The sequence below is a fragment of the Homo sapiens genome, chromosome 14 (genome assembly GCF_000001405.40).
Source record: "Homo sapiens chromosome 14, GRCh38.p14 Primary Assembly".
In the NCBI taxonomy this organism is placed as follows: Eukaryota; Metazoa; Chordata; class Mammalia; order Primates; family Hominidae; genus Homo; species Homo sapiens.
Genome location: NC_000014.9, coordinates 74,637,575 through 74,741,210, shown reverse-complemented (window position 1 = coordinate 74,741,210; position 103,636 = coordinate 74,637,575). Strand labels below are relative to the sequence as shown.

Sequence of the window (103,636 nt, the reverse complement as noted above, 5' to 3'; positions counted from 1 at the left end):
AACAGTTCTCCCATAGAAAAAGAGCGTAACTCTCCAGTGAAAGCTCTGGTTACAACTAATTGGCTTGTCTTTGATATCCAGGTTTGAAATAATCACAATGGCAATGGAATAAGGATATTATAATTGGCCTATCCAGGATGATTCCACTCATATTATGGCAGCAAGAGGAGTGAGCCACAATCCAGTCCTATAACTTTTTTTTTTCTTTTGAGACAGAGTCTCACTCTGTAGCCCAAGCTGGAGTGCAGTGGCGTGATCTCAGCTCATTGCAACCTCTTCCTCCTGGGCTCAAGCGACTCTCATGCCTCAGCCTCCTGAGTAGCTGGGACTACAGGTGAGTGCTACCACACCTGGCTACTTTATTGTATTTTAGTAGAGATGGGGTTTCACCATGTTGCCCAGGGTGGTCTCGAACTCTTGAGCTGAGGCGATTCACCTGCCTCGGCCTCCCAAAGTGCTGGGATTACAGGCATGAGCCACTGCGTCCAGCCTGACATTAATTTATTTAAGGAATTCTGTACCAGTGAAGAGACGGAAGAGAAAGCTTTATCTTCAGAACTTTTTCTATCCATTTATATATATACTGTATATTTCTAAATAAACAATTAAATATTTGTGATATTAAAACTTAAAACCAATATCACACTGTACCTGTTCTATAATTTAGTTTCTCTTAATAATAGGTCATAGTTATTTCCATTTAAGTGATATAGCTCAATCTCATTTATATTAATTACGGTAAAAGACACATAACAGAAAATTTACCATCTTAACCATTTTATTTTATTTTATTTATTTTGAGACAGAGTTCTTCTCTGTCACCCAGGCTGGAGCACAGTCTCGGCTCACTGCAACCTCCGCCTCCCAAGTTCAAGTGATTCTCCTGCCTCAGCCTCCTGAGTAGCTGGGATTATAGGTGCGTGCTGCCACACCCAGCTATTTTTTTTGTATTTTTAGTAGATACCGGGTTTTGCCATGTTGACCAGGCTGGTCTTGAACTCCTGACCTCAGGTGATCCACCTGCCCCGGCCTCCCAAAGTGCTGGGATTGCAGGCATGAGCCACCCTGCCCGGCCATCTTAACCATTTTAAAGCATACAGTTCAGTGGCTTTAGTACATTCATACTGTCGTACAACCAATCTCCAGAACTCTTCATCTTGCAAAACTGAAACTCCATACCCATTAAACTGTCTATTCCCCAATCCCCACAGCCACTGGCAACCACTACACTACTTTCCATCTCTGTGAATTTGACTACTCTAGATACCTCATATAAGCGGAATCACACAGTATTTGTCTTTTTGTGACTGGCTTATTTCACTTAGCACAATGGCTTCAAGGTTCATCGATGTTACAGCATGTGTCAGAATTTCTTTCCTTTGTAAGGGTGACTCATATTCTGTTGTATGTAGAGAGCACATTTTGTTGATCTATTCGTCTGCTGATGGACACTTGGGTTGCTTCCACCTCTTGGCTATTGTAAATAATGCCGTGATGAATATGGGTGGGCAAATACTCTAAGATCTTTGATTCTTTTGAATACATGTCAAGAAGTGGAATTGCTGGAATCATGTGATAATTTCATTTTTAACTTTTTGAGGAACTGCCATATTCTTTGTGGCTATACCATTTTACATTTCCAGGAACAGCGCACAAGGGTTCTGATTTGCTTCTTTTAGAGACGGTGTCTTGCTCTGTTGCCCAGGCTGGAGTCCAATGGCGCAATCATAGCTCACTGCAGCCTCGAATTCCTGGGCTCAGGCCTCTCACCTCAGCCTTCAGAGTAGCTGGAACTATGGGCATGTGCAGTGCACAGCTAAGGGTTACAATTTCTACATATCCTCACAAATACTTTTTAATAACTATTGCTTCTTTCTTTTAATAGTGGCTAAGGGGTGTGAGGTAGTATATCATTGTGGTTTTAATTTGCATTTCCCTAATGATTAGTGATATTGACCATCTTTTTGCATGTTTCTTGGCCACGTGTATATCTTCTTTGGAGAAATGTTTAAGTCCTTTGCCCATTTTAAACCTACCTCATTTTTTGTAGATAGATGTTCATGACATTCCATAGTTAAGACCCCCCACCGCTTTTTTTTTTTTTTTTTTTTTGAGACGGAGTCGCGCTCTGTCGCCAGGCTGGAGTGCAGTGGCGTGATCTCAGCTCACCGCAACCTCTGTCTCCTGGGTTCAAGCAATTCTTGTGCCTCAGCCTCCTGAGTAGCTGGGACTACAGGTGCGCACCACCACACTCAGCTAATTTTTTTATTTTAGTAGAGACAGGTTTTCGCCATGTTGCCCAGGGTGGTCTTGAACTCCTGAGGTCAGGCAATCCACCCACCTCAGCCTTCCAAAGTGCTAGGATTACAGGTGTGAGTCACCATGCCCGGCCACAGTTAAGATCCTTTTGATGGACATTTAGTTTGTTTTTTCTCTTTTATAAGCAGCAGTGCAGTAAACATCCTTCTACCTGCTTCCTTGTACACATGTGAATGTTTCTTCGCATACATATCACGTTGTCCATGCAGAGGTATTTTAAAGTGAATCACCTGTATGATACTATAAAGTTACCAAAAAAATAGAATTGGGCTCACAGGATATCTGCAATTTTTATTTTAGTGGATCTTGTCAACAGCTGTAAAAAATGGCCATAAATATTTGCACTTCTGTCAGCATGACATCAGTACTCATTTCTCTAAACCCTTGTTACATGTATTGGAAAATCTCATCAGTCACTTGTTTTTTAGGGGAGGGGAGTGTCTTGCACAGAAATCTATAATTTTAATATATTCAAACTCTTCAATCTTTTTAGATTCTGCTTAAGAATTCTATCCAAAGGTGATAAACACGTTTTTCTTTACATTTATTTTCCTAATGCTTCCATAGCTTAGAAATAAGTTTAGGGTGGGTGCAGTGGCTCATGCCCATAATCCCAATACTTTAGAAGGCCAAGGTGGGCAATAAGGCAAAATCCCATCTCTGTAAGAAATACAAAAATCCCAGCTACTTGAGAGGCTGGGGTGGATCATCAGGGCCTGGGAAGGTCAAGGCTGCAGTGAGTCATGATTGTGCCAACGCACTGCAGCCTGGGTGACAGAGTGAGAAACTGTCTCAAAAAAAAAAAAAATTTAGGTCTTTGATCCACTTGAAATATTTTTATGAATCATGTGAAGTAGGAAACTAATTTTTTTCTCTCTCTCTTTTTTTTTTTTTTTTTTTGAGACAGAGTTTCACTCTTGTTGCCCAGGCTGGAATGAGTGCAATGGCATGATCTCGGCTCATCACAACCTCCATCTCCCAGGTTCAAGCGTTCTCCTGCCTCAGCCTCCAGAGTAGCTGGGAATACAGGCATTTGCCACCATGCCTGCCTAATTGTTTTTTTGTATTTTTAGTAGAGATGGGGTTTCTCCATGTTGGTCAGGCTGGTCTTGGGCTCCTGACCTCAGGTGATCCGCCCACCTTGGCCTCCCAAAGTGTTGGGATTACAGGTGTGAGCCACCACGCCCGGCCTAATTTTTTTTCAAATGGATAGCCACCTTGCCATTGTGTAATAATCACTAACATTTACTGAAGAACACTTACTTGGGCCAGGTACTATTCAATTTAATCTCACTTTATCAGGTTTGTTTTGCGGATTAAACACTTTAAAGAGGAAACAAGGAAGGCAACAGATGGTTATATGGTTTGTCCAACTCATACAGATATTAACTGGTGGAATTAGTATTCTAACACTAACAGAATGACTCCAGACTATTTGGCCTGTTAATGAAATTTCCTTTTCCCACAGAAACGAAATACCACCTTAATAATATACCAAATCCCCACAAATACATAGGTTTTTTGTTTGTTTGTTTTTGAGACAGAGTTTCACTCTGTCGCCCAGGCTGGAGTGCAGTGGCGTGATCTCGGCTCGTTGCAACCTCTGCCTCCCGGGTTCAAGCGATTCTCCTGCCTCAGCCTCCCAAGTAGCTGGGACTACAGGCTTGCACCACCACGCCCAGTTAATTTTGGAATTTTTAGTAGAGGTGGGGTTTCACCATGTTGGCCAGGCTGGTTTCAAACTCCTGACCTCAAGTGATCTGCCCACCTCAGTCTCCCAAAGTGCTGGGATTATACATAGGTTAATGGATTTTCTATGGTGTACTGTTTCCTATGCTTCATCTTCCATTCCTAATTTACTGGGGAGGCACCTATTCATTTTTAAGATTAGCTCAAACCACATGACCACTGGCCTTTCCTCCCTCTCCATCCCAACCAGTAGAAAAAAATCATTCCACCTTTATGTGCCCATGACATGCCTCTGAAACTTTTACCCTAGCACTGCTATTTTACGGCATTTATTCATTTACATGTTTTTCTTTCCCACCATAATGAGTGTCTTGAGGGCAGGACCATCTCTTATTAAGCACCTAGTATACATTTAATAAATGTTTATTGAGTAAGTCAGTATAAAACAATGACCGCCAAATTATGTGAGCAATCATCAGAATATCTGATTTCTAAAAAGACGCAACAAAAATTTTTTATTGTAAATTGACAATTTATAATTGTATAAATGTATGGGTTACAAAGTGATATCATAAATTGTGGATACAATATGGAATAGTTAAATCAAGCTAGTTAACATATGCAATACTTCAAATACATTTCTGTGATGAGAACATCAATTTTGAAATGTATAATACCCCATTATTAAGTATAGGCACCACACTGTACAACAGAACTCAAAAAAAGCATAAAACATATTCTTCCTGTCTGAGATTTTATACCCTTTGACCATCATTAATTTTTTTTTTTTTTTGAGACAGTCTCACTCTGTCACCCAGGCTGGAATGCAGTGGCGCAATCTCAGCTCACTGCAACCTCCACCTCCTGGGTTCAAGAGGTTCTCCTGCCTCAGCCTCCCCAGTGGCTGGGATTACAGGCACGTGACACCATACCCAGCTAATTTTTTTTGTATTTTTAGTAGAGGTGGGGTTTTGCCATGTTGTCCAGGCTCATCTCCAACTCCTGACCTCAGGTGATCCACCCACCTTGGCCTCCCAAAGTGCTGGGATTACAGGAATGAGCCACCATGCCTGGCCTAGTTTTTATGAGACAAAATATCAATTTCAAAACAGCATCAGTGGCAAAACAGCATCAGTGGCTGGACGTGGTGGCACGCACCTATAGTCCCAGCTACTCCGCAGGCTGAGGCAGGAGAATCGCTTGAACCTGGGAGGCGGAGGTTGCAATGAGCCGAGATTGCGCCACTGCACTCCAGCCTGGTGACAGAGCGAGACTCCGTCTCAAAACAAACAAATAAACAAACAAACAACAAAAAAGCAGCATCAGAAAGTGAGCAGGCCAGGCACAGTGGCTCATGTCTGTAATTCCAGCACTTTGGGAGGCCGAGGCATACTTTTCTGTATTAAAAATACAAAAGTATTTGTCTCTACTAAAAATATCCACCCCCCCCGCCCAAAAAAGAAAAATTAGTTGAGCATGGTGGTGTGTACCTGTAATCCCAGCTACTCGGGAGGCTGAGGCAGGAGAATCACTTGAAGGATGGGAGGCAGGGGTTGCAGTGAGCCCAGATCACGCCACTGCACTCCAGCCTGGTGACAGAGCAAAACTTCATCTCAAGAAAAAAAAAAAAAAGAGTGAGCATATTGAACTACCCTCAGCTCATAGTAAGGCAAATAGGTCAACAGAATAATAATTCATGCTATTGCATTGGAAAAGCAATTAAAAGAAATTTAAAAATGTGTAAGCAGAAATTCAGTTGCATGTAAGAAAATCCAATTCCCCGTGAGAAAGAGAAAGAGCTGGAGTCCTTTAAAAATTAACTGCCTGTTTTTCTGTGGCTAGTGAGCCTTATCTCTCCTCCTTTCCCAGGCATTGTAAATACCCTGTTTCTCTAGCTGTGCAGCTGCAAGGTAACTAGACAGATAAACTCAAGTCGTAAAACATGATTTTCCTTGAAAAGTAAGAAATGATGTAATGCATGTCTCAGTTAATTGAATAACTGTCTTTCTTGCTTCTGTAATATGCTTCCCCCTGCACAGATTCCCCCCAACCCCCGCGGCCCCACAAAATGCTTAAAAGGTAACTTAACTCTGTTCAGGGTTCAGTCCTTTGGATGTTAATCTGACTGGGCTGGTGCACCTAAATAATAAATATCTCCCTGAACTCCATCAGTCTCTCTGATTCCTTAAAAATCCCGCTACATTTTGTGTAATGAACTGGCAACAAGAGAAAGTTGGTCGAAGAAAGGCAGAGGAACTGTGTCTTGTAAGAATTAGAATCGAGGGGCTCCATAATCATCTGGCATCCGTTCAATGTTGTATCTGATCAGGACAAAAAATCAACACCGGTAAGAAAGATGGGAAGAGAACCCATCTAAAAACCCATCCTTTATAGACTGCAATACTCTCACCCCCACTGTGAATCCTTTTTGTCAGTGGAAACAATTTAGGGGAACATCATAATGAATGATTTACAGCAAAATGCTGACTATAATACAATATGATTGTTTTTTCAAAGTCACAAAGTCAGCAAGAGGGGAACTGAGGAGCTGAGATCAGTAAGTCCAACTTCTTAGTCCACAGACTTCCCACCACATTGTGCTCTCCTCAAGCTGAAAAGCTGGAAAATAAGTCTGAGTACTGACAAAAAATAGCCAAGAAGGATAACAGCTTTTTTTTTTTTTAAATAAGCTTTCCATTTCTCAGATGAAGTGTTAATAAAAAAAAATCTTTCAAAACAGGTATTTCTGGCCAAAAAGATTAGCTTGATTTAAATTACTGCTTTTATTTAAAACAATACGTCTATTTCTTCCAGTAATCTTACTCTAACAATTTAAATGTTTGCCTCATTCCTTAAATCCTATCTCTCTCTTTTGCTCTTGCTCTTGCTTTGTCTCATTTCTTCAAATATAACTATGTAAACATTTGATACAATAATTTCTTTCAAATCCTTTATAACCTTATCACTTATCCTCATTTTCAATTGATATCAATTATATATTTCTATTCCCTTCTCCAAGGGAAATTTCTCACCTATGGTTAGAAATGTACATGATAGGAACTCCAGGAATCTTACGGATTCTTCTTTTCAGGTCCCGGTCAACTGTGGCCACAATGTAACACTTATGCTGTAAGAGACATGGAGTGATGTTCACACTGAGGTCACTGAGCACGCTTAGTGAATACTGGATAATGGCACAACGACTGACCAGTCTGAGAATCGTTCATTTTCACAGTAAGTAGCGAAGGGCAGGCTATAACAATTTGTTGAGTACCTACTATGATCTAGGAGCTCCTAATCTTGTTATATAAAATAAACAAGTTGCCTGGGCTGAATGCAGCATTTAGAATCTTGAGGAGGAGAAGGTAGAAAACTTTTCACAAGCTGCAAACTGTTTTCTGCTCATAAATGAAAGGGACTTTCACACTTGGGGCAGACAATTCTTTAGTTTTGGGAAAATGCTCCGAGGAACTCCATGGAGATAAAAAGTGCCTTAATTTGGAGGCCATAGCTCCCTCCTTTCCCTAGATCTTGGGGCTTGGGTGTGCTCTGGGCCTACTGATGTTAGAGGTAAGCTATCCCCGAAACAGGAAGCCTAAGTAGGATATTCAGGGCCTGAAACTAGAGCCTAGCAGTTATAAAAGCAGTAATATTTAGCTGTCAGGTGAAAGCTATTTTATAGGAAGCTTCACATCTGTCACGTCTGACTCTCCTACTGAGTTTTATAAAAAGTGGCAGAGTGGTGTCAGCTGTGCTGTGGGAAATACTGGCCCCACCCACCCGCCCCATGGGGTGAAGTGGCTAAAAGGATGGCTCTGTGGTCAGCAGAGCAGATGAAGATTATCATCAGCAGAGAGGCCCTTATAAAAGCACTCAGTAGCAGAAGTCCTTGTGGTGCTTAATGAAGGAATTAAAAACCTACTTATTCTAGGGTATGTGTGAAACAGCATCTTGGGAGACTCTCAGATTTAACTAAGAAGCACTTTTGGATTAGGCATCGTGAAGAGGAACAAAATTCCTACATCAAAAATAAATGGGTTCTACATTAACTCACTTAAAATCATTTTACAGAGATTTGTGAGATAAAGAATCAGTTAAATGTCCCAAATCACACAGCCAGTAAATGCAGGTGCTGAGACGTGAAACCCATGTCTCCTCCCCAAGCCTGTGCTCTTTCCATTATGGTTAGAGTGTACATTTTCAATCCACTTTCTCAAGTAAATGAAGACACCTATGCTTCTTATGAAGGAATGCTATGCAATTTTTTTTTAATTTAACCATAATGTATATTCCTAGATGTTTTACTGACCATGAACATTCAGGAGATAATAGTTTACATTTTTTTTTTTTAAGCACAAAGTAAACAGTTATGAACTGATAATACCTGAGTTACTCTCTGTACTAAGCAGTCATCTGCATAGGTTCCTTTGTGTGTACATGGTAATCGTTCAAATCTTGGATCCTTGGCAATCCTGTAGGTGGATTAAAGAAAACATTCAATCAGCTGGATAACTTTCTGAGTCTTAATTAATGCAATAAAAGTAACATGATCTATGCAGAGATTTTAAGGCACTGTTCTCCTCCTGAACTTTATCCTCTAACTGGAAAGACAATTCACGGGGCAGGGAATGAAGGCTGACAGCTAGTGTGCTTTGGGTCATTTAATCATTACAAAACTTTGAGTTATTATATATCTATTCTACAGATGAGGAAGTAGGCTTAGAGAGATTAAATTACTTCATTCAAAGCTATACAGCTGGGAAAAGCCAGGATTCAAAAACAAAACCCATTTTAACCTAACCATTTCACTTTTAAGAAGTTGTCTTAAACACAATGAACAAGAATATAGGCAGAAGGATGATCACTCAACACAGTTTATAGTAAGTGAAGAAAATAAAAATATCCTTTAGAAAGGTAAAAGTTAAACCCATTTTGGTGCCCTTATCCTATTAATAAAAAGTGAGGTAGAGCTGTACGTACCAATGTGGAAGGACCTACACTAAACTGTTGAATAAACAAAGCAGGGCATATGCATATATATATATATAATATGATTTAATTAATAAAATACAAATCCTTCTTTCCAATACTCTTTATTTAGATTTGCATTTGCACAGAAAAAGGTCTGAAAAAATATATTAACCTTTGTCAGTTGTCACTCTTGGGGTATGAGAATGGACAAAGTATGAATGTAGAGGCAGACTTTTACCTTTTACTATATGTATATGCTTGTATTGTTTGCCATAAAACACTCAAACATGTATTATTTTCATACATATTTGAAAAAGAAAAACCCCAACTCTGTGTGATTCTGAGAGCCATGCTCTTTCTATTAACAGTGATGATGAGTCACTGAAATGAAGAAAAATACAAGACAGCACATATGTACCAAGTGCAACACAAATACTCCTCCATATTGCAGTAGTTCAGCGCTAGGTCAATGTGGGTTGGGAATATTTAGAAAAAAATGACATGGGGTGAAATAAGATTAAAGAATGTGCCAAGCAATGTGAGGGTACCAAATAGGACACCAGCCAACTGTAAAATGGTTTCTTGGTATTTGGGGAAGAGTAAACACATCTTTCTGGCTGGGGGCAGAGTGTTTGTGGAGAGAAGAATGAAATGGGGCTAGAAAGAGTCTCCAATGCCAGGCTGACGAGTGTGATGACACAGGTAATGAGGAGTCATTAAAGATTTCTGGGGGACAAAGTGATAAGAACAAAGCTCTGTCTTGGAAAAACTAAGCAGGCTGTGCTGGGGAGGATACACTAGAGGGAGGATGGACTGGTTGCTGACAAACTAGGTGGGCAACAGTCTAGGACTATGCTCTTTCAGTTATCTCTTTACTCCTGAAATCACTTGTCTCCTCTCTACTAGCTCTTTCCTAGAAACATACTAACATGCTGTCATATATTCTCTGCCTTAAGACAAAAAAATCTTTTTACCTATACCCCCCTCCAGCTAACACCCCATTTCTGCATCTCTTGACAGCCAAACTTAGTGTTTCCACTTGGTGCCTCTATTTTTTCCCCTCTCATTCTTTATTTTTATTGTTTTAAAAATTACCAGGCTGGGTGTGGAGGATCATGACTACAATCCCAGCACTTTAGGAGGCCAAAGCAGGAAGATCACTTGAGGCCAGGAGTTTGAGACCAGCTGGGCAACATAGTGAGACCCTATCTCTACTAAATTTTTTTTTTTTTTGGAGATGGGGTCTCATTCTGTCACCCAGACTGGAGTGCATTGGCACAATCCCAGCTCACTGCAACCTCTGCTCCCGGGTTCAAGCGATTCTCCTGCTTCAGCCTCCTGAGTAGCTGGGATTACAGGCATGCGCCACCATGCCCAGCTAATTTTGTATTTTTAGGAGAGACGGGGTTTCACCATGTTAGCCAGGCTGGTCTAGAACTCCCGACCTCAGATGATCTGCCTACCTCAGCCTCCCAAAGTGCTAGGATTACAGGCGTTAGCCACTGCACCCAGCCTTTTTGAGATGGAGTCTTGCTCTGTTGCCTAGGCTGGATGCAGTGGCATGATCTTGGCTCATTGCAGCCTCTGCCTCCCAGCCTCAAGCAATTCTCCTGCCTCAGCATCCCTAGTAGCTGGGATTATAGGTGCCTGCCACCACCCCCAGCTAATTTTTGTATTTTTAGCAGAGATGAGGTTTCACCACATTGGTCAGACTGGTCTTGAACTCCTAGCCTCAGGTGATCTGCCCGCCACAGCCTTCCTAAGTGCCAGGATTACAGACGTGAACCACCATGCCCAGTCTCTACCAAAAAAATTTTTTTTTAAAATTAGCCATGCAAAAGAAAAAAAATAATCAGACATGCATAGTGGTATGCACCTGTAGTCCCAGCTACTTGGGAGGCCAAAGCAGGAGGATCACTTGAGCCGGAGAGGTCAAGGCTGCAGTGAGCTGTGATAGCATCACTGCACTCCAGCCTGGGCGACAGAGTGAGAATCTGTCTTTAAAAAAAAAAAAAAAAAAAAAAAGCATATACACATATCTATAAACAATGCAGTATTGGTTTGCATGTTTTTAGACTTTAGATAAATGGTATACTCCACATATGTTCTTGCTTTTTCATAGACATCTACAGAACTCTCCACCCCAAATCAACAGAATATACATTTTTTTCAGCACCACACCACACCTATTCCAAAATTGACCACATACTTGGAAGTAAAGCTCTCCTCAGCAAATATAAAAGAACAGAAATTATAACAAACTGTCTCTCAGACCACAGTGCAATCAAACTAGAACTCAGGATTAAGAATCTCACTCAAAACCGCACAACTACATGGAAACTGAACAACCTGCTCCTGAATGACTACTGGGTACATAACGAAATGAAGGCAGAAATAAATATGTTCTTTGAAACCAACGAGAACAAAGACACAACATACCAGAATCTCTGGGACGCATTCAAAGCAGTGTGTAGAGGGAAATTTATAGCACTAAATGCCCACAAGAGAAAGCAGGAAAGATCGAAAATTGACACCCTAACATCACAATTAAAAGAACTAGAAAAACAAGAGCAAACGCATTCAAAAGCTAGCAGAAGTCAAGAAATAACTAAAATCAGAGCAGGACTGAAGGAAATAGAGACACAAAAAACCCTTCAAAAAATTAATGAATCCAGGAGCTGGTTTTTTGAAACGATCAACAAAACTGATAAACCGCTACCAAGACTAATAAAGAAAAAAAGACAGAAGAATCAAATAGACGCAATAAAAAATGATAAAGGGGATATCATCACCGATCCCACAGAAATACAAACTACCATCAGAGAATACTACAAACACCTCTACGCAAATAAACTAGAAAATCTAGAAGAAATGGATAAATTCCTCGACACATACACTCTCCCAAGACTAAACCAGGAAGAAGTTGAATCTCTGAATAGACCAATAACAGGAGCTGAAATTGTGGCAATAATCAATAGCTTACCAACCAAAAAGAGTCCAGGACCAGATGGATTCACAGCCGAATTCTACCACAGGTACAAGGAGGAACTGGTACCATTCCTTCTGAAACTATTCCAATCAACAGAAAAAGAGGGAATACTCCCTAACTCATTTTATGAGGCCAGCATCATCCTGATACCAAAGCCGGGCAGAGACACAACCAAAAAAGAGAATTTTAGACCAATATCCTTGATGAACACTGATGCAAAAATCCTCAATAAAATACGGGAAAATCAAATCCAGCAGCACATCAAAAAGCTTATCCACCATGATCAAGTGGGCTTCATCCCTGGGATGCAAGGCTGGTTCAATATATGCAAATCAATAAATGTAATCCAGCATATAAACAGAACCAAAGACAAAAACCACATGATTATCTCAATAGATGCAGAAAAGGCCTTTGGCAAAAGTCAACATCGCTTCATGCTAAAAACTCTCAATAAATTAGGTATTGATGGGACGTATTTCAAAATAATAAGAGCTATCTATGACAAACCCATAGCCAATATCATACTGAATGGGCAAAAACTGGCAGCATTCCCTTTGAAAACTGGCACAAGACAGGGATGCCCTCTCTCACCACTCCTATTCAACATAGTGTTGGAAGTTCTGGCCAGGGCAATTAGGCAGGAGAAGGAAATAAAGGGTATTCAATTAGGAAAAGAGGAAGTCAAATTGTCCGTTTGCAGACGACATGATTGTATATCTAGAAAACCCCATTGTCTCAGCCCAAAATCTCCTTAAGCTGATAAGCAACTTCAGCAAAGTCTCAGGATACAAAATCAATGTAAAAAATCACAAGCATTCTTATACACCAACAACAGACAAACAGAGAGCCAAATCATGAGTGAACTCCCATTCACAATTGCTTCAAAGAGAATAAAATACCTAGGAATCCAACTTACAAGGGATGTGAAGGACCTCTTCAAGGAGAATTACAAACCACTGCTCAATGAAATAAAAGAGGACACAAACAAATGGAAGAACATTCCATGCTCATGGATAGGAAGAATCAATATCGTGAAAATGGCCATACTGCCCAAGGTAATTTATAGATTCAATACCATCCCCATCAAGCTACCAATGACTTTCTTCACATAATTGGAAAAAACTACTTTAAAGTTCATATGGAGCCAAAAAAGAGCCCACATCGCCAAGTCAATCCTAAGCCAAAAGAACAAAGCTGGAGGCATCACACTACCTGACTTCAAACTATACTACAAGGCTACAGTAACCAAAACAGCATGGTACTGGTACCAAAACAGAAATATAGATCAATGAAACGGAACAGAGCCCTCAGAAATAACGCCGCATATCTACAACTATCTGATCTTTGACAAACCTGAGAAAAGCAATGGGGAAAGGATTCCCTATTTAATAAATGGTGCTGGGAAAACTGGCTAGCCATATGTAGAAAGCTGAAACTGGATCCCTTTCTTACACTTTATACAAAAATCAATTCAAGATGGATTAAAGACTTAAACGTTAGACCTAAAACCATAAAAACCCTAAAAGAAAACCTAGGCTTTACCATTCAGGACATAGGCATGGGCAAGGACTTCATGTCTAAAACACCAAAAGCAATGGCAACAAAAGCCAAAATTGACAAATGGGATCTAATTAAACTCAAGAGCTTCTGCACAGCAAAAGAAACTACCATCAGAGTGAACAGGCAACCTACAAAATGGGAGAAAATTTTCGCAACCTACTCATCTGACAAAGGGCTAATATTCAGAATCTACAATGAACTCAAACAAATTTACAAGAAAAAAACAAACAACCCCATCAAAAAGTGGGCGAAGGACATGAACAGACACTACTCAAAAGAAGACATTTATGCAGCCAAAAAACACATGAAAAAATGCTCACCATCACTGGCCATCAGAGAAATGCAAATCAAAACCACAATGAGATACCATCTCACACCAGTTAGAATGGCAATCATTAAAAAGTCAGGAAACAACAGGTGCTGGAGAGGATGTGGAGAAATAGGAACACTTTTACACTGTTGGCAGGACTGTAAACTAGTTCAACCATTGTGGAAGTCAGTGTGGTGATTCCTCAGGGATCTAGAACTAGAAATACCATTTGACCCAGCCATCCCATTACTGGATATATACCCAAAGGACTATAAATCATGCTGCTATAAAGGCACATGCACATGTATGTTTATTGTGGCATTATTCACAATAGTAAAGACTTGGAACCAACCCAAATGTCCAACAATGATAGACTGGATTAAGAAAATGTGGCACATATACACCATGGAATACTATGCAGCCATAAAAAATGATGAGTTCACGTCCTTTGTAGGGACATGGATGAAATTGGAAATCATCATTCTCAGTAAACTATCACAAGAACAAAAAACCAAACACCGCATATTCTCACTCATAGGTGGGAACTGAACAATGAGAACACATGGACACAGGAAGGGGAACATCACACTCTGGGGCCTGTTGTGGGGTGGGGGGAGGAGGGAGGGATAGCATTGCGAGATATACCTAATGCTAGATGACGAGTTAGTGGGTGCAGCGCACCAGCATGGCACATGTATACATATGTAACTAACCTGCACATTGTGCACATGTACCCTAAAACTTAAAGTATAATAAAAAAAAAAAAAAAGAGATGGGGGTCTTGTTGTCCAGGCTGGCTTGAAACTCCTAGGCTCAGGTGATCCTTCTGCCTCAGCCTCCCAAGTAACTGGAACTACAGATGTGCGTTAACAGTGCTCAGCATTGTTCTTTTTCTTTTTTTTTGAGACAGGGTCTCGCTGTCTCCCAGGCTAGAATGCAGTGGTATGATCTCGAACCTCCCTGGCTCAAGCAATCCTCCTACCTCAGCCTCCCAAGTAGCTGGGAATACAAGTACATGCCACCATGCCTGGCTAATTTTAAAATGTTTCATAGACATTGGGTCTCACTATGTTGCCCAGGCTGGTCTCAAACTCCTGGGCTCAAGGAATCCTCCTGCTTCGGGCTCCCAATACTGCTGGGATTACAGGAGTGAGCCACAGTGCCTGACTGCTGTTGTTTTTTTTTTATAGTTTATATTGTTTTTGAGATTTATCCACATTGGCGCATAACTCTAGTTCACTCATCTTCACTCTTGTATAGTATTTTATTCATGAGCATTCCACAGCTTATCTATTCTTTTCTTTCTTTTTTAAAGAGACAAGGTCTCACTTTGTTTTTGGGGCTGGAGTGGAGTGGTGTGATCATAGCTCACTGCAACCTTGAACTCCGTAGAGGCACAAGCCACCATGCCTGGCTAATTTTCTTTTTTTTTTTTTTGAGATGGAGTCTCGCTCTGTCACCCAGGCTGGAGTGCAGTGGCGCGATCTCGGCTCACTGCAAGCTCCGCCTCCCGGGTTCATGCTATTCTCCTGCCTCAGCCTCCCCAGCAGCTGGGACTACCAGGCGCCCACTACCACGCTTGGCTAATTTTTTTGTATTTTTAGTAGAGACAGGGTTTCACCGTGTTAGCCAGGATGGTCTCGATCTCCTGACCTCGTGATCCACCCGCCTCGGCCTCCCAAAGTGCTGGGATTACAGGCGTGAGCCACTGCGCCTGGCTGGCCGCCCGGCAAATTTTTAAAGTTTTGTAGAGCCAGGGTCTCATTATGTTGGCCAGGCTGGTCTCAAACTCCTGGGCTCCAGCGATCCTCCCCACTTGGCCTCACGAAGTGTTGGGAATTATACGTGAGCTTCTGTACCCAGTTTTTTTTTTTTTTTTTTTTTTTTTTTTTGGAGACAGGGTCTTGCTTTGTAGCCCAGGCTGGAGTACAGTGGCATGACCTCAGCTCACTGAAACCTCCGCCTCCTGGGCTCAAATGATTCTCCTGCCTCAGCCTCCAGAGTAGCTGGGAATATGGGCACCCGCCACCATGCCTGGCTAATTTTCATATTTTAGTAGAGACAGGGTTTCACCATGTTGAGGATCACTCCTGACCTCAAATGATCTGCCTGCCTCGGCCTCCCAAAGTTCTGGGATTACAGGCATGAGCCACCATGCCTGGCCATCCTTTATGGCTTAAGAAAAGCCATTTCTTCTGGCTGTCTGCAATTTTTTGCTATTACGTACATAAGAAGATGCCAATACTTGACTCCAATAGTAGCTGAACTTCTCTATAGCAATCTTTTTCTTTCTTTTTTTTTTTACCAGAACCCATAGCACGAGATAGATTTTATCTAGCGTACAGTATGCACACATATACCACATATACATATACACACATATAACAGCGAAAAAAGTTTTGTGAAGCAGTACCCAATTTTTTCTACATATTCATGCTAATATTTTATAATTTCTTTCTTTTTTTTTTGAGACAGAGTCTCACTCTATCACCCAGGCTAAAGTGCAGTGGCACCATCTCAGCTCACTGCTACCTCTGCCTCCTGGGCTCAAGCAATCTTCCCACCTCAGCCTCCCGAATAGCTGAGACTACAGGTGTATGCCACCACACCTGGTTAATTTTTTTACTTTTTGTGGAGACAGGGTTTCACCATGATGCCCAGGCTGGACTGGAAATCCTAGGCTGAAACAATCCACTTGCCTCAGCCTCCCAAGGTGTTGGGATTACAGGCATGAGCCACCGTGCCCAGCCTATAGTTTCTTCTGTTACACTAAAAAATATACTCGGGGGTTGGGTGTGGTGGCTCATGCCTATAATCCCAGCACTTTGAGAGGCCAAGGTGGGAGGATCACTTGAGCCCAGGAGTTCAAGACTAGCCTGGGCAACATGGTGAGACCTCATCTCTACTGAAATTTTAAAAAACTGGCCATGTGAGGTGTTGCATGCCTGTAGTCCCAGCTACTTGAGGGTGCTGAGGCAGGAGGACTGCTTAAGCCCAGGAGGTCGAGGCTGCAGTGAGCCCTGATTGTGCCACTGCACTCCAGCCTGGGTGACAGAGCAACACCTTGCTTCAAAAACAGAACAAAACAAAACACAAAAAACCCCCCAAACCCACCAGGCATTGTGATCCTTTAAACCAATTTAATTACCTGTAGAATGTGATCTCCAGGTTAAAAGACTGTGTTGTAAGAGTATGAACAACCTGGATTTTACCAGATATTGTCAAGTTGCCCTCCAAAGTGATGACCAATTTATACCCTTAGTAGTTCAGTATGAGAATTCCCATTGCTTCATGGTCTTAACTATTCTTGGCATTGTCAAGCTCATTAAAAAATTTTTGCCAATCTAATGGGCACTAAATGACAACTCACTGTGAATTTAAGAATTATGTTTTTCTTACAGATGTGAAGTTCTTTATGCATTTTGAAAATAAGCCCTTTGTTGATTATGTATGTCTGTTTACTTTGTTAATGATATCTTTTGCTATACACAAATATTCAATTTCATTAAGATATTCTCTGTATTTTCTCTTTTTTTTTTTTTTTGAGACAGAGTTTTGCTCTTGTTGCCCAGGCTGGAGTGCAATGGCGTGATGTAGGCTCACTGCAACCTCCGCCTCCTAGGTTCAAGCGATTCTCCTGCTTAAGCCTCCCAAGTAGCTGGGATTACAGGCACCTGCCACCACAGCCGGCTAATTTTGTATTTTTAGAAGAGATAGGGTTTCTCCATGTTGGTCAGGCTGGTCTCGGACTCCTGACCTCAGGTGATCTGCCTGCCTCGGCCTCCCAAAGTGCTGGGATTACAGGCCACCGAGCCCGGACAAGATATTCTCTGTATTTTCTATTAAAAGTTTAGACACTCTAACTGGAACTGATTTTTGTGTGAGAGAAAGACCAAAACAACCCCCCCAAAAATGATAAATAGTTTTGTATGATTTTCACAACTAACTGGCCAAGAAATCTTTAAACAACAAACAGATGAATCTTCAGTATACCAATCTAGAACAGATCTAGTTTACCTCCTTCCTACCTTAGAGCCACTCGATACTTCTGCCCCAATTTCTCAATTTCAGCCATTACACAATCGGTTATACATGGGATACCTGCCAGGGAAAAAAATTCACATTAAGAACAGAACTTGTAACGAAATTATCTCTGAATTATATCCCTGCTCAGAGTTTTAAAAAGACCCAGGACACTTTTGCAATGACAGCAGAATTAGCACACTGAAATATACAAGAAGAACTAGAGTAGAAGAAAACCCTAAGAAACTAAGATTGTCCCAACCCCAAACTGCAGATTCCCTGTTATAAACATATCTGGGGAAAAAAAACTAAGCTGAACTCTGTCATTATTTTTATATTAATGTAAGTTCCTGATGGGAAAAAAATTATTTATTTTTATTATTTTTTTGAGACAGAGTCTTGCTCTGTTGCCCAGGCTGGAGCGCAGTGGCACGATCTCAACTCACTGCAGCCTCAAACTCCTGGGTTCTAGTTATCCTCCTGGGTTCTAATGATTCTCCCACCTCAGCCTCCCGAGTAGCGAGGACCACAGGTACGCACCACTATGCCCAGCTAATTAAAAAAAAACATTTTTTTTTTGTAGAGATGGGGCTTTGCCATGTTGCCCAGGCTGTCTTGAACTCCTGGGATCAATCATTCCTCCTGTCTTGGGCTCCCAAAGTGCTGGGATTACAGGTGTGAGCCACTGTGCCTGGCTCAGATGAAATAAAATTTAAATGTGAACCACAAGAAACCATGAAATTAGCCAGATAATGTAAATCTGATCACATAAAAATTTTAAAAACTTCTGTTTGACAACTATCAAACAGAAAGCCATATAATAGTTTAAAAAAAAATCATCATCCCTATTTTATAGGTGAGGAACCTGAGACACAAAGAAGTTAACTAAATAGATAGCAAATGGTAAAGCCAACATTTGAACGGAGTCTATTGGGCCAAAGACTGGGAAGAGTGGCACCTAGAAGAGTGGCAAAGATTAAACAGATGAAAATATCCAATATTGGCCGGGCGTAGTGGCTCACGCCTATAATCCCAGCACTTTGGGAGGCTGAGGCAGGCGGATCACCTGAGGTCAGGAGTTCGAGACCAGCCTGGCCAACATGGTGAAACCCGTCTCTACTAAAAATAAAAAAAATAGCTGGGCATGGTGTTGGGCACCTGTAATCCCAGTTACTTGGGAGGCTGAGGCAGGAGGATCAGTTCAACCCAGCAGATGGAGGTTGCAATGAGCCAAGATCGTGCCATTGCACTCTAGCCTGAGTGACAAGAGTGAAACTCCATCTCAAAAAAAAAAAAAAAAAAGAAAATACCCAATATTGAGGAAACAAGTATTCTCATACTAAGTTTGTAGGTATATACATTGGTACAACTATTTGAGGGCAAATTTGCAATACCTATTAAAAATACACAAATCCCTTGATACATAATACAGCTTCCAGACAATGTATCCTAAAGAAATACACTCTTAGGGAGACATATTCATAAGGATATTTACTACAGACTTGTTAATTGGGTAGAACCTGGAAATAACCAAAATACCTAATAAGATACTGGGTTTAAAAAATTATGTATTTAAACAATAGAATAGTATGTAACTTTACACCTGATCTTAGCCAAAAGGCTGAGAAGCAATTATAGTATGTAACTTTATTCATTCTTTATTTTTTTTTGAAGTCTCACTTTGTTGCCCAGGCTGGAGTGCAGTGGCGTAATCTCTGCCTCCCAGGTTCAAGCGATTCTCCTGCCTCAGCCTCCCAAGTAGCTGGGATTACAGGCGCCCTCCACCACGCCCAGCTAATTTTTGTAGTTTTAGTAAAGACAAGGTTTCACCATGTTGGTCAGGCTGGTTTCGAACTCCTGACCTGAAGCAATCCACCTGCCTCGAACTCCCAAAATGATGGGATTATAGGCGTGAGCCACCGTGCCCGGCCATACATAACTTTAAAAAAGAATTCCTGGCCAACATGGCAAAACCCCATCTCTACTAAAAATATAAAAATTAGGGCTGGGTGTGGTGGCTCATGCCCGTAATCTCAGCACTTTGGGAGGCCAAGGCAGGCAGGTCACCTGAGGTCAGGAGTTCAAGACCAGTCTGGTCAACATGGTGAAACCTCATCTCTACTAAAAATACAAAAAAATTAGCTGGGCGTGGTGGCACATGCCTGTAGTCCCAGATACTCAGGAGGCTGAGGCAGGAGAATCACTTGAAGCCTGGAGGCAGAGGTTGCAGTGAGCCGATATTGCACCACTGCACTCCAACCCGGGTAACAGAGTGAGGCTCTGTCTCAAAAAAAAAAAAAAAAAATTAGGTGGGTGTGGTGGAACACACCTGCAATCCCGGCTACTGGGAGGCTGAGGCATGAGAATTGCTTGAACCCGGGAGGCAGAGGCTGTAGTGAGCTGAGATTACACCACTGCACTCCAGCCTGGGTGACAGAGTGACAGCCTGTCTCAAAAAAAAAAAAAAAAACAAACCCCAAAAACTTGGGCAACATGATTGATACCTTGTTTCTACAAAACATAAATAAATAAAATAGCCAGGCATGGTGGCTCTTTCCAGTAGTCTCAGCTACTTGGGAGGCTGTGGCTGCAGGATCACTTGAGACCTGGAGGTTGAGGCTGCTGTAAGCTATTGGCTCAGACCACTGCATTCCAGCTTGGATGACATAGCAAGACCTTGACTCAAAATAAAAGAATGAGGCCCATTTATATATACATGCCATGGAAAAATGTTCAAAATATATAGTTCAATGTAAAAAGCAAGTAGAAATGATTAAAATGTGATCTATCCATACAGTGGAATATTATTTAGTAATAAAAAGAAATGAAGTACTGATACAAACTGTAATATAAATGATCCTTGAAAACAGTACGTTAAATGAAAAAGGACCAAATATTATAAGATTCTATTTTTATGAAATGTCCAGAATAGGGAAATTTATAGAAACAGAAAGTAGATTAGTGGTTGCCTAGAAATAGAGAGAATGGTGAGGGTTGCAGGGTGATGGCTAAGGGTCTCCAGGTTTCTTCCTGGGATAATGGAAGTTCTAAAATTGACTATGGTGATGGATGATGCACAACTCTGTGAATCCACTAGAAGTCACTGAACTGTACACTTTAAAGGGATGAATTGTATAGTTGTAAAGGGAGTCAATTATATTTCAGTAAATCTGTTTTATAAAGCAAAAAATAATACAGGATCCATTTTCTTTTTTTATTTTTTTGAGACGGAGTTTCGCTCTTGCAATGGCACGATCTTGGCTCACTGCAATTTCTGCCTCTGGGGTTCAAGCGATTTTCCTGCATCAGCCTCCCGAGTAGCTGGAATTATAGGGACCTGCCACCACGCCCGGCTAATTTTTTTTGGATTTTTAGTAGAGACAGAGTTTTGCCATGTTGGCCATGCTGGTCTTGAACTCCAGACCTCAGGTAGTCCGCGTGCTTCGGCCTCCCAAAGTGCTGGGATTACAGGCCATTTTCATTAATAAATAAAAGTAACCCTCCATCTCACACAGATTTATGAATTTTTATAATTGCTCCTTTGAGGAAATGCATTATAAGCAACTTCCTTTTTTTCCCCCTTTTGAGACAGGTTCTTGTTCCGTCACCCAGGCTGGAGGGCAGTGACATGGACATAGCTCAGTGCAGCCTCGACCTCCCAGGCTTAAGTGATCCTCCCACCTCAGCCTCCCAAGCAGCTGGGACCATAGACATGCTCCACCATGCTCAGCTAATTTTTGTGGTTTCTTTTGGTAGAGATAGGGTTTTGCCATGTTGGCCAGGCTGGTCTCAAACTCCTGGGCTCAAGCAATCCACCCACCTTGGCCTCCCAAAGCGTTGGGATTACAGGCATGAGCCACCATGCCCAGCTTGATTTAAAAAAAATTTTTTTTGTAGAGATGCGGTCACACCATGTTGCCCAGGCTGGTCTTGAACTCCTGAGCTCAAGCCCAGAACTCCTCCCACCTCGGCCTCCCAAACTGCTGGGACTACGGGGTGAAGATCTCGCCCAGCCCAACTTTCTTTTCTTCTTCTTCTTCTTTTTTTTTTTTTTAAAGACAGGGTCTTGCTCTGTTGCCTGGGCTGGAGTGTAGTGGCATAATCACAATTCACTGTAGCCTCAGCCTCCCAGGCTCAAGTGATCCTCCCACCTGAGCATCTGTAGCTAGGACCACAGGTGCATGCCACGATGCATGCTTTTTTTTTTTTTTTTTTTTTTTGAGACAGAGTCTCGCTCTCTCACCCAGGCTGGAGTGCAGTGGCACGATCTCGGCTCACTGTAGCCTCTGCCTCCCAGGTTCCAGAGATTCTCTTCCCTCAGCCTCACAGGTAACTGGGATTACAGGCACATGGTGCTGCGCCTGGCTAATTTTTGTATTTTTAGTAGAGATGGGGTTTCACCATGTTGGCCGGGCTGATCTCGAACTCCTGAAAAGCACTAGGATTACAGGTGTGAACCACCGCACCTGGCCCCCTGGCTAATTTTTAAATTATGTGTAGACATGGGGTCTCGTTATGTTGCCCAGGCTTCAACTTCCATTTTTTTATGCTAGAATTTTTTAGAAGTATATTAATACTGGCCAGGCGTGGTGGCTCATGCCTATAATCCCAGCACTTTGGGAGGCCAAAGTGGGCGGAATGCTTGAGGTCAGGAGTTCGATACCAACCTGGCCAACATAGAGAAACCCCGTCTCTACTTTACACAAAAATTAGCTGGGAGTGGCAGCATGCACCTATAATCCCAGCTACTCGGGAGGCTGAGGCAGGAGAATCACTTGAACCTGGGAGGCAGAGGTTGCAGTGAGCAGAGATCACCCCACTGTACTCCAGCCCGGGCCACAGAGTGAAACTTTGTCTCAATATATATATATATTTTAATACTGAGATCATGAAACAAGGCAATGTGTTCTTTAAGAGGACCAATTTCAGAGCCATGTAGCAGTGAAGTGAGCAAAGGCTTGCAACTGAAGTAGGGAAGCAGGCTCAGGAAAACCACTACAAGGAAAGGGAAAGTAACAGCCTCAGGATTCATAGGCAGAAGAGAAAGCCAATGGGAAGCAAACTATCCTTCCTTGTTGGACTATAAAGTGGAAATAGAAGAGACCAGGAACCATGTAAAGATCAAACAGGCCTTTTCAAGGTAAGAGGAAGAGAAAGGCCTTCCTTTAAGTATAAAGGCAAGCAAGGCCAGGCACGGTGGCTCACGCCTGCAATCCCAGCACTTCGGGAGGCCGAGGTGGGTGGATCACCTGAGGTCAGGAGTTTGAGACCAGCCTGACCAATATGGTGAAACCCGCCTCTACGAAAAATACAAAAATTAGATAGGCGTGGTGGCATGTCCTAGCTACTGGGGTGGCTGAGGCAGAAGAACTGCTTGAACCTGGGAGGCGGAGGTCGCAGTGAGCTGAGATCACGCCAACGCACTCCAGCCTGGGTGACAAAGCAAGACCCTGTCTCAAAAAAAAAAGTATACATATTTAAAGAAAGCCATAAGACTAAAGCTATCCTGCCTAAAGCTCTAACAGTCACTATCTAGATATTACTGGTGGAGGTATAGAGTCAAGGAAGCAATTCATCAAGGAAGCAAAGGGCCATGCTTTGACCCTCTATCCGTTTCATTGATAAGTAGGTCACAGCATTCCTGGAGAAGCAGCTCAATTAGAAATACCATGGGAAATACAAAGAGACTACCAAGTTTAGTGTCTTCCCCCATATGGGGTCACCCAAGCCTCATTCTTAGAGGCCTGGTAGCACCTCAACTTTAGATTATTTCTAAAAGATTTATTTCAAAAGTTTATGTATATAGCTTTAAAAAGTAATACAGAAAGGCCTATATGAAAAAACAATGGTCCCCTGACCATTGCCACCCAATCAATTCTGATCTGTAGAGAAGACTATTTTATTCCATTAGCTCCATTTTTTTCTCATCTGATGGCTACCTTCACATCTTAATAAACGTATGCAGCTAATAAATGTATGCAGCCATTCTTTTTTTTTTTTAGATGGAGTTTCTCTTGCCAGGCTGGAGTGCAGTGGCACAATCTCGGCTCACTGCAAGCTCCACCTCCCAGGTTCCAGCGATTCTCCTGCCTCAGCCTCCCAAGTAGCTGGGACTACAGTCACGTGCCACCACGCCCAGCTAATTTTTGTATTTTTAGTAGATATGGGGTTTCACCTTGTTGGCCAGAATGGTCTCGATCTCGACCTCATGATCCGCCTGCTTTGGCCTCCCAAAGTGCTGGCATTACAGGCGTGAGCCACCGCGAGTGCTGGGATTACAGGTATGAGCCACTGCGCCCGGCTGCAGCCATTCTTAATTAATTTTTGGGCATCTAAAGAATCTGCTTTCTTACCCCTTCACACATTCCTTAACCCCATCTTCTCATCTTGCTCATTTTAATAAATCAGTAAACAACATTTACCATTTCTATCACTCTGCAACTGTTGTTCATTATATAGTAGCCTTTAAAACTTAAAAAGGGAGGTACAAATTTTTCCCTTTGATTCCAGTAATTTATCCTCTATGGCAAAGTTTAAGTCTAATTTTCATTCGTACCTCTAACCGGGTGACTGAAAAATATATAAATATAAACCCGCTACAAATGGGACAGATCTTACTATGATAGGCTTCATAGATGGCCTTACTTTTCTTTTTCCTGTTCATGGTAGTGAAGGAAGATCATTTAAAGGAGGGGATATACAAATACACAAGGGAAATCTATTAATGGTAAATTGCATACCTAGGTGTAAATAAACTACCTCAGATCCTCTGTACTACGAATAAATACCAAACTGAATAAACTTAGGAATTGACCATCATCTATCTAACTTCTAGGGCTGTGATCATAAATGGCAGAATGTCTTATTTAGTGTTTCAACACTGGGGCAAAAGGGAGAACATATCCTTGTTAACATAAAAGAATATAGATACTGAAAAATAGATTTTTCATTTATCTAGAATTTTAAAATCTAGAATTCTAAAACAGAAAATTCCCCTATGTTCAAAATTGATGTCCATAATGATACTCGAAGCATTCTAAGTGTTTTCTGAATTGTGAAAGTTTAATTTTTTCCAGTCAAGTTTGCATTATACTTCAATTCATTAAACATGGTCACTGCTATGGTGACCACTGTAAATTAAATGGCCAGCAATTCAGTTAACAAGAACCCCATCTCCCTCCTTTCATGTATTTGTATAAATATAATTATTCTGAACAAATGTCACGGAAACATAAAAGTATGATACTCACACTTGGCATACAGACAGTCCATCATTGACTGCACTAAGTCCAGTTTGGCTTTTATGGAAAAGTTGATAAAGTTGGTATCAACGAGGATGTGGTAAGGTGGGCCCAGCTGTGTATTATATTGGAAAAATAAGCAGGAAGGGTGTTGGGGACTGAAGGAAAAAGAAAACAAGAACAAAGAAAAATTTACATTGATACCCTAGTATTAACAAAAACAAAAAAGAAGTCTGCTTGGGACTGTTTGCTGTAAACTCTTTTGTCCATGTTCATTGGAAATAAATCCTAAAAAGGAAGGCAAGGAAGAAAGTAATATCATTATCTTAATCTCAGCTCCCCTGGCAACCTTTGTCACCAACTTTAAAAAAGCAATTATCAAAAACAAACAAACAAAAAAAGCAATTATCCAATCTAGCTCTTCCTCTAGCAAAAGTAGAATCACCATGGGCACAGGGAGGTAGAATACAGTTATCGTGATTAGAATGATACAACAACACGTTTGTCATTCTTAAAGGATTCTAAAACTGCTGTTATGGAATGTGATAGAGAACAGTTTGTCTAGTGTTAGGATTATATACTACAGCAGGACCTGTATCACATCTAGCCCAAGTTGTCTGGGTTGAATATGACAGTGATTCCAAATGCTAGGCCATGGATCAGTATCTACCTGTGATAATATGTCCATTACCAATCCAGGGAAAAATTAGAAAAATAAGGAAAATGTGGTAAAGTTTTCATAAAGTTAAATGTACTTACTTAAAAGGAATGAAATACCTTTATATCTTTATATAAAGGTCATATCTTTATATAAATATCTTTATTCTGAAAATATATTTTAAATATTTTTTGGTGATACAGTCTCTCTTTTATGAACTGCTGGTGTGTTAAACAATGGCACTTATGTCTCTTAAAAGATCCCTGGCAAAGAAAAAGTTAATAATCCTAGATAATATCTCCAGGATTTTAGGGGAAATTTTACTGCTCCATAAAATCCCAAAACCTTCAAACCACTAGAATTGATATATGCTCATCGATATGACTTTCATCTACATAGTTGTGCTAGACTTACTAACAAATAAGTTAGCAAACCAGCTCAGGGAAAGCCTGGATTTCTAAGAGGTCTATGGTTTTAAAGGAAAACTTCAAACGTTTGATTACTCACACTTCTCTTTCCTTTAATGCGCTGGGATCCTTCTTTTCTTTCTTTTTAGGTTTTAATCTATCCTTTTCTTTACTAGGAAGAAAAAGGTAAATTAAATCCAAGGGAGAAGAAAAACCACAGCAATTAAAATCTCAAAAATCTAAAGTTCCATTTTTTTTTTTTTTTGGTCTACTGAAGAAATCCTACTTTGTGATATCCTCATGTTAATATCAGCATACTCTTTCTGAGCAAATAACTCTAGTGCAAAGCACAGTACCTGGAAGTATCAGAATTAACCAGTAATGCCAATAATGCATAAGAATTGTTAATGAGTAAATAAAAGCTGATTATACTATATTTATTTTTTAGTCAGAATCTCTCACATCAAGGATCACAATCCACTTCCAAGCAATGGGTAAAAGGGTGACAGTTATCTTCTGAAGATTCAGATGCTTTAACTTTTGGGGGAAAAGTATTACCCCATATGCTTCTTATAAAGGGCTAAAATGTAAAAACGCATATACAGAACTTAACCCTTAACTAGAAAGAAATTATTATTAATGGAGTGTCATTCCTAAAAATTACACAATACATCCACACTAAAGGCTGAGAATAATAATTCTGAAGGTTTTAACGACTATTCTCTTATTCTGAGACTCTTTTTTGTATTTTTAGTGGAGACAGGGTTTCACCGTGTTGGCCAGGCTGGTTTTGAACTCCTCACCTCAGGTGATCCACCCGCCTCAGCCTCCCAAAGTGCTGGGATTACAGGCGTGAGCCACTGCGCCCGGCTTTCTGAGACTCTTAAACTCAGTGAAGATCAGTCTTTATTTAATAGCTATGCTTATTCTACACTTAAGCAGGGACACCGCTTTGATCCTCTTCATACTAGGGAATTTCACTTCACTTTCTTCTTCCACAGTGATTTGGATTCTTATATTAGTAAGACTTATAAAATGGAGATATCTTGGAGTTTTCCCATTTTCTCTGACAAAAATATTTGAGTACCAGGCACTGGAAACGCCAGACAAACAAGGTCTCTAACCTTGCCATCTTTCAACAAGAAACACTCCCCTCGCCCCACCCCAGGGGAATGTAGTAGTGTAATGGTAAAAACATAAAGAGAACTATACGGACTTCACCGAACTGACATGAGGTTTAAATGCGATATGGCAGACAAAGCATATAACGGTAGAAAAAGTGAACACTTAAGAAATGTTTAATTCCCATCGCCTTTCCCAGTGTGATCGCTCAGCAGCTAAATTACTGTTAAACACTGGCTATCTCATGCTATATAAATCTAAGACACGATAATAAGCAAAAAACAAAATAATAACAACAAACATTTTTACTACTTATCCTCTCTAGACTCTTATTAGAATATCCCTGGGCAGTTGATTCCAGACACTCACAGCCTCTGATCTCTGAGACTAAGCATTCGCTTCATGGTCGCATACTTCCTTGTTTTCTTTTGCTTCCCCTTGAAACAGAAATTTTAGAATTAAAAAAGTTGGAAACACACGGCATCTTTTAAAGTCTCTTCTTTTCTCTTGTCTATTGCCTTCCCTTCTTGCCTCAAATAACCCAGACCCTCTTCCCCACTCTGTAAAGCATAACAGTCACCGCTTGGAGAAGTTTAAGAGCTAAGACCAGAATGAAAATATGCTAGGATAATGTGAAGGAAATTTGGCCACGGTCTGACTACCTCCTTCTCCACCCAAAAAGTGGCCTGATAACGTCCCTTCTTGGACCGTCTTCTCTCACCATGGTCACGCCAAACTCCTGGTTCTTCCGTAATCACCAACGGCGCAATACTTCTACGTCATTCACATACTGCTTCCGGCAAAGGATAGCCCGGAAGCGGAAACTCCTTGGGGAAAGGGCAATCCCCCGAGCCGGTTCCCAGGCCGGGTGGAGACCAACTCTGGGGTCTGTTGGTGGGAGAGTGGGGAGCCCGTCTTCTGCTGAGTGCTGCCGCCCCTTCCCAGGACAGCGGAGGTGGAACTTCGTCGCGCTGCAACCCCCGGCTCGGGTAACGTTTCTCTCCAGCCTTAGGCAGAGCCCAGAAGACCTGCCTTTACCAGAGTTCCAGAGAGAGAGGGAGGAAAAGGGTAGGGGGGTTCAGACTCCTGGTTTGCCCAGTAGTTTGGGGGAACACATTCTCCTCACCCTGTAGCGTTGGGGTATCCGGTGTCTATGGTCCAGCCCTGAGGCTGTGGTTCCTATTTGGTTTTCCTAGCCGATATGGTGCTTTGTGCAGCTAGGTGGATGATTGTTCTCGAGTATATACCGTGTACTCCTCTCGGTGAAGAGAGAAATGAAGCAGTGTTTGAGGGCCTAGACTATCGCTAGAGAATTGGGGCATAAGCTTGCATATGTTACTACTTACCCAAGCCAAGAAAATGGTGAGATACAATGCACATTTATTGTGAAGCCTTGGTGTGTCATCTTTAAGTAAAAAGGGAGAATTTGTGAGAACAAGGAGCGAAAGGTAGCTTTTTTCTTTGAGTACCTGCTATGTATTCCAGTGGTTCTTAACTTTTTGGAGATAACTTATTTCTTGAAAGTTTGTGGAAAGCCAGGAACAATTCTTTAAAAAATGGGCACACATACAGTTTGTAATACACTTAATGAGATTGGTGGACTCTGAAGCCCATCCGTGGACCCTCTGGGTGTCTGTAAACTTTAAATGAAAACCCCCATCCTGTATACTGTACTTGTCACTTTATTCATATTACCTTCTTTGACCTTCTCAATAACATAAATTCTTTTATTTTACATATGGGGAAATTGAGCCCCAGACTTTGTTCAGGGGTCTGTTTGAGTCTCGTGATTCCAAAGTCTGTACTTGTATTTCTTTTTTTCTTTTTCTTTCTTTCTTTCTTTCTTTTTTTTTCTTTTTTTTTTTTTTTTTTTTTTTTTTTTTGCACTTTGTCTTCCATTCTCCAGCTACTGATCAAGCTGGGAACGGAATGGGTACCTCTGTCATACTTTTCTTATTGCATGATGCTATCCTAGAGTTGGAAGTAAAATATGTTATCAGGTTTAAAAAAGAAGGTGACCATTGTATAACCCTTATGATGAAAACACGTTTATTGTTTAACACGAACTTTGGAGTCTGACTGATGGGGTTAAAATCCTTGCTCTGCCTTATAACTCGCCATGACATTGGGTGAGTTAATCTATCTGCATCTCAGTTTCTTTATCTGTAAAATGGAGATAATCATAGTAGCACTCTTTTATTGGGATGTTATCAGGACTTATGTTTATTCATAGTTAACATGCGAGGTCCCTAGAAGAGTGTAAACCAGACTACTCAGAGTGTTTTCTGTTGTTACCATTGTGTGTCTTCCAACTTGAGGATGTGTGGCAGGGTTGGAATTTTATGCCAATTTTATTTTATTTTATTTTATTTTATTTTTGAGACAGAGCCTCCCTCTGCTGCCCAGGTTGGAGTGCAGTGGCGCAATCTCGGCTCACAGCAACCTCCCCCTCCCAGGTTCAAGCAATTCTCCTGCCTCAGCCTCCCGAGTAGCTGGGACTGCAGGCATGTGTGTGCCACCATACCTTGCTAATTTTTGTATTTTTAATAGAGATGGGTTTCACCATGTTGGCAAGGCTGGTCTCAAACTCCTGACCTCAGGTGATCTGCCCACCTCGGCCTCCCAAAGTTCTGGGATTACAGACGTGAGCCACTGTGCCAAGCCCCAATTTTTTTTTTTTTTTTTTGAGACGGAGTTAGTTTCGCTCTTGTTACCCAGGCTGGAGTGCAATGGCGCAATCTCGGCTCACTGCAACCTCCACCTCCCAGGTTTAAGCGATTCTCCTGCCTCAGCCTCCTGAGTAGCTGGGATTACAGGCGTGCGCCAACACGCCTGGCTGATTTTATATTTTTAGTAGAGACGGGGTTTCTCCATGTTGGTCAGACTGGTCTTGAACTCCCGACCTCAGGTGATCCGCCCACCTTGGCCTCCCAAAGTGCTGGGATTACAGGCGTGAGCCACCGTGCCTGGCACCAGCCCAATTTTATTTTAACATAGTTGCACTGGAACTTGAACGTGTTCATAAACCTCAAAACATTAAGTTTTCAGGTCCTGGGATGCTCAATCGCAGGGTGATTTCTTCTGTTGATTTGGGTGTAAACTTTTTCTGCTTCTCCTTTCTCTTTCAGGCACACATTCATTTAGATGGCTTAATAGTTTACATATCTGTGGGCACTGAATTTTTGATGTAGAAATGGTAGCTACAGATACTGTATGTGCCTTCTGCTTTACCCCATTTGTGGTCACTAGAAGTTCCTAATCTTTCTGGAGCAGCTTGTCTCTGTCAAGCTGCCATTCATGTGTAGAGCTAATAGCAACCAGTTTTTTGATGTATCTCTTGGTGATTAGACAATAAGCTTTTTATTGTCTAAAAGCTAAAATAACATGGTCAGTTATTCTTCTTAAACATTTGACTCATTAGTATTATATATAGGTTCAGAGGGAAAATTGCATATCATTAAATAGTAATTTGCATTTAAATTTAGGCACTGACAGAAAAACGCTCTTCTGGTAATGTGTACTTTGAATTTTGGAATCCATGAACAACAACAACTTAAAAAAAGGCCATTTGTAATTTCTATTGTAACCTCTATTGAGAGTGTTCTGATTTCCTTGATTGTTAATACCTAATAGGGAGCTAAATTAGTGTAGGAACACCATGGGGGATAAGAACATACTTAGAAAAATTTGTTTTTGTTGCATTGTAATTTTATTGCAATCTGAGGTTCTTATAGCGTGAAATGAAAGTGGTCAGATACTCTACAGCATTCTTTGATGGGGATGGAAAGTGGGGGATGCGAAGCTGGGAGGTAGTGTTGATTTGTGATGGATGGGAGCAGAAAGTAATTGCTTTTGGGCACATACTTGTGAGGAAAAGAAATGATTTTAGTCCTTCTCAGCAGTCAAGAGGGTTGTTTTGCATTTTTCTGCAGTCTTGAAGAGAAAAAATCACCCAAGGCATTGGACACACAGTTTGAACACATAATTGGGCTTGGACTTCATTCCATTCACTAATTGGTCTAACTTACTAATTTAAGTTGGTATCAAATTTCTTTGTAAAATTATTCTGGATAATGAAAGACTCCTTAAAGAACATCTTGTATTTCAATGTTAGAAAGTTATAAGTAGATTCACTTTTTTGTCCATTTTCAAGTTATAGTTTTTACATTTATTTTTCTGACTTACATGATAGGACTTTTTTTCTCCCAACAAACATTAGTCGCTGTTAATTATTTTTCAATTAACTTGCCTGCCCCTAAATGTGGTAGCATGGCATACAGCATGTTCTGCTTCTGAGGTCTTGATATTGAATTGGTTTGTAAGAATACCTCAGAGATAGATTACTGCCGCTTGGTCATTCATTCAGAAAGCATTTATTGAGGGCCCATTCTGTCCTGGGCAATCTCACCACAGTCCTGTATTACAGAAAGACTTGTAAATAGGTAAAGTATGGTTGGTGGCTGAATAGAGATGTGGGAGTTGAAATATTTTAGAGGAATTACTCTTCTTGTTCATCTTTCTGTAAGTGGTCCAGGTCAGAGTACTGTTGTGTAATATTTATTTAATACTATCAACATATTAGTACCATGTAATAGATCAGATTTTATGACCTTAATGGACTCTAGTGTATCATTTTACCTTTTATTTATTATTTATTAGATCTTGCTATGTTGCCCAGGCTGATCTTGAACTCCTGGCCTCAAGCCATCCTCCCACCTCAGCTTCCTGAGTAGCTGGGAGAAGAGGCATGAGCCACTGTGCCTGACCGTTTTACCTTTTAAATGACTTTAGCTATTAACTAACTTGGGTTTAAATTTCAGTTATTTTTCTTTGGTTTCTTTTTCTTTGAAGGGTTCTGAATGCTTAGCCTTCACTAATGTTCTTTCATATAGTAGTTTTCAAACTTTTGAGGTTGTTTAACCTTATTGCAGTTTGTGTGTATGTATGTGTGTGTACACACACGCATGCCTGAGCTGTTGATATGGTGTTACAGCACCATAGTGATGTTTTCCTGGTGGCTCTTTTGAAGACTGTTCTACAAGATAGGGTTTATAGAGAAAGATGGGTATTCACTTAGCTATTAGAAACTAAATAGTCATGGTAGATACATGTTTTGTCATTTAGTCTAATTGAACGGTTCCATATGATTTTATGAGTTTTTGTTATCTTGAATAGTTGAGCAATTTGCATCATGTTTTTCAGAGCGAAGGCATTTATTTCAGTGCAGCTTGTTACTGTTGAGATGCCAATAGTTAACATCTGTTAATTGATTTTCTATATATTGTACTTTTTGGCCAGAGATTAGATAATTTATTAATATACAACATATTTTCTGTAATGTCCCCTTGCTTTTATCCAGAGACCCAGAGCATGTTATTTTAACCCCTCTCTTGTCCGCTTTGGGAAGTTCAAATTCAAGGTACCCCCGGTATATATGGTAAACCTATTAGGAACAGAAAACAGTTAAAACTTCCCAAGTGTGATCTAGTTTTTCATGTCTTGGTAAAGAAGAAATCCCAGGTGGGCTGTGCAAACAGTTCATAGAAAGGGGTTAAAAAAGATATTTAAAAAGTTTTAGGCTGGCATTACCTGAATTGGGGCAATGATTAGGGAGACATGATTAGAATTCTAAGGGGGAGTGAGAATGTAAAGGGGAGCACCATCTGTAATTAAATTGTTTTAAATTGTGGAATAATTTTAAATTTATAAAAAAGTTGCAAAGATAGTACAGAGTATTCCTGTATACCTTTCACCGGTGTCTCCTAATGTTAACTTCTTACATAACCATGGCACATACTGTCACATCTAAGAAATTAACATTGGTACAATACTATTACTAAACTATAGACTTTATTTGGATTTCACAAGTTTCTCCACTAATTTCCTTTTTCTATACCCAAACTGAATCTAGAATACCACATTCCAGTTAGATCATGTGTAATTTCTTTTTTTTTTTTTTTTTCTGAGGCGAAGGTCTCACTCTGTCGCCCAGGCTGGAGTGCAGTGGCGCCATCTCGGCTCACTGCAAGCTCCGCCTCCCGGGTTCACGCCATTCTCCCGCCTCAGCCTCCCAAGTAGCTGGGACTATAGGCGCCCGCCACCATACCCGTCTAATTTTTTTTTTTTTTTGAGACGAATCTCACTCTGTCGCCCAGGCTGGAGTGCAGTGGCGCGATCTCGGCTCACTGCAAGCTCCGCCTCCTGGGTTCACACCTTTCTCCTGCCTCAGCCTCCCAAGTAGCTGGGACTACAGGCGCCCACCACCACACCCAGCTAATTTTTTGTATTTTTAGTAGAGACGGGGTTTCACATGTTAGCCAGGAAGGTCTCGATCTCCTGACCTTGTGACCCACCTGCCTGGGCCTCCCAAAGTGCTGGGATTACAGGTGTGAGCCACTGTGCCCGGCCATTTTTTGTATTTTTAGTAGAGATGGGATTTCACCATTTTAGCCAGGGTGGTCTCGATCTCCTGACCTCGTAATCCGCCCACCTTGGCCTCCCAAAGTGCTGGGATTACCGGTGTGATCCACTGTGCCCGGCCTCTTTTTTTTTTAAAATGGAGTTTCGCTCTTGTCACCCAGGCTGGAGTGCAATGGCACCATTTTGGCTCACTGCCACTTCTGCCTCCTGGGTTCAAACTATTCTCCGGCCTCAGCCTCCCGAGTAGCTGGGATTACAGGCGCCTGCCACCACGCCTGGCTAATTTTTGTATTTTTAGTAGAGATGGGATTTCACCATGTTGGCCAGGCTGGTCTCGAAATTCTGACCTCAGGTGATCTGCCCGCCTCGGCCTCCCAAAGTGCTGGGATTATAGGCATGAGTCACTGTGCCCGACCAGATCGTGTATAATTTTGATAAATAAGTTGGTATTTCCAGTGAGTGCTTTTTCTGTGCTATGTATGTGGTCCAAGAATCCCCTCTGACGAGTGTTGAAGAGAGTCATTGACCCTGAGAATAAGTAATACTTCATAGGTAGTGTTTTGTATTCCTTGACCCCCAAAGCATTGTTAACTCTATGGAAGAGTTGACTTTGCTTCCAGGAGGGTGATGTGAACTTTCCTGAGAAGCTAAGAGCTGATCTTGATTAAGGTATCCATCCATACCCTCTATGCTCACCTCATAGATTTTACTACACGGAAGTATAACTACGTAATTATTTATTTGTCTGTCTTCTTTACTAAGCTTTTATGTTTCTAAAGTGTTGAGAATATTTTACTCATTCTGGAATCTTTAGGGTCCAACATATTGCTTGGCATGTGGTCGCTTCTTAATATGCATTTGAAGAAATTAATAGACCTTTCTTTGGTAAAACTGATTATTAGGTCAACAGAAATTTTGTTTTGAATAGGTAAGTGTTGAGTTTCTCCTTCAAATCCAGCTATCTTAGGGTGCCATTTCTGTGGCTAGTTGAGTTTTTCTTCTTGGAATCTTAACTACAAAATGCTCATTTAATTAACATTGTTTTTCCTTTCAATTATATAAATAATTTATTTTCCTTAAAAATAAGCACAGAATTGAAAGTAATGGATGGTAGTAGAGGCAGAGTTAGCTTTTAAGTATACGTGTGACCATTCCAGTTCCACCCGACTGGGCTGCAGATCTGGCTGTGTGCCTGCCACTTCAGGCGCAGTTAATGGAATAATAGCTTCCTAGACTTATTGAGGGAGACGGCTTGTCAGGTTCAAAGAATTACTTTTAAAATCTTCCTGTTATAGCCAAGATTCAGTGGTCCAAAGTCACCTAAGCATAAAAGCTGCCATGAGATGGGAACATGGGGGCCTGTCCTCTGTGGCTCAGGCATAGCAGAGTCAGTTTTGTATATAGAAAACACATCAAGATAGGAGGGAAGAGGAAACTGAAGCTAGTATTTTCTAGATTTAGGGTTAAGAATGGGACAGTGACATGGATGAGCCAGTTTTCTCTTTTGTTTTTCTCCCCATGAGGTTACAAAATGAGCAATGGTAAATTCTCACTTCTTGTTTTCCCTGTTATACTCAACATTAGCTTTGAATCCCTTTTTCCTGCTTTCTCTAAACTGTGCTGAGAATGAATGGCAAACAACTCCAGGGACAGCTGAATCTAAGCTATGCCTTTGTGTATACTATACAAAAAGAAATACGGGTCTGAAGAACTCTGGCTTGTTTTAGAGAGAATGGTGCAATAGAGAGAATCCAAACTGAATTAAGAAATGCAGAATTACTTTTGTCTTGGTTAGCTTAACCTTTATAAGCCTAAATTTTAATTTAACCAGTGAGTGATTATAGGACAACATTTTCCAGTCTCATCACAGGTTAGAGTGACTCAGTAAGGTGGGCATGATCTTATAAAAGACTCTCGTTAAAGCCAGAAGGGTAACTAGTTTATTGTCCCTGGCTTAACTTCAAGGTGCATGTTCTGGGTTGTGGAATTTAGTTGTTGTTTTAAGAACCAGTATCAGGGGTGCAGAGGTCTTATGTGGATTTGGAGAGAAGTGAGGGACTAAAACCTTGGCTAAACTTAAGCATTCCATTTACTAGATTGAAGAGAGGAAAAATCTGTTAAAATATTAAAATCTTTCCAAATTCAGAAATAGACTATAACTGGGGCCAGGCATGGTGGCTCACGCCTGTAATCCCAGCACTTAGGGAGGCTGAGGTGGGCGAATCACCTGAGGTCGGGAGTTCGAGACCAGCCTGACCAACATGGAGAAACCCCGTCTCTACTAAAAATACAAAATTAGCTGGGCGTGGTGACGCATGCCTATAATCCCAGCTACTTGGGAGGCCGAGGCAGGAGAATCGCTTGAACCTGGAAGGTGGAGGTTGCGGTGAGCCGAGATGGTGCCATTGCACTCCAGCCTGGGCAACAAGAGCGAAACTCCGTCTCAAAAAAAAAAAAACAACAGAAGACTGTAACTTAAATAGTGCATGGTAATGTGCAGCATTGAATTTGAAAGAAACAAGGGGAATAAAACTTAATGACTATGAGATAAATGGAATGCAGGAGTTTTAAAAAGTTCTTGTTAAAAAATTTGACGAGAGGATTTTCTCTTGTGAAACGTTTAGATAACCCTCTAGAAAAAAACCAGGAGAAAATCTTTGTGACCTTGAGCTAGGCAGAGTTTTAAAAAATAGAACACAAAAACCACAAACTATGAAGAAAAAATTTATGTTGGCTTTCATCAAAGTTAGAAACTTGTACTCTTTAAAAAGTGTATTTTCTGTTAAGAAAATGAAGAGGCAAGCCACAGAAAATATTTGCAAAATGTTTATCTAATAAAGGACTTATATTTATGTGAAAGGAAAATAAGTCTTGGGGCCCCCAAATCACTAAGCTAAAGGGAAAAGTAAAGCTGGGAACTGCTTAGGGCAAATCTGTGTCTCATTCTGTTCAGAGTCATCCCCTGCCTACCGAGATAGATGCATATCTGATTGCCTTCTTTGGAAGGGCTAATCAGAAACTCAAAATAATGCAACCATTTTTCTCACCTGGAAGCCCCCCTCCCTACTCCAAGTTGTCCCGCCTTTCTGGACTGAGCCAGTATACATCTTGATTGATGTCTCAAGTCTCCCTAAAATGTATAAAAGCAAGCTGTGCCCCAACCACCTTGGGCACATGTCGTCAGGACCTCATGAGGCCGTGTCCTGGGCGTATGTCTTCAACCTTGGCAAAATAAACTTTCTAAATTAACTGAGACCTGTCTCAGATATTCGGGGTTCACATTTAGAATGTATAAAGAACTCTTACAACTCAATAGTAAGAAGACAAACAGCTCGATTTTTAAAAAAGAAAAGATTTGAATAGATACTTCAAAGAAACTAATACAAATAACCAATAAACACATGAAAAAAATACTCAATATTGTTAGTCCTTAGGGAAATGCAAATTAAAATCACAGTGAGATACCACTTCACACCTATTAGAATGGGTAACATTAAGACAGTACCAAGTGTTGGTGGATATAGAGCAACCTGCCTCTTGTGCATTGCTGGTGGAAATGCAAAGTGGTCCAGCCGCTTTGGTAAACGGTTTGGCAGTTTCTTGTAAGTTAAGTAGATACTTACCATATGACCCAGCAATCCCATTCTTAGATATTTACCCAAGAGAAATGAAATCATGTGCCTACACAGACTTGTAGCTTAATGTTCATAGCAGCTTTATCTATGATACCACCAAACTGGATGTAACCCAAATGTCCTTCATCTGGTGAATGGATAAACAGATTGCAGTATGTCCATTTAATGGAGTACTACTCTGCAGGAAAAAGGAGTGAACTACCGAAATGTGTAACAACATGTATGAATCTAAGAACCATTATGCTAAGTGAAAAAATGCTACACACGAAGGACTACATTTTGCGTGTGATACAAATGTATTTCTATGTACCTTTTGAATGTATTCACCTGGATATCCTGTAGACACTCCAAACTTAACATGTTTAATTCTCTACTCATTATCTTTTGATATGGTTTGGCTGTGTCCCCACCCAAATCTCACCTTGAATTTTAGCTCCCATAATTCCCATTGTTGTGGGAGGGATCCAGTGGGAGATAATTGAATCATGGGGTGGTTTCCCTCATACTGTTCTCATGGTAGTGAATAAGTCTCACAATATCTGTTGATTTTATAAGGGATTTCCCCTTTCGCTTGGCTCTCATTGTCTCTTGCCTGCTGCCACGTAAGACATGCCTTTTGCCTTCTGACATGGTTGTGAGGCCTCCCAGCCATGTGGAACTGTGAGTCCATTCAACCTTTTTTCTTTAGAAGTTACCCAGTCTCTAGTATGTCTTTATCAGCAGTGTGAAAATGGACTAATAGAGTAAATTGGTACTGGGAGTGAGGCGGTGCTGTAAAGATACCTGAAAATATGGAAGTAACTTTGGAACTGGGTAACAGGCAGAGGTTAGAACAGTTTGGAGGGCTCAGAGGAAGACAGGAAAATGTGGGAAAGTTTGAAACTTCCTGGAGACTTGTTGAATGACTTTGAACAAAATGGTGATGATATGGACATTGAAATCCAGGCTGAGGTGGTCTCAGATGGAGATGAGGAATTTGTTGGGAACTGGAGCAAAGGTCACTCTTGTTATGCTTTAGCAAGGAGACTGGAATCATTTTGCTCCTGCCCTAGAAATCTGTGGAACTTTGAATTTGAGAGAGATGATCTGAAATTGGAACTTACATTTAAAAGGGAAGCAGAGCATAAAAGTTTGGAAAATTTGCAGCCTGACAGTGGCGATAGAAAAGAAAAACCCATTTTTTGAGGAGAAATTCAAACTGGCTACAGAAATTTGCATAAATAAAGAGGAGCCAAATCACCAAGACAATGGGGAAAATGTCTCCAGGGCATGTCAGAGGTTTTCATAGCAGCCACTCCCATCACAGACCTGGAGGCCTAGGAGGAAAAAATGGTTTTGAAGGCAGGGCCCAGGTCCCCCCTGCTGTGTGCAGTGTAGGGACTTGGTGCCCTGTGCCCCAGTTGCTCCAGCTGTGGCTGAAAGGAGCCAAGGTACAGCTTGGGCCATCGCTTCAGAAGGTGCAAGCCCCAAGCCTTGGCAGCTTACACGTGATGTTGAGCCTGTGGGTGCACAGAAGTCAAGAACTGAGGTTTGAGAACCTCTGCCTGGATTTCAGAGGATGTATGGAAACTCCTGAATGTTCAGGCAGAAGTCTGCTATGGGGTGGGGCCCTCATGGAGAACCTCTGCTAGGGCAATGTTGGGGGGAAATGTGGGGTTGAAGCTCCCACACAGAGTCCCCACTGGGGCACTGTCTAGTGGAGCTGTGAGAAGAGGGCCACCGTCCTCCAGACCCCAGAGTGGTAGATTCACTGACAGTTTGTACCATGTGCCTGGAAAAGCCTCAGGCACTCAGTGCTAGCCCACGAAAGCAGCTGGGGAGGAGGCTGTACCCTGCAAAGCCACAGGGATGGAGCTGCCCCAGACCATGGGAACCCACCTCTTGTGTCAGCGTGACCTGGATGTGAGACATGGAGTCAAAGGAGATCATTTTGGAGCTTTGAGATTTGACTGCCCTGCTGGATTTTGGACTTGCATGGGCCCTGCAGCCCCTTTGTTTTGGCCAATTTCTCCCATTTGGAACAGGTATATTTACCCATTGCCTGTACTCCCATTGTATCTAGAAAGTAACTAACTTGATTTTGATTTTACAGGGTCATAGGCAGAAGGGACTTGCCTTGTCTCAGATGATACTTTGGATTGTGAACTTTGAGTTAAGACTTTGGAGGACTGTTGGGAAGGCATGATTGGTTTTGAAATGTAAGGACATGAGATTTGGGAGGGGCCGGGGTGGAATGATATGGTTTGGCTGTGTCCCCATCCAAATCTCATCTTGAATTATAGTTCCCATAATTCTCATGTGTTATGGGAGGGATCCAGTGGGAGATAATTGAATCACGGAGGCAGTTTCCCACATACTGTTCTTGTGGTAGTGAATAAGTCTCACAAGATCTGATGATTTTATAAGGGATTTCTCTTTTCGCTTGGCTCTCATTCTCTCTTGCCTGCTGCCATGTAAGACATGCCTTTCACCTTCCACCGTGATTTGTGAGGCCTCCCCAGCCACATGGTACTGTGAGTCCATTAAACCTCTTTTTCTTTGTAAATTAACCAGTCTCTGATACGTCTTTAACAGCAGCATGAAATTGGACTAATATATCTTTTTTTTCATGTTTGCTTTGCCTCCTTAATTCTCCTTCATTTATCCAGGCTCCCAACCATAGAAAATTTGCCTTTTTCCTTGGCTTCTTCCTCTTGTTTATTCATTTGACCTCACAGATCATTGATCCTGTTGCTTCTGAGAGCATAAAGCAGGAGAGCAACCCATCCAGGGTTGGCTCCCAACTTGCACCCTAAGCCCTGGCCACCCTCAACCAATGTGACTAATGAGGGTCTATGTTGGACCCTGTCTATATTGTGGCCAGTGTATAGCTACTCCATTGGACCAGTAGCCCCTTATCTTGTGCTCATTAATGGGTCTGTCCCCCTTCAGAGTCTTTCACATTGTCCCCAGAGTTACTTCATTTAAAATGTGTGATCCTTTTTCTCTCTCGGTTAAAAAACATCTTTTTGTTGTTGTTGTTGCTTAAAGTCTAAAATGAAGTCATATTCCTTTAACATTCCTTTTTGTTTTGTTTTGTTTTGTTTTGAGAGGGACTCTCGCTCTGTCGCCCAGACTGGAGTGCAGTAGCATGATCTCAGCTTACTGCAACCTCTGCCTCCTGGGTTCAAGCAATTCTCCTGCCTCAGCTTCCCCAGTAGCTGGGAATACAGGCGTGTGCCACCATGCCCGGCTAATTTTTTTTGTATATTTAGTAGAGACAGGGTTTCACCATGTTAGCCAGAATGGTCTCGATCTCCTGAACTCGTGATCCACCTGCCTTGGCCTCCCAAAATGCTGGAATTACAGGTGTGAGCCACTGCGCCCGGCTAAAATTTCAAATTAAATATTTCTGAGCTTAATTCTTCCTATCCCAAGAATAATATCTTTTTCCCCCCTTCTGGAAGTTCTTTTTGATACATCAGTATTGCCAGTTAAGAGTAGAGAAAGAATATAAACTCTGGAATCACATTGCTTGACTCCTTCACTTATAAACTAGATGGCTATAGGCAAGTCATTTTAGCTTTCTGTGCTTCTGTTTCCTAATCTATAAAATATGGATAAAGTATGCTTTCCTCATATGGTTGATGTGAGAGTTAAATGAGATAATATAGATGTAGCACTTTATACAATGCCTGGCACATAGTAAGTTCTCAATAAAGGTTGATTCTTGTTATCATCATCCTTCAGAGAACACTGGAAAATCCATTATTTTGGATTGTTGCTGTAGTTTTTTCCACATGGAATCTCTCTGGAAAACCAGTGAGTCCTTCAGGTAGATTGAAGCCATCTTCCTCACTTGCTGTGGGTTGGGCTATTGTGGCCTGGCACAAACCACCCTCATAACCTGGCAACCCAGCAGCCTGGTCTGTGCATACAGCCTTGTCCCCCAAGGCACTCCATATCACCTGGGTGTAAAGTTTCAGTCTCAAGCAATTCTCCTTGTCCTTATTCTCCAAGTCTTGCTCCCCAAGAGCAGCGGATTCGTTTCTTTTCTCAGTGCATCTCCATTTTACATATGAGGCAACTGAAGAGAAATTTACAGCAAGTCCTCACTTGATGTTGATAGGTTCTTGGAAACTTCTCCTTCAAACAAAATGATGTATATTGATAACCAGTTTTACCATAGGCTAATTGATATAAACAAGAATTAAGTTCCTATGGCATATTTCTGGTCACAAAAATATCACCAAACTATTTTAAATAAAGACCAGAACATAATATACATATTAAAATAAATGAGAGCAGTATGTATAAGAAAGATTGATAAAAACAAGTTAGATAATTATAACATTTACCCAATTATTCCAGTCCACGGTTGAGGGTGGCCAGGGCTTAGGGTGCAAGTTGGGAACCAGCGCTGGATGGGACGCCATTCTATTGCAGGGCTCTCTCGCTTGTGTGCTGTCTCTCTCTCTCTCTCTTGCTCTTGCTCTCTCTCTCTCTCTCTCACACACACACACACACACACACACACACCCCTCACTGTCACTTAGACTGGGACACTTTAGACATGCCAGTTAACTTTGAAGTGCACATCTTTGGGATGTGGGAGGAAATCCAAGTATCCAGAGAAAACCCACACAGAGAATGTGTGAACTCCACACATTGGTGCCTGCCAGGAGTCCATTTTTTTACTCCTCAAAATCATAAGAAAACAGTGTTGAATGAAACTGATGTCGTTTGAGGACCTGCTGTAACTTGTTTAAGATCATTCAGTAGTAAGATTCATGCTCTTAACCACTACATGGTAGTCATCCTAGTTTAGCCCCAGGTGGTCTTTCTAAACACCTTGGTTTTTTTTGGAGACAGAGTCTTGCTCTTCACACGGTCTGAAGTGTAGTGGAGCAGTCAGGGCTCCCTGCAGCCTCACCCTCCTGGGCTCAAATGATCCTCCCACCTCAGCCTCCTGAGTAGCTGGGACCATAGGTGCATACCACCACACCCAGCTTTTTTTTTTTTTTTTTTTAGAGATGGGATCTCACTATGTTACCCAGATTGGTCTTGAACTCCTGGGCGCAAGCCATCCTCCCACCTCAGCCTCCCAAAGTGCTGGGATTACAGGTATGAACCACCATGCTCAGCCTGCTTACTCATTCTTAAGTAATCAGCTCTGTTGTCTCTGCTTTTCCACTTGCACATACAGTTACTTCTCCTTCCTCTGCCCTCCATACTTTGCTTATTCCTCTTTTATGGCACTTGCAACATTGCATTGTCCTTCTCCCATGGCGGACCAAGTTCATTGAGGTTAAGAAAGCACCCTGTCTTATTTATCCTTGTGACTTTAGCTTTTATCACGTAGCCCAGTATATAGCAAATGCTCAAGAAATGTGAAATGAATGAAGAATGAACGATGAAGAGGAACCTATAGATGTTGGTAGTCTGTGAATTATCGAGTGAATTAGACTGTAACCCCATTTCATGCCTCCCAGATTTGGGCATCAGGGCAGGCAAGAATGTTCTAGAAGCCAGAAGATAAATGACACGTGTTCCTGCAGCAAAAGATTTTAGGCAAAGAGAAAATAAATATAGATATCTAGGATGGGGAAACATAGCAGAAAAATAATATCATTTAAAATGTGAGTATATGGTATGAGTAAGGTAATGCACAGTAGATCAGAAGTTGAGTGAGGGTTTTGGCTCAAGTACCTCTAGTGGTAAAGGATATGTTAACTCCTTGGTGCCGGGAGCAGAGGCCCAAGCAGCCTTTCTGCTTCAAGTTCAGAATATCTATGAATATATTCAACATATCCATGTTTTATCTTTAGAAATTCATGCAAATATTACATTCTGTTTTATTATCTATGAGTTTGATTTAACATGAAATTTTTTTTTCTCCCCAGTCACTCATCCTCTAGTGAAACAGATGCTGTAGGAACATGGGTCATTTATCCTCTGGCTTCTAGCACATTCTAGCATGCCCCAGTGTCCAAATCTGGGAGTTATAGAATGAGGTACAGTCTAATACGGCAGCACAGTAGATTTCTGTGATTTGGGGGATTGCCTGCTCAAGAGTAGTATGTCATGGAACTGAGGAGAGTGAGTTCATCCTGCTGACTAATGAGGCTGTCCCTGGAAGGCTGCAGTCATTTGGAGGCACCTCATTACCAGATCGTTGGGGATCAGCTGGAGAGAGTTCACAGAAGACCCACAGGAATGATTAAGAGACTGGAGAGGCTGACTGATGAAGAAAGTATAAATGAAAACCATGTAACTTGGCTAAACCACAATAGCAGAAATAGACAACTGTATAAATATCTCAAGAGTATAAACTTGATGGAGGAGGGCAATCTTTTATGGTGGGATTTTGGGTTGGGGAGTATAAACTAAGAGTGGAATTAAGCCATAGTAAATGTAAACTGATAATCCAAAGTGTCTGATATATTCTTGGAACCTCCTTAGTTAGACCACCCTAACCTGTGCACTTTTTGAAAATTGAATAGTTTGTTTTTTTAAGTTCATGTCCCTGGACTCATGGCTGGTGCTTCTCTGTGGAGAATGCTGGAGATTGCATCTTACAAAACAAACGTCTTTCTTTTGTCTTGTCATTTGGTGGACATCAGTAGGTGATATCAGAACTTCTGTTTGCTGCCACTAGCTCTGTATGCACCAAAATTTTGAAATGGACTTTTACATCATGTTTTTCATGGCTGTGTGTGTGTGTGTGTGTGTATGTGTGACAGGATCTCTCTCTCTGTTACCCAGGCTAGAGTACAGTGGTGTGGTGTGATCACAGCTCACTGTAGCCTCAAACTTCTGGGCTTAGGAGATCCTCCTGCCTTAGCTTCTGAGTAGCTAGGACAACAGGGGCATGCTACCACGCCCAGCTAATTTATTTTATTTTATTATTTTATTTTATTTTTTGAGACGAAGTCTTGCTTTGTCACCCAGGATGGAGTGCAGTGGCGCAATCTTGGCTCACTACAACTTAAGCCTCCCAAGTTCAAGTGATTCTCCTGCCTCAGTCTCCTGAGTAGCTGGGATTACAGGTGTGTGCCACCATGCGTGGCTAATTTTCGTATTTTAGTAGTGATGGGGTTTTGCCATGTTGGCCAGGCTTTTCTCAAACCCCTGACCTCAGGTGATCTGCCCACTTTGGCCTCCCAAAGTGCTGGGATTACAGGCGTGAGCCACCATACCTGACCAATTTATTTTTATTTTTTTAGAGAGGGCCCAGTCTGGTTTCAACTCCTAGGCTCAAGTGATCTTCCCAGTTCAGCCTCCTAAAGTGTTGGGAATACAGGTGTGCACTACTGCACCTGGCCTTTCACAGCTTTTTAGAATAGCACTTTAGAAGTAGAGACTGAGTTAGTAGTATGTGTTATAGTAATTTTAGCAACCCGGATACAGTATTTGGTCCCCGAGATACTAGTTTTAGGAAATATTAGCCTTGATCAAATGCAAGCATGATTGTATGAAATACATACTTTGGAAAATGACTGTAAAATTCCTAATTGGGGTATGGGAAGAATAAAGCCATCAAGTCATAGTTGAAACTAGATGTGTTTGCATAACATTGCAAGTTTTGTAATTCTTTTCCTAAGAAGAGATGGTAGAACTGGAAGAAAATGATTTGTATGCTTTCTTTGATTTAGAAAAATGTATTTGTTTATATAAGGTAGTTGTGTAGCTTTAAGACTAAGACCTCTACACCTGGAATTGGTATACTTTTTCAATAAAGCATCAGATAGTAAAGTTTTGTGGGCCATATGTCTCTGCTGCAACTACTCAGCTCTGCCATTGTGCAAAAGCAGCCACAGATAATATGTAAATGAATGAACTTGGCTGTTTTCACAAAAACAGGCGGCTGTTAGGATTTGGCTTGCTGACTCTTAACTTGGATTCTCACTTCTGAAAGCATGGTCTAGGAGACCAGCAGCATCAGCATTACCTGTGAACCTGTTAGAGATACAGAATGTTGAGCCCCTTCTCATACTGATTGCTCTAGAGTCTAAACCATGTTTCTCAAACTTCAGCATACATAGGACTCACCTGGGGATCTTGTGAAAGTACAGACTCTGAGATAGCAGGGCTGAACACCATACTAGCCTTGGGGAGGCAATGTTATGACCTGGTCAGTGTTCCTTGGGGAGTCCGCAATCTATTAGGAGAGACTGCTATATAAACAAATAATTTCAATACAGACTAGTAAATGCTATAACGGAGGTATCTTCAGCAGAGGAGCACCACAAAGGAGGAAGTGGCTGATTCTATCTGGTGTGGGAAGAGTCCTCAGAGAGGCCTTGGAGCAGGACCAGAGAAGGGGGAGTGCTTGAGTTGAGTTTTGAAGCTCAGTAGAGGTACTGAAGCATTGCGGTGAGCATGGTAGCTCACGGTAGGGATAGTAAAGCTTATATTACAACTAGGAGTTATTTGATTTAATAATCAAATAGCTGATCACAGGGTTGGAAACCTGCTAACATCATAGTGAATAGAAATAAAAGTTCAGGCTGGGTGTGGTGGCTCATTCCTGTAATCCTGGCACTTTGGGAAGCTGAGGCGGGCGAATCACCTGTGGTCAGGAGTTCAAGACCAGCCTGGCCAACGTGGTGAAACCCTGCCTCTACCAAAAATACAAAAACTAGCTGGGCATAGTAGTACGCACCTGTAGTCCCAGCCACTAGGGAGGCTGAGGCAAGAGAATCGCTTGAACCCAGGAGGTGGAGGTTGTAGTGAGGCAGTGAGCCAAGATCATGCCAGTGCACTCCAGCCTGGGCAACAGAACAAGACTCTATCTCAAAAAAAAAAAAAAAAAGAAGGAAAGAAAAGTTCAGTATAATCTGTTATCTTAATTTCTTTATACCATTTTCTTTCTTTCTTTTTTTTTTTTTTTTTTTCCGAGACAGAGTCTCACTCTATCGCCCAGGCTGGAGTGCAGTGGCGCAATCTTGGCTCACGGCAAACTCCGCCTCCCGGGTTCACACCATTCTCCTGCCTCAGCGTCCCAAGTAGCTAGGACTACAGGCACCCGCCACCGTGCCTGGCTAATTTTTTGTATTTTTAGTAGAGACGGGATTTCACCGTGTTAGCCAGGATGGTCTTGATCTCCTGACCTCATGATCCGCCCGCTTCAGCCTCCCAAAGTGCTGGGATTACAGGCGTGAGCCACCGTGCCCAGCCTCTTTATACCATTTTCTTATTTGAAAAAAGGATAACTTGCCCATTCTCTCCCTTATTTAAGGAAAATCAGTCCCCACCAAAAATGTGTTCTCCAGAAATAGAAACTTTTTACATGTCCTTGCAACATTAAGAATTTGAAAAACACTAAAAGGTACAGGTAGAAAATAAAAATTATTTATAATTCCGTATACCAAGAGATGATCACTATTAATATTTTTATATTTTCCTTTCAGTCTTCTTTATGTAATGTTATGTTTCTAAATTTGGACTTGTGCTACATAAACAGTTTTGTTCCTACTTTTTTATTTAACATTTTATTTGTAAGCATTTCCCTATGTTGTTTATTCCTTAAAAGTGTCATTTAAAAATTCCTTATATAGTATTCTACATAGTGCTCTCTTATAGCTTACGTATATAGTCTGTTGTTTGTGGATCCTTTAAGCTGGTTCCAGTAGCCAGTTGACCCAGGTTTTGGCTCTTGTACTTGGCAAGTCTGTTGGCATTATTTATTTATTTATTTATTTATTTATTTTGAGACTGGGTCTGGCTCTGTTGCCCAGGGTGGAGTGCAGTGGCATGATCTCGGCTCACGTCAACGTCTGCCTCCTGGGCTCAAGCCAACCCCCACCTCAGCCTCCAAGTAACTGGGACCACAGGCGCCTGCCGCCATGTCTGGGTAATTTTTGTATTTTTTGTAGAGACGGGGTTTTGTTATGTCGCCCAGGCTGGTCTTGAACTCCTGGGCTCAAGTGATCCGCCTGCCTTGGCCTCCCAAAGTGCTGGGATTACAGGCGTGAACTACTGTGCCCGGTCATGTTGCTGTATTTTAAACTAAATACATATACTTATTTATTTTTAATGATAAAAGTTTGCCAACTTAATTTCATTTACTGGTCTTCACTCATTCTGTTCTTTTAGCATTTTGTGCTTTCTTCCTTGGTTTCCCATAGTGGAGAGGCAGTAGAGTAGTCATTAAAAGCAGGGATTCTGGGTCCAGGTTGTCTGAGTTTGACTCAGCTCTATTACTCACTGTGTGTTTTCTTGGAAAAGTACTTTAACCTTTCTGTGTCCCAGTTTCCTCATCTGTAAAATAGGGATAATTGTATCTGTGTTAAAATAGGGATAATTGTATCTGTGAGTTTATGTGTATGAAGCACTGAGAACAGTTCCTGCCATATGGTAAGACTGTCTCTTCATTTACTAATTAGTAGTCTCTTCTCATTTGTCTTATGGTGGCTGTTTGTGTATGCATTGCCATAAACCCCCTTTCTGCTACATTTTTGGTTCATGAATATCTTCGAGAGTTATAAACTGACTTTACTGGACTTTATTTAGTGACTTTATTTTGAAAGTTCACAGATTTTCCCCTGACTCGTAGTAGCAGATTTTACTGTTTTAAATATAAAATCAACTTTATTTAAGCATGTCTTGGAAATGCATATGTGGGCACGAAGGGAGCAGACTGCATAGGCTGATAGATTGGGCTTTAAAGCTCTTTGGAAGTTTCTCCTTTCCAGCTGAATATTGTCTCAATTCCTTACCATGGCATATAAGGCTGTCCGTAACCTGGTTCTGGCTGTGCGTTCATCTCACTTGTCTTTGTGGTTGCTCCAGACCCTGTGCTGCAACCCCATTATATTCAAACTGGGTATGTGGTTGTGCTGAAGGTTACTCTTTAAGTCTGTGGCCTAGTTTGCTTCTACTGAAGAATGGACTCACACCTGTAATCCCAGCACTTTGGGAGGCCAAGGCAGGAGGATTTCTTGAGCTTAGGAGTTCAAGACTAGCCTGAGCAACATGGCAAAACCCCGTCTCTACAAAAAACACAAATAAAAAATTAGCCAGGTGTGGTAGTGCACGCCTGTAGTCCCAGCTACTTGGGAGGCTGAGGCGGGAGGATCGCTTGAGCCCAGGAGGTCAAGGCTGCAGTGAGCTGTAATCATGCCACTGCACTCCAACCTGGGTGATGGAGAAAGACCCTGTCTCAAAAACAAAAACAAAAACAAAAAAACTGTGTCTAATTCTGAAGCTCAATGCTCTTAACCTCTATGCTGAATCATGAAAAAGAATAATGTCATAAGGATAGGGAAGTATTTGGGGACAGTGAACTGAAGGAAGCTCTGGCACTTCTCAGCCGGAGACATAGTTATAGACAGTGAGGCTGCCAGTTGACTTTTCTTATGGAGTTGGAGAGAGGCCTCAAGGAAACTGTGTGGAGTTTTAATTGAGAATGCTTGGTCAGAGTTTACCAATTTTTGGTTATTTTTAGTGTCCCAGGGTTTCCACTGCCTGTTCTACCTTCTCTTTGATTTTTTTCTGGGGAATCCTTTTCAGAAATAAAAACCTATTCCAACTAACCCTGTTTTCTTTTTTGGACAGGATCCTGGGGCGTCCTTTGGCAGTCGATTGCACCCTGCACTAGAGAGAAGTCCAGGAATGATATATTCTTGGGCTGTATTTCTCTACCCTGGAGTTCATCCAGTTCATCCCAGAAACACTGACCTGATTACTGTGACAAAGTCTGATGGATAGACCCTTTCTGTTGACCTTGTGGCGTTTTTCTTTCATGTGGAAGTTGGAAGACAAGGTGAAAGGGGCCAAAAGTTACCTGCTTTGGTGAATAGGAGTGCTCTACTTGGTTCTCAGAACATGGGCCCTCGTTTAAAGGTAAGGTAACAGACTGAGTTAAGCTTTAGTTATTGGGATGTACAACATGGATCCAGTGACCAATTCCTAAGCCTTTTCAGCAAGGGATAGCTGTTAAAGTATACAGTTGCAGTGAGAATTGACTTTGTCCCCAGCAGAGCAATTTTAAATATGAAGAAACCAGTTCTCCATTTTTGGGAAATGACTTTTTCACAACTGGTTTTCAATGTTGGGGCTAAAATTTAGTTGCTACTGTAATTAAAAATCTTTATACTCCGAAAAAGCAGAGGATTTTAGAATATGTATGTTAATCAACTTTCTAACAGTCCCTTGAGACAGATATTTTGAAGTATTTTTCCCCTTTGGTAGGTAATGTGAGCCAAAATGCTGTAGTATTAAGCAACCAGACCAGGATCCTTCGTAAGCAAGTGATATTTCTGCACTAGAGAATTGGCATTGCATTCCACTTTTCTTTGACATGCTTTATTTATATATCAAAAGATTAAAAAAGAGCCATAAGAGTTTATCTTTCTAATTTTAGCCTTGCTATGAGATTCCTCACAGTAAGATTGGATAGTGTTTTCTCATACTTTGTTTTACCTGTTTTCATAAATCTTTTTTTCCCCAAATACTTCACTATCCTTATGACTTTATTCTTTTTCATGATTCACTGTAGAGGTTAAGAGCATTGAGCTTCGGAGTTAGACGTAGGCTTTTTTTTTTTTTTTTTTTTTTTTAAATGGAGACAGGGTCTTTCTCTGTCAACCAGGCTGGAGTGCAGTAGCACAATCATGGCTCACTGCAGCCTTGACCTCCTAGGCTCAAGCAGTCTTCCCGCCTCAGCCTCCCAAGTAACTGGGACTGCAGGCGTGCACTATGACATCCTAATTTTTTCTTTGTATTTTTTGTAGAGACAGGGTTTTGCCATGTTGCTCAGGCTGGTCCCAAGCTCTTGAGCTCAAGTGATCCTCCTGCCTTGGCTTCCAAAGTGCTGGGATTACAGGTATGAGCCGCCATGCCCTGCTAGGCTTTCCCAGCCCGGCTTGAATCTCAACTCTGTCACTTACCCCAATGTGAGATGTTCAGCAACCTTAAGCCCAGCTTAAAAAAAAAAAATCCATAAAACGAGAATAATAGTATTCATCTTACCAAGTTGTCGTGGTGACAGTTACTTAGGTTAACATATGTAAAGCACTGAAGGCAGTGTTTGGCCTGTGATAAGTGACTCAATAAGTGGGTAGAAAGCTGTTAATTTACTACTGTCATATTTTTCTTCTAGCTTAAAGTATCACAATATGCCATATTTATAAAGGTCAAGGACACTAAAGAGATGAACTTGAAAACACACAAAGTACTCATAACAATTTGATGAAATAGTACAGTAGAGCCTCACATACTTGTTTGTACTGCAATTAGACTTGGGAAAGTTCCAAAATAATTTCATACAGGAAAATTATGAATAGCAAAAAGTAGAGCATGCTGTAGAAACTGCTGTAGAAAAATACCATGCATGGGAATCTGCAACCCCAGTGGTGGGCATTTGATACCTGCTTGTTGAACTGAATTAAATTGGCAACTTTTAGGTTGAGGAACTTACAACGCCTGGCTCAAGTGAATATACTGTTAGAGAAATCCTTTCAAACTCTATCTACAAGGAAGATCCCATCTGGAAAATTCCTGATCCTTAGGCATTCTGGACAAAGAAAAGGACAGACATTTGATCTTATTCATATTTATTGAAGTTACTATATGCAATTATGTTGGTTTCTTTGGAGCTTTTTTTTTTTTTTTTTTTTTGGAGACAGGGTCTTGCTCTGTTGTGCAGTTGGAGTGCAGTGCAGTGGTGCCATCAGGGCTCACTGCAGCCTTAACCTCCTGGGCTCAAGGGATCCTTCTGCCTCAGATGCCCTCCTTGCCTCCAGTAGCTTGGATATAGGTGTGTGCCAGCACGCCCAGCTAATTTGTTTTCAAGTTTTAGTAGAGGTGAGGTCCCACTATATTGCCCAGACTGGTCTCAAACTCCTGAGCTCAAGTGATCTTCCCACCTCAGCCTCCCAAAGTGTTGGGGTTACAGACATGAGCCACCATGCCCAGCCTGGAGGATTTTTAAGACTACTCATTACCACTCTAAAATGAAAAAACGAGACTAAAAGAATAAAAGTGCTAGGCCGGGCATGGTGGCTCACACCTGTAATCCCAGCACTTTGGGAGGCTGAGGCAGGCGGATCACCTCAGGTTGGGAGTTTGAGATCAGCCTGACCAACATGGAGAAACCCCGTCTCTACTAAAAATACAAAATTAGCCAGGCGTGGTGGTGCATGCCTGTAATCCCAGCTACTCGGGAGGCTGAGGCAGGAGAATCGCTTGAACCCAGAGGTAGAGGTTGCGGTGAGCTGAGATCACGCCATTGCACTCCAGCCTGGGCAACAAGAGTGAAACTCCGTCCCAAAAAAAAAAAAAAAAAAAAAAGAAAAGTGCTATAAGATAAATAAAAACAATGTTCTATGGAGATTCACATGAGGGAAGGAATTTCTAAATTTAATATTAGGGAAGATTTTGGAGAGAGTGGATAGGATTTTTCCTAGACCTCAGGATCAGGAGATTTTCCATGCATAGAGAATAAAAGGAAGGAGGATATTCTAGGCAGAGGAGATGAGTTTTCAAAAGGAATGGAGAGGGGACATTTCAGAGCTGTATGTAAAAGTGTAAAGGATCTAATTTGGATAGATCATAGGATGAATAACAAGGTATTATAGCAACTGGGGCCAAGGAGAATAGCGTGGGGTAGGGGTAGCAGTAGATACAGGACAGAGAGAGCCCCCAACAGGGTCGGAACATGCTTACAGAAAATGCTTACAGAACAGAGGTAAGATCTGGAATAAAAGCGATTTGAGTGACAAAAATAGGGAGGCCTGGCTGGGCGTGGTGGCTCACGCTTGTAATCCCAGCACTTTGGGAAGCCAAGGCAGGTGGTTCACTTGAGGTCAGGAGTTCAAGAGCAGCCTGGCTGACATGGTGAAACCCTGTCTCTACTAAAAAAAAAAAAAAATACAAAAAATTAGCCTGGCGTGGTGGTGGGCACCTGTAATCCCAGCTACTCGGGAGGCTGAGGCAGGAGAATTGCTTGAACCTGGGAGGTGGAGGTTGCAGAGAGCCAAGATTATGCCACTGCACTCCATCCTAGGCAACAGAGCAAGACTCTGTCTCAAAAAAAATAAAAATAAAAATAAAAATAAAATAGAAGGGCTTTTGAGAGAATTCAGGAGGAACCAGAAAGGGGGAATTTGTAGAACGAAGGCAAATTCAGAATGTGACCATGGGTGAAACTGGGAGGTCAGTAAATACTATGGGGGTGGGGAGTGGTTTGAGAGCTGTTGTAGAGCAGTGGGACATTTTGTAAAGTTGATGTCAGCGAATGATGAATTGATAGAACTAACTCTCTGGTCATGAGGAGGTTTCAAGAAGACAGTTGTTTGGGGAAAAAGTAGTAATTGGTCTGTTGAGTTTTAAATGATGAATAGAGGTGGGGCAGAAATGTAGAACTGACTCATTGGAGAAGGTTTAGCTGATCTTGAAAATCAGTAGTGATGATTTGATTGAGAAATAAGTGACAGGGGAAAAATGGCCGAGGACTCCACAAGGTAAAGCTCATTACTGCCAGCTTCATGATAACTGGACTGTGGCTCTCATGTTCTAATTTGTCCTCCCTGTACCTGGCACATTGAGTAAGTACTCAGGGCCGGGCGTGGTGGCTCACGCCTGTAATCCCAGCACTTTGGGAGGCTGAGGCGGGTGGATCACGAGGTCATGAGATCGAGACCATCCTGGCTAACACAGTGAAACCTCGTCTCTACCAAAAATACAAAAAATTAGCTGGGCATGGTGGCAGGCACCTGTAATGCCAGCTACTCGGGAGGCTGAGGCAGGAGAATGGCGCGAACCCGGGAGGCAGAGCTTTCAGTGAGCCGAGATCACACCACTGCACTCCAGCCTGGGTGACAGTGTGAGACTCCGTCAAAAAAAAAAAAAAAAAAAAAAAAAAGTAAGTACTCAGTATTTGTTGGACGAATTATTTTAGGATGAGTTTTTAACCCTTTATTGTAAAATTTTTTAGGCATAAAATTAGAATAGTATAAAGAACTCCCATGCAGACTGTTCAGGGACAGTAATAGAAGCCATGCCTTTTGAAATTCAGATGCATTTCTCTTTGAAGAAAGTGTGGGCCAGTAGAGAGGAGTTTCCTATCAGCTTTGAAGTAAAGGAGTAGTGATACTGGCGCTACTATTGATAATAATTGTAATAATCATTAAAACTTTGAGAACTCACTGTGTGCCAGGCACTACTGTAGGCTGCTTACATGTGTTAACTCATTTAATCCTCACAGCACCCCGTGAGGTACATATAAGGAAACTGGCACTCCTTTACAAAGATTAAATGACTTGTCCAGGGTCACATTATGAATGATGGGGCATGGATTTGAAGCCAGGTAATCTAACTCTAGAGTCTGCCCCCTTATCCTCTATCTTATGCTATTTGTTATGCTGTTTGGCTAGAGCTTTGATGGCCATGGGGAGTTGCATTGAAGTCATATCATACTAAAGGAGATGATACCATAGAAATTATTAAATTGCAACTCTTTTTACAGCAATGAGATTCTGAAGCCTAGATAGGTCACACAGTTTGCAGTCCTGGGATTGTTCTCCAGGCTTTTCAATTACTGCATGTCAGCTGTCTCTCACAGAAGGGTTGTTGTAGTTGTCAGAGATAGTAGGTGGGAATTTTTCTAGCCCTCATGACTCAAGCCATACATTTGGCACTGCTTTTATTCCTCTAAGAAGACCACAAATCTGTAACACCAGCCACATATACTTCATTTCTTTGCTGAGTGCTGTAACTTCCCTGAGGACCAGAAATTTCACATCTAGGGTCAGATCGAATGGCATCCCGCTGAGGAAGTACCTAAGGCAGTTAAACTGCCAGTTTTGGTCCCACCAAGTCATCTAGTGCATCCTGTAAGATGCAGACAGATGCTTTTTGAGAGATCGTAGCAGATTTTTGAGATGATAGCTGTTGGGTCCCCAGCTAATTCAGCATAGGGTCCCAAGAGATGAGATACTTGTTTGGGAAGGAGGTTCAGTAGTTGTGATCCCAAATTTTGGCTCTTTATATTGTCTGTAATAGACCCTTTTGGGAGCACCTTCATCCACGTGACAATTCTAATGTTCCCAGTGTGGATTTCTTTTCTAGTAGGACTTTAGATAATCACTCTAAGTAGGATTTGTATGAAACTTTTGACGGTCATTCCTCAAATTACCTACTCTCTGTGGGTTCCACTGGGTATATTGTTATCAGAGGAACTAAGCAAGCACAATCAGATGTAAAAACACACCCTGAAAAAAAGTTGTTTTGGTCCCTCCCAGATCTGAGCCTAGAAATTTTTAGCTGTCTTGTCTCTACGTAATATTCTAGTGCTGATAAAAGGTGTTGGGTCAAGATAACATTGACAGCCTTAGTGTACGCTGACTTGAAAAGAAAGAGTGCATTCATGCATTGTAAAATAGCATATACAGCCTGTGCTAAGGTCAGACTCAGTGATAAGATATGAACGTTAGCATACATTGCATTTTTCCTTGGCAGTACTTTTATTGGTTCACATGATCAAATGAGTAATTAAGATTGAAGTCTTATTCTGGAAACAAGTTTAACAACAGTGAAAGTCTTCCCTCAGACTCCTACCTTGACAGGCATGACTGAGGATGAGAAGTACAGTCTCCTTTTGTTCCTCTCCTTGGTCTTTCTGCTGAGCTCATCTTCCAGAGGGCCCATTAGTTTGTCTGATTGGTAACAGCATAAATGACTTCACTTTCAGACCCACTGCTTATTATTGGGATGACCCAGAGTTCATTTTAATTACATAATGCCAACATGATGATAATGATACTTGCTTTAAAAAAAAAAAATCTACATTTTATATAGCTATTTCTACTTAGCTGAATTACTCCCAAAAGGCAAACATAAGGGGAAAGTGACTCCATTACCCTCTTTGCATGTGTTAATTAGCACCACTTTGCATGAGGGAGGGAAACTGTCTTGGGAACTATGGATCTAAGAAGATGAAAGCCATGTTACTGCATTTTGAAATTAGCAATAAAGCAAGTGGCTGTTTGTGGTATTCCTAGAGTGGTCAGTAGATTGGAAGTCTTTAAGGGGAATGATGCAGTCTCTTTGTTTCTCTGAAATATATTATACGGCACCTGTCAAGCTAGAAAGAGGATAGGAATAGTAAGGCTCTGGACTAGAGAGAGTTGTTTGGCTCACGCCATACACTCTTCTTTGTCTTACTCTGAGATAGCTATGAGGCAGAGTTGGAGACAAAAACTAAACAAGTTTTCTTTTAACAGCTGCAGCTGTGATCCTCGGCTGTCTGTTGGCATTGACGGGACCTGATGTTTTACGTTATTGGTACGTTATGGAAAGAGCTCTCTCTATTATATTTTTGTAAAGGTTGCTTGGGTCCTTTTTGCCTTTCTGCCTATTCTTTTCCCTTTGAAAATGGAGCTGAAAATATTTCTAGTCGTGCCAGAATGTACCTTCACAGAGTTGGCATTGGAATTCATTCATTTGGGTTTATTGAGCAATTATAGTCAATGCCAGACACTGTTTACTGTGGAGTCTAAAGTTGAATAAGACAAAAATCTGCCTTCAAGGAGTAGGCATTCATAACATAAAGGGGAACGGTCAAGGAGGAGAAAAGTTATACCAGATGAATGTGTAGGAGTTTGAAGGAGCCCAGAAAAGGGAACTGCTAACTCTGGTGGGGATTGGAGAAGACTTTTGCCAAGTACACAAGGGAGGGGAGGGCTCCCAAATAATGCATTCTTTAAGAAGGAAATGGTGGGAACCAAAGGCACATCCTTTTGACTGCTTCTGTGGGGTGCCCAGCAAGTGCAGGAAGGTAGGGAGCAGGGCGGACATTATATGCAGCTCATATAGAGCAAGAGTTTGCAAACTTTTTCTATAAAAGGCCAGAGAGTAAATATTTTTGGTTCCGAAGGCTCATTTCAATGACTCAACTCTGCCAGTGTAGTGCAAAAGTAGCCATAGACAATTTATAAATGATGGGTGTGGCTGTATCCCAATGGAACTTTATTTACCAAAATAGGCAGTGGGTGGGCTTTGGCCTGAGGACTGTAGTTACTGACCCCTGGTGTAGAAGTTCCTTTCTTATCTACAGAGGTAGTGCCCAGTGCAGTGTTTCTTTGGCAGTCTTACAGTCTCATCCTGACCTCCTTTAATTTTTGAGAAATGGCTGGCCTGTTGCATAATGAAAAGCTGTAATGTGTAACTGGCAGGCGGTTTGTGTGTTCTCTCTTTTGCATAGGTGGAATCACAGTGTCTGTGGTTGCATTCTTCTTCACAATTAAGTTCCTCTTTGAGCTTGCCGCACGTGTAGTCAGCTTCCTCCAGAATGAGGACCGCGAGCGCCGAGGGGACCGGACTATTTATGACTACGTGCGGGGAAATTACCTGGATCCCCGGTCTTGCAAAGTCTCCTGGGATTGGAAGGACCCCTATGAGGTGGGCCACAGCATGGCCTTCCGAGTGCATGTAAGGGAATGTTTCTGTCTCCATACCCATTGGGGTTTCTGAGTAACTTGCTTTCCAGAGCCCAGGTGCTGGCCTGGAATGTTAACATTTTCTCTTGTTTTTCAACTCCCTCCAGGAACTAGTGAATTGCTACTATCTGAAGAGTCACAAATTTCTCTGTCATTTTGATTTAATAGGTCCTTAGCTTTGAAGAAGTATAAAGCTTAATGTTACCTTTTCAAAATAAGAAAAATATTACAGAAAAGAGTAAGTATTATAGATAGGGGTTAGCAAATCAGGCCCACCTTCTGTTTCTTTAAATACATTTGTCTTGGAACACAGCCACACCCATTCATCATGTATTGACTATGGCTGTTTTCACACCTGAGTAGTTATGACAGTTGAGTAGTTGTGTACGGTCCACAAAGCCAAAATATTTACTCTCTGGCACTTTACAGAAAAAATTTCCCAACTCCTGCATTGACTTCTCCACTGTAGCATTAAGCTTGGCTTGAGAGTCTGAACCCCTCCTACCTTTGTCTGGTAACGCTTTAGTTCACTCATTGCCAGTGCTGCCGGCTAACTTACCTTTAAATTTGGGTTAGCATTGATAATATAAAGGGCTGGTAAGACCAAGGAGGCAGCATTGGTGGTTCAGAAGTGGCAAGTTAAAATGGACATTTTCTTGATTTAGTGGTAAATTCTACCCTTGTCCTCTGAACAAGTTAAGAATTTGCTCATGACTTAATGGTTTTCTTTAGAGTATTGAGGGGATTTGTTTCTCTCTGTGTTTTTGTGAGCAGGACTGTGAGGAACAGGGTAGGTACTGGGATTTACTGGTGTGGTCTCTGCCAGCTACTTCCTCTCTCCCCACTCACTCTACACAGGAAATGTTTTTTTCCTCTGCTTGCTAACAGGTGTCCTTCTTCTCCCCATGGCAGTTATTCTATAAGAACGGGCAGCCTTTCCCTGCACATCGGCCTGTGGGACTAAGAGTTCACATCTCTCATGTCGAGCTAGCAGTGGAAATTCCAGTGACCCAGGAAGTCCTTCAGGAGCCCAATTCCAACGTAGTAAAAGTGGCCTTCACTGTGCGCAAGGCTGGGCGTTATGAAATCACAGTGAAGCTTGGTGGATTAAATGTGGCATATAGTCCCTACTACAAAATTTTTCAACCTGGTAGGTTCTTTTTTCCTTTCTTTTTCCCTTTGTCTCCTTCCCTCTCTCTCTTTCCATCCTGTCTTTCCTTTTTAAAAATAATACCTTTATTGAGATTTAATTCCCATGCCATAAAATTCATCCTTTTAAAGTATACAGTTTAATGGTTCTTTAAATGCAGCCATCATCACAGTCGATTTTAGAGCATTTTCATCACCTCAAAAAGAAACCCCATACATGTTAGTAGTCACTTTTCCCCCAAATCCCCCAGACCTAGGCAGCCACTCATCTGCTGCCTCTGTGGATTTGCCTGCTGTGTTTGGCTGCTTTTGTCTTGCTGTAAAGAAATACCTGAGACTGGGTAATTTATAAAGAAAAGAGGTTTATTTGGCTCATGGTTCTGCAAGTTGTACAAAAAGCATAGCACCAGCATCTGCTTCTGGTGAGGCCTCGCGAAGCTTCCACTCATGGTGGAAGGCGAAGCGGGAGCAGGAGTGCCTAATGGTGAGAGAGGGAGCAAGAGAGAGAGAGAGGGAGGAGGTGCTGGGCTTTTCTAAACAAACAGATCTTGCATGAACTCAGAACAAGAGCTTATTCATTACCATGAGGAGGGGACCAAGCCATTCATGAGGGATCCTCCCCTATGACCCCATCACCTCCCACCAGGCCCCACCTCCAACACTGGGAATCACATTTCAACATGCGATTTGGAGGGTACAAATATCTAAACCAGATTCAGTCATGCTGTAGCGTGAATCTGTACTTCATTTCTTTTTATTGACAAATAATATTCTATTTTATGTACATGCCGTATTTTATTTATCCTTTCATCAGTTGGTGGTCGAATTGTTTCTACTTTTGGGTACTGTAAGCAACACTACTGTGAACATTTGTGTACAAGTTTTTGTGTTGACATGTTTTTATTACTCTGGGAGTAAAATTGCTGAGTCATTAGTTTGGTTAGTTCTTAAGGGCTAAGGGCTGTGGTATCCACAGAAATAATAGGACCTGGGGTCCCTGGGTAACTTTTGAAGTGAAACCGTACTGAGTGGGGCCTTAAGATTTGTGTATCTTTGCTTGACTAGTCCTTAATTTTCTTTCTCTGATAGCAGAGTAAGGCTCTGGACAAAGTGGCTCTCAAGCCGTCTCTCTTTCCATGTATCCTCTCCTTTGCTTAAGTGCCTCACTCAGATACTCCTTTTCATATGAATTATCATCACCCACCTCTTTGCCACCAGTGGAGAACAGCTCATACCCTTACATGTACCAGCCTTTTTAAAAAAATTAAACTTTTTATTTTTTGATAATTGTATATTCATATGCATTTGTAAGAAATAATGCAGAGATCTGGTGTACCCTTTTCCCAGTTTCCTGCAATGGTAACATTTTCCAAAACTACTAGTACAGTATAACAGCCAGGTTATTGACATTGATACAGTCAAGGTACAGAACATTTCCATCATCACAAGGATCCCTTATGTTGCCCTTTTACAGCCACACCTATCCCCCCCAACCTGTTTCTTTCTTTTTTTTTTTTTCTTTTTTTTTTTGATGGCGTCTCGCCCTGTCGCCAGGCTGGAGTGTAGTGGTGCCATCTTGGCTCACTGCAACCTCCAACTCCCTGGTTCAGTGGATTCTCCTGCCTCACGCTGAGTAGCTGGGATTACAGGCACGTGCCACCACGCCCAGCTAATTTTTGTATTTTTAGTAGAGACAAGATTTCACCATGTTGGCCAGGATGGTCTCGATCTCCTGACCTCATGATCCGCTCGCCTCAGCCTCCCAAAGTGCTGGGATTACAGGCATGAGCCACCGTACCTGCCCCCCATCCCCAACCTGTTCTTAACCCCTGGCAACCCACGAATCTATTCCCCATTTCTATAATTTTGTCATTTGAAGAATATTATATAACTAGAATCATATAGTATATAACCTGTTGGGGTTGACTTTTCCTCACTCAGCATAATTTTCTGGAGATTCATCCAGGTTACTGAGTGTATCAGTAGTTGGTTCCTTTTTACTGCTGAGTAGTACAGGTTGAGTATTCTTCATCCAAAATGCTTGGGACCAGATGTGTGGTTTTGTGGTTTTTTTCTCTCCAAACGTGGTATAGGAATGTTTTGTTGTTTTTGAGACAGGGCCTTGCTCTGTCACCTAGGCTGGAATGCAGTGGCAGGATCATGGCTCACTGTAGCCTTGACCTGTTGGGCCCAAGCAATCCTTCCACCTCAGCCTCCCAAGTAGCTGGGACTACAAGTGTGCACCACCACGCTCGGTTAATTTTTTGATTTTTTGTTTTGTAGAGACAGTCTCATTATGTTAACCAAGCTGGTTTCTAACTCCTGGCCTCAAGCAATCCTCCTGCCTTGGCCTCCCAAGGTGCTGGGATTACAGGCATGAGCCACTATGTCTGCCTAGAAGTGTCTTGGATTTTGGATTTTTGGGGGTTTTGGAATATTGGCAATATACTTACTTACCACTTCAGCACCCTAGGCCAAAAATCTGAAACCCTAAATGCTTCAGTGAGCATTTCCTTTGAGTATCATGTAGGTACCCAAAATGTTTTGGATTTTGGAGCATTTTGGATTTCTGGTTTTTGGATTAGGGATTCTCTACGTATATTCTGTGGTCTGAATGTACCAGTTTGTTTAACTATTCATCTGTTAAAGGTCATCTGGGTTGTTTCCATTTGGGGGCTATGATGAATAAAGCTGCTATAAATATTCACTTACAGGTTTTTATGTGAACATAAATTTTCATTTCTCTAGTATGCAGTTGCTGAGATGTATTGGAGTTGTATGCTTAGTTTCTTTTAAATTGCCAAATTCTTTTCCAGAGTGGCTGTAGCATTTTACATTCCCACCAGCAATGTATGAATAATCCAGTTTCTTCACATCCTTGCTAACATTTAATGCTGTCATTATTTTTTATTTTAGCCATTGTGATAAGTGTGTAGTGGTATCTCATTGTGCTTTTAATTTGCATTTCTTAAATAGTTAATGCTATTGAACATCTTTTCATGTGCCTGTCTGTCATCTATGTATCCTTTGGTGAAATGTCTCTTCGTGTCTTTTGTCCATTTTCTTTTCTTTTCTTTTCTCTTTTCTTTTCTTTTCTTTCTTTCTTTTTTTCTTTTTTTTTTAGACATCCTTGCTCTTGCCCAGGCTGGTGTACAGTGGTGCTACCTTGACTCACTGCAACCAACCTCCTCTTCCCAGGTTCTGGCAATTCTCCTGTGTCAGCCTCCTGAGTAGCTGGGATTACAGGCAGGCACCACCACGCCTGGCTAATTTTTGTATATTTTGTAGAGACAGAGTTTTGCCATGTTGGCCAGGCAGGTCTCGAAATCCTGAGCTCAAGTGATCCACCCCCTTGGCCCCAAAAAGTGCTGGGATTACAGGCGTGAGCCACCACACCTGGCCCTTTTGCCCATTATCTAATGGGATTATTATTATTTATTTATTTATTTATTATTATTTTCTTTTTTTTGAGATGGAGTCTCGTTCTGACGCCCAAGCTAGAGTGCAATGGCACAATCTCAGCTCACTGCGACCTCCGCCTCCCATGTTCAAGCAATTCTCCTGCCTCAGCCTCCCAAGTAGCTGGGATTACAGGCATCTGCTATCATGCCTGGCTAGTTTTTTGTGTTTTTAGTAGAGATGGGGTTTTGCCCTGTTAGACAGGCTGGTCTCAAACTCCTGACCTCGGGTGATCCATCCACCTTGGCCTCCCAAAGTGCTAGGATTACAGGCATGAACCACCGTGCCCGGCCCATTTTGGCTTTTTACTGTTGACTTTTGAGAGTTCTGTATATATTCTATATGCTAGTCCTTTGTTAAACATATGGTCTGCAAATATTTTCTCCCCATCTGTAGCTTTTCTTTATTTCTTTTTGGAGACAGGGTATCACTCTGTCACCCATGATGGCGTGCAGTAGCATAGTCATGGCTCACTGCAGCCTTGACCTCTCCCGGCTTAGGTGATCTCCCATCTCAGCCTCCCAAGTTGCTGGGACTGTGGCATGTGCCACCACACCTGGCTAATTTTTATATTTTTTGTAGAGATGGGGCTTTGCCATGTTGCTCAGGCTGAGCTTTTCTTCTTATTCCCTTAACAGAGTTATTCACAGAGCACATGTTTTCAATTTTGATGAAATCCACTTTCTGAGGTGGGAGAATCACTTGAGCCCAGGAGTTCAAGACCGGCCTGGGCAACATAGTGAGACCTCATCTCTACAAAAAATTTATAAATTAGCTGGGTGTGGTGGCGTGCACCTTTAGTCCCAGCTACTGGGGAGTAGGGTGGAGAAGTGAGGTGGTAGGATAACAAGCCCAGGAGGTTGAGGCTGCAGTGAGCTGTGATCTTGCCACTACACTCCAGCCTGGGTGACAAAGTGAGACCCTGTCTCAAAAAAGAAAGAAAGAAATCCAGTGCATCCATTTTTTTCTTTTATGGTCAAACTGTTGGTGTCTAAGAAATCTTTGGTCTCAGATCCTGAAGATGTTCTCTTTTTTTCCCAAAAGTTTTTACAGTTTGAAAATGTGTATTTAGGGTCATGATCCATTTTTAGTTAATTTTAATAGATTTGGGTCAAGGTCCTCTTTTTTTTTTTTTTTTTTTTGCTTATACATGTCTTTACTCCAGCATCATTTGTTGGAAAGGTGATCTTTCATTTTCTATTACATTGCTTTTGTACCTTTATCAAAAAGCAGTTGGACATATTTGTGGGGGCTTATTTCATTAATCTGTGTACCTATCCCTCCTCCAGTACCACAGAATCTTGATTTCTGTAGCTCCCTCTTCTTTTCTTTTTTTTTTTTGAGGCAGGGTCTCACTCTGTCACCCAGGCTGAGTGCAGTGGTGCGATCATGATTCACTGCAGCCTTGGCCTCCTGGGTTCAAGTGATCCTCCTGCCTCAACCTCCCGAGTAGCTGGGACTACAGGCGTGCACCACCGTGCTTAGCTAATTTTTTATCTTTTTTGTAGGAATAGGGTCTCACTATGTTGCCCAGGGTGGTCTCGAACTCCTGGACTCAAGTAATCTTCCTGCTTTGGCCTTCCAAAGTGTTGGGATTACAGGCGTGAGCCAAGTCACACAGCCTGATTACTGTAGCTCTTATAATAAGTCTTGAAATTGGTAAGCTGACTCCACTTTATTCTTCTTTTTCAAAATTGTTTTAGTATTCTAGTTCCTTTGCCTTTCCATTTAAATTTTAGAATAATCTTAACTAAATCTATAAATAATCTTGCTGGAACTTTGATAAGAATTGTGTTAAACCTATATATCAATTTGGGGAAAATTGACATCTGTACTATGTTGGATCTTCCATAAACATGTCTCCATTTGTTTAGTTGTTTGTTGGTTTTTTTGTTTTATTTCTTCCAAGTTTTTTTCATTTTACTTAGGGTTTGCAGTGGTTAAGAATTTGTAACAAAAATAATTCCCCAAATTCATTTAAATTTCTCTATTTCTGTTTTTTCCTCTTTTTTTTTTTTTTAATAAAGAGACAGGGTTAGCTGGGCACCGTGGCTTACGCCTGTAATTCCAGCACTTTGGGAGGCCGAGGCGGGCAAATTACAAGGTGGGGAGTTTGAGACCAGCCTGGCCAATATGGTGAAACGCTGTCTCTACTAAAAATACAAAAATTAGCTGGGTGTAGTGGCGGGTGCCTGTAGTCCCAGCTACTCAGCTGAGGCAGGAGAATCGCTTGAACCCGACAGGCAGAGGTTGCAGTGAGCCGAGATCGTGCCACTGCATTCCAGCTTGGGTGACAGAGCGTGACTCTGTCTCAAAAAAAAAAAAAAAAAAAAAAAAGGAGAGAGACAGGGTCTCCCTTTGTCACACAGGCTAGAATGCAATGGTGTGGTCATAGCTCACTGTAGCCTTTACCTCCTGGGCAAAAGTGATCCTCTTGCCTTAGCTTCCTGAGTAGCTGGGACACAGGCATGAACCACCATGCCTGGCTAATTTTTATTTTTTGTAGAGATGGTCTTGCTATGTTGCTCAAGCTGGTCTTGAACTTCTTAAGGGATCCTTAAGGGATTCTCTGGCCTTGGCCTCCCAAAGTGCTGGGATTACACGTGTGAGCCACCGCACCTGGCCTCTCTTCCTCTTGATAGTGTTATTTATCCCTAGGAATTGGGAGGAAACCTAGCTTTCTAGGACCCACTGAGCAGATCTTTGTGCCCTGAAGAGCACCTTTAAATGTTAGATTCCAGCCGGGCGTGGTGGCTCACGCCTGTAATCCCAGCACTTTGGGAGGCCAAGGCGGGCGGATCAGGAGGTCAGGAGATCGAGACTATCCTGGCTAACACAGTGAAACCCCGTCTCCACTAAAAATACAAAAAAAAATTCTCTGGGCATGGTGGCGGGCACCTATAGTCCCAGCTACTCGGGAGGCTGAGGCAGGAGAATGGCATGAGCCCGGAAGGCAGAGCTTGCAGTGAGCCGAGATTGCGCCACTGCACTCCAGCCTGGGCGAAAGAGCGAGACTCCATCTCAAAAAAAATAAAAATAAAAAAATAAAATAAATAAATGTTAGATTCCATTGTCTTTGTTCCAGGAATGGTGGTTCCTTCTAAGACCAAAATTGTGTGCCACTTTTCTACTCTTGTATTGACCTGTGGGCAGCCGCACACCCTTCAAATAGTACCCCGAGATGAGTATGATAATCCCACCAACAATTCCATGTCCTTGAGAGATGAGCACAATTACACCTTGTCCATTCATGAGGTAAGCAGTCTCCCTTCTTTATCTGTGTGCTAGAGAGAGCTGGCTCCTTTCTCTGTTATTCTCACACCTAATTCACTTCGATCTCTCTTTCCTTCTCCTTGACTTCTGTGCTGTCTGTATCTTCATCTGACAATACCTGTCTCATTAGTAATTTTGTGATTTAGATTAGATCATAGATAGGAAAGCTCTTTGTAAGGAGTAAAGTGGCTTGTAAATGGGAAAATACTATATGTTAAGTGATGCTCTGTTGCCTTCCTATAGCTCGGCCCTCAAGAAGAAGAGAGTACTGGTGTCTCATTTGAGAAATCAGTAACATCCAACAGGCAGACTTTCCAGGTGTTCTTGCGACTCACCCTGCATTCTCGAGGCTGCTTCCATGCTTGCATTTCATACCAAAATCAGCCAATCAATAATGGTGAATTTGACATTATTGTCCTAAGTGGTAAGTTAAAAGAAAAGTATGATTTAGTGCTGTTCTTCAGCCGTTTCTTTGCCTGTTTGCACTCTTTTGTCTGACCTCACAAACATTTGATATTTGGGCCACATTTGGCTTGTCCTGTGGACTAAAAGCCTGTGATAGGTAATTTTTTTCTTCTCTGACTTCTACTTTAAACCTTATTCCTTATTATACTTCAGAGGATGAGAAGAATATCGTCGAACGCAATGTGTCCACTTCAGGCGTGAGCATTTACTTTGAGGCTTATCTTTATAATGCTACCAACTGTAGCAGCACTCCATGGCACCTGCCACCCATGCACATGACCTCTTCCCAGCGCCGGCCATCCACTGCTGTTGACGAGGAAGATGAAGACTCGCCCTCTGAGTGCCACACCCCTGAGAAGGTGAAGAAACCGAAGAAGGTGTACTGCTATGTGTCACCAAAGGTTGGACCTTCCATTCTCGACATAAAATCCCCCTGCTTGAACCTGTGTGTAATTGGTATTTGGTAGCAGAAACCACAAAGTAACAGTCTGAGAATCAGGGCAAGATTGTTAACTAGTTGTATAGAAAGCCACTTTCAACTGTTAAAAATTTCTTGCTAGCATAAAAATTACTGTTGGCTTCTTGTGCTGTGTCAAAACAATTTGATCTTTTGTTCTGTGATTCATGAAACCACAGTAAATGGATGTCACTATTAGGCTACAGGATTGGAGTAAAGAAATTTTGGCAGAGGAAAGAAGGTGAATTTCCCAAGCCCCTGAGCTAAGAAGCACTTTGTGTTAGTTTCTTTTTAATATTTGTTTTTCCTTATTCATTCAGTCCTCATAAAAATGAGACTCTGTGAAACATCCCATTGCATCTCTTTAATCTCATAACCAAAACTGAGTTCTAATTCTGTTCTACTTCAGAACACTTTGCTGTGTACCATTCTTCATTTAAAAATCTAGCCTTAATTTGGACTAGGGGTGATGGTAATGAGGGAAATGGGTAAGTGAATAAATGAAACAAGATTGGCTATGAATTGATAATTGTTGAAGCAGCTGATAGTTTCATTATACTTCTTTGTCTTCTTTAGTATGTGTTTGAAATTTTCTTTAAACTTTTTTTTATCAAGAAAACAACTGACCTGCACATTCAGATAAAAGGGATTTTTTAAGATTAAAAAATTTTTGCATTGTCTTTTCCTCTTTTGTATGAACTTTTTTGTGTGAGGACCTTCCCCTATACCACCAACATATTCCACTCCAGCTCACCCCATCTTGCCTCCCTTCCCTGGCAGATCCTTGGCACCATTCAAATAGGTATAAAGCAGTGTGTATGGGTTGCTGGTGTTTGCTATCCAGTAACTTGGAGGAAGTCATTCTGAGCATCATGGGGCTGAGCAGAAGGAGATTTTGATTGTTTCTAGGTGAAATATTCTGTTCTCATAAAGTGAAAACCTGATCCCAGATATTTAGAAAGACTTGAGTATTACAATTATGAAATATCTCTGTGTGAAACTGCATTGTCAGTCATATTTTTTTTATTTATTTTATTTTTTGAGACAGGGTCTCACTTTGTCACCCATGCTGGAGTGCCATGGTCCAATCTCAGCTCACTGCACCCTCTGCCTCCCGGGTTCAAGCGATTCTTGTGCCTCAGCCTCCCGAGTACTTGGGATTACAGGCATGAGCTACCGCACCCAGCTAATTTTTTTGTATTTTTAGTAGAGACTGAGTTTTGCCATGTTGGCCAGGCTGGTCTTGAACTCCTGGCCTCAAGTGATCTGCCTGCCTCGGCCTCCCAAAGTGCTGAGATTATAGATGTGAGCCATCCACACTTGGCCATCAGGGTAATATTTTTAATTTGCCTTTTTAAATAGAGAGTTAATGTATTTATTTGACTTTAGTACTCACTAAATTATTACTTTTGTCCATGGAGAGGAAAGGTTATGAGAAATGTAAATAGGGACTATGATATTTGAATTAGAATACCCAAATAGAGCCTTTTTATTTATCATTCACTTCATTTCCTGTCTGTTGGTCCTCCAGCAATTCTCAGTGAAGGAGTTCTACCTGAAGATCATCCCCTGGCGCCTTTACACCTTCCGAGTGTGTCCAGGAACAAAAGTAAGCTGAACCTTACATCTGGTTCACATCAAGCATGCTTCATCTCTGGACTATCTCAGCCTTTTATTTTTTCTCAGAAGCACTTTTAGTGTTTCTGCAAGATCTCACAGTGTACACAGGATTCGTTGCCAAATAAAGCATCATTATCTCCTCACTAAATGGCATGAAGAATATATAAATTCTGGAAGGACGCATGCCTACAGAAACAGGAATTAGCAGCAACTCAGAATACTTCAACAGTGATCCTTTGCCTTCAAGACTAAGTTAATAGAGAAGATGTTTGTAACTCTGGCCCAAGCTTGGTCTCCCAGTGTGCTGAAGCTAACTCCTTTTAGAAGCACCACTCTCATATATTAAAATACATTGTTTGTTTGTTGTTAACTTTTCTGGGCTTCTGGAATCTAAACTTTTGCCCAAAGGCTAGAATGTGCCATTTTATAAAAATAGTTTTCTTCTGATCAGTTTGGAGTAGTCATTTATTGCTGTTTAATATATCCTTACTATTGCTATTTAATATATCACCGTATTGCCATTTATTGCTATTTAACATATCACCCTTCTTATATTTTATGTTAGAAGGTCTGTAGTTTTGCTGGTGGTCCTAACTAAAGGCAGTCTCTGTGACTAAAATAATTTTAAATGTTGAAATGTAAATCACTGAAGGGAAAAATAATGAAATGTATTTCTGGTAGGTCCTCATTTGGAGAAAACAAGCCTAACTTATTGTTGTTGGTTGGTACACAGGATAGAGCTGTGGAGGACTTTTACTGGCCTTGAGGGTTTTATAGATTAATTTCTTTGTTTTTCTTTACCAGTTTTCATACCTTGGTCCTGACCCTGTCCATAAGCTGCTCACACTGGTGGTGGATGATGGCATTCAACCTCCTGTGGAGCTCAGCTGTAAGGAGAGGAACATTCTAGCAGCCACTTTTATCCGCTCCCTGCATAAGAACATAGGTGAGGTTACACAGGGATTCTATAGGGAAGGTAGTGAGCCCAGCCACATCCATGAGGGTGGAGAGGCAGGACTACACAGATGGCTTGTAATGAGGCTGTAATGATGGATCTTGCTGTTCCCCAGGAGGCTCTGAGACCTTTCAGGACAAGGTGAACTTTTTCCAGCGAGAGCTTCGGCAGGTACATATGAAAAGACCACATTCCAAAGTCACCCTGAAGGTCAGCAGACATGCCTTGTTGGAATCGGTAGGTAAAATTTCATCTCTGTCAGCAGATACCAAAGTTTTCCAATTGAATGTCTATATTCTGCAGGTTACTGTTTTTGTTTTTGTTTTTGTTTGGGAGATAGGGTCTCACTCTATTGCCCAGGCTGGGGTGCAGAGGTGCGATCATGGCTCACTGCAGCCTCGATCTTCCCGGGCTGTGATCCTCCCAACTCAGCCTCCCAAATAGCTGGGACTATAGGTATGTGTCACCATGCCTGGCTAATTTTTGTATTTTTTGTAAAGATGGGATTTTGCCATATTGCTCCGGCTGGTCTCGAACTCCTGGACTCAAGTGATACACCCGCCTCAGCCTCCCAAAGTGTTGGGATTACAGGCATGAGCTACCATGCCTGATCTGGTTATCTTTTTCATGAAACTTAAATTTCTCTGTTTAAGTAAAGATATAGATATACTTATAAAAGACAGATATACTTATAAAAGACAGATATACTAAATTTCTGAAACCTAAATTTCTCTCTTTACATATGTCTGTTCTTCTATTTGATTCTACTAAATTTGGGGCAGTTTTGTTGGAGGTATGTTATCGAGGGAAGAGCAGTTTACTTACTGGCCTTCAAATCTACTGAATGGGTCCCTTGGAACTCCCATGTAGGGCAGGTGTAAATAGTGATTACAGAAGAAACTTCTTGTTATTGAATCCCTGGAATAGAGCGCTTGTTGAATTAAAAGGAAATGATTTTTGTTGTCACTTTGGTCTGATGGAAAAGGAACACCTGATGTGTGTCTGTCTCCACTGCACAGACACTGGCATAGTTCTTACATTCCCCAGGAATGAGAAGGCTTGGTTCCTGTCCAGAAAGTGTTTGTGATGTTTGGCTCTGGTAGGTGTGACTGGAAACCCGTTTTCTCAGCCATATTCTCCGTGTGGCATGGCTCGCTGTCTGAACCTAGCCTTGTGGATAAATATGTCTAGTGGATAGATCATACTTTGCTGAAAACCAGGATTCCTTGGTTCTTTTGCCTACAGCTTACTGACTTGAGTCATTTTTTACTTCTTTATGCAAGAATGTTTTCATTGCTAAAACAAGGATTGTTTAAAACAAAAGGAAAAGAAAAAAACAACTTCAGCTTTCCAACAAAGTGATGATGTAAAGGCAAATCAGATTATTTTTTAAAACTTTAAATTTGAAGTTATGTGCATTTTAAATGTCAGGTGGTATCATTAAAGCTTGTTTATGAGTAACATATCTCCTTCAGGCAGTCGTAGTTAGTCCAGCAGACAATGGCAGTGCTCTTGTGTTGTCTTTAACATCCAGAGGACACCAGCCAGTGTTCTGACAATTCCCTTCCTTTCACTTCTTTTCAGTCTCTGAAAGCCACTCGGAATTTCTCCATCTCAGATTGGAGCAAGAACTTTGAGGTTGTTTTCCAGGATGAAGAAGGTCAGTTTTGAAATTTTATATTCATCTTTTTGAACTCTCCTCCCCACTCGCACCTTCTCCACAAAAAAAAAAAAAAAAAAAAAAAAGCAACTCTTACCTCCTACTCACTCCCTAAAAAAAAAAACCTAGGTTTTTTTTTCCCCAAGGAAAAGGGAACCATGAGTCAAGAAAAAAAGGGTAGTATTTACTGGCCAGGATGGCATTGAGGAGCTTGTGGTACACAGACATACAGGGACTTGGAGAGAGAGTTCTAAGTGTTTGAACCGTGGTTACCTTGAGAGAAATGTCCATTTCCTGGGATCTCCGACCTCTGGTGTTTCCATACTAGGGGGCTTTTCCTTAGTGATCAGAATACCATTAATCCTACAAAAAGGGGTGGGATTTCTAAAGGACCACAGTTTAGATGAGTCGCAACGGAGAAACACCAGAGTAGTACAATAGAGGGAATGTGGAGAGTATAAAATGATGACTCAATAAACAAAAGTGGTAAGAGGAGGGAGGGCAGAGTCATTTTTTATTTTCATTATGCTTTTCAGCTCTGGACTGGGGAGGGCCTCGCCGGGAATGGTTTGAGCTAATCTGCAAAGCACTATTTGATACCACCAATCAGCTCTTCACCCGGTTCAGTGACAACAACCAAGCATTAGTGAGTTGGTGACGGGTGGGTGGAAAATGTGGATTATGTTATCATGGGTAGACTAACAAGGATTCAAAATTATGAAACTGATCTGGGAACCTGACAACCTGTGTCCTATTCTTAATTTTACTGCTTAAAATATAAGCTAATCAGATTGTCTTTCTCCTCTTTGCCTTTATTATTTCATCTGTAAAATAAGCAAAAATGCAGGCAGCTGAATATTTGACTAAAAACATTATAGTATAATGTCTACTCTACTAATTATTATAATAATTAAGCCTCTTTCTCAAAACATACCTGAAGCAAATGATTCCTGTACTAGATCTTTGTCTAGACAAAGGTGTCAGGAGTAGAGAAGTACACTTTGGCTGAAAGAAGTTCTGGTTTAGGGAAAAGGCATCACATCATCTGCTGATTAACCACAAACTTAATATAAGATTCTTAATTATGTCCACCTTTGCCCTTTATCTTCTAGTCACTTTGAATTACTCAGTGGTGGCTACCAAAAAACTAACATTTGGATGGGCTCTGATCCTCACAGTGACATCTTGTTCCTTTGGCATGGGGTTGGGGAAGGAAGGGTCCTTCCAGAACTGGGCTTGAAGAAAAATGGCCCAGGGCCTTTCAGTCTCTTTCTTGGACAGGTGCATCCCAACCCTAATCGCCCCGCTCATCTGCGCCTGAAAATGTATGAGTTTGCGGGACGGCTCGTGGGCAAGTGTCTCTATGAGTCCTCTCTAGGAGGAGCCTACAAGCAGTTGGTCCGAGCTCGCTTCACCCGCTCTTTCCTGGCCCAAATCATAGGACTGCGTATGCATTACAAGGTAACATCTTGGGTGTGCATTTCCTACTAAGGCCCCTGGCCATTAACCCTGAAATCTCTCCTCCTGGGCTTGTAAATAATTTTTAAGGTTGAAGGGATAAGTGGTTCTAAGCAGTTACACCTTTCAGGGCAAGAGTATTCATGTTCTGTTCTGTGTCTTTCTGCCTCCTCAGTACTTTGAAACAGATGACCCAGAATTCTACAAATCTAAAGTTTGTTTTATCCTCAACAATGACATGAGTGAGATGGAGCTGGTCTTTGCAGAAGAGAAATATAATAAATCAGGTCAATTGGATAAGGTGAGAAAGAGGACAAAGCCTCTGGGTCCTATGTTCTCCAGTTTCCTGTAGAGCAGGACTGTCTAAGAGAACTTTCTGCAGTGGTGGAAATGTTCCATATTTGTGTTGTCTATTAAACACCCAAAATGTGGGTGACATAATAAGTGAACTTCTCATTTTAGTTAATGTATACTTACATAACTACACTTGGCTAGCAGCTGCTGTATTGGACAGCACAGCTTTAGGACATTGCATCCTATGCTTTATGATCTCAGCCCATTTGAGTGAAGCAAAAGACACATATCTCCATCTATCCCACCGAGTCCTGCTTCCAGTTGAAAAATAACTGAATGATGGTGAAGTGTCACTGTACAAGCAGATTTGGAAGAGATGGCAGTGTCTGTGTCAACATTTGCAGTAGTGATGTAGGTGATTCCTATTTTAACACAATGCCTGGGTATTTTTAAACTTTTTGGCTGGGCGCAGTGGCTCATGGCCTGTAATTGCAACACTTTGGGAGGCTGAGGCAGGAGGATGGCTTGAGACCAGGAGTTCAAGACCAGCCTGGGCAACTTTGGCAAGACCCTGTCTTTTAGATTTTAAAAATCTAGCTGGGTATGGTGGCGTGTGCCTGTGGTCCTAGCTACTGGGGTAGTGTGGGAGGAAGTGGGCGCTGAAGCTGGAACATCGCTTGAGCCCAGGAGGTTAAGGCTGCAGTAAGCTGTGATTGCACCACTGCACTCCAGCCTGGGTGACACAGCAAAACCCTATCTCAAAATAATAAAACCAAAACTTTTTATTAGAAAATGATGGCCCAGAGATATTTCCGATGCATGTGCTTCTATTTACATTGTGGTGTTAAACAGCATCAAATGATAATGATGACGCTAAAGTTGCAGTAAATTTAAAGTTAAAAGCAGAATAGGAATGATTGAAAAATTGTGACCATTGGTACCACTATACTGATAATCAGATATCCTTTCTGGAAATTATGGGATTCCCAGCTGTCTGCCTTTGTACACATGGGATTAGACCCAACTTCCTGAGCTGGCATGGTAAGGCAGCTAGAGTCAATAGGACACTGAATTAGGGTCCTCAGACCCAGGGTAGTGCTCATTTTAATTGTGTTTAATATGAATACTAAATCTTAATAATTTATTTCTCAGTCTCCTAGATAGAAATGCTTACATTAAAAAAAAAATCCAGGATTGTGCATACCAACAGAAAAAATGTTTTACATTTTTAGATCCATTGAGAATCCCTGCTGTGGAGTAGCATGCTATTGCTACCATGCTGTTGTCTTAAAATCTGATCTTGTAACTTCATTCACCTGTGGAGACAACCTTGGTCACTCTACACAAATATTCCTGGATGATGGTTTTAAGCTGTGCTTCAGGGCTCCTTCAAAGTTCCCTTAGGAGTTTATTGGGGGATACCAATTCTGTTTGAGAGTCATACAGTTTGTTCACCTTTTTCTTTGCAGAGAGGAAAGTTCAGGCCAAATAATTTCCCCTAAGGTCTGGAGGGGCAATTAACCAAAGGTCTGTAGCAAGCTAGCATCAGGGCTGAGATTAGAATCCAGGATCTTCAAGTATCAAACTGTGGCTTGTTCTGTTGACTCACATTAGAGATAAAAGAATGTGTGGGAACAATTGTTCCCATCTTGGAATTTCTGAGACATAAAAAGACTTCCTTACTGCTTATCTGATTTTACTCTTAGTTGCTTAGAGAAGAGGTCAATAGTGGTTTCATTTTGGATCATAGATTAAAACATTGCTAGCGAGGAGCCATAGTATCTTCCTATTGCATCACTACTACTTGACTGAGTCAGAGAAGACCTTACCCAGGCACCCATTTCAGAAATAATAGCTAGTATACAGCAATAGTGGTAGGAACCCTGAAGCTTAGGAACTAAATTAAACCAAGTGTGTTGAAAAGCTGAATGCACAGCAGAAACTTGTGACTGACAGTGATGGAGGTCAGTAATCTGTGTCTATAAAACATCCAGGCAGATGTCATCTCATAAATTTCCATCCACAGCCTCTCCCTTGTCTGTCTTTTGCTGCCTGTTACAGGTTGTAGAACTCATGACAGGTGGAGCTCAAACTCCAGTCACCAATGCGAATAAAATCTTCTATTTAAATTTGCTGGCCCAATATCGGCTGGCCAGTCAAGTGAAAGAGGAGGTGGAACATTTCCTAAAAGGTGGGATCCTGTCTGTTCTTGGCCTTGAAGTTAAAATACCTGTATCCATGGTGTGGGTATGACTTTAACTTGCCTACTTTGTTTCAGGCCTGAATGAATTGGTCCCTGAGAACCTTTTGGCTATTTTTGATGAGAATGAGCTTGAGGTAAGTGATTGCAATTCAGACTCCCATTCTTAACTTGGCATTTTTGTAGCTTACAGGAACCAGCTTGGTGTACCTTCTCTTATGAGATGCAGCTGGAAAGCCATTTATGCAAGAGGTGGTTTCACTTTTGTCGCTCCTCCATTCATTGACCCTTCAGCCTTTAAAAAATTAGAATGTGAAAATTAGTAGCAAAGAGTGCAGAGATATTAGCTTAAGGGATAAATAAATGAAAGTAGCAAGTAGCTCATTATTTATGAAGAGTAATAATTAATACTCATTTATTCATCAAGTATCACTGAGGCCGGGCATGGTGGCTCACTTCTGTAATCCCAGCACTTTGGGAAGTTGAGGTGGGTGGATCACCTGAGGTCAGGAGTTCGAGACCAGCCTGGCCAACATGGTGAAACCCCGTCTCTACTGAAAATACAAAAATTAGCTGGGTGTGGTGATGCACGCTTGTAATCCCAGCTACTTGGGAAGCTGAGGCATGAGAATTACTTGAACCCCGGAGGCGGAAGTTGCAGTGATCCGAGATCGCACCACTGCATTCCAGCCTGGGCAACAGAGTAAGACTCTGTCTCAAAAAAAAAAAAAAAAAAATCAATGAGTAGTAAAGAATGTTAATATCATGTACCGTCTATAAAATCCTATGACATTTAAGGGAGTAATAGAATTTATTTTTTCAGGTATATATTGAGTGCCTCCTGAGGCACTGCAGAGAGAGTAACGAATAAGACAAAGTTCCAGCCCTCATGGGCTACATTCTAATGAAGTGAAGGAAACAAACCAAAAGATGAGATCATATTTCAAAAGCATTAGACCAAAACAGTATATAGTATATATTTTTATTTATATAGTAAATTCATTCTTATTTCAGATCCTGTAACAACTAAAAAATGGCTCTAAGATGGTAAATACCATTCTATGCAGAACTGAAGTCCGTATCAGGTGTGGGCAAAGAATAACATCAATTTGTTGTGGCCTGTTGCTCACAGATGAGACATCAGTACAAAATGGTGCAGTGCAAGTTACTAGTTATAAATTCCCGTAGTTTCTATGAGGAGTGTCTTTCTGCAAACGTTTCTTTAGGGAGGAAGGTTTTCTTTTAAAATGGGGGAAAAAGTAATTTTAGGTGGTCTTGCCCAATTCTTATTTCTATTAACTGAAGTAGATTTGAGAACAAGAATCAAAATCTTCTGTAATTTTCATGTTTTATATCTTCAGATGTGAAATCCAAACAAAATGAACTCTCCACAGCTCAGCCTAAAGTTTCTGATAAACCTGTTACCTAGCACTGTTATTTTTTGGGCTGAGGAATAACTACTGGTAAATTTTGTTACATTTTGAAGCAAAGCATTTGTAACAATTTGTAGAAGTAAGTAGAAAGGAAGGACATGGTCTCTTACAGTTGTTCCACATCCTGCTCTTAGTTCCTGGTCAGCTTAGCAAGTTCTTTTTGAAGGAGCCAAGGCTTCTCAGGCTCAGTTTGGGCTCTTCTTGTCTCTGGTTAGAATGTATTATTCTTTATAGCTATTGGATGAGTACTTGCAGTCTGCTAAGTAACATGCTGGATCCTGAACCAAATTAGGACATTAACAAGATGTTTAAGGCTCTGATGTCATTAATGTTCTCATTTTTTGGCATACTTTTAAATGTATCTGATCAAGTAGAGGCAGAAGCTGAAGGGAAGGTAGTAAAAGTTCAATCCACAAAAGAATGCATCCTAAGAAAAAGGAAAGGTCATTGACAAATTCATAAATGGGCCTGGGGATTTTGGGGAAACAGCTTGCCTTTTCTCCTTGATATTCCCAGGCTAAGTTTAGAGCAGACTGTCAGGAAACAGTTTGTGTGTGTGTGTTTTGTCCTTTGTTTCATTTAAAAATAATCCATAGTAGCAGTTCTTAGGGTGTTCATCAGAAATACCTCGCCTGTAATCCCAGCTACTCAGGAGGCCGAGGCAGGAGAATCACTTGAGCATGCAAGGTGGAGAGGTGGAGGTTGCAGTGAGCCGAGACAGTGAGACTCCGTCTCAAAAAAAAAAAAAAAAAGAAAAGAAAGAAATACCTGAGCAATTTTTTTTCTTCCTGTATAAGCTCATAACCTGTTCCGAGAGATTCAGATTTAGAGGTCCCAGGTAGGGCCACCAACACTTGTATAAATATATATTTTAAAAGCCATGTGAATCTTTTTTTTACCCACTGGTTAGCAACTATTGCCCTGTTGTATGTAATTGATTTTCCTAAAGCAGTATTCTGGCATTATGACCTCACCTTCTGTCTTTTTCCTGGTAATGTTTTCTTCTACATTTTGCCTGTTAACTTAGGTAATTTTGACCTTATATTGGGTCTTTGTCTCTCTGACTGTCATAGTAACACCTTACCATCTTTTTCCAGCTGCTGATGTGTGGGACTGGAGACATCAGTGTGTCTGACTTCAAAGCCCATGCAGTAGTTGTTGGTGGCTCATGGCATTTCAGAGAAAAGGTAAATGGACCAAACTTCTTTCAGTTGGATTTGTGCCATGTTATAAGGAAAAAGTTTCAGAAGAAAAAAGTAGAGGAGGCCGGGCGCAGTGGCTCATGCCTGTAATCCCAGCACTTTGGGAGGCTGAGGCAGGCGGATCACAAAGTCAGGAGTTTTGAGACCAGCCTGGCCACATGGTGAAAGCCCGACTCTACTAACAATACAAAAAAAAAAAAAAAAAAATTAGCTGGGTGTGGTGGCACATGCCTGTAGTCCCAGCTACTCGAGAGGCTGAGGCAGGAGAATCGCTTGAACCCAGGAGGTGGAGTGAGCTGAGATCACGCCACTGCACTGCAGCCTGGGTGACAGAGCGAGACTCTTTCTCAAAAAAAAAAAAAAAAAAAAAAAGAAAGGAAAAGAAGAAAAAAGTAGGGGAGTCAAAGCAGTTGATATGTTTTCTGGGAAAAAAAAATGATGCATGGGGAAAGATAGGTGGTTGTCCAGGCAGAAGGGAGCCCTGATCCCTAAGGGCTGTCATGCTGACTGCCACAGGAGTAGTAAATTGGAGATGGCGAAGAAAGAGAACCAACAGTCAGTGACTACCCTCCTAATCATGTGACAGTGTAAATTCTTGAAGTGCTTGTCAAACTGTTCCTACCCTGTGTCCTCATAGAACGGTAACTGGGGCACAGCCCCACTTTAGTGTATCTTGTTCCTTCCCCAGGGATCTAATCCTAGCTTGTTTACTGTGTGTGATCCCAGCCTTGTGCTCTCCCTGCCAGGTCATGAGGTGGTTTTGGACTGTGGTTTCCAGTCTGACCCAGGAGGAGTTGGCTCGGCTACTTCAGTTCACAACAGGCTCCTCTCAGCTACCACCTGGAGGCTTTGCCGCCCTCTGTCCCTCATTTCAGATTATTGCCGCTCCGACCCATAGCACGCTGCCTACTGCACACACATGGTAGGTATCTGCCCGCCTGATGCATGCCCAGTGTTTTTGGTGGTATGAGTTAATCACTTCTCCCTTGCCCTTCCAGTTTTAACCAGCTGTGCCTCCCTACATATGACTCCTATGAAGAGGTGCACAGGATGCTGCAGCTGGCCATCAGCGAGGGTTGCGAGGGCTTTGGCATGCTCTGACCACTCTCCTGTCATCCAGTTGGCTCCCATGCTCTCTGGAGCTTCTGGGCGCAAGTTACAGACATCATAACCACTGATCCTAACACACATAACCATCAGCCAGAAGATGCCGCATGCTCCCCTGTGTCTGGAGGATTTTGTCACCTACAAGCCTTGTCTTTACCTCACCTGCTCCCTGCCCATATCTACCACAGGCCACTTTGGCATGGTATGTAAGCTGAGCTCTTCATTCTGTCATGAGAAGAGGACCATGCTGCTATCATTTATTTGGTCCTTTGAAGATCTCAGTAGCTGAGGGAGATGGCACACGGGGCTCAGCCCTGTTGGGAAACTGGTGTGGAGACCCTTAAATCCACACTGTGCTCCAAAACTCCCTCTGCTGATACTCCTTGGAGACACCCTCTTTGGCCCTCACTACTTGACCAGACTGGTACTTGAGTCCTTCTCATGGGTGGGGTGATTGCCTCTTCTCATCAGGAGCCAGGAGAGAGGGGGACAGATAGGAGGTGGCCCATAGGAGCAGTCCCGCTGCACAATGGTAGGCATAGGCCATGGCACTGGACTGCCTCTAAGGACTGCTAAAAAGAATATTTTTTTGTGGTGTCAGAACTGGAAAAAGCACTTTCCCTTCGGGCATTTCTGGAAATGATTATTAATCCACAAAGAAGAACTCTGTAAGCTTTTTCTTGAATTGTAGCCAGTGAGAAAAGCAGATAGACTGAAGAATATGAAGGATAGCTGAGCTGTAGCCTCCAGAGTGGGGCATGCCTAGGCATATGGCTGGCTTGGAGACTACTGATGCTTTTCCCTGAGTTTGTTATTGGCACTGAAGTATGGCCGGCTTGGGCCACTGACTTCCCCATTATGTAGTCTGCTAAAAGCTGGGGATCCTTTAGCATTCTACTGAAGAAAATTTTGTAGCAAAAGATTAGAACAGTAAGAATAGTATGCCAGCAATCCCTGATTCTCTCTCTGCTTGGTGTTCTCTGGCAGCACTAAGACAAAGGAACAGGGACTAGGAGTTTACGTGCTTATCACAGGTCCTTGGCGTCAGGACACTAGGGATGAACATGGAGGTGATATGTTACACAGTAAACACCTGCCAACCCCTGTACTCCCCTTTGCTCCATCAGTTATCAGGAAGGAGAACTAAGGAGGGAGGAAGCTTATTAGGTTCACTGTTGAATGATGATTGAAGAGTACCTGCTGCTGTATCTTGGAAGATGACAACATCCTTTTTCATTACTGTTTGATTGAAAATAATTTCAAGATTCAAAATCTCATTGACTTCCCAAATTTGTGTTTTTAAGAAGGCTTTGCTGCAAGCTACCATTCCCAATGGGGCAGTCAACTCTGAGAATATTACAAGCCATCTTTATTGCCAAAACCAGCAAGTACACAGAGTCCTGAAACAAGGCAGGACTTTGGCAATGCCTTGGCCTCCTGGAAGCATGTCTGAGCCCTCCTGTTCGCAGGGATCATGAGGAACAAGCCCTCCTGAGCTGCTACAGTTCCTGCCTGACCTCAGTCTTTCGCAGTCATCATTTGTCCTTTCTTGGCACATGGGTGCTGACCTCACTCATCCTTGGGGTCCGGGATCCAGCATCAGGGTCTCTATACCCCAGGATCCTCCATGCCACATGGTCACTGCTCTCCTCAGGGACCAGGACAAGGTGCTGCTGCTTGCCCAAATGTTTTCCCATGGGATATGTACCGGAAGGTTTATCACCACCCTGGGAAACATAATGCTGCCCCTTGGGCCCAGAAAGGGGTTTCCAGCTGGGGGCACGTGGACTGGTTCTGCTGTTTTTGGCAGTCGCTTTTCTGAATTCTCCCCTCCGGCAGCCTTCCAGAGACTGATCCTGGAGATTGAGTTGATTGTCTTGGCTAGACCTGTCATTTTAAGCTCTAGTCATAGCACTTTTTCAGAGCATCTTAGGCACCATTGCAACCCAACCAGGGAAGCTGCATCCCTGTGGTGGTCCTTAGGCACCAGTCTTTGTTAAACAAAACCCTTTGGCACTATTGTGGTTTTCTATTCTCTGTCTGAACTCTATTCAAAAGTATCTTTGCTCTCTTGGGCCTTTTCTTTTACTGTTTTGTTTTTTTTTTTTCTAATCCTGCTTTCATACTAGCCAGTGTGGGGAAAAGGTACAATATGTCAAAGAGATGAGAGAGTGTTATTTCTTGGGCAATTTTCTATTAGTGTTTCTTATTTTGGCCAGTTCTTTTATTTATGTCCTTGTGACCCAGGTACTTGGGGGGCCAGCTACCCTTCTGGCCTTTTAGCGTCTTTGAAGGAGACCAGACATGAGTGAATACCTAGGAGAGTGTCAGCATGTTTCTGGAAAATTGGCAGAGACCAAGCCCTGCTGCAGATTCGTCAGGCCAGGTGAAAGGGCCAGGCAGTTGCAGCTGATGATGTAAATATTTTGTACAGTAGATAAATAAATGTTTAAAAGAACTAAGGAGTGAGTGGCTGCTTTAAATGGAGATTCATGGCTTGACTGGAAGGTGGGGAAGGAAAAGATTTGGAAATGATTTTGCATTTCCCCAGGAATTCCTCCTGAAGTGGTCGGCTCGGGGTAGAGTGTACACCTGGAGTCCTGGCCTGTCCCACTCTTGCCCTTTCACCCTTCCCTGATTGCTGTCCATGGTGCCAGGCAGGGCCACTGTCTCAGCCATGGGGAGACGAGGACAAGTGTTTATGCTCAGTTTCTGAAGAAGGAACCGGTTAATCAGTCTTTAAACAATAATTCATTGTTGTTTTACTACCTAGAAATTCAATATAGAAAATTTGGAAATAAGAAAAAGAACAAGGGAAATAGGTAAGTTGCTATCCAGAGGTAATCACCGTTAACACTTTGATAAATAGCCTTTTGATTTTCATATTTAAGCACACATTTGTCTCCCAACATCTCCCTCACCCACAAGGGGTTTGGGAGTGGCAAACAAAAATACTGCTCCTAAGAAGTTTGTTGGCGGCAAGTCTTACCGATTCTTTTCAGCTTACAAAGGTAAGCTTGGAAGAGAAGAAAAAAAACAGACCTCTGATTTGGGCCTAGAAGGAGTAGTATTAAGGACCCTGACTTTCTTGGGAAAGTAATTATGATGTCTTGTATATTGGTTCCCAATCTGGAAAATGTTAAAAAAATTCCCTTTTGAATTTAAAAACAAAACAAAACAGATCCTTGCCCCCACCCCAAACAGTGCATTCTCCTCTTACCTCATCAAGCTCCTGAGTGATATGAGATATCTTAAAGGGCCAGGCACAGTGACTCATATGTATAATCCCAGTACTTTGGAACACTGCAAGGCAGGAGGGTCACTTGAACCCAGGAGTTCGAGGCTGCAGTGAGCTATGCCTGTGTCACTGTGCTCTAGCCTGGGTGACAGAGCGAGACACTGTCTCTCTTTCTCTTTTTTTTTGAAAAGGTGGGGTTTTGGCATGTTTCCCAGGCTGATCTTGAACTCCTGGGCTCAAGTGATCCACCCACCTCTAAAAGTGCTGGGATTAGCATGAGCCACCGTGCCTGGCTAAGACACTGTCTCTTAAAAACAAAAAAGGTCTTAAAATTCTGTCCTTCTAACTGTACATTTTAAGGTTATTTGTATCTTATACACTTGCTGTTGTGGCTTTGAATAGGTCACTATGAACATTGATCCAATGAGTGATTTTAGCCTATCAAGTCATTCTTATGACTCCATAAATACTAGCTTCAGCTTCTTGTATACTATTGCCTCTGAGCTATTGTAGATAGAGCTTTGAAACCTCTCTCCAGCCCCAGTTTTCGCTGTCAGGACCACAGCGAGGTTCTCCAGCAAGTGGCTTGAACCCTAAGGGCTCCTTCCCTCTACTCTGGCTTCACATAGACCTTCAAGCATAATAAACCAGTTCCAGATAATGTGGAATAGTAAAAGTATTACAGGATACTAAAATTCCTTTTTTCTTTTATTTTGAGACACAGTATGTATAAAAAAGGTATTAACATGTGTAACTTATGAGTAATAGGAAATGCACAAATAGCCACCATCCAGGTCAAGAAATAAAACATTGCAGCACTGCAGAGCACACTCTCGTCCCATCCCACTAAAGGTAACTACTGTCCTGACTTATGATCATTATTTCACCAGGCCCCTTTTCAAACAGCCTGTCCTCACGTTAATAGTGGGGAGGGGCGGCTGGGTGCGGTGGCTCACGCCTGTAATCCCAGCACTTTGGGAGGCCGAGGCGGGCGGATGATGAGGTCAGGAGATCAAGACCATCCTGGGTAACACGGTGAAACCCCATCTGTACTAAAAATACAAAAAATTAAATGGGCGTGGTGGCGGGCATCTGTAGTCCCAGCTACTCGGGAGGCTGAGGCAGGAGAATGGCGTGAACCCAGGAGGTGGAGCTTTCAGTGAGCCGAGATCGCGCCACTGCACTCTAGCTTGGACGACAGAGCAAGACTGTGTCTCAAAAAAAAAAAAAAAAAAAAAGTGGAGAGGGGCAAAAAGAGCCCACGTGTGTCATGATAAGAAGCTAACCAAGGTCAGTTTCTCCATAGTAATTTCTAGACCTCATAATTGGTTTGAAAAGTCTTCTGAGGCCATAATTGCCCTGTGAGAATCTAGTCTGGATTCCTGATGCTGAATCTGATTAATTATTCTAAGACTATAAAGTATCTTATTTCTGTAAAGATTTTTCCTCCAGATACTCCAAATTGGATCTCCTTTGTTTTTATACCCTAAACCCTAAGCAGTTTTTGTAGGCTGGTCAGCAGGAAATTCTTGAGTATCATGTATGTGTAGTAGTATTAAAAATGACTCAGCACTAAAATGTCTCAAAAATTGTGGAATAGGCTAGTATTTCTAACTCAGAATACTGAGTCTGCACACCACCTAACAGCTATCCCAAAGTTATTGGTGAGCTTAGTTTTTTTTGTTTTTGTTTTTTAGCTTTTATTTGGAGTACAGGAGGGTGGATTTAGAGATCTGCAGGTCATGTTGACCTTGGTTTGTATCCAATAGAGTGGTGCTGCCTAGAGTTCAGATATACCTTGTTATAAATATCCCTTTTTTCCCCTCCCGGATTTAGTTTGCTTTAATTTTGCTCATATAAGGACATTTTATGATAGCCACAGCAGGGACCTGGTTCTCTGGAGTGAATTCAGGTGTGGTCTCTATAAGATGGGCAGTTAATTCCTGGAAGGAGATGTGGAGAACACAGTCTCTTTCCAGAAGTCAAGGAATGATACCTGTAGGTTTTTCAATATGGTATCAGAGGTGGCTTTAGCACAGTTGTTCAGGCTGTCGATATAGCCCTGACTTGTCAATACTAGCCAGCAGCAGCTTCTTAACCATGGGATAGTGGCAATGTTGGTACCTCTAGGGATAGGGATCAGACACACCAGCACAGAATCATAGCATCCAGTCACCTTGCAAGAACAGAGTGGGACTCCCCATCTAGTTCCCCTTGTAGCCTCCCTTCAGGGAGATGATGGATAGTTTATCCAGATGAGGCCTGTGTTGCTATTTCCCTGGAATACCCAATAATAAGCAGGCCACCATGGCTTTTGTAGTCTGTGATGGCTGTGAATGCCTGAGACCAGGTTCACCTGGCAAACCAGGCAAATTTCCAAGTGAGGTTTTAGGAGTTCATCTTTTAGGTATGACTCTAGGAAGAAGTCAGTCTTGGAGGTAGGAGAGGAGGCTTCTTTATAAACCTCATTATGTCCTCTACCAGATGGTCCATCCTGTTGACAGGAATTTACTTGTATCCTATGTTTCTGACTCTAGGGGCCCTGGGCCTCCAGCACTCCTTGCAGGATAGGCATCTCGTGTCACTGGGTGTTTTCTCGAAGAAGGTACCGTTGGACACGTTTGCATCAAGTTTGCAAAATGGGACCCTCAAAGGATAGAAAACCATGAATTGATGGGCTTGAATTTTTTTTGTTTTTTTGTTTTGTTGTTTGTTTTTTTTGAGACAGAGTCTCACTTGGTCACCCAGGCTCGAGTGCAGTGGGATGATCTCAGAGCTCACCGTAACCTTCACCTCCCAGGTTCAAGCTATTCTCCTGCCTCAGCCTCCCGAATAACAGGTGTGTGCCACCATGTCTGGCTAATTTTTGTGTTTTTAGTAGAGACGGGGTTTCACCATGTTGGCCAGACTGGTCTTGAACTCCTGACCTCAGGTATTCCGCCTGCCTCGGCCTCCCAAAGTGCTGGGATCACAAGCATGAGCCATGGGGCCCAGCCAAATGTTCATATTTTTATTTTTAACTCCCGTGGTTCAACTTTGGGCAAGACAACCTTCTTTCAGTATCAGTTTCCTGACCTGCAAAATGATGCTATTAACCAATTAAGAAAATCGACTAATAACTTAAGAGTTCTTGGGAAAAAAGTTTTCCTATATATAGTATGTGTGTTACCATGCTGACTGTGACTTAGGGCCCTGGTAGTTTCTGTAGCAGGAGGCTGTATGGGTCTGGGGGCAGTTGAGAATGCTAGAGTCGATGACTGGTGTGGAAATTCCCAGGGGGTGGTGACTCTGTTTTTCACCTTGCCGTGTCCAGGCAGGCCAGAGAGAATGAGTACTCAAGACACCTGGCCCAAACATTCATGAAGAAGACACCAAGTCAGAAGAGACTTCCTCCTTTGCATGATCCTGTAAGGACGGAAGAGGTATTTGAGGGAGCTGTATCTCAATCCTATGTCATGTGGTAGGAACCTTGACTTCCTTTAATTCACCTGATTACTGAATCATGATAATAGCTACCATTTTTTTTTTTTTTTTTTAGCTCTTCCCATATGCTAGGAGCTTTAGTATTTATTGTCTCATTCACAACAACCCTGCAAGGTATGTCTTGTTTTCTCCATTTTACACAAAACACAGTTGAGGCACACAGAGGATAAGTAACTGCCAAGGTTTCTTAGCTGGCAAGTGGTAGAGCTGTATTTGAACATGGGTCTGTTTCGTGTCGAAGCCCAAACTCCACATTTCTGGTTTGTCTCTAGCAGATTAGTTTAGACTAAGAAACAGCCCAGGCACTGGGCCACTGTGCTCGCTGACTCTGCCTTGTTCACTTGGTGATGCTGTGTGTGACAGATTAACACTTTATACCTTGGCTTACCTATCAGTCACTTGGGGATTTGGGATTTATGGGAAAAGGCCCTACTCATGCAGGGTAGAGAGATTTTAAGAGATACAGCTATTAGTAATGGCTTTAGAATCTTTTGCATGTAGAAAGTTCCTTAGACTACCAACTAATGAGCAAAGTGACTTCCAAGTTTAAGTGAATTCTATATAAAGAATACAAGACACCCTTGAGGATATAACTGAGGAAAAAGGCCCTGAAATTTTAGTATCCTTGCTTTGGTGGAAACTCAATAGGTATCAAATGAAATAATGAGGTCAGATATGTTACATAATACCCTGATGTTTATCTCTGGTAATTAAGTCTGCAGAAAAAGACTTATTGGAATAAATCTTTTGTCTCTAAACTCTGCTCATATGAAATAGCACCATTTGGCAAAGGCCAAATTCCTGGTGGATATCTCACTGAGGAAGCAAACATTTTCAAGAATGCCAGAGTTAAAGGGAGACAACACACACCCTAAACAAGACTGTGAAGATACTATGAAACTATTCTGTTGAAACCATAAGCATAGTATCTTTTCCAGGGTGAGGGGGTTTCTGTAACTCTCTTGAGTGAAGTCGCTCTTTCTGCAACCCCCCACTTCACCTGCATTATGGATTTGCACATAAAGGAGTTTTTCTGAATCTTCCCTTCTTCTACAGACCAACAATGTTTCCTCTCTCCTCAGAACTCCCACTTGAGGGAGTTGCCAAGACATTCCTCTGTTTGCCCATTAGCAGAGTCAGGGATATCAGAGTATTTGCAAGCCAGCTAGAGAGCCTTTGATGGCTTTTATGTTATGTTGAAAACAAAATGTTGTGTTATTGTGCAAGAGGAAGATTATGTGTGTGTCATCATTTTGTGCTTGGTCTCCTACGTCCAATCCTGCTCTAAGTTGTCATTTCATTTCCTAACCTCCTCCCCTCCCAGTCAGGTATTTCTGTTCCATCCCTGGGTTTGTAGCCTCCCTTTTTTTTTCTTGAGTTCTGTGCAGCTCTGCATTTCAGCAGACGTTTCCTATGTATCAAGCACTGTGCGGGGAGCTAGGGACACACAAGGTAGAATGTGATCCTGGCCTCTGAGAAGCTTACAATCTTGGGAGACAGATATAAACAATCTATTTTCCTTAGAGTTTCCTTCTCCTGAAGCTTGGGCACCCAAACCCATCACCACTGTCCCCCCCTTCAATAGTTTCTCCTGTTTACTTGGTGGGGAGCATTTCTTTATGTATTTGGAGACTTTCTATATTATAGAGTTGCTGTTGCTACAAGTGAAATTAGTCTAGCTTCCTACAGAGAGGGAAGTTACTCTCTCCCTGTTGATTTTCAGAGAAGAAAGAACCCTTGTAAAGATAGATTCCAAACCAAGAGACCCAAGGAGCAAGCGCATTATTGTGCCATAAATAGGCCATCACTTGGGCAGGTCCTGGGACAGCCTGGGAAAGGGGACTCGGTAATCTTAGGGCCCACTCTCCCTTTAATCTGCTCTCCCAGACAAAGCAGACCGGAAGTGTTGACTTTGGCAATAGGGAACTGGCCAATAGCCTGCAGCTCAGTGAATGAAATTAGAATCTTGAGTGGATGGGGAGAGGGAGGTATCTCCAACACTAATAGCAATCAAAGGGTTTGTGCTATGGTTATAATCAGTGTGGCAGAGGAAAGTCAAAGGAATACCATTTCCAATAAACTCAGAGGCGTGAAAAGGCAAATCAATTTTATGAACACCCATGAAATTGGTTGGTTGTGACCACTATGGGTGGAAACACTGAGCTTCAGTGGAATTTCCCTTAATATTAAACCAGGAAACTAGAGTCCCTGGTTATCTCTCTGTCGTATACAGCAGCTGACATCTATTCCTCCTGGGGATTGGGCAGATCTTAAAGTTGATGTCCTAAGCTTCTGACTGGGATCACAGCTCTGGATAGGGGTTGGGTCAGGCCATCGCCTTTAGAAAACCAGTTATTTAGCCTCTCTTTCCAATGGGATTTCTCTGAAACCTTGTTCATGATGATGCCAACTTGTGTCTCCTTGAAAAATCAAAACAATGGAATTAAACTTGGGTGTTCTCCTATAGATCTAGCATTTTATGTCACAGTCAGGGTAGACAAATGTGCTGTTGGCTCCTGGCAGGCTCATGTGCAGCTCTGGAGATGTTCTAAAGTGGGTGCAGTCAACAGCCACCCATCTGCATACTCCGCAGTGGTCTGGTTTAACAATTCTGACCTATCATCCCTCTAAACCTTGAAAACTCTGTGGTCTTGGCGTCCAAGCCATGTCTTCCAGTAGACTCTCACACCCAGAATCAGCAAAACCTCTTTTGTCAGACCATATCTTGAGTTTAGGCTTCAAAAAAATGGCATCGTGGGTTAGCTTTGTGGGGCGGGGTGAGTAAAACTCCAGTCCTGACTTTTAGGGGTATGGCTGGTCTTGGGGGCTTGGCATGGTGGGAAGAAGGGGCCAAGATAGTGGTTGGCATGAGGATATGGAGAACTTTGGAAGCAGAGCCAGAGACTCTGAGGATTGAGGCCCAGGAAAGTTTGGCACGAGTAACAGCTGGGTATTTAACCAGGAACAGTCACTCTATTTTTCTGAGCCTTGGCGGTATGTCAGAGCAACAAGCAGCTCTAGCAGGGTCTACGTCCTTCCTATTGTCTCCACCCCAACCTCACTCATCGTCCCAAACATCTGCTTCCAATTCGGGCCCTTGCCTTCTTGTCTGATTCCTGTACAAACCGCGGGTGGCACGGGTGAGGGGCAGGTCTGCAGGTGTGGACTGGGGAAGAAGAGGAAGGCTCTGGAAGAAGCTGCTTACAGGTTTAGTTTCAGGTCCTGATGAAGGAGTAAGGATTTGATCTATTAAAAAATTTTATATTTGTGTGTGTGTGTGTATACAAAATGTAAACAGTAAGTTGTTTCACTTCCTGGGTAAAAGTAACAATCTGAGGGAGGGAATTGGGACCAGCTGGAGAAGTCTCTGCGCCATCACATGGCCTGCTTTTCAAAGGCAGCACAGAGTCACTCCAGAGGCAGCAAACTGAAGTGATTAGTGCCCACAAGGAGCAGCCGAAGGTGCTAATGAGGTATTAACACCGCTTCTCCAGCTAGCAGCTGTGGATACTCCGAACAGACCAGTGAGGCAGAGCAGCAAAAGCAGCCTGGAACTGGAGGCGGCCAGGAGAGGAGCAGCAAGCCGGTGCCCACAGTCAGCCACGGCACCCTCAGCAGGCCCATTAGGAGGAATTGAGAAGCTTCTCCAGTGTTTGCCCTAAAATCTCAATCCATTTTAAGTGACAGAAAGTGACAAAAAACACCCCAGAGGAAAATACTGGGGCCTAAGGGAGTAATCTCAGAACTCTTGTAATAATAATAATAATAGCAGCCAACATCTAATACATGCTTACTCTGTGCCAGGCCCTATTCTAAGCACTTTGTCTGTGTTAATTCATTTAATATTCACATCATTCTATAAGCTGAAGACAATCATTATTCCCATTTTACAGATGAGGAAACTGAAGTACAGAGAAGTAAGTTGCGCAGGATTACATGTCCAGTGGATGGATGTAGGTGTCAAATTGGCTCTGACACGTTTTCTCACACAAGCCCAAAGGAGGTGGAGTTAGGGGCAGGACAGACAAGTCTGGAGAACACTGGTAAGAGAGTTGCTAGTGTTCTGTTCATCCTCTAACCCAGGGAGACATTGTGTAGGTCTGTGACTTCTGGGACCCCAGGGAGCCAGTCTGGCCGGCACTTCTTTGTCCAGTCCTGCTGCCTGGTGCCTCCTGAGGTTTCTGTTTCCCAATCAGGGTACGGGTTCCATTCTCCACCTCCCTCTCCAGGGCAGGAGGCACCCTCCATCCCTCAATCCAAATAAGCTGGGAGAGATGCCTCAGGGAGTTGGCCAGGCTCCAGGCCCCTGATGGGAAGTGGAAGAAGACACTTACTAAAGGGCAAGATCTGGCCAAGACCTGTGGGCTACCAGGATCCCCATTAAACTTCAAAGCTGAGCGCTGAGGCCGAGCCCATCATTTGACTGGCAACTCAGGAGCTGGTTGGACAGACCAGCTCACCGTGGCGGGCCTCTGTCTTGCAGAGAAGCAACCGTGTGGATAGTGACAGGCCACAGGCCTCTTCCAGCTGTTGCTTCCAGGGCTGAGCCAGAGGCCACTTTCCATGGGCACAGCCCATTTTTACTAAGATGAAAGGTTCTAGGAGGCTTACCTGACCAGGCCAGAGGCCCAAGGACGGTGGCTGTGAAGCACCACCAGCTCTCAGTGAACGTGGTCTGAACCATCTCAGCTCGTTCCTGCCTTTGTTCCTTTACTTGTTCTGTGCACTCTGCAAGGAATGAGGCCCATCCCGTCCTTCCTCCCTGCTACCTCCCCATCCTTCAAACCTGGCTCGTGCCAGAGGATATGAGGATTAAATAAGAGAACTCATGAAAAGTGCCGGTACTGTGTCTGACACTAAGTGTAAAAAAAAAAATTAGTAGTTAGCAATAGTAAACCACTATCCACAGTTGTCTTTGGTTATGTTGTGGATTTGAATTTGGAAGATCTGGGTTCAAATTTCTGACTTGCCACTGCCTAGGTGTATACTCTGCATAAATTGCTTAGTCGCTCTTAACTTTAACTGGGAAATAGTGATTCTAACAACGTACAAGTGTACCCGACAGAGGGCACGTAAAGCTTAAATGAGACAATGGATGTGAATAGTGTTTTGTAAATCACAAAACATCCTCTTAATTCCAACATTGCCTCTCCCACGTCCACTGGTACTGACCTTGGCCTGACCTGGGTATAGCTAAATTCCTTTGCTCTTCCATTCAGCAAAGACAAACCAAGAATTTTTTCAGAAGAAACTTTGGTTTAAAAAATTAAAGGACTAAACTAAAGGAAAATGCAAAAGAAGAGGAGTGATTGGGCTTTTGGAATACTGATGTCTCCTGCTACTAAGTCCAACCTCAGGGGCCAAACTCACTGTCAGTTATGGCCATAGTTACCATTTGCTCTCCCTCCTCAGTCTTGCCAGGGTCTTCCTGACATGGATTCAGAGTTGAAGGGCACTGAGGAAATGAAGAGCCCAGAACAATTCTGAGCCACCCTCCTCCCTTACACACACACCCAGGATGTGGCTAAAACTTACAGACCTTAAAATATTATGTGCCCAAGCCTCACAGCAAGTCCAGCTACCAGAGGCCAGTTTCCTGAGAAGCTAATGAGGCTTACATTGAGGGCCGCTCACCTACAGGAGTTCCTTCCAAGGTCATATTTTTTTTCAAAGTCATAGTATTTGCTAAGGTAAAAACAACAAACAAACAAAAAAAACCAAAAAACTATAGCTAGGTGTGGTGGTATGCACCTGTAGTCTCAGCACTTGGGAGGCTGAGGCAGGTGGATCAATTGAGCCCAGGAGTTTGAGAGAGTAGTGCACTATGATCACACCTGTGAATAGCCACCACACTCCAGCCTGGGCAACATAGCAAGACCCTGTCTCCTCCCAAAAAAATTTAACTGTAGTCAGTCTCCACCCTGATTTCTTATCTGTCACACCTCCCTTCATGTCAGGCTGTGGTGAGGTGGCTGTGGCATTTGGGAGTATGACTAAAGGAATTTGAGTTGGGAATATACTCAGTTGGGCCTTCTGTAATATATTCATTTGGTTATGTTGGGAAAACACTCCGTTGGGTTGTATGTAATATGTGTATGTCATGTAGTATATTTATTGCTAACTGTCCTGATTATAAATGGCTTGTAGAAATAATTCCACCATACACTGTGCTGATTCACCTGACACAGTGGCAGGTGCAGGATCAGCAGCTGTCACATTGGGACCAGAAGTATGAAGACAGGAGAGGAAAAACAAGAGTTGAAATGTATGGAGCCAGGTGGGGTGTGGTGGCTCCCGCCTATAATCCCAGCACTTTGGGAGGATGAGGTGGGCAGATCACTTGAGCCCAGGAGTTCGAGACCAGCCTGGGCAACATGGTGAAACCCTGTCTTTACAAAAAATACAAAAATTAGACGGGCATGGTGGCAGGCGCCTGTAATCCCAGCTACTCATGAGGCTGAGGTGGGAGGATCACCTGTCACCTGAGCTTGGGAGGTTGAGGCTGCAGTGAGCCGTGCTTGTGCCACTGCACTCCAGCCTGGGTGACAGAGTGAGACCCTGTATATTAAAAAGAAAAGTATGGAGCTAGAAGCTAGTCTGTGAAAAAGCCTCTCAGTCCTCAGATGCTCAAAACCTACCGAGGTCTTCTGTTGCCTAAAGCTTACATAATTTTGGGATCCCTTTAAAAAAAAAAAAGAATACAAAATTAAATATGAAGGAAAATTTTGAAATAAGAAAAAAAAATCACAACAAATCCTAAAACTTAAAAAGCTGGCAAATACCACAAACATCATAAAGTCTAGACAAATAATCCAGACCTGCATCTTGGATGTGCCCTGTTGGCCGCCTGTGTGCCTGCCTCACCAGTCCACCATTTCATGGGAAGAGAGACGCTAAAGAATCATCTTCAGGATGACTGGAGTTTCCAGGAATAGAGAAGAATAACAATAATGAAATATGAATTTTATGCCCTTTTTTTGGCCTCCCTGTGCAGGTTCCTGGAGGGAGTACACAGTCCCGAAGGCAGCAGCTCAGACAGTTTCCTGAGTTGAGAGCCGAGAACTACATGCCAGGGGCCATCCAGGGTTCCTATGGTGCTGGCCTTTGCCATGTTCAAATACAAGGAGCACAGATTTCCTGAGTTAGAAGGCTATCTTGTTGTGACTAATTCCTTAGAAACTTGGGAGGACTTGCCTTGGCCCAAGGGCAGCTCTGCAGGAAGACAGGGTCACACAGCTTAGGAGACACCTCCTAATGTTTAGCATTTCCCAGTGTCTTAAGATGTTTTCCCCAAAAGCAGACCCAGCAAACAAGGGTTTGTGTGAAAGTGGTGATTTTTTCCCAAATCTTCCCAGGAGTAGGGGAAGGGGACTGAAAAGAGGAGGCCAAGCAAGGATACAATGTCAAGCAAAAGGCCACGAAGGGTAAGTGGCTCAGTCTGCAAGAGCTCTGGAGATGGAGGAGATATTTCTACCTCCACACTCAGAGTCACTGGTCAGGGGCTGCCTGTAGGGGCTCAGGGACGAAACCTCCCCGGCACTGGCCTGCCCTCCATGCAGGTGGCCAGAGCAGGTTCCAACAGCCTGAGGGCAGCCCGCTGACAAACAGGCAGGTGTGGGCTGTTGGGAGTGAACCATGTGTCCTGAAGTGATACGGGGATCGGAAGACATGGGGGCAGAGTGCTGACTGCGTCTGCTATCCTCCTGCCCTGTCTGCTCCTAACTGCTTTGGTTGTATGGTCCTCATTAGTGGCTTGTTATGACTAGGAGTTATCCTGTATTGATTATCTCATTGAATCCTCAAAGTAGCGCTGTTAGCACCCCCATTTTATGGGTGAAGAAACTGAAGCCCAGAGGCAGCTGCTGAGACCTGCCTGAGATCTCCCTCAGCTGCAAGCTGCTCTCTTCAGTCTTCCTGAAAGTTATTCCAGGTCTCAGCACCCTGTTTGTTTCTTGCACGAGCAGAGGCTCCCTGTCTGGTTTGTTCGCCATTCACACTCACTGCCTAACACAGCCTCAGGCATGTGTGAAAAAGATGCTCAATGCATAAAGGAACCTAGAACCAAGAGCTTAGCCTCCACACTAAATGCCAAGCCTCCTGGGATCATGCCTTACGGTATGGTGCCACAGTGATACCCCCTCAGTGCCGCCCAGTGCTGGGGACCGCAAGGTGCCTGTGGATCCTGGAATGAGTGCCTGCTGGGAAGGGAAAGCCCCTAAGCAGAGACTCGAGAGTGCCAGGGAGATGGGTCCCAGCTGCATTCCGACAGCAGCCTCCTCCATATCGGCAGAAGCGTTTGTGAAATTGTCCTCTAAATGATTCCAGTCTCCTGGGAATGGCAACATTCTATTTTTGGATGGTTTTTGGTGTGTCCCTCAAGTCCCCCCTAAAAGTTGTATAGCATTCACAGCCTGTGTACAAGTTTAGAATTAATTTGTGAGATTGCTAGTGGCCTCTGGAATGTGCCACAAATGGTCCCAAAATCCTGCCTGAGAGCTCAGAGAGCTGTGGACAGACCCAAAAAGGAAAATAAGACAACTGGATATAGAGCCCGTATCAATTGGATAAAGTATTTAGACTGTATACAAGCCAAAGAAAAAGCACATTTGCCTTTGGAGGCTGTCTGGGGCCCTGCAGGGGTTGAAAGGGAAGGGCTGCTCCTAGCTCTCTGGAGAGCAGTGGAGGATACAAAACATGCTCCATCCTGTCCTGCCTAGCCTTCACCTGGGCCCGTGTCCTTGGGGGTAATTGTGACCATGGTACCCAGCTGTGCTGCCTCTTCCTGGTGCTGGAGAGGGCTGGCTCCAGGCCAGGAAGGAGAGAAGGCCACACTGAATGAAACCTAAAGCTGGGTAGGGGCTGGGGCAGAGCTGCTCTTGCAGGCTTGGGAGCTCCAGGCTGGTTGCCACCTGCCCTCCCCAACTCAAACTAAATATCCAGCCCTGTGGGTAAGTGAGCAGTTCTTGGCCTCATCCTGCCCAGGCGTCTCTGGCTTGAAATCGCCTTCCTTCATGAAACTGGGGCTGCCGTCTGCCCTTGGACTGTTCTTCCCGTTCTTCACCCCAGGGGTTCAAGCTGATTGGCAGACTTATCCAAGCATGAAGGGTAGGGGCACTGGCCTTGGGCAGCAGCCAGGAAGAGGGAGGGAGGGAGAGGCACAGACCAAGGACAGACATGGAGTCAGAGAACGCCTGAGAGCAAGAGACAGTAAGACAGGCAGTGGTATGAAGACAGAGGGAGAGGGAGGCAGGGAGAGGAGGCATATCCTCCAAGAATGCAGAAGGAGTGCTTCATTGCCTAGAGGGAGGGGGAAGAAGGAGAAGGTGACAGCTGAGCAGACTGGGCTCTTAGCTGGGGCTCCCACAGTGTCTGAGCTGCCTCACCCATCTGCATTTTTCAGTGGAAGGCATGTGTTCTCCAAGGTGGGCCTTAGGTGCTGGAGCGGGGGCTTTCAACATCCCCACATCTGCTTCCCATCTGCATCCCCACTCATGGCGGATTTATATCCCAAGGCTTTCTCGCCAGAGCCACAATCCATTCAAAACAAACCGTGGTTTTTCATTTGTAGCTGCAAATCCATGGAGTCATCTTCAGCTCTCTTGGGTTGCCTGAGGCCCCACAGGGCTCCCGGCAGTGCCAGTGTGGATTCAGGATGGAGAGTCAATGGCAGAGGAAGGAGAAGGGAGTCGGGGGGGAAGAAAGAGGCCCTCTGCCTGTGACCTGCAGAGAACTTGAGTCCTTGCTGAAGGGCTTTGGGAGGCACCCCAAGTCCACTGGATCTCCCAGGTCCTTCCCCCGAGGCTGCACCTGGCGTGCTGTCGGCATGGCCAATTGGTCCTTTCTGTATCTGGGAAGTGGGGTGCTGAGGCAGAGCCACAACCGGCCATGTCATTGCAAGATGTGCAATGGCCTTGAAAATGGCGTTTGTATGTTTTTTTTATGTTTATGTTTTTTTTTTTTTCTTAGACTGAGTCTCGCTCTGTCACCCAGGCTGGAGTGCAGTGGCATGATCTCGGCTCACTGCAACCTCTACCTCCTGGGTTCAAGCAATTCTTCTGCCTCAGCCTGCCGAGTAGCCGGGATTACAGGCACGTGCCACCATACCCGGGTAATTTTTTATATTTTTGGTAGAGATGGGGTTTTACTATCTTGGCCAGGCTGGTCTCAAACTCCTGACCTCAAGTGATCCACGCCCCCCTTGGCCTCCCAAAGTGCTGGGATTACAGGCGTGAGCCACCGCACCCGGCCATGTGTTTTTAAAAAAAGTTTTAAAAAGCTAATAAATGGGTTCGATAAAACAACCCAGGCCCAAACTCCAGTTTTTTATGTAAACACAAGGCTTAGAGACTTGACAACATCTGTCTCCCTCCTGCCATTCTGCCATGGTGAGTGCCCCATCTTCCCTTCCCTGGGCTCAGGACCTATCCCCTCCAGGGTTTTTTTGACCCTTCTGCCACTCCGTCCCAGGCCTTTCACTGCCTCTCCTCATTAGTCTATTCATTTATTTATTCATTCACTTACTATTTTCAGCACCCATTCAATAATTCATTTATTCAACCACTCATTTCTTCATTCAGTGTTTATTGAGCACTGTGCTAGGCTTACAGCAAATAAGAGGCAAATCTTCTAGTGAATGAAAGATAGCTTGAGGGGAGAGAACAGCACAAGCAACGTCGTGAGTCAATGTATAATTAAGGGGCTTACGCAGTACATTCCCTAGGATTTTGGAAAAGAGAAATGGAAATCTTCCCAAAGGAAGTGGGAGTTTGGTGTCTCCCCGTCTGCTCTGAGGACATGGCTCTCTAACAGAACATAGAGGTGGGAGAACTCGAACATCCTTGATTCTGCCCTGAAGCCGCTCAGGCCTGGAGTTACAGGAAGACATGAGAGGCAGGAGATTAGGTAATAAAAAGGGGACCCTCCGCAGTGTGAGCTTCGGTGGGACTCCTGAGGTTGGGGGTAGCATTCTGCTGGCCATCTGAAACCACGCATCAGCCCCTCAGGCCTCTGGAGAGGAGGAGGCCAGACCACGAGGCGAAACAGAGCTGGGGATTCAGCCAGACTTGCCTGGGAAGAAGAGGCTTGGGCAGAAGAATATGGGAGGGAAGCCAGGTGAGCAAGAGGGAGAGGCTCCAGCTCTGTGGAGGACGGGGCAGGAATCTCCTTGAGAGGAAGTAAGGGGGTGGCCCGAGGTGGGCAGTGGGGTGGTGGTGGTGTGTATGTTAGGGGAAGGCAGGAAACTGAGAAGTACTAGAGCAAGACCAGGGGCTCAGGACACAGGCACAGTGGGGGAATCAGGACAAGCTCCTGCTTCCTGCTCAGCTGTCAGCTTTCTGAGGGATTGAAGTAAGCTCAGAACTCTCTCAGTAACAAGTAGTAGAAGGGAATTGACTGTCTCGTGTAACTGAGAAGTCAAGCCTGGGATGAACTTCGGCCCATTCTTGATTCAGGGGCTTGTACAACCCATCAGGACTTTCCCCTCCACTCCCGGCTCTGCCTTCAGGGGTGTTGGCTTTATTCTCAAGCCGCAAGCTCTTAGCTCACTGGTTTTACCATGAAAAGCCCCAGCTGCAAAATTCTCTCTAGTGCTGATTAGGTCTTGTGTCCTTGCCTGAACCAATCACTGTGGCTAGGGCAATACAGTTATTTGATTGACCAACGCATGAATCACATGATACCAGGGTGTGGGTCTACAGAGGAAAATGGATACTTATGTCAAGAGGGGTGAATGGTTTTGCTAGATGACAAAAATGCAGCTGTTCCTGTCCCCCTCTACTGTCTTAAAAAGTAGTGTAGTCTGTGGCCGGGCACATTGGCTCACGCCTGTAATCCCAGCACTTTGGGAGGCTGAGGCGGGCGGATCATGAGGTCAGGAGATTGAGACCATCCTGGCTAACATGGTGAAACCCCTTCTCTACTAAAAATACAAAAAAAAAATTAGCTGGGCATGGTGGCGGGCACATGTAGTCCCAGCTACTTGGGAGGCTGAGGCAGGAGAATGGTGTGAACCCAGGAGGTAGAGCTTGCAGTGAGCCAAGATGGCACCACTGCACTCCATCCTGGGCAACAGAGTGAGACTCCATCTCAAAAAAAAAAAAAAAAGTAGTGTAGTCTGTTATTTGGTTAGATTATTTTTATTCCAGAAGAATGTATGCTCTGTGAGAGCAGTGATGTCACTTTCGTTCACTGCTGAGATCCCAGGACTCGCAACAGTGTGTACTATGATGTAGATGCTTAATAAGCAATTGCTGAATGAATTTAGCAGGATGAGCTAATTGCTGGAAATATCAGACTCCTAACTAATGGTTATTAAATGTTTACATGTATCACGGGCTGTTCTAAGCAATCTGTATATGTAAACTCAGTAATTACACAAATCCATGGCCAGGACTGTCATTATCACCTGCACTTTACTGATGGGGAAACTGAGGCATGAGGTGGTTACACAGTAAGTGGCTATAAGGATTTAGACCAAGGCATCTGGCTCCAGCACAGCCACTCTTAAGCACTATCTCATACTGCTTGGTAGATGTGCCAAGTCCATGAGTCGGACTTTCAGGGCAAGCCAATTTTCCAGCCTACAGTTTCCACGGATACAGTTTCCTTTGTCTTTAGGTTAAAAGTTTCTCCAGCTTTACTCGAGGCTCACAGAACAGTGGAGGTGAGTGATTCTGTTGCTTTTTGTTTGTTATTATTTTTTAAATACAGGGTCTTGCTCTGTCGCCTGGGTTGGAGTGCAATGGCATGATCTTGGCTCACTGCAACCTCCGCCTCCAGGGCTCAAGCGATTCTCCTGCCTCAGCCTCCTGAGTAGCTGGGACTACAGGTGCGTGCCACCACACCCAGCTATTTATTTATTTATTTATTTATTTATTTATTTATTTATTTATTTTTAGTAGAGATGGGGTTTCACTATGTTGGCAAGGCCGGTCTTGAACTCCTGACCTCAGGTGATCCACCAGCCTCAGCCTCTCAAACTGCTGGGATTACAGGTGTGAGCCACCATGTCCAGCTGGAGGTGAGTGATTCTATGGGGCATCTGAACATGCGTTCTTCCTCCCAGCTGAGAATTGAATTAAATACAGCTTCTTAGTTGGGGAATCACAGGAAGGCTGAGTTTATACATACAGCCTATTTTTTCATTCTCCCATTCATTCATTCAAACTATATGGAACAAGATGAGTCTGAAACATCTTGTGGTACCAGGGAATAAGGAAGTACTCGGAAAAAGATGGGCATGTTGAAAGGACACAACAGCCAACTTGTAGGAGCTCCCAGTGGCTGGAACGGTTTAAGCAAGAACATAAAATAATGATAACATTGAATTATAACCCCTGGGATACAATAAATACCCGAGAGCCCCTACTGAAATAAGCAATTGAATTAAAAAAATGGGGAAGAAGTAACAACTCTTCTTGGCAGAAGAATTTCAATTAATAAATATAGAAGAAAGGAGGGAAATACAGAATCACCACTATGCAGACACAATAGTAATAATTGTCGGCCAGGAACAAAAATCAAAAACAAAAACAAAGTTGTTGATAAGATCCACCAGTGATGGCCACTCAAATCAGTGGGAGAATCAGGATATTTGCACAGTCTCAAATTATCTTCCCCAATATACTTATTAACTAAAGAGGGAAGTATAGTAGTAATTTTAGAGTGGAGAAACAGTGGAGAAATCCGGCATATATGAGCTTAACTAAGAGATCAAGATTAACATCACCAGGAATAAGATGTGTTGACATTACGTATCCCCTGAGACGATGCCTTGAGGTCACAGCATCACCTCTATTCTGTGTATAACCTCAATCTAATCACAAGAAGACAGCAGACATACCCAAGTTGAAAGATAGACTACAAAATAACTGAGGGGTACTCATTAAAAGAGTCAAGGTCATGAAAGACAAGGATAGACTAGAGAGCTGCCATAGATTAGAGGAGACTAAGGAGACCCAACAACTAAATACCCTGAGCAATCTGAGAGCAGAAAAGGGACATGGGGAAAACAGAGGAAATTAGAAAAGGCCCTGTAGTTTGGTTAATGATACCTATGTTAATTTCCCATGTTAATTTGGTAATTGTACTCTGGTTATGTAAGCTGTTAGTATTAGTGGTTCACATACATCACTGTACTATTTTTGCAACTCTTCTCTAAGTCTATAATTATTTCAAAATGAAATGTTAAAACATGTATTTATTGAGCACCTAATTACCACCAAGCATCTGGGATACAAAAGCTTAGTTGTACAAAGATCACCGTGACAAGGTTCACTCCTGCTTTCAAGTAGCAGTGTTTCTCAAACTTTAATGTGCATTCAAATCACTGGGGTTCTTGTTAATATACAGATTGTGATCTGATATGTCTGTGATGGGCCCCGAGATTCTGTGTTTCTAACAAGCTCCTGGTTGACGCTGATGCTATGGGCCCACGGACCACACATTGAGTAACAATGGCTTGAAGTGCAGTAGGAGAGCAAAACATGCACACACGTGGCCATGATAAAAGAAAGTGAGCTGTGCGGTGACAGCTGAGAACATACGTGACAGGAGCCCCAGACTTCTCACATGGGATCCTGAGCAGAGAGGAATCCTTCAGGCTTTGCGTGCCTTCTGGCCTCAGCCTGGTTCTCGAAAGCGTTGGCCAGTTCTTTCCAGGCTACCTCTGGCTGCAGACTTGCTGGGCCGGGCCAGGCCAGGCTGGGGCTAAGTGTAAAGGGACAGGTGCAGAGTAACTGATGCACTCAGAAATTCCACCAGTGCTTATGAGAGCCAGGCCTGGCCTTGGGGTGCACACATGTTCTCTCTCAGACCTCAGCTGGTCAACACCAGCCCAGCTTTCCCTGGAATGATCCCTCTGACCAGCTCTCAGGCGAGAAATGCTTGTGTGATGTATTGCTCCCCAGGGCTCTCTGGGATCCAAGAATGTACACAAACAGAGCCAGTCAACCCAGACAGTGCATTATTTCTACTGATAAACATATATGTTCTTACAAATATGCTCACAAAATTGCCGAACTATGCTCAGCACCCAACTAGTAGCTTCGGCCACATTCTGCCTAGTGATACCGTTTTGTTCGGATTCTCAGGCCTCCTAAGAGTACCTGTGATGTCCCCTCCCCAGCCAGTCTCAGCTTGGCAAGCTCTCATAACACTCCACCCTCATAGCATCTCAATCCATGCAAAGTCATTCTAGACTTTAAGTCCAGGGAGGCCATACTGTGGGCCGCTGGGACCCGAACAGATAGAATCTTCTCAGTTTAACTCTGCTTCCTGGAAAGGTTTGTAACACATATTCACACAGGGGACTGTGCAGGAAGATGTGCGTGTTCACAAACAGGTAGCAGGTGGCATCTGGGAGTCTGGTTGACAGATTTGTAATCCACAGCCAAGCAAGTGAGCTCTGAAAGATGGGGCCTGGAGAAGGTTGCTGAATCTTTTTTTTTTTTTTTTTTTTTTTTTTTGGCAGAGTCTTGCTCTGTCGCCCAGGCTGGAGTGCAGTGGTGCAATCTCGGTTCACTGCAACCTCTACCTCCCGAATTCAAGTGATTTTCCCACCTCAGCCTCCCACCAAGCAGCTGGTATTACAGGCATGCACCACCACACCCAGCTAAATTTTGTATTTTTAGTAAAGACGGGGTTTCATTATGTTGGCCAGGCTGGTCTCAAACTCAGGTAACCTCAGGTGATGTGCCTGCCTCAGCCTCCCAAAGTGCTGGGATTACAGGTGTGAGCCACCACGCCCAGCCAGTTGCTGAACCTTTAAGGGCACTTGCCACGTGCCAGGTATGTCTCATTTGGCCCTCCCAGACATGCCTTTGGCGGGTGGTGGGCGGGAAGACTCTAACATGGTGTCAGCTGGGAGCCTACCTAGCCTGGAATTTAATTCTTCCCCAGCCCCCAATATTTTTGTGGCTTAAGTGAAGTTGAAGCTTCTCTCTAAGATTTCTGTGAACTCCTACAGACTTGTGGGTCCTTGAGCCCCTCTGCATCCATACCTGCTGGGGCAACCCTGCCATGGTCACAGCAAACCAAACACAACTTCCTCTAAGCAAATCCTGTGATCAGTATGGAGATGGCAGGGAGTTGATCTAATCCTGGCCCTATCCCCAGGGCCTCCCAGGAGATCTGTTGCTGTCCTCCTCCTCTATTTTGATGCTACAGACCCAGTGCAGACCCCACAGGTTCCTGATAAGCTCTGAGTCCTTCCTTGGACTGACAAGTTGGCCAAATGACACTGCTTCAGAGGATAAGCAATCCCTCATGTTCCAAAGATGAGAGCTCTCCTGATGTCCCATTTTTGGGTCCCATGAGACTTCAGGATCATCTTCCAGCCTAAAATTGATGTCTGTTTTGCTTCACTTCTCTTGTCCTTCTTTCAAGTCCAGTAGAGCCCATTCCCTCCAGGAAGCTTCCCCCAACTCCCCCAGCACACAAGGACATCTTCTTTCTTTGACCCTCTGTATCCTATTGTCAAACCCATCACGGGAGGCAGGAGAGGAAAGAGGTTACTGGTGCAGGTTCTGAACTTAGCTGTCTGGGTTCAAATCCCACTCCCGCCATCTGGGTGTTGTGTGACCATAAGCAAATTATTTAGTACTTCCAGGCCTTAGTTTCATTGTCTTTAAAACAGAGGGAGTAACAATAATTCCTATCTCATGGGGTTGTTATAAAGATTAAAAGAGATAATGCGTGTAAAGCTATATAGACTAAAATCTGGCATGCAGTAGCTGCTTAATAAATATTACTTATCAATAGCTATTGATATCAACCATTCAATTAGTACTTAATTTCATACTGCTTTATTCCAAGGGTATCAGGGATGACTTGCTGATGTGAACACAGGAAGAGGTCTCTTAATGATAATTGCAGCAACAACGCATCTCTTGCCAGGCACTGGGTTACGGGCTTACTCACATTATCTCTGGGCTTGAAGAACCATCAGTTAACCAGTGAAATAGTGTGGAAATTGTAGCATGTTATGAGGGTAATTTGGTATTTTTTCTGTTTGTTTGTTGTTGTTGTTGTTTTGTTTTGGTTTTTTGTTTGTTTTTTGAGACAAAGTCTCACTTTGTTGCCCAGGCTGGAATTTAGTGGTGCAATCTCAGCTCACTGCAACCTCCGCCTCCTGGGTTCAAGCAGTTCTCTGCCTCAGCCTCCCGGGTAGCTGGGATTACAAGTGCCCACCACCACACCCGGCTACATTTTTTTGTATTTTTAGTAGAGACGGGGTTTCACCATCTTGGCCAGGCTGGTCTTGGACTCCTGACCTCGTGATCCACCCACCTCAGCCTCCCAAAGTGCTGGGATTATAGGCCTGAGCCACTGTGCCTGGCCATGAGGCGTGTACTTCATTTGAAATGAAGTGCAAGTGCAAATACAGGGTTTTAATTTATTGGGGTGTTTTGGGTTTTGTTTGTTTGTTTTGTTTTGGGCTGTGTAAATGGGGACTAGGAGAACTGGAGGGTACAGATTTGCCAAGGTTTTTTCCAGACTTGTCCAGTAGGAAAAGTGTTCTGATTATTTCCTGAGCAAGATCTGAAAATCTGTCAGATGGAGGATCAGCAGAGCTATCCTGAAAACCTGCCATTTAGGATCTAGGTTGTTCAGTCAAATCTCTCCATTAGACCTAAATGGGGCCTGGAAGCAAGAGGCCTGTCTGGTTGTCAGCTGGTTGTACTCACCATGCCTGTCTCCTTTATTTAAATTGTTAAAAGCAAAGGCAAGCTTGACTCCTAGCTCTCTATTCCTTACAAGCTATGTGACCTGGACAAGTTGCTTAACCTCTCTGAACATCTGTTCCCTTATTTGTGAAATGAGGACAATAATGCTTGTGTAATACTTCAGTCCCCTTGAGGATTAAACAAAATAACATAATCAAGAGCATAGCACAGTGTCTGATACTTGGCACACCAATAGCTATTATTATTTTCCTCATCTTGGGACATGAAAACTGCCTCATAAGCTGCTCTCTTCCCAGAGCATTTGCTTTTTATATTATTTTGTTCCATCCTCTTCTACGTTTCCTAGATAAACTTATTTTGACAAATTCTGCCTTGGCTGAACTTTGGGAAAATGAGCATGTCCATCCCTAGAACAGTGATTGGAGGCTGCCTTTTGAGCTCAGCCACCATGGTGGTAGCTGGAAATCTGGGGAAACTGAGGCAGACAGTGATGCAAAACTGAGGACAGGGCCACTTGGGATGGTGAGAAACAGCTCAGATTTTGTTCTCTTCTCCCTTGGGGGTATTAACCTGTGTTCTTGACTCCCCAACAAATTATAAGCCCCTGAGGCACTCTGCCTCAGTTCCTCTGCCTATAAAATAGGAATAATAATGCTATCAACTTCGTAGGGTTGTTATGGGGATTAAATGAGATAATAAACTTATGTGCTTAGCACCAAAGCTTGGCAAATAGTGTGTGCCCAACAAATACTAGCTTTTACCATTTTATGTGTCCACGAGGCCTAACATCGCTGGGCACACAGTGAGGTTCCCGAATCCTGGACTCCACCCCTCAGAGTTGGTGCTTTTCTGCCCTGACTCCCTGCAGTCCACCTGAGTTCAGCCCCACCTTGTTGATTCCATCGGGAGGTGACATTGAAAACCACAGATGCCATCTGTTGGGGATTCTGAATTGTTTCTGGCCCTTATCAGCAGTGTAAAGGGGGCCAGGTTGCGGACAGCTTAATGAGGAAAACAGGAGCTTAGCGGCTGCCAGAGGGCAACAGAGTGCCGGAGTACCAGCCCTTCCTCTGGAGGAGACACTGTCTGCCCAGGCTCTTGGCTGACGCACGTCGTGAGATCTGACTTCCTCTCTCTGTTTTCTTTTCAATACAGAATAACTTTCCCTACCTCAGGCCCTCACCACCCACTCTCTGGCCCAGCCTCTACCTTGGAAACAGGGTTGAAACATTTGGGAGCTGCCCCATTCATCAGGCATCCCATTTGGATCATTCAACAGTCCCCAGTACTTCCCCACTTCCCCCTTCTCTCTCTCTTGTCCCATGAGGAGTATCCATGGCAAACTCAATAAGACCTAAGATCTTTACCTTCATTTTCTCATTCAATCATTTCTACAGTCCTATGACATAGCTCTTATCCATCCCATTTTTACAGAAGCAGGAGCAGAGTCTCAGAGGTTCAGATCTTTGCCGAAGGTCACACGGCTAGAATAGGGAGCAGCTAGATTTGAATTCAGGCCTTCTGGCACCTGCTCCCTTGTTCCTCTGTACCTGCCTTCCCCTGGGGGAGGATGGCAGGATGGCAAGTGCCCAGTGCTCACAGAGCAGTGTGCTGGATGAGGGGCAGAAGGGAGACGGGGGAAGAAGGGAGGCTACTGTTGCATAGTTTGCCTTAGGACAGCCTTGACTGATGAAACCACCTTCCAGGCTCCAAGAGATTTTTCTCTCCATAGCT

The 103,636-nt window shown here is 42.8% G+C and overlaps 2 protein-coding genes, 1 long non-coding RNA gene and 1 pseudogene across 15 annotated transcripts, besides 1 other annotated feature; 2 read left to right on the top strand and 2 right to left on the bottom strand.

The window, feature by feature from the left end:
* Nucleotides 1–2,590: 2,590 nt before the first annotated feature.
* FCF1 (FCF1 rRNA-processing protein) lies at nt 2,591–28,067 on the bottom strand. Of its 4 annotated transcripts, none has more exons than NM_001318508.2 (8): nt 27,952–28,067; nt 27,659–27,726; nt 26,268–26,339; nt 25,112–25,260; nt 17,867–17,939; nt 8,393–8,480; nt 7,041–7,135; nt 2,591–6,329 (listed from the first exon to the last, which is right to left on the bottom strand). In NM_001318508.2, the coding sequence occupies exons 2-8, from the start codon at nt 27,691–27,693 to the stop codon at nt 6,281–6,283; spliced, it is 561 nt and encodes a 186-aa protein (NP_001305437.1). In that variant the 5' UTR covers nt 27,694–27,726; nt 27,952–28,067; the 3' UTR covers nt 2,591–6,280. The 4 variants fall into 4 exon arrangements, with proteins under 4 accessions (NP_001305437.1, NP_057046.1, XP_011535118.1 ...); NM_015962.5 differs by having other exon boundaries at nt 28,011–28,067; XM_011536816.4 differs by lacking the exon at nt 26,268–26,339.
* Nucleotides 27,954–28,233: an enhancer, noted in NCBI's record as "active region_8729". NCBI's record gives its function as "activates an Ori minimal core promoter by ATAC-STARR-seq in GM12878 lymphoblastoid cells {active_cell/tissue: GM12878}" and the evidence as "EXISTENCE:reporter gene assay evidence [ECO:0000049][PMID:35858748]".
* Nucleotides 28,131–79,955, top strand: AREL1 (apoptosis resistant E3 ubiquitin protein ligase 1). 9 transcript variants are annotated; one of them, NM_001411046.1, is made up of 21 exons: nt 28,131–28,278; nt 42,355–42,447; nt 48,883–49,170; nt 55,551–55,611; nt 56,531–56,727; nt 57,678–57,915; nt 64,459–64,628; nt 64,890–65,070; nt 65,265–65,512; nt 67,100–67,177; nt 67,993–68,134; nt 68,259–68,380; nt 69,728–69,803; nt 70,340–70,449; nt 71,085–71,264; nt 71,437–71,562; nt 73,617–73,746; nt 73,834–73,892; nt 76,286–76,375; nt 77,137–77,312; nt 77,389–79,955. In NM_001411046.1, the coding sequence occupies exons 4-21, from the start codon at nt 55,596–55,598 to the stop codon at nt 77,489–77,491; spliced, it is 2,442 nt and encodes an 813-aa protein (NP_001397975.1). In that variant the 5' UTR covers nt 28,131–28,278; nt 42,355–42,447; nt 48,883–49,170; nt 55,551–55,595; the 3' UTR covers nt 77,492–79,955. The 9 variants fall into 9 exon arrangements, with proteins under 9 accessions (NP_001397975.1, XP_011535717.1, NP_001424361.1 ...); XM_011537415.3 differs by having other exon boundaries at nt 56,531–56,757; NM_001437432.1 differs by lacking the exon at nt 42,355–42,447.
* On the bottom strand, nt 82,610–83,169 carry LOC100419503 (ribosomal protein S2 pseudogene; annotated as a pseudogene).
* Nucleotides 83,687–90,371, top strand: LOC105370567 (uncharacterized). 2 transcript variants are annotated; one of them, XR_007064268.1, is made up of 2 exons: nt 83,687–84,157; nt 87,713–90,371. It is a non-coding gene; the product is annotated as an uncharacterized LOC105370567 (long non-coding RNA). The 2 variants fall into 2 exon arrangements; XR_007064267.1 differs by having other exon boundaries at nt 84,274–90,371.
* Nucleotides 90,372–103,636: the final 13,265 nt, after the last annotated feature.

Excerpts from the sequence above, each read along its gene's own strand:
- FCF1 (NM_015962.5), bottom strand. Across the intron at positions 7,136-8,392 it reads TAGTACAGAGAGTAACTCAG|CATAAGTGTTACATTGTGGC; the intron begins GTATTATCAGTT and ends TGTCTCTTACAG. Across the intron at positions 6,330-7,040 it reads ATGTACATTTCTAACCATAG|ATACAACATTGAACGGATGC; the intron begins GTGAGAAATTTC and ends TGTCCTGATCAG.
- AREL1 (NM_001039479.2), top strand. Across the intron at positions 76,376-77,136 it reads CATGGCATTTCAGAGAAAAG|GTCATGAGGTGGTTTTGGAC; the intron begins GTAAATGGACCA and ends TCTCCCTGCCAG. Across the intron at positions 77,313-77,388 it reads CTGCCTACTGCACACACATG|TTTTAACCAGCTGTGCCTCC; the intron begins GTAGGTATCTGC and ends TTGCCCTTCCAG.